Source organism: Hemiscyllium ocellatum, chromosome 3 (assembly GCF_020745735.1).
Source record: "Hemiscyllium ocellatum isolate sHemOce1 chromosome 3, sHemOce1.pat.X.cur, whole genome shotgun sequence".
Taxonomy (NCBI): Eukaryota; Metazoa; Chordata; class Chondrichthyes; order Orectolobiformes; family Hemiscylliidae; genus Hemiscyllium; species Hemiscyllium ocellatum.
Window position 1 is genome coordinate 22,826,499 of NC_083403.1, and position 144,179 is coordinate 22,970,677.

The 144,179-nt window shown below is 41.6% G+C and overlaps 3 protein-coding genes and 3 non-coding genes across 7 annotated transcripts in view; 1 reads left to right on the forward strand and 5 right to left on the reverse strand.

Moving 5' to 3' along the window:
- Positions 1-30,828: 30,828 nt before the first annotated feature.
- wdr43 (WD repeat domain 43) lies at positions 30,829-87,505 on the reverse strand. The gene is made up of 18 exons (XM_060849114.1): positions 87,297-87,505; positions 77,946-78,080; positions 74,069-74,190; positions 71,575-71,695; positions 66,612-66,751; positions 63,599-63,701; positions 60,497-60,561; positions 58,560-58,725; positions 55,743-55,829; positions 55,232-55,366; positions 54,598-54,732; positions 48,775-48,861; positions 46,045-46,076; positions 41,812-41,875; positions 41,020-41,133; positions 40,187-40,256; positions 36,032-36,087; positions 30,829-31,556 (listed from the first exon to the last, which is right to left on the reverse strand). Exons 1-18 carry the CDS (start codon positions 87,498-87,500, stop codon positions 31,428-31,430), a joined length of 1,965 nt encoding a protein of 654 aa, XP_060705097.1. The 5' UTR covers positions 87,501-87,505; the 3' UTR covers positions 30,829-31,427.
- On the reverse strand, positions 32,358-32,488 carry LOC132809503 (small nucleolar RNA SNORA31). Its single transcript, XR_009642371.1, has one exon. It is a non-coding gene; the product is annotated as a small nucleolar RNA SNORA31 (small nucleolar RNA).
- Positions 41,549-41,682, reverse strand: LOC132809525 (small nucleolar RNA SNORA31). The gene has a single exon (XR_009642393.1). It is a non-coding gene; the product is annotated as a small nucleolar RNA SNORA31 (small nucleolar RNA).
- LOC132809536 (small nucleolar RNA SNORD53/SNORD92) lies at positions 72,594-72,667 on the reverse strand. The gene has a single exon (XR_009642404.1). It is a non-coding gene; the product is annotated as a small nucleolar RNA SNORD53/SNORD92 (small nucleolar RNA).
- A 5,420-nt stretch (positions 87,506-92,925) lies between the features above and the next one.
- Positions 92,926-118,415, forward strand: trmt61b (tRNA methyltransferase 61B). 2 transcript variants are annotated; one of them, XM_060856037.1, is made up of 7 exons: positions 92,926-93,765; positions 98,200-98,302; positions 103,999-104,189; positions 107,629-107,720; positions 109,006-109,223; positions 110,154-110,231; positions 118,267-118,415. In XM_060856037.1, the coding sequence occupies exons 1-7, from the start codon at positions 93,013-93,015 to the stop codon at positions 118,350-118,352; spliced, it is 1,521 nt and encodes a 506-aa protein (XP_060712020.1). In that variant the 5' UTR covers positions 92,926-93,012; the 3' UTR covers positions 118,353-118,415. The 2 variants fall into 2 exon arrangements, with proteins under 2 accessions (XP_060712020.1, XP_060712022.1); XM_060856039.1 differs by lacking the exon at positions 98,200-98,302 and having other exon boundaries at positions 92,926-93,610.
- Positions 118,416-126,523: 8,108 nt separating this feature from the next.
- The window catches only part of spdya (speedy/RINGO cell cycle regulator family member A), a 23,429-nt gene continuing 5,773 nt past the window's right edge, over positions 126,524-144,179 (reverse strand). Inside the window, exons 4-5 of the mRNA XM_060854487.1 lie at positions 136,372-136,543; positions 126,524-126,946 (exon numbers count right to left, since the gene is read on the reverse strand). Coding sequence (XP_060710470.1) covers positions 126,524-126,946; positions 136,372-136,543 — 595 coding nt within the window. The remainder of the gene's footprint in view (positions 126,947-136,371; positions 136,544-144,179) is intronic.

Genomic DNA, 144,179 nt, shown 5'->3' on the forward strand with positions numbered 1-144,179 from the left:
AGAAATATTGAAATATTCACAATTCTGAGGCAACTTCATAAGGTAGATGTTGAGATGATGTTTTCACTAGTGGAGATTTCAATTTCATAGCTTAGTTACAGAATAAGATAGTGCTTGAAGGGAGGACATGAACATATTTCTTCTCCCAGATGATAGGTAGTGAATGTCTGGAACTCTCTACCTCAGAGATTGAGAGGGCTTGATTGCAAAGTATCTAAAAAGGAGAGAGATAGATTTGAGGCTTGGGATAGATCAACCATGATCTTGTTGAAAAGCAGGGAAAGTTTGACGGGCTGAATGGTTTACTGCTATTCTCCATTCGTACAAGTCTTATGTTCAATGTTAAATAGCCTACCCTTATTCTGAGATTATATCAATAAAACTAAGAACTGCAGATGTTGGATATCTGAAACAAACAGAAATTGTTGGAGAAACTAGGCAGATCTGGAATCTGTGGAGAGAAAGAGGACCTGAAGAAGGGTCACTGAGCCCAAAGTATTCACAGATACTGCCAAACCTGCTGAGTTTCTCTGCAATTTGTCTGATATAGCATACTTTGGTTTGGACTTCACCAGACAAGATAAACATCCTGTCAACATCCACAGCTTTGTGTAAATATCAATGATATCACCTCCATTCTTCAAATCTGAGAGAATACAAAATGTAGTATTCCTCAACCTGTCTTCATTAGACAACCTCATCATTCCAGAGATTAAGCTGGTGGGCCCTTGTTGCATTCCCTCTGTCACAACTATATCTTTCTTTTAATAACGAGACCAAATTGGACACAATATTCCAGGTAAGGTTCCATCAAACTCTCTGCAACTGCAACAAGACTTTGTTACTTCTATACTCAAATCACTTTGCAATGAATGCCAGTGTGGTTTCAGAAATAAAGAGCATCAATTTAAAACTGAGGTAAAGAGAAATTTCTTCTCAGAGGATTCTCTCTTTGGAACTTCTCATCACAGAAAGCTGTGGGAGCAGAGGTCTTAAGTATTTTTAAGGCTAAAATAGATAATTGATCAATTGGGGACACAACGGTTATGGAGAAAAGGCAGGAAAATGGATGTGATAAATGTTGAAGCAACCATTATTCAATTGAATGGTGGAGCAGGTTCGAGGGGACAAACGGCCTACTCCTATTCCTAGTGCTATCATTTTATTATGGACTTTATATACCGTTTGCCTTCCTAATTGTTTGGTGAAACTGTGTGCTAGCTTTTAGTGATTCATGGAAAAGGATACCCAGGATTTTTAGACACCAACACATCCCATCCTTGCTTGAACCAAATTTGGATGGTTTCCCTTTGGGTGTTAGTGTCTGAGAGGAATGTATGTGTTGTAGATCCTGTAACATCTCATGAAATTCTAATGGTTACCTGACTACCACCAAACTTTTCACATATTTTTCCACTCAGTTTTAAGACCCTTGTTTCAGAATAAACTCTCACATTTAAATATAAATGTGAATTAACATAAAATTCCATCATATCATAGTCACTGTTTCTCAAAGCTCCTTTACACCGAAGATTATTCATTGCCCTTTTTCATTAAAGAACGCGAAATCCAAAATAGGCTGCTAAGCATACTAACTCAAAGTTCTGCCATACACATTGGTGTGCAAGATGGCGGAGTGGCAGAATAGCATGCAGGCGCCTGCCCGGATCTCATTTGCCCTGTCCATTTTTACTTTCTCGTTCTTCCTTCACAGCATTCTTTTTATACTTTAATCTACTTACCTTCTGTGGTGACATTAAGCCAGAGCAGGGGACAGAGTGTGCACACAGTGGAGGCTAAACAGTGAGTCCAACGTTGAGGAGAGCAGGCCCAGCACGGGGGAGATTGAACTCAACGGCAGTGAGAGAGTTTCCCAGCCATTTGCAGCAGTCTGAGGTCTTTTAGCAACTGCAGTGGCATAGAATGCAATGCAGAGGAGTTCAAACCTTATGGGGATTGCAAGCCCAGCACAGCTCAGCACTTATGGACTGCAATGTTGAGCTTTTAAATTTTTATTTACTTTTCTAATTTATACTAAGGAGGACTTCAGTATTGAACTTTTAACTTATTTCCTTATTTTTCTACAATTTTGTACCTAAGGTGGCACCAGGAATATAAACATTGCATGCTTTTCACTGTACTTGAGTACATGCGACAATAAAATCTAATGCTAATTCCAGAATTTCATATTCCAGTGAATAAGCACTGACTTGATTAATTCAGTCAAATGCAAATTAAAGTTGCCCATTATCACTGACTAACCTTCATTATGTATATCTCTAATTTCTTGATTTATAGTGTGCCATTATTAATATTACTATAAACAATATCCAAAGTTTACTTCTGATTACTGTTTCTTAGCTCATCCCCTGACTCCCCAATGCCTCCACCCAACTGAATCTGCATCTTGATTCTTCAAACTAAGGTCCTCTCTTACTGATCTCATCCCTCACCAGGAGTGCTACCCCATCTGCTTTATTTTTTTCTATTCCTCCTAAATGTAGAATATCCCTGGATATTCAGTTCCCAATCTCACTCACCATATAGCTTTGACAGTTAAATTACACCCATTCAATTTATGAATTCCGCCACTTAAAATATTCTTCTTCATTTTGATCTACTTGATCCTTGCCATTTCTTTGTTTTCTTCTACTTAGCTTACTACTTTTCTAGTTCCTTTTACTAGTTTTGTTTTCTTTGAAACTGAACTCCGTCTTAAGCTCCCCATCAGGACAGTTCCCTGCTATCAAATTGGTGTCAAAGGACCTTATCTTTTTAACAAAATCAGTGGAACATCAAATTGGACTAAATTACAGCTGAAGTCCGATCTGAAAGACTGAACTTCAGAAAATGAAGCTTTCTTCCCACTCCAGTGATGAACTGTTAGTTGAAGCTCTAACTGCAAGCTTCTCAGCTAGAGGTAAAGGCTTGGCTGAAATGGTTGGAACCATACCTGGCACTAGAGAAGATGGTTGTGTTTTTTGGAGGTCAGTCATCTCTGCTCCAGGACATCTCTGCAGAAGTTCCTCAGTGTAGTGTCTTAGACCCAACTGTCTTCAGCTGCTTCATCAAAGACCTTTGGTCAGAAATGGAAATTTTTGATGATTGTACAATGTTCAGCATCATTTGCAACTCCTCAGATATTTAACCAGACTATATCCGAATGCAACAGGGCCTGGACAACATTCAGGTTTGGCCAATAAGTGGCAAGTAACATGCAGGCCATACAAATACCAGGCAATGACCATCTCCAATAAGACACAATCTGTCTGCCCTTGATATTCTATGGCATAACCATGACTGAATCCAGCACTAATAACATCCTTTGGGTTACAATTGACCAGAAACAGAACTGAACTTGCCATACAAATACAGTGGCTAAAAGAGCAGGTCAGAAGTTTGGAATACTGCTGCAAGTAACACGTCCTGACTCCCCAACGACTGTTCACCACCTACAAGGAACAAGTCATGAATGTAATGCAATACTCCCCATTTGCCTGCGTGAGTGCAGCTCCAACAACACTCAAGTTTGACAGAATTCAGGACAAAGCAGTTAATTGGCACCACACCCACTCCCTCCACCACTGATGCTCACTAACAATAGTGTGTACAACCTACAAGATGCACTGCAGAAATTCAAAGCACCTTCCAAACCCACCACCACTTCCATTTAGAAGGACAAGAATATCAGATGCACGGCAACGCCACTACCTTCCAAACTACTCACCACCTTGACTTGGACATATATCACTGTTTCATATTGTTGATGGGTCAAAGAAGTGAAACTTCCTCGGTAACAGGATTATGGATGGACCTACACCAAATGGACTGCAGCAGTTAAAGCAGCTGCTCACCACCACCATCTCAAGTGCAACCAGTGATGGGCAATAAATACTGGCCCAGCCAGTGACACCCACATTCCATGATTTTTCTTTAAATTCCACAAGACTAAGTTAGCAGTTTGAACAAGGTTGAGTGTGGAATACGTATGGACTATGACACTAAAGGGAAAACCACAACTCTCCCTTGAGACACTGCTGTGAGATATTTTATATTTGTCAGTACAGACAGGGTGACAGATTAACATATTATTGGAGAAACAAAAGAGTTGCTTATCAGAATAGTCAAAGGGGCACCCGCGAGCAGTAACCAAACTTTCTCAGTGCACTTGCTGTATGTCACAGGATATTGGAACCAATTATTCCCACACTCAATTAATTACTTAAACACATCATTCACACTGACCTTTGCGACTCCCTGCTTCACAATCATTTGTTATTGATGTTTGCAAACTTCACTCCCCTCACATCAGTCTTTCATCTTAGTTCAGAAAGGGAGAATTCCGACGCTCCAAACTGAACTCAATCTCTCGTCATATGCCACTTGCGTGTGGTTGAAAAGAAATTTTACAAAATGCAGCCAAATAACCAGTAATGGTAAACAGGAACATGTACAGAACAAACAGCGTTGCATAGCAACCATAAATTAAAGTCGGCTCTCAGAATGCAGCAAGGATTAGGCAAGAGAGCACATCAGATCATATAATTATTAAACAGTAGTTAACAGTGTGTAAACTCGGCAACTAATGGGGCAGCCTTATTTCACAGTCACCAGCTATTTTTCATTTATCTTTACATAGAATATTCTGGTCAATGATTTGCTAAGTATTTTGTGGATGAAACATTGACCTCTGGGATTCAGGAATCAATCCAGAGTCAAACATATCAATATAACTCAGCATGTGTATGCGTGCATCTGAGAGAGAGAATGGGTTAAAGCAGGCTTGGTCCAAGAATGAAAAAGTGGATCGAGGGCTGTGTTAGGAGATTTACAAGGCACATTCAACTTAAGTTGATCACGTGTCACAAGATAGGGAAATGAATCACAGAACGGTCACAGCATAGGATCATTAATCCAGTCATGTCTATGCTGGGTCTCCGAAGATGCAATTTACCGAATGCTATTCCCCTATCATCTCCCTGCAGATCTATACATTCTCCCTTTTCAGATAATAATTCAATGCCCTCTTAAATACGGCAAAACACTTACAGACAATGCATATCGATTCTTAGTCAGTTGCTGCAAGAAAGGGCTTTCCTCATTTATTAATTTGGTGGCACAAGAGCAAATCAGAGGCTAGGAAAAGGGGACACCATCTTAGATTAAAGGGGGTGCCAATGAGTTAACTCACCTTTCAACTCTCCAAAGGTAAGGTACAAGTCAGGAGTGTGATGGAATACTTCTTGATGATATTGCCTGGATGAATGCAGCTCTAAACGGCTAAACACCATTGAGGACAAGTGTTTTGTTCACTGCTTCTTTGCAAATTACCTTCAATCTCTGATTCCCAATCATACCACGATCGAGACAGGTTTATCCCTATCTATATTTCCAGATTCCATAAAGTTTTGAACCACCACTATCAAATCTTCTCAACTTTCTCTTCTCAGTTCCAGTTGCACCAATCAATCCATGCAACTGAAGGTCCTTATCCCTGGAACCATTCTCATGAATCTTTCATGCATCCTCTCTACGGCTTTCACAAACTTCCAATAGTGGGGTGCACAAAGGTCTTTTTGCTCCTGCAACCCCTCTAGAGTTGCACCCTTTATTTTATATTGCCTCCCCATATCCTTTCCAAAGTGAAACACTTCTCTGCAATAAATTTCCTCCGCCATTTGTCTGCCCATTCCACCAACCCATTTATGTCCTTTCAAAGTCCTATACTAGCCCTCTCACAGTTTTCAACACTTTCAAGTTTTTCATTGCTCTCAAACTTTGCAATTGTACACTGCACACCAAGACGAAAATGAGGACTGCAGATGCTGGAGATTAGAGTCAAGATTAGAGTGATGCTGGAAAAGCACAGCAGGACAGGCAGCATCTGAGGAGCAGGAAAAATTTACATTTTGGCAGGAGCCCTTCATCAGGAATGAGGGCTCATTAATGATGAAGGGCTCCTGCCTAAAAGGCCAATTTTCCTGTTCCTCAGCAGCTGCCTGACTTCCTTAACACCAAGTCTAGGTCACTTTGCTCAGGTCTGTCATATGGTACTTCATCTAATTCATTTTGAAAGTCCATGTACACTACATCAACAACATTACCCTCGTCAACATTCAATCAATTTACCTCAATACAATTTGCTTTCATTTGTGAGACTGTCTGTACTGGCTGAGAACAAGCATTAGCCAGGACACCGGGGAAAACTTCCTTGCATTTCTTTAGAAAATCCCACAAATCTTTAAAATCCTTCTGAGCATGGACAGGACCATGGTTTCTTGTATCATCCGAAAGACAGCACCTTTGGCAGTGTTACTTTTTCAGAGCACTGCATCAGAAAATCAATCCAGATTTTGTGATCAAGTTTTTGGAGCAGAACTGAACCCACAATATTCTGGCTGTAAGATGAGTATTTAGTGAGACCCAAATCTTTCTACATCAGGTGGAGGTGATATTCTAGTGGAATTATCACTGGTCTAGTAATCCAGAGACCCAGGTAATTTGCTGGCGATCTGGGTTGAAAACCCACCACATTAGATTGTGGAATTTGAATTCATTAAATGTCTAGAAATAAAAGTCTAAAGAACATGAAACCAACGTAAACGGTCATAAAAAGCCATCTGATTCATTAACATCCTTTAGGGGAGGAAACTGCCATCCTTACCCAGACTAGTCTACACGAGATTCAACTGCCCTCTGAAAGAGAACAGTAAGCTATTCAGTTTTATCAACTGCCAGAAAAGAAATAAAACAATAAGACCATACAAAATAGGAACAGGAGTAGGTTGTTCTGCCCCTTGAGCCTGTCCTACCATTCAACAGGATCAAGTATGATCCAACATTCCTCATGTCTAATTTTCTATCTTCACCCTATAACAACATTTGATTCCTGCTGATCAAGAATTTATCCCAGCCTTAAATATACTCAAGGACTCTTGTGACAAGGCATTCCAGACTCTCAACTGAGAAAAGAAATTCTCTTCATTGGCGCCCTCTTTAATCTAAGACTGTGCCCTCTCATCCTAGACTCTCCTATTACAGTAAACACCCTCAGTATTTACCATCAAACCTCATAAGAATTCTATTGGTTTCAATTAGATCACATCTCATTCTTCTAAATCCTGGTGAGTGGAGTCCAAAATTGTTTCAACTTTGCTCATAAGACAATCCCTCCCTACCAGGGATTATTCTAATGAACATTCTCTGGATTGCCTCCAATAAAATATTATCTTTCCTTAAATAAGGGGACTGAAATTGCCCACAGTCTTCCAGGTATGATCTCACCAGCATGGTGTACAGTTGTAGTAAGATTTCCCTACTCTTACACTCCACCCTCCTTGAAATATATGCCAATATTCCATTAACCTTCCTGATTATCTGCTGCACTTGTGTTAGCTGTATTTCATGCTCAAGTATCCCCAAGTCCCTTTGTGTTTCAACTTTATGCATTTTTTTTCTCAACTTAAATAATATTCTATTCTTTTTTCTTCCTTCCAAAATGAACCTCACATTTTCCCACATTATAGCACATGCCTACTCAGGCTGTGCCCCAACCCAAATGTGATTGTTCCTTCCTAATCATCTAAAGATTACCAGATGGACAGATCACTGGGCAACTACCAACACATTGGAAACAAGACCAGCAGAAACAACCCTGTGAACCCTGCAAAGTGTTCCTTAATTGCATCTGGAGGAGTTTGCCAAAATTGGGACAGCTGTCTCACAAACTAGTCAAACAACAGTCTGGCACAGACATACTCACAGATTCATACCTTATAGAAAATGTCACCATCATCACTATTCCTGTGGCACAAGGCAGAGCTAGCAGAGGTGACATAATGGTATACAATCAGGATGGAATTGCCCTGGGAATTCTCGGTATTGACTGAGTACCCTACATAATCTCAGCTTCAGGTTAAATATGGGCAATAATACCACTAGGCAAACTTCCTGTTCATTACCACACAACATCCTCCCTCTGCTGATGAATCAGTACTCCTCCATGTTGAACAACACTTGGAGGAAGCACCGAGGGTGGCAAGAGCATAGAATTTTGTTTTTTAATTCATTCATGGCATGAGGGCATCGCTGCCTAGAACCAGCATTTATTGCCGATCCCTAATTGTTCAGGGAACAATTAAGAATCAACCACATTGCTGTGGGTGTGGAGTCACATGTGGCCCAGATCAGGTAAGGATGGCAGTTTCCTTCCCTAAAGAACGAGTGAACCAAATAGGATTTTCCAAATAATAGATAGTGGCTTCGCGGTTTACCATGAGACTTTTAATTCCAGATTTGTACTGAATTCAAATTCCACCATCTGCCATGATGGTATTTGAACTCAGGCTCCCAGGACATTACCAGAACCTCAGGATTAACAGTCTAGCAATAATACCGACAACTCTGGACAGGTGGATTTCCATGTCCACCACCAGGACAGGCTCAGCATTAGCTCCACTGACCAAAGTAGTTGGGTCCTAAAGAACACAGCTGATAGACTGGGTCTACAGCAGGTGGTGAGGGTACCAACGAGGGAAGTATATACCTAACCTCATACTCAAGCTGGTAGCTGCAGATGCATCAGTCCATGCCAGTATCAGTAAGTTTGGTCATCACACAGTCCTTGTAAGGTGAAGTCCTGCCTTCACATTGAGAATACTCACCCAGTTGGCCTATATGATACTGAGGCAAATGGCAGACTTCAAACAGATTTTGCAACTCAAGTCTGGGCATCTGTGTGGACCATCAGCAACAGCAGAATTATACTCTAGCACAGTCTGAAACCTCATGGCACGGCACATCCCCCACTCAACCATTACCATCAAGCCAGGGAATCAACCGTGGATCAATCTAGACTGTGCAGGAAGCATCCCAGAAGCATGGGGTATCAGCCTACTTGCGTGCCAAACCGCATATGTAGCAAGCGACAGAGCTAAGCAAGCCCACCACCAGTAGATCAGATATAAACTTTGCAGTCCCATTGCATCCAGCCATAAATTGTAGTAAACAATGAAGCAAAATAATGGTGGTGGTGGCTCCACAAATATCCCCATCATCAATGATGGAAGAGCCCAGCACATCAGTGCAAAAGATAAGGCTGAAGCAATCACAGCAATCTTCAGCCAAAAATGCCGAGTGGATGATTCAGCTCAGCCTCCTCCAGTGGTCTCTAACATCACAAATGCCAACTTGCAGCCAATTCAATTCACTCCACGTAATGTCAATAAAACGGTCAGAGTCACTGGATACTGAAAAAGTTATGGGACTTGACAAAATTCTGGCAATAGTACTGAAGACTTGTGCTCCAGAACTTGCCGCAAATCTGACCAAGCTGTTCAAGTTCAGTTACAATACTGGCATCTACCCGCCAATGCGGAAAATTGCCCAATTACATCCTGTACACAAAAAGAGAATGAAATCAACCCATAGTCTACTCTCAATCATCAGTGAAGTGATAGAAGATGTCATTGAATGGCACTTCCTGTTGCTATCAAGTGGCATTCACTCAGTATTAACCTACTTAGTGACACTCAGTTTAAGTTCTTCCAGGACCACAAACCTCTTGACCTCATCACTACCAAGGTTCAAGTGTGGACAAAAGAGCTGAATTCCAGAGATGAGATAAAAGTGACAGCCTTGACATCAAGGCTACTTTTGATCAAGTGCACGAGCCCTGGCAAAACTGGAATCAATAGGGATCAGGGTGTTAACTCTCCGGTGGTCCGAGTCATGCCTAGCACAAAGGAAGATGGTTGTGATAGGTAAGGTAATCAGCTTCAGGACATCACTGCAGGAGGTCCTCAAGGTAGTATCCTAGTCCCAAGCAATTTCAGCTGCTTCACCAATGACCATCCCTCAATCATAAGGTCAGAAGTGGGATGTTCAATGATTGCACATGTTCAGCACCATTCCAGAGATACCAAAACAGCCCATTTTCACTTGCAGCAAGATCTGGACAATGCTCATGTTTATACAGATAACTAGGAAGTAACATTTATATTACACAAGTGCCAGGTAATGAACATCTCCAATGAGAGAATCTAACCAATAAGGGTTCTGAAGAAAAGACATCTTGAGCTCAGAATGTCAACTTTATTGATCTCTCCTCAGATGCCAGCAGACCTAGTTTTCTCCAGCATGTTTTATTTTTCATATCTCCAGTATCTGCAGTATTTTGGTTTTATGAAAATGAACCTAACCACCTCATCTTGAAGTGTAATAGCATTACCATCCAGTAAACCCCCCTAGGGTTACCAGTAGCTAGAGACTGAACTGGACCAGCCATGTACCTGCTGCTGCCACAAGAGCAGGTCAGCAGCTTGAAATTCTGTAGCAAGTAACCTAATTTCCAAAGCCAGTACATAATCTACATGGCACATTTGCCGGCATGGTGCTACACTAATATTAAATAAGCTTGACACTACTGAAGATGAAGTAGCCCATTGATTGGCAGCCTATCCACCACCTTCATTATTCACTTCCTTCATCACTGAAGCACAGTGGTGACAGTGCATACATCTACCAAATGCACTCCAGTAACTGGCCAATTGACAGAATCTTTCATAGGAACAGGAATAGGCCACTCAGTTTCTTGAGCCTGCTTCATCATTTGAGGCCTGGCTGACTTGTCCATCTCAATGCCATATTTCAAATTTGCAAATTCTAGGCAGCAGATGCATGGTAACACCACAATCTGCAAGCTTGCCACCAAAAATCATGCCATCCAGATGTGGAATTATATCAGTATTCCTTCAGTGTCACTAGGTCAAAATGCTGGCATTCCATTCTTAACCCCACTCTAAATGCAATGACACCGAATGGGCTGCAGTCATTCAAGGAGGCAGCTCTCTATCTTCTAAGGGCAATTCAAGATGGATAGTTAAACACTGGTCTTGCCAATGATACCTACATGCTATGGAAACATTTTGAAAATTCTAATGGCATAGCATGCCCCAGATGTGCCCACTCAAGCAAACAAGACTATTGACATATCCTTTTTATGTTACGGAGTTAAAATACTAGCAATTGCACAGAATCTAGTTTTAAATCAATGTATTCTGTAAAGGTTGCCAGTGTAAATAAAACAAAGGAGCCAATTTGAAGTAAGAATTAGGAATTAAAGCTATCAGTCTCAGAGTTAAAACTCAGTTCCCCTAAAGGCTTTGCCAAGCTTGTTTGTGTTTAAGCAGCTAATACTTCGAACCAGGCCAGGTTTAGCAAATAAACAAGGCGGCAAAAGGTGATTATTTGGCAATGATGCTTGGAAACATTTCCTGATTGTTCAAAGTTTGTAAGGATTTTGAAGAACCTGTTCAACAACCAAAGGCCAAATGAAAATTGCTCCCTTTGTGTTAAGTATCACTTAAAAGCAATGAATCCAGTAATCACAACACAACCCCTAATCAAACCAAAGCAAAACCCTCGTCTATTTATAGACGCTAATCTCCTCTGAATGCGTCTTTTCTGGTGCAGATCACTGGGGAAACTGAAGGAGTCAAAAGCAAGTTTTATTAAATGAGTTGCATCTTGGCTGACAAGTAGGACTTGGAGGTGGTGTCAGCCCAAACTATTACCAGTGTCTCTCTCAAACAGTCATCACCCAGACAACATAAGAAATATTCAACAGGAGTAGGCCATTTGCAATATAAAAATATAGCCCCATGTGTCTGTTCCTTCAGTCACCTTCCACCAAGTCTGTTGGTTTCACAGATCTTAGGCAGCAGCTTCAACCTCAGCTTTGACATTTTATTATTATCAATACTCCAGTTTCAACAGATTTTGAGGGAGTTGAGGATTTGTAGCATCTTGTGGGTGAAGTGTTTCTGGCTTCACCCACTAAGAACCAGAGTGCTAATTTTAACATTATTCGGGCACTCTTGTCTTGGACTGCCCAAAGTAGTTTCTCATGGATAAGAATTCGAAGAATCATTCTATCATATCTGAAGTATTAGCTTGTTTTCTCTCCCCACCAATACTGCCAGACCTGCTGTGTTTCTTCAGCATTTTGTTTTGACTTTAGTTTCTTAAGCTCTGCAACTTGTCGAATAAAACTTCCATCAAGCTGACAGAGACCTTTATAAACAGCTGACAAATTACATTTTATTACAAAAGACATAAATCAGAATGGTCTAGCAAACAATCTCAGGATGATCTTCAGGAAGTCCCAGGTATGGAGAGAAAGTGGGAGGGGCATACTGAAACTGCATGATCAGCATGATGATTATTGAATTGTGGTTCAGGCTCAAAAGGGCCAAATGAGCTACTCCTGCACCTATTTTAAATGTTTTGATATTTTCTTAATGCACTTGACCCATAAGGTAGTACAAGAGGAATGTCTTGCTGCACTTATACAGGACCTTGGTGAGGTCACCCCTGGAGAATTGTGTGCAGTTTTAGTCTCAGCTGAGGAAGATCGCTCTGGCTATGGACGGAGTGTAATGGAGGCTTACCAGAATGATTACTGGGATGGCATGGCTGCTGTATGAATACAGACTGGATCAATTAGGAACATGTTCACTAGCACTTAGAAGAATGAGGGGGCAATCTCATAGAAATATATACAATTGCAGGAGGACAAGACAGGTGGATACAGGAAGGGTGTTCCCAATGGCAGGGGAATCCAGAACCAGGGGTTACAGTTTAAGAATATGGGGTAGGCCATTTAGGACAAGGAGAAATTTCTTCACCCAAAGAGAGTAGTGAGCATATGGAATTCTGCCACAGCACGCCCTTGAAGCAAAAACACTGAACATGTTCAAGAAATTAGACAGCTCCTCGGCTAAAAGGACGAAAAGGGAAAAGAGAGGAACAGGGTACTGAGTTAATCAAGAAACACAGAATTGTAGTGCAGGGTCCAAGAGCTAAATGGCCTAATTCTGTTCCTAATTACCATGTCGGATGCACAAAAGTAATGGTCTTTACATTGAATGTGATCACATGTATTACTCAGACATTAAATGGCTAGCCACAGCTCCATTCTGGCAGTTGGGTACCTCTTGCTCATTACAAGGTGCATATGTTTTGCCCAAATTGATGTAAACTAGCATTCAACCACTATCAACCATTCTGACATTCATCTTACAGCCCTTTTTTTGGTTTTGCTATGCACTGCTACAGGCATCACAGTAGGCCAACCTTCTAACTGCCTTCTGAGAAACTCCAGAAGAATGGCAATTGCTGAGTTGGTATGTTGCTGGCTTGATGATTTTTTTCATTTGTGGAGACATCTCTGGTATGACCAGCATTTGATTTGATCTATTGTTGTCATATGTGCCCAAGTACCAATAAGAGCTTTGTTTTGCGAGCAGCACAGGCAGATCATAGCAAACAAAGACATACAGATCAGAGTGCTTAAGCACATATTTATCACGCGTCCCTAGCTGTCCTCCGTTCACAAACAAAAATTAGGTGCAACATGAACCAATTCAGGCATGAGCATCAATTCCTTTTGGCATCTTCAGGTAGGAATCTAGTTGTAACACCTTATGAATTCCTACCTTTAATTAATTGAGACTGAATTGCAGAGAACATAAGGACAAGGTCTTCAGGAATTGAACCAGAAAAGGTGAGGGGTGAGAAAACACATCAGATATCACAAGAATCAGGAGGTAAGAATACAAAAGAAGGAGTTGGTGACCAAAGTGATACTTTGGGACATACTGGAGGTACGTAGTTACATTGATCAGCTTCAAGGCAATATCTCAGGATCTTGGTTCATTCCACGTTCAACGATTGCTGCTTATTCCCCCTTCAAAAGCATTGTTAGTTCAAGTGACATCTATAATTATGACAAAAAGACAAGGAAGTGGCCCTACAATTCTCTCTTCATATGTACACCAATGGTAAAATAAAAGCAAAGTACTGCAGATGTGAAATAAAAACAGAAGCTAGAGAAACTCCGATGTAATAGCATCTGTGGAAAGAGCAGAGTTAACATTCTTTTTCAGCAAAAACAATCGGATGTAATGTTATGTTGTTCTGCCTTCTCTATTAACCTCAGGCCAAGGATTAGATTAGATTAGACTTACAGTGTGGAAACAGGCCCTTCGGCCCAACAAGTCCACACCGACTCGCCGAAGCGAAACCCACCCATACCCCTACATTACCCCTTACCTAACACTACGGGCAATTTAGCATGGCCAATTCACCTCACCCGCACATCTTTGGACTGTGGGAGGAAACCGGAGCACCCGGAGGAAACCCACGCAGACACGGGGAGAACGTGCAAACTCCACACAGTCAGTCGCCTGAGTCGGGAATTGAACCCGGGTCTTCAGGCGCTGTGAGGCAGCAGTGCTAACCACTGTGCCACCGTGCCGCCGAGGCTAATACTCAGGCATGCAGCCTTACATCCTGTTCCATCTCAAATGTGTCTTCTATTCCCATGCCGAATCCATCACTTTGATCTGCAATGTAAATTCTTGGTTTGGTTTCAGGAGGTACAGTTCTTTACGGTATATCAACACTAGAATAAAAACTATTCCACCATTAATGTGCGTATAGACTCTTACGTGATAGCAAATGCTCTTCTTAAATCCAGTTATTAGATACTCATGCTCTTGAAGCCATCCAGATGGATGGATCTCCTTATCATTCTCTTTTAGAAAACAGTTAGCTTTCATGTTTGGCAAGTCTACAATTCCCATATTAACTGAAATATTCTTGCCTGGATCTCATTACCTGCATTAGTCTAACGAGAAAATTCCACCTTCTACAGACCCTTAAAACTTAAGAAAAACCACGTTTCAAATTTTAATTTGTGCTTATCTTGTGAGGTTGACTGCTTTTAAACAGAAAGCTGGTCAGAACAGCATTGCAAATGAGGCTAAAAATAAACTTTACCTCAGCAATTAGATTATCAGAGGTAACATCAGCTATCACTTACTGTGAAACTAGTAAACAGATCTTTACATAGACACACAGAAACAAGAGATGCTAACTTGGCCGATTGATCTGTCCCAACATTTTGTTAGCAATGCCAGCTCTTTAAATGTCCATTTCAACTCATGGCTTTGTTATTTTCAGCTTTAGCAGAATCCTATTAGCTTGGATGGCAGCTTTAGTGACTCAGCCCTCACTTGGTCATTCCCACGGCCATCTTTTTTTTTTGAGAGCTTCAGTGGGATTCCTGCCTCCATTCAACAATGCTATCAGTGGAGTTGGGGAGAGGGAGTGGAGAACGAGGCAAGTGGTTCTGTTAAGTGCTGGCAGCAGGTTGCAGTAAAATGAGGCCATAGAGCTCTCTGCTAGTCTAAAATGTAAATCTTATCAATGTGTACAGCCAAAAATGGTCCCTGGTAAAACATGGAATATAAAAATACAAAAAATACACATTTATGTTCTTAAAAACATAAGGTTTACATTTCAATTTACAATAATTATCCACATACGACAGAAAAATTAAAAAGAATCACACATAACATTCCACCCCAACCCCCTACATTGTGGATAGGAAATTTCAGGTGATGCATCAATTCTTCATTTTGAACACATGCATTGATACTGCATCGTCTGGATCAGTGCACTCCACAGATCAACATCTTTTTCTGCAAATCTTGTAATTGAATCTGAAACGAACCACAAGGCGGCAACATGTACCACACCGGGTAAAACGAATTCAGTAGATTTTCTTGGTGGAGGTACAGGTAAATTTCTGACGAATGTGGAAGGATCCCTTGGGGGCCTTGGACAGAGGCAAAGGAAGTAGATTTTCCTGCTTTCCATCTTTCCCTGCCACTGCAGGAAGTGCAAAACCTGCACCCACACCACTCCCACCCAACACCTGGAGGAAGATTGCCTCATATTCCGCCTTGGAACCCAACAACCACACGGGATAAATGCGGATTTCAACTGCCTCCTCATTTCCCCTCCCACATTATACTAGCCCCAAGCCTCCAATTTGGCATCGCCCTCCAAACCTTCCATTACTCCCCCTCCTCTGACCTTTCACCTTCTTCCTCACCTTCATCCACCTATTGCTTTCTCAGCTACCATCACCTCAACTCCAGCCCCCTCCCATTTATCTCTCAGCCATGGTCCACAAGCCTCATTCCTGATGAAGGGCTTCTGCCAGAAACGTCGATTCTCCTGCTCCTCGGATGCTGCCTGACCTGCTGTGCTTTCCCAGAAACACATTATTTGCAACTTTATCACCAGATTTGGCCACTATCTGACTCTTTACCCTCTAATTCTTCACTGATTTCCACACATCTCTACCCCTGCTTAGCCGTTCATTGCTACTAAAACTGCCATTGGATTCTTCCAGTCTCAACCATTCCAAAGCTCTCCAAGTCAGCCCTCATGTTTCATCCTCTTCAAAGTCCAGCTCATTCAAACTTCTGCTAGCTGTATCCTAACTCACAATTACAGTCACAATTACATACCTGTTTCCTTCCATATCTCCACTGAACTACAACTCAATCTTTTACAGTTGAAAACTCCTTTACCCAACCAATCCTCTACAAGTCACCAGTAAACAAACAGAATATATCAGAATAAGCTAAAAGTCCAAAAGAAATTTCCACAACTAATTAACCAAGGGTGTTTGGTCAGAATAGGACCACAAGTCACAGCAGTAGAATTAGACTATTCAGTTCATCAAGTCTGCTTGTCTATTTAATGTGATCAGGGCTGATCTGATAATCTTTAAACACACTTTCCTGCCTCATGCCTGAGAGTCCTGGTTCCCAAAAAATCAATCTCAGCCTTGGGGGTGCTTAGTGGCCCAACCTCAATAGTCCACTGTGATAAAGAATTTCACAAAATCACAACCCTCTTCTCCCTTATTCTGACAATATGTCCTTTGGTCCCAGTCTCTCCCACAAGTCGAAAAAACCTGTTACAACTATTCTGTCAAGTCCCTCAAGAACCTTTTATGTTACAATAAAATCACCCCTCATTCTTCTAAATTCCAATTAATACAGGACACCCTACTCAACCTCTTCTCATAAGTCAGTCCCTCCATACAGGTGAACCTTGTCTGGTCTGCCTCCAATGTCAGTGCACCCTTGCTTAGATAAGGAGCCCAAAACTGCTCACAATATTCCAGCTGAGGTCTGATTAGTGTCTTACATAATTTTAGCAAAACCATCTTACTTTTATATTCCATTCCTTTAGAAGTAAGGGCCAACATGCCATTTGCTTTTCTATTACCTATACTGGAAAGTAGATTACCAGAAAAAACAAGACATATTAGGATAAGCGACCAAACATTTCTCAAAGAGAGAAGCAGACATTCAGAAAGAAAATTAGGGTCTGAAATTAAGAGTCTAAAAAATCTTAGAGTCTCATATTTTAAAAGGAGAGAAGTGAAGGGATTGAAGGAGGTAATGGCTGACGGCTAGTAAGCCAGAAAAGCAAAATTTCACTTGCATTTATTCAGGTACTTTGATGTAGTGAAACATTGCAAAGGTCCACTCAAATAAAAACTCAAAATATGGACGTAATCCTGACAACCACAGAACTAGATAATAATAAAATACATGCAACTATTAAACTATTATTTTGCTACCAAAGAAAGCTCGATCATTGAACAACTTGTTAATATATGCCAGTTTTATAATGGTGGCTTTCTGTTTTCTAACTTGCTAACCCACTCTCTGGTCAGAAGTGGAGCTAGTGAATCTAGTAACAGTGATCAAGCAAATGTTTTGTCTCTGCTGTCACTAAAACAAATCAGGCTGCTTGAATTTCCAAAGTGGAGGTTCAATTGCAAGCTCCTGGTGTTTGCTTTCAGTTGTACCTTGATAAGGTACACAAGGTAACAGAGGTTTGCTACTGGCTAGTCTTGTTCTACTGACAACAGACACAAAGTCAAATAAACCAAGCATTATCTTCGCACTACTACTGAATTTTTTAAAAAAATACTTGCAATAACATCTAAGGACCATCAGCAAAAATACTTCAAAGAAAATGAGAGGTATATCCAAGGAAACAGAGGCAAGATTCCCTTGTAAAATGTAAGATAAATATTTTGAAATGAAGGATTAAAGAGGAGATGTGCAGTAACCAAAGAAAAGGTATTACCTGTACTTTGAGACATGGGCCACAGATGCAGAGTGCTCACCATAGACCACAGAACAACACCAGTCAAGAGATGTGTTCACGTTATATTTGGAGTTCAAGTAACACCCTGTCGATTCAAAATGCAAAAAGCCAGGTTCTCACTGTCTGCGCTATCTGCTCAACTGGGAAGGTGGAGATTTACTACACTGTAAACTCAAACTTGGCAGACTGCAGATGATTGGCCTGGCACCAACTGGGCAACATTAGAAGTTAAGAACGTCATTCCATTAGTATCAACACTGCCTGGAAGGTGCCAAGATATTTAATATTGCATCCCTCTAGGTTACATACCAAACAAGCTGCACCATCTACATTTTCTTTCAAAGTTGAGAAGAGTTGTGAAGGCCAAATTGAGATAAGGATTAGGATTTCAAAATCTGTAAATTATAGGAGGACCAAGTTATGCCAACTTCCGCAAGCAGGCAAACAAAACTGGGCAAGTTCCTCTTGTAGAGGCCATGAACAGACATGACGGCCTCCTTCTATGCTCTAACTTTTCTTTTAAAAAACTGATCATGTTTTTTAACTGATCTAACTGATAAAGGACCACCACTCCAGGAATTAGTAATACCTCTCAAAGCTCAACAACAGAAGCACCACAAGACAACATCCGGAGGAACAAATGAGGGGAGGGGAGTTTGCCCAGTCCAGAGGCAATCAATTTTATTCTGATAAAATCAAGGATTATGTCAGTATTTTTCTCATTCATTTTTTAAAATTTGGGTTATTTTAGTAATTGCAAGATTTTATTTGTAGAAGGCAATTTACTAACCATAGCAAAGCTTATTAAATTGGCCTTCAAGTATTTCCTATATTTCTAATTTGGGAATTTCAATTTGTTCCATAGCGAAAGGTCTTTGCTGACAAGTGAGGCAGGCACTGGGATTAAGGAGGTAGAATTGGAGAAGTCTTCACTTTTGTAAGTGTCCACAAGGTTCAAGGTTCTTGCAGACTGGGTGAACAGAAACAGGGTTGCACGGTTGGAGGGGTGTTGGGGTGGGGGATCTGACCATGAGAGTGCAATTGCAGGAAGTAAAGTAGTGGGGGAGGGTTAATAGGAATGTAGCGATAATACAGGGAGATGATGACCTCATGACATTATCACTAGGCTATTAACCCAGTGATCCAGGTAATGCTCTGTGGACTCACGTTCAAGTCCCACCACAGCAGATGTGAATGTCATTGGAATTCAATAAAATTCTGGAATTAAGATGAATGGTAACCATGAGACCATTGTTTATTGTCAAAAAATTTATCTGGTTCACTAACTTCCCTGAGGAATGAATCCTTACCTAGGCCGGTAAACACATGGCTCCAGATACAGAGCGATGGGATTGACTCTTAACTGCCTTCTGGGTAATAAATGATGCCCATTTAGATAAGTGACACCCACATCCCATGAATGAATTAAAAGTAAAGGGAGATAGTATAGTTTAGACCATAGACACTGTGTCCCCTTGTGAATTGTTTAAGTCAGACAGTAGAGACGGGTCTAAATACTGGAGGGCGGAATGGCAGGTAGGGTTTGCAACGATCGTGTGGGAGGAGATGGGTTAAATCAAAAGGAACGATGAGGTAATAAAACAATTTGGCTAATGATAAGCTGAGTTAACAGGAAAGGGCAGATATAGCAAATAAGTTAGATAATATTGCATAAATAGCTTAAAAAATTCAAGTGGTCGTGTCTTTAGATGCAGTGATAACATGAATTGTTAGTACAGATGGAAGTAACTAGGTATGATCTGATAGCCATTATTGAGACATGTTTGAAAGGTGACCAATGACAGATTTCAATTATGAAATATATTGGCATGTTGAAAAGACAGGAATCTATGGAAAGTAGTGGAATCAGAGAACCAGAGTACCTAGTGTGGAAGCAGGCCATTCAGCCCAACAATCCACACTGACTCTCCGAACATCATCCCACCTAGCCTCATCCCCTTATTGTATAACTGTAATCTGCATCTCCCATGGCTGACGCACCTAGCCCACACATCCCTGGATGCTATGGGCAATTTAGGATGGTCAATTCACCTAATCTGCACATCTTAGGACTGTAGGAGGAAATCCACACAGAAACAGGGAGAATGTGCAAACTCCACCTAGATAGTCGCCCAAGGCTAGAATCGAACCCTGTGAGACAGCAGTGCTAACCACTATATTAATTAAGGCTGCTATGAGTGCAGTAGTCCGAGTTTATTAGAATTTGAAAGACCAAGATACAGAATCAGTTTGGGTAGAAGTAGGAAAATGGGAGGTAACTTGTTACAGCAATTTGTAGGTAGTAGATACTCAATAATCATGGGTGACTTAATCTACATGTAGATTAGTAAAACTAGATTGGGAAAAGTAGCCCAGAAAGTATTCATAGAAATGTATTCTACAGAAGAGTACACTTCAGAACCAAACAGGCAATCCTATACCTTGCATTGAGGAAGGAGACAGTATTAACAACATAATGGAAAAGAGCCCCCTGGGAAACAATGATCACATGGCAGAATTTCACATTCATTCACGAAGTTTGCCCATTAGACTAATTTTGTTTTAAAACTAACTGAAACAATTACAACAGTATGAAGGCAGTGCTGGCCAAAATGAGTGGGGAAACTAGGTCAAAAGATAGTATGTTCATGGAAAAGAGACATTTAATGGCATTCAGCAAGATTCAACCTTGTGAAAAGAAAGGTGATTTAGAAAGGATGCATCATCTGTGGCCAAAAAAGGAAGGATAATACCAAATAGAAATGAATACGCTACAATTCTGAAAAGGCTGGCAATAAGCCAAACGTTTAGATGCATAAGGACCAGCAAAATGACAAAACAAATTCAGGGAGAAAGTATAGTCTGAGATAAAGCTCACTAAAAATGTAAAACAAAGCAAGAGCTGCTATAAGCTTTTAAATGCAAAGAGAGTAACTCAAAATGTGTTTAGGTAAAAACAGTGACTGCAGATGCTGGAAACCAGATTCTGGATCAGTGGTGCTGGAAGAGCACAGCAGTTCAGGCAGCATCCAACGAGCAGCGAAATCGACGTTTCGGGCAAAAGCCCTTCATCAGGAATAAAGGCAGTGAGCTGGAAGTATGGAGAGATAAGCTAGAGGAGGGTGGGGTGGGGAGAGAGTAGAATAGAGTACAATGGGTGAGTGGGGGAGGAGATGAAGGTGATAGGTCAGGGAGGAGAAGGTGGAGTAGATAAGTGGAAAATAAGATAGGCAGGTCGGACAAGTCATGGGGACAGTGCTGAACTGGAAGTTTGAAACTAGGGTGAGGTGGGGGAAGGGGAAATGAGGAAGCTGTTGAAGTCCACATTGATGCCCTGGGGTTGAAGTGTTCCGAGGCGGAAGATGAGGCGTTCTTCCTCCAGGCGTCTGGTGGTGAGGGAGCGGCGGTGAAGGAGGCCCAGGATCTCCATGTCCTCGGCAGAGTGGGAGGGGGAGTTGAAATGTTGGGCCACGGGGCGGTGTGGTTGATTGGTGCAGGTATCTCGGAGATGTTCCCTAAAGCGCTCTGCTAGGAGGCGCCCAGTCTCCCCAATGTAGAGGAGACCGCATCTGGAGCAACGTATACAATAAATGATATTGGTGGATGTGCAGATAAAACTTTGATGGATGTGGAAGGCTCCTTTAGGGCCTTGGATAGAGGGAGGAGGTGTGGGCACAGGCTTTACAGTTCCTGCAGTGGCAGGGGAAAGTGCCAGGATGGGAGGGTGGGTCGTAGAGGGGCATGGACCTGACCAGATAGTCACGGAGGGAACGGTCTTTGCGGAAGGCGAAAAGGTGTGGGGAGGGAAATACATCCCTGGTGATGGGGTCTTTTTGGAGGTGGCGGAAATGTCGGCGGATGGTTTATGTGAAGGTTGGTAGGGTGGAAGGTGAGCACCAGGGGTGTTCTGTCCTTGTTACGGTTGGAGGGGTATGGTCTGAGGGCAGAGGTGCGGGATGTGGACGAGATGCGTTGGAGGGCATCTTTAACCACGTGGGAAGGGAAACTGCGGTCTCTAAAGGAGGAGGCCATCTGGTGTGTTCTCTGGTGGAACTGTTCCTCCTGGGAGCAGATACAGTGGAGGCGGAGGAATTGGGAATACGGGATGGCATTTTTGCAAGAGATAGGGTGGAAAGAGGTGTAATCCAGGTAGCTGTGGGTTTGTAAAAATTGTCAGTGTCAAGTCGGTCATCATTAATGGAGATGGAGAGGTCCAGGAAGGGGAGGGAGGTATCAGAGATGGTCCAGGTAAATTTAAGGTCAGTGTGGAATGTGTTGGTGAAGTTGATGAATTGCTCAACCTTCTTGCGGGAGCACAAGGTGTGTTTGCCTAGAGAGAGGGGGTCTGGGAATCAATCATGGCAATCCAGGAATAGCAGAGGTAAACAGGTATTTTGTACCCATCTTCACTTAGATAACTCTCTAAAGATTCTTGAAAATCAAGAGATGAAAGGGAGGGATGAACTTGAACTTAATCATCATCATGAGGGTTGGGTAAACTATTGATCAACATTTGACTAGCCTCCATGACCAATAGGGATAGATCATTTGAATATAAATAATTGGCTTCTGAGATAGTGGAGGCATAGGTCATTTTCTAAAATCCCCTCGATTCTGGAAGGGCTCCACAGATTTGGAAAATACCTAACTTAACACCATTAATCAAGAAAGGAAGGAGACAGGAAGCAGAAAACAATAATTCAATTAGCCTAACGTGTCGTAGGGAAACTGATAAGTTGCAACAAAACTGCTGTAAAAATAAGACAGCAGTTATAGTATAAGGGGAAACCATATTCACTTGGATAATGATTGATTAGTAAACTGGAAACAGTAGAGATAAATGGTTATTTTTCAGTTTGACAAGATATCCACAAGGATCATCACTGCCAGGACCTCAATTATTTACAAACAATGATTTAGATGTAATGACCAAATATATGGCAGTTCAATTTGTTGATCACACCAAGACAGGGAATAAAGTAAGCGGTCATGAGGACATAAGGTTAGGAGGTAGGTTAAATGAACGTTAAAATCTGGCAGATGAAATATAAAGTGGGAAAATATGGCTTGTCCATTTAAATGCATGTGGGAGAGCCAGTGTTGGACTCAGGTGGACAAAGTTAAAAACCTCATCAACACAACAGGTTTATTTGGAAATACAAGCGCTGCTCCTTCATCAGGTAGCTAACAGGGCAGGACACTAAATTTATAGCAAAAAATCAAAATGTCATACAACTGATACGATGCATTGAACAAACAGATTGCTGTTAAGTCTTGGATCACTTAGGATGGGGATGCAGGTTTCAATTGACTAAAATGTAAAATCTTTCAAGTCACGGTCCTGAGATAACTTAAGGTTTTATTTAAAAAAGGCGACATCTCAGTTCAGACAATGCGTTAAAGGTGTGAAGTTAGTCTGTCTGCATCCCAACCTGAAGTCAGGCTGGTTCTGTTTCCAAAGTAGGAATTTATAAAATCTCACATGGACGGACTGCCTATAGATTGTGTGCTTTTTGAATGAGAGGAGAATGCAGTACATAAAAGTGAAGAAATCTTACTGCTTCTCAACAGCATATTAGAGACCACAACTGGAGCACCTTATACAATTTTGGTCTCCTTAATTGAAAAACAATTATTTGTATTAGAAGTTAATGAAATATTGGCCATTATTTCAAGGGGATTTGGAGTTTAAGAGTAGGGAAGTCTTACTATACAAGGAACCGGAGAGACCACGAATGGGTTTTTGTCCGAAACGTCAATTTTCCTGCTCCTTGGATGCTGCCTGACCTGCTGTGCTTTTTCCAGCATCCCTCTAATCTTGACTCTTATCTCCAGCATCTGCAGTACCCACTTCTGCCCTGCCGACTGGCAAGACTCCACTTAAGGAGAGAAATAATTTCGTTGGAGGCAATTCAGAGAAGGTCCACTGGGATGATTCCTAGTATGCAGAGATTGTCTTGACAAAAAGCTAATCAAGAGGGTTTGTAAGAATGAGACATGATTCCTCTGAACATAAAGGATTTTTAAGGGGTCAGACAGAGAAATTGAGAGGAGTTTACCCTCATGGGAGAGTCAAGGACTACAAGGCATAGTGTCAGGATAAAGATGTGCCAATTTAAGACTGAGATAACGAGGAATCCTTCTCTCAGAGGATTGAGTGCTTTTGAAACTCCTTGCCAGAGAGAGCTAGAAGATAGAGTTTTACTGCATATTTATAGCTGAGGTAGATTTTTGATCAGTAGGGGTATCGAGAGCTGCAGGGAAAACATAAGAAAACGATGATGAGGAACATCCTGCTGAATGGTGGAGCAGGCTCCAGGGGTTGAACGGCCTAAAGATGCTCTTCAGTCTAAGTAGTTCAGAAAAGCTTCAATTGACTCATTGATCAGATGAAAGGTTAATAAAGAGAAGATGGGTTAAAACAGACAGGGCCATTATTGGTTGGTCTTATGTGTTAATGATTAAAAGTCGACTGATTGGGCAGTAATTGGCCAGGCTAACTTTGTCTTTGACTTTATCCTGCTTTTTGTAGACAGGACATGTATGGGCATATTTTTTTTTACATTGTAGAGTAGGTATCAGAATTGTAACTGTATCAAAACAGCATAGAAACAGACCCTTCGGTCCAACTTATCCAAGTCGATCGATATCCTAAATTAATCTAGTCCCATTTGCTAGTATTGGCCCATATCCCTCTAAACACTTCCTATTCATGTACCCATCCAGATGCCTTTTAAATGGTGTAATTATACCAGCCTCCACCACTTCCTCAATCCATATGTGCACCACCCTTCTGCATGAAAATATTGCCCCTGAGGTCCCTTTTAAATCTTTCCCCTCTCACCCTAAACCTCTAGTACTGGACTTCCCAACCCATGGAAAGATCTTGTCTATTTACCCTATCCATGTCCATTGTGACTTTATAAACCTCTTGCGGTCTCCCCTCAGCCTCCAATGCTTCAGGGGAAACAACTGCAGCTCAAATCCTCCAGCCCTGGCAACATCCTTGTTAAGTCTTTTCTGAACCCTTTCAGAACATCCTTCCTAAAGCAGAGACCAGAATTGCACGGAATATTCCAAAAGTGGCCTAACCAATGCCCTGAACAGCTGCAACATGACCTTCCAATTCCTGTACTCAATGCCCTGATCAATAAATGAAAGCATATCAAACACCTTCTTCACGACCCTATCTACCTGCAACTCCACTTTCAAGGAGCAATGAACCCGTACTCCAAGGTCTCTTTGTTCAGCAAAACCCCCTAGGACCGTACCATTAAGTCTAATGTCCTGCCTGATTTGTCTTTCCAAAATGCAGCACCTCACATTTATCTAAACTTCATCTGCCACTCCTTGTGACATTGGCTCATCTGATCAAGATCCCGTTATACTAAAATGTAACCTTCTTTGCTGCCCACTACACCTCCATTTTTGGTCTCAGCTGCAAACTTACTAAGTATACCTATGTTCACATCCAAATCATTTACATAAATGACAAAAAGCAGTCAACTCAGCCCTGGTTCTTGTGGCACACCACTGGTCACAGGCCTCAACTATCATCAGGTCTCCTACCTTTGAGCCAGTTCTGTATCCAAATGGCTACTTTTTCCTGTAACTCCATGTTATGTAACCTTACTAACCAGTCTACGAAGAACCTTGTTGAATGCTTTTATTGAAGTCCACGTCGCTCAAGTCCACCGCTCTGCCCTCATCAATCATCCTTGTTACTTCTTCAAAACCACAATCAAGTTAGTGAGATGTGATTTCCCATACACGAAGCCACGTTGACTATCCCAAATCAGCCCTTGTATTTCCAAAAACACACACATCCTGTCTCTCTCTGGATTCCCTCTGACAACCTGCCCACCACCAATGTCAGGCTATAGTTCTCTGGTTCTACCTTGCCACTTTTCTTAAATAGTGGCACCACATTAGCCAACCTCCAGTCTTCCAGCACTTCAACTGTGACTATCGATGACACAAATATCTCAGCAAGTGGCCCAGCAATCACTTCCCTGGCTTCCCAGGGTACACCTGATCAGGTCCTGGGAATTTATCTACCTTTACCAGTTTCAAGACATCCTGCATTTCCTCCTCTGTAGTATGGATATTTTTCAAGATGTCACCATCTATTTCCCTACATTCTATTACTTCTATGTCCTTTCCACAGTAAATACTGATGCAAAATACTCGTTTAGTATCACCCCTATTTTCTGTGGCTCCACACAAAGGCCCTTTGAGGAGCCTTATTCTCTCCCTAGTTACCCTTTAGTCTTTAATGTATTTATAAAATACTTAACTCTATTTGCCAAAGTTATCTTATGTCCCCTTTTTGCCCTCCTGGTTTCCCTCTTAGGTATACTTGCACTGCCTTTACACTAAGGATTCACTTAATCTCTGCTGAGTACACCTGACATATGCTTCTGCCTTTTTCTTAACCAAAACCTTAATTTCTCATCATCCAACATTCCCTATACATACCAGCCTTTCCTTTCATTCTAACAGGAACATAATGTCTCTGGACTTCCATTATCTAATTTTTCAAGACTTCTTATAACACACGTTTCCTTAATGCAAATTTGCTGTAATGCGATTGATGAATTGGCGACAGTTTTTACAAGTGCAAATTTTTCACCAACACTAAGAACTGTTTCTAAAGCTTGATTTTTCTATAAGTGTTGCACAAGAACGCAATCATCGCTTTATAGAAGAACTACCTGCACAAGTCTTCAGTTGTTTTGCTTGAACGTTGTAGGGGCCCATTGCCTTTTCAGTGTCCAGTGCCTTCAGTTTTATATTAATATCATGCTGCCCGAATGAAATTGGTGGAAGGCTGGCAGTTGTGGTGCTGGAGACCGTTGAAGATGACTGAGGTGGATCATCCACTTAGCCTTTTCAGCTCAAGGTTATTGGAAATGCCATTGATATGACTAAATATAGAGATATTTATCAAGCATCCACCTCCAATTTGTTGTTTAATTGCCCTTTGCCATTAACAAATGGATATGGTAGGATAGCAGAACTTGGGTCTGAGCTGTTGTTCAAAAGATAGCTTAGGTCTGTTTATTGCTTGCTGCTTTGCACACAAGTACAGTTGTGTTATCAGGATGTCATCTTATTTTTAAGTATATTGGCTGCGCTCCTGGTGTCTAGATTAGATTCCTTACCTTTGGCCCAACCAGTCTACACCAAGCCTCCGAAGAGTAACCCACAAAGACCCATTTCCCTCTGACTAATGCACCTGACACTACGGGCAATTTAGCGTGACCAATTCACCTGATCTGCACATCTTTGGACTGTGGGAGGAAACCAGAGCACCCGGAGGAACCCACGCAGACACGGGGAGAACGTGCAAACGCCAGACAGTCGCCAGAGGCTGGAATCGAACCTGGGACTCTGTGTGAGGCAGCAGTGCTAACGACTGTGCCACCGTACCGCCAGAAAAAAACACGAACTTTTAACGCACTGAAGTGCAACTCGCATGAATGTCAATGGTGGGATACGAACCCACGCCTCCTTAGAGACTGGAGCCTTAATCCAGCACCTTTGACTGCTTGGCCACACTATCAGACTTCTGCAAATCTTAGTTGCTGGTAATGGAAAGGTGGGGATACGCCAAGGCATGAGGCTACAGATTATGTTGCTGCCACCAACAGCCCACAATACCTTACTGGCATTAGATCTGTCCAGAATCTAAACTATTCAGCACATTGGTTTTGCCAGACAAGACTTATTGCATCATCATAAATTTTAGCAAATGTACATCCGGACCCTTTATCCAAGTTATTAATATGGATGAAGAACAGTTGAGGCAGCATATCTTGAGATACCCCACTACTTACGCTTTTCAATGCAAAAGTGTATTGACTTCATGGATTTATCACTGGACAGTTAACCCAGAATCTCAGGCAATGTTCTGGGGATCTGGTTAAACTCTGCTACAGGAGATAATGGAACATGAATTCAAAGAAAAAATCTAGAATTAAGAATTTATTGATAACCATAAAACTATTGTTAACTGTCAGAAGATTCACTAATGTCCTACAAGGAAGAAAATCTTCATCTGGTCTACATGCAGCTCCAGATCCACAGCAATGAGGTTGACTCTCAACTGCTTTCAGAAATGAGTCGAGTGCGTGGTGCTGGAAAAATTCAGCAGGTCAGGCCTTGATTCTGATCTCCAGCAAGTGCAGCCCTCACTTTCTCCTGTTTTCTGAAATGGCCTAGCAAGCTATTTAGTTTTAACAATCACATTGAAGTTTCAAGAATTGAAACGAGATGGACCACCTGGCATCAGCTAAGGCACCAGAAAAAATAAAGGCAGAAACAGCCCCACCCTATTTATCTCTCAGCCCCCTTACAACCCCGACCACATTCCAGAAGGGCTTATGGCCCGAAATGTCAAATCACCTGCTCCTCAGGTTCTGCCTGACCCGCTGTGCTTTTCCAGCGCCATAATTTTTGATGCAGAAACAGCCCTGTCAAGACTGTAAAGTCCTCCTTCCTTTCATCTGGAGGCTAGTGTCAAAATTGAGAAAGCTGTCTCACAACCTAGTCAAGCAACAGTGACACAGTCATACTCTCAGAATCATACCTCACAGACAATGATTCAGACAGTACCATCACCATTTTTGGATATGTCCTGTCAATTGACAGGACAGTGTCAGCAGAGTAGACAGCACAGTATATGCATTTGGGAGGGAACTGCCCTGTGAATCCTCAACATTGACTCTGAACCCCCTTAAGTCTCAAGACTTCAGATTAAACATGGGCAAGAAAACCTCCTGATTACCATATACTGCCCTCCCTCAGCTGATGAATCAGGATCTGTATTAAGTTAAAAAAAAAAAACCATTTAATGGTTCATTCCTCAGGGCAATGCCTTGTCTAATCATTCAACCTACCTGACTTAGATGAAATATTTAACAGTTAGCCATCATATAATTGGTACATTCTCTAATGGTAACTGATTTTGATCTTGGATTGGAAAACAAGCCCAATAACCCACCCAACCCTCTCCACTGCCCATGGATTCATAATATCACATGATGCTGCATGATCCTATCAAAATGCTCTATCCACTGCCGTCTAAGCACGAGTCATAATTTCTCTCGCACGGAAATGAAAGAATTACCTCTTAATTATCAAATTGGAGAGGGTTCAGAAGAGATTTACCAGATGTTGCATTGTATGGAAGGTTTGAGTTATAAAGAAGGGCTGGATCTTCTTCCACTGGAACATAGGTGGTTGAGAGGCGATCTGACTGATGTTTATAAAATAAGCGGCATAGATAGAGTTAATTGTAGTTGTCTTTTCCCTAGGACGTGGGATTTCAAGACTGGATGCACATTTTAAGGTGAGAGGAGAGAGATTTAAAAAAGACATGAGACAGTTTTGTTTTTACATAAGGGTGGTTCGCGAGCAAAATGAATTTCCTGAGAAAGTGGAGGATATGGGTACAATTGCAATGTTTGAAAGACATTTGGATAGATATAATAGGAAAGATTTGGAGGGCCAGGAGCAGGCAGGTGGGACTACTTTAGTTTGGGATTATGTTCACAAGTGGCTGATTGGACAAAAGTGTCTGTTTCCATTATGTAGGACTTTCTAAATATAATATCCCCAATACTGGATAACTCAGCTCCATATGCACCAATGTAGAACATTGCATACAATATATAATCAATAATTACATTTCATTAGGTGCTTATAATTTTACTTTTACGCATCCCTGTTTTGAAAATGCAAACAGGAATAAAGGACATGAAAACACAATTCTAAAATCTATAATCCTCTCTGCAATCAAATCATATTAACACTTGAACAGCACTTAAATGTGCCATATTCCCATCATTGTCAAGGTCAGCACACAGTGAGGACTAATTGAAGACCTACCTTCTAACCAGCAGTCCAACGTCGTATGTACCTCTGTCCAGGGTTATTAGAACAACACTGAATAGGTTCTATTTTATTCAAGCTCTGTGGCAACAATCACCATGGTAATAAATCATCTCTTGCTGTTCACTAATCGGAAAGCAAATTATAATGAAAAAGAGTTCAACAGCTGAACTCCCATTATCCAAACCTTCATGGGGGACTGCAGGAGTGTGAAAGAAAGTTTGCACGGTCGGCAAAATAATTCATCATGCTCATTTACAACATCAGCATCAACAGGGAAAACAAGCATGGGAATTTTAACTAGACAGTTGTTTGGAAAAACCACACAAATTTGGCTCCCTAATGGCTTGACTGTTTTTATACACAACAAGATAGTTCGATTTTAAACTGGGCCCAACAATCAGTATCATTGCTTCTCACAGCTCCCCAGCACCCATCAGACCAAACAGGAGTATTGCTCCAAAAATCCTAGAAATCCATATCTGAAACCCCCATACTAAAGGATTAAAAATTTGGAAATTAAGCATCTGAACGGAAAAGGATCAGTCTGATGAATCAAAGGAGGGAACTGAAATGCAGAATTAGAGACAAAATGGAGGGAGAATTTGACAGTGTGCCCAAATTTTCTGGGCTCATTTAAGTGAAATAAATTGAAAGGATATAAAGTAGTGTAACATGCAACTAAAAATAGCACCAAGAAAACTAGCCAGGTTTTCCAATATCCAAGACAGATCACCACCCAGGATATAAACTCAAACTATATTTTAATGAGCAGTGGCTCTGGAGGATTAAAGGGTAAAGGTACAATATAATGAATGCTTTTTCCAAAACTCTCTTTTTAACTGAATATGGTCAATGACCTTAAAGATTATGAACACAATATTGTAAAGGAGAATCCGATTTATTCGCTTTACAAAGGAGAACACAGCATTAATTGCTGAAACCACTGATTTATAGACAAATATACATAATTCTGTCATCTCGTCAATGACTACACACTGCAACATACTAACCTGAAAACATAGGAACTAGCTGGTCAATTGCCAAAACCGAAATAACTTTGAAAATTGCCATGATGATGTACATTTCAAATCCATACTATGCCCCAGATCAGGTAAAAATGCAACAGGAGTAGCCATGAATTAGCTGAGTATCTGTCCACCTTCCAAGTGAGCACGAGTTACTACCACATTTTTGTCTGTGGTAAATCACTCCATGTATAAATGTGGTCCAAAAACGACCTGCACTAGAAACATGGTTGCAGAAATATATTTTTGTCAACTGTGCACTATCAATATTGTCAAATATTTCTTGGAATTCCAAGTGCACAAACAGTTCTTAACACACTGGCAGTCTGTCATTTGCTTTCCAAGCTAAAAAATAAAGGAAGCTTCTGAGTGGCAAAATAAATTCAGATGCCCAGGACAAATTCGTTGGCCCAAATATGCTGAGAATGCAGTCAATATTCTTGTTTTTGTAAAATGGTTTCACTCCTCTTCACTTTCATTTCCTGTATGCATGTCCTCTCCAGAGTCTTCACTGATTTGTTTGTCAATATGCATTTTTGGGTCATCCATTCTTTCCTCTTCCTCTTCCTCTTCGTCCTCCCAATTCTCCTAATTTAAAAATATTGGATATGCATTACAATAATGCCACAATTTCAAGTTTTTTGTTTTAAGCATGCATGGTGGTGATGCAAGGAACTGAGCAAATTTTCTCGCAATTATCTTTCATGCAACAAAACTCAACTGTACTTATGGAAACAAAAATGCAGTCTTAAAATAAGTGCCAGCCTATTTGATGTTAAGGCCATTTGCACTTACACTGAGTTTCAGCTCAAACCTAGACTTGAGGCATTACATTTTGCCACACCACCATGAAGTTGCAGGCTGGAAATGTTAACATACTTCAACACGCTGGCTTTTGGGGCTCAGATGATCAGGATCGCAACCATTATCAGATTACACAGTGCAAACTCTAAGCAATGCTGCAGAGATAGCATGCAAGACCTGAATGCTCTTGATTCCAGGATTTCTTTCCACATTTGATAAATAAACCATTATACCTGGATGCTGTTCTTGCCCAGAGTCCCAAAAATAATCATTTCACAAATTGATGGAGAATGTGCTCACATGGGAACCCACTTAAGCAATTTTGCAACTAAAACAGAAATTGTTGAAAAAGCTCAGGTCGAGCAGCATCTGTGGATGGATAACAGAGTTAATGTTTTGGGCCCAGTGACCCTTCCTCAGAAGCAATTTTGCACATTGCTCACAAGACAATGTACTGATTTTCTCCCAATCAATGACTTTGAGACATGGGTAACAATACCAAAGGAAAACTACTTCACTTGATAAGCAACTTCAGACTGCTACACACACCTATGATGTTTAATCTGTATCGTTCAACTCCAAGTTATATGTATTCCTCTATTCAATCTGAATTGCTATGAGATCAATCAGAAAGCGCGAGGAAATTAATCTTGCACCAAACTGTTAAAAAACCTGGAAAGCCACAGTAACTGCTTCAGGTCTGTCAATAGATGCAACTATCTCATCTTAATCAATCAGTAGCATTTTATAGAAAATTCAAAGGTCTCCCACCTCAAAGAATAATTTGGTCAGACTCAAAATTTAAGGAATGGAAAGTGCCTTCTCATGCCTACATTTATTCGATCTTTGTACTTGCAAAAATAACCAATTTGTGTACTTGGCCACTCAAGGAAAATGAACAAAAAGTGCTAATACTGATCTACCCAAATTCTAGTAGGGAGACAGACAGCATCAGCCAGAAACAAATGTTGAGGTAAACTTGATTTCAGTTTTTGATAGTTTAGAACTTGAGTATGTTGACAATGACCACACTTGGTGGAAGCTTTAGATTTTATAAGTTCAAGGGGAAATTCACTAACACTGCATAAGAGGAGCATACCAATTCGTTAGTGTCTGGACTTTGATTGGTGGAGGAATTGAGAGCGAGAGAGAGCGAGAGAGAGCGAGAGAGAGCGAGAGAGCGCGAGAGAGAGCGAGAGAGAGCGAGAGAGAGCGAGAGAGAGCGAGAGAGAGCGAGAGAGAGAATATACCCACTAATGCTGAACGACAGTTAACAGCCAGTCTTCGCTTATGCTTTAAATCCGATTGGTCAGTGCAATGCCAAGGAATAAACCAGAAAAAAGCTGTCACTTTTGTTGTTGAAACAGGCACAGCGCTTATCCTTTCCGTCCGCAAGGTCTTGTGTACTAATGTATGTAGCTTCCAGTGTGTTCAAAAGTATCATACTGTGAACATGAGTGGCAATCCTAAATTGGTGGTCAGAATAATTTCTTACACATGCAAGATTATCTAACAAATGTGTGATCTGGTTGGATATGGACAGTACCCTGCTTGCTGCAAACAGTCAAAGGGATACATTGTTTGATACGATCTGCCAGTCTTTTGGATTGTTGTACAGTTTATACATCTGGTATTATATTGGCACTGAAATTTAGACCAGTCCATTCATTTGAGAGAGAAGCAGATCATCTCTGGCTTGCAGTCAATATTCTGCTCGTAATGCTCAAACTTGTGCAATACTTAAATCTTCCTATTCATTAGTTCTAGTTGAGAAATCAGCTAGGGATTCTTTAGTACTGTCAACAACAAAGCTACATTTACTGGCCAGTACCTTTTGGAATTCCCACAGGGTTTCGTGCTACTGGATTGGCTTTATCATCAACCTAGTAAATATTGCCCAATCCATTTCTTTGTTGTACAAATGTGCTGCTGAAATAGAGCATACCAAAAGGATCCTGGGAAATAATGGCCACCCTGATAACATTATTTCTCACTGTACATTGCACACTCATGGAAGGTCTTAAAGGCAGTCATGCTTGGTTCTGAACATTGCATTTCACTTTTCATTTCCCAGCTCTGACCACATTATGCTGTACCAGTGTGAATTCTGACAGTTTCTATGTTCGTTCACTAACCTTGGGAAATCGCCCAATGTAATTCCAATTACTTGTGCATTCACAGTATATACATTAAGAACGTGATTGACCCTATGCGGTAGTTTTATTTCATATCGTACCATTGGAGTGTATAATTCCTTAGTTTGCTTAGTGTGCTGAAATATATACCTATCTCGGATTACACAGACAAAGATAATGTACCTTAAGTTTGTGCAACAGATGAACCTAACTCTTTCACTCTGCAGTAGCAGCACAAATGGTGCTTATCACTAACAGTTTTGACCTAATGGTAGCATCCTATGTTCTCCCTAAAAGACAAATGAGTAACACAGTTTATGAATTTCAGTGCTGCTACGATACAGAGGTTGAGGCCATAAGTTCAAAAGGCTTGTGGATCATAACCAACAGCACATCTCTTTGGCAGTTGTAATAGGCAGAGCACTGACTGTATCCAATCAGCCTGTGCTTGCAAAACTTTCAGTATCCAACACTAGACGGAATTTGCATCAATTTACCATGGCAATGCCTTTATCAGAGCTAATCTCTAACCAATCATGTAACATAAATGTTTCTTTTCCCCTTGAATTGATATTCTTGCAGATGTTCTGATGGGTACAAGATGGAAAGCTTCAACAATAAGACTTTTATTTAGCAACACTTATGTTAACATAGCTCTCCTTCCAAATAAAGCAGATCAAAGGAAAAGGAAATCTGATGTGGCAGAAAATCATGGTCCTGCACTTCAGCTTTGTGGGTTGTAAAATGGTATATATTTCAGCACAATAAGCAAACTAAGGAATTATACACTCCAATTGTACGACATGAATTAAAATCACCGCATAGGGTCAATCACGTTCTTAATGTATATACTGTGAATGCACAAGTAATTGGAATTACATTGAAATATTTCTCAAGGCTAGTGAACGAACATAAAAACTGTCAGAATTCACACTGGCACAGCATAATGTGTTCTGAGCTGGGAAATGAAAAGTGAAATGGAAAGTTTTTTTGTCACCATCAGCAACATCATAACCAAGTCCATTATATTCACGTTTGACTTTGCTACAAGAAATCCCTCCAGCTCCGTGACTGGAATTTTGTCAGTGGGTATATTTTACTTGATATGGTATTAATTGAATGTATGATTAAAGTGGGAAATGATTCATCATCAATACAAAGCACAGTCATCTATGCAAGGACACAAACTTATTTCAAAGGAGGAAATAAAAGAAACTTTCATCCCAATTCAACTTCAGAATTTGTACTAGTTTAGCAATTGCAATGGAAGGGATCTAAATACAATTATGAAATATTAGCGGCTGGCAGTGCCAATAGGATCTCAAAGATTGTAATATAATAAAATGCTTTTGTAACAAGGGTCTGCACATCTCACCCTATTACTGAAAAGACAGAGGAACCTCGATTATCTGAATACCAATTATTCAAAAATCGGATTACCCGAAGGAGATCTCAAGGTCCTGATAGAAATATTACATGAAAGAAGGGTTTACAACAGTGAACGCGTCTTTTGTTTAGTGATTAAACAGGCACCGCCTCCAAATAACTAACATCCTGCCCCCTCTCTCTCTTCCCACACTTTCCCTGGAGTTCTTTGGAGGCATGCATGCAAACTTTAAAAACTCCAAGCCCCAGAGGAAAGGTATTTAATCAATTAATCGAATAATCGATTATCTGAACGAAATAGTGCCTGCCCATCACATTTGGATATTCAAGGTTAGTGCGGGCGTGCAGCACGGAATAAATAAAACCAGTTATCTCCATAAATTGCCAGAACAGATACTGAAGAAAAGGTAAAAGTCAAAGTGGCAAGAAATTAAGATTATTCCAAACAGACAGAACAAACCACTGTTTCTTTTCAAGTTAAACTGACGTATGACAGGACTTCCCAAAGCAGGAACTGGGAGCCCAAGTAGACTCACGAGCAGAAATTTTGGAACGTAGCCTCTGAAGCAGCAACAGACAGTATTCTAACCGTAGGACTTGTGTGCTTAGTTCTCACTGAGGGGATACAACAATCTCCAAACTTCAAAATAAAGTCACAGTGGGAATAGTCTTGACAACTACATATCTGTGACAATAAAAGGACACTTCTGCCAATGGAGGATGGTTTTCTACACTTACATCAGATTCCTGATCTGCCATTAGGTCATCTTCAGAGTTTTCTTCTTCTGATGATTCTGGAACAACAGAAACAAAATTACCTCAGCTAATATCAACAATCTACAATAAAACCCACATTTTTGCAGACTCTTTTGATAAACCAGAAGGACAAAGCAACGAGTTCCAATTGGGAAGTTACAGGAAATGAAGGGGCTGTTGGAACAGATTTAATAAAGTACATTGTACAGTTTTGTCTGAATTAGAATTAGAATAGAATTCCAACAGTGTGGAAACAGGTCCTTCAGCCCAACAAGTCCATACCGTCCCACCGAAGAGTATCCCATCCAGTGGAATTACATTTCCCTTGACTAATGCACCTAACCTACACATTCCTAAACACTATTGGTAATTTAGCTCGGCCTATTCACTTAACCGGGATATGTTTGGACTGTAGGAGGAAACCCACGCAAACACAAGGAGAACATGCAAATACCACACAGTCACCCGAGGCTGGAATCAAAACTAGGTCCCTGGCGTTGAGGCAGCAGTGCTAACCAGTAAGCCACTATTTGCTGTATGTCTTTTCTATTGAACAAATATACTGGCAGGGAGATTTGCTAAAGCTGCTTGGGAGGATTTAAACTAGTAAAGTTGGGGATTGGGACCCAGGGAAATAGTGAGGAAAGAGATCAATCTGAGACTGGTACCGTTGGGAAAGGGAGCAAGTCAAACATTCAGGGTAGGAAGGAACAAAGCAGAGAACAAGGTAGGTCTGATAAACTGCATTTATGTCAATGCAAGAGGCCTAACAGGGAAGACAGGTGAACTCGGGGCATGGTTAGGAACATAGGACTGGGATAACATAGCAATTACAGAAACATAGGTCAGGGATGGACAGGAGTGGCAGCTTAATGTTCCATGATATAAATGCTATGGGAAGTATAGAAAAGGGGGCGAGAGAGGAGGGAGAGTGACGTTTTTGGTAAGGGATAGCATTACAGTTGTGCTGAGAGAAGACATTCAAGGAAATACATCCAGGGAAGTTATTTCAGTGGAACTGAGACATAGGAAAGGGATGATCACCTTATTGGGATTGTATTATAGATACCCTAATAGTCAGAAGGAAATTGAGAAACAGATTTGTAAGGAGATTTCAGTCACCTGTAAGAATAATAGGGTGGTTATGGTAGGGGATTTTAACTTTCCAAACATTAACTGGGACTACCACAGTATTAAGGGTTTAGATGGAGATCATTTTGTTAAGTGCATACAAGAAAATTTTCTGATTAAGTATGTGGATGCTCCTACTAGACAAGGTACAAAACTTGACCTACTCTTTGGAAGAGAAAGTGAGGTCTGCAGATGCTGGAGATCAGAACTGAAAATGTGTTGCTGGAAAAGCGCAGCAGGTCAGGCAGCATCCAAGGAACAGGAGATCCGACATTTCGGGCATAAGCCCTTCTACTCTTTGGAAATAAGGCAGGGCAGGTGACTGAGATGTCAGTGGGGGAGCACTTTGGGACCAGTGACCATAATTCTATTAATTTTAAAATAGTGATGGAAAAGGATAGGCCAGATCTAAAAGCTGAAGTTCTAAATTGCAGGTAGGACAATTTTGATGGTTTTAAACAAGAACTTTCAAAAGCTGATTAGTTTCAGATGTTCGCAGGTAAAGAGACTGCTAGAGAATAGGAAACCTTCAGAAATGAAATAATGGGAGTGCAGAGACAGTATATCCCTGTTAGGGTGAAAGGAAAGGCTGGTAGATATGCGGAATGCTGGATGACTAGCGAAAATTGAGGGTTTGGTTAAGAAAAAGGAAGCATAAGTAAGGTATAGACAGGATAGATCAAGTGAATCCTTAGAAGAGTATAAAGGCAGTAGGAGTGTACATAAGAGGGAAATCAGAAGGACAAAAATTGGACATGAGATAGCTTTGGCGAGTAGAGTTAAGGAGAATCAAAAGGGTTTTTAGACAAAGGACAAAAGGGCAATTTAGGGAGAGAATAGGGCCCCTCAAAGATCAGCAAGGCAGCAGTGTGTGGAGCTGCAGGAGATACTAAATAGGTATTTTCCATTAGTATTTACTGTGGAGAAGGATATGGAAGATATTGAATGTGGGGAAATAGATCTTGGAAAAATGTCCATATTACAGAGGAGGTTGTGCTGGATGTCTTGAAATGCATAAAAGTGGATGAATCCCCAGGACCTGAACTCTGTGGGAAGCTAGAGAAGTGTTTGCTGGGACTTTTGCTGAGATATTTGTATCATCAATAGTCACAGGTGAGGTGCCAGAAGACTGGAGTTTGGGTGACGTGGTGCCACTATTTAAGAAAGGTGCTAAGGACAAGCCTGGGAACTATAGATCGGTGAGCCTGACGTCAGTGATGGGCAAGTTGTTGGAGGGAACCCTGAGGGACAGGATTTACAAGTATTTGGAAAGACAAGGACTGATTAGGAATAGTTAGCATGGCTTTGTGCGTGCGTGTTACGTCTCATGGACTTGAGAGTTCTGAAATAGTAACAAAGAGGATTGACGAGCAGTGGACTTGATCTATATGGACGGCAGTAAGGCATTCGGCAAGGATCCTCACAGGAAACTGGTTAACAAGGTTGGAACTCATGGAATACGGCAAGAACTAGCCATTTGAATACAGAACTGGAGCAAAGGTAGAAGACAGAAGGTAGTGGTGGGGGATAGCTTTTCAGACTGAAGGCCTGTTACCAGTGGAGTGCCTCAAGGATTGGTGCTGAGTCCACTACTTTTCATCATTTATGTAAATGAGTTGGATGTGAATTGGAGGAGTAGGGGACAGCAAAGAAGGTTACCTCAGATTATAATGGGGATCTTGGATCAGATGGACCAATAGGTTGAGAAGTGCCAGATGAAGTTTAATTTAGATAAATTGAGGTGCTGCATTTTGGGAAAGCAAATCTTAGCAGGACTTAAACATTTAATGGTAAGGTCCTAGGGAGTGTTGCTGAACAAAGAGACCTTGGTGTGCAGGTTCATAGCTCCTTGAAAGTGGAGTCACAGGTAGATAGGATAGTGAAGGCAGCGTTTGGTATGCTTTCTTTTATTGGTCAGAGTGTTGAGTACAGGAGTTGTGAGGTCATGTTGCGGCAGTACAGGCCATTAATTACGCCACTGTTGGAATATCGCGTGCAACTCTGGTCTCCTTCCAATTGGAAGGATGTTGTGAAACTTGAAAGGGTTCAGAAAAGATTTACAAGGATGTTGCCAGGGTTGAAGGATTTGAGCTATAGGAGAGGCTGAATAGGCTGGGGCTGTTTTCCCTGGAGCATCAGAAACAGAGGTTTATAAAAATCATGAGGGGCATGGATAGGATAAATAGACAAAGTCTTTTCCCAGGGATGGGGTAGTCCAGAACTAGAGGGCATAGGTTTAAGGTGAGAAGGAAAAGATACAAAAGGGACCTAAGGGGTAACTGTTTCACACAGAGGGTGGCATGTGTGTATGACCTGCCAGAGGTAGTAGTAGTGGCTGGTATAATTGCAGCATTTAAAAGGTATCTGTATGGGTATATGAATAGGATGCGTTGAGGGGTATATGGACCAAGTGCTGGCAAACGGGGCCTGATTAGACGAGGATATCTCTTCAGTATGGACAAGTTGGACCAAAGAGTCTGCTTCCGCGCTGTACTTCTCTATGACTCTGAGCTATTACATAAGGAGCAGACAAAGTGCAAATAAAGTGGATTTTGCATCTCTGAATAAAACCAAAAAAGTTACAGCATTAAACTTTAGGCCTGCAATAGATTCATATTCACATCTGTAACTTTGTAACGCCCTCACAAAATAAGCTCCTGTTTCTGGAATCTGCATCCTCCCTTTTAATTCATCGGGGGGGAAGCCATGCATTCTATCATCTAGGCCTCAAATGTAGATTTCTTCTGGCCATCTCGATGCATTTTTGCATCCCATCAATTCTTTAAGATGCCCCATAAAACTCAAGCTAATGACCACTTCTCCTCCTATTATCCACTCTGGATCAGTATTCATCTTTTTGATGACTGCTGTATTATCTCAAGATGATACTGAAACATGAAAACCGGCAGACAAGTTTAATCTTACACTGCTTTGCAGCATGCCTCCTCCTTTGAAGACAAACATCGGAGATGTCTTCAGATGATGATATTTGTGAGTATCTCTTACCTTCCTCATAAACCAGCTTTGCAGTTTGGTTCACGCTGCTTATGTCTTGTGCTTTTTCTGATGCTGCAACCTGAGGAATGTCAAATCAACATCAACACCAACTGAATTGCACAAGTACACTCATAATAAACAGCAACATCAGCAATTGCAATGAAACGTCATGTTGATATAAAAACACGATGAATGAAGAACAAGACTAGATACAATTCAGGCATCCTAATTAAGTAACAATGAATCGGAGAAGCAATTCAACGATAAGAATAGTTCCGTATGCATTTGGCTCTTGTTTGGATAGCATGTTACACCAATATAAGAGCAACACAGATCTTCCCATGTCAGTTGCTAGAGATACTCTAACTACAACTGCTGAGGTGCTGCATGGAACATCTGAAAACCCAAGCCTGCACCTCAAAGTGGCATTTGTTCAAATAAGCGAAACAGTTGGGATTTGTGCAAGCGACTTACATAATCAAAATATTAGATTACGTACAGTGTGGAAACAGGCCCTTTGGCCCAACAAGTCCACACTGACCCTCCGAAGAGCAACCCACCCAGACCCATTCCCCAACATTTACCCCTTCATCTACGGGCAACTTTGCATGGCCAATTCACCTAATCTACACATCTTTGGACTGTGGGAGGAAACCGGAGCACCCAGAGGAAACCCACGCAGACACTGGGAGAATGTCTGTGCGGAGTTTGCACAGTCGCCTGAGACAGGAATTGCTAACCACTGTGCCGCCTAAAATATGCACAAAATTAATGGAATACACATCCATTCCATGAATATCTAGAACTCAAAGCATTCCCAACAACAAACATCCACTTCTTACCTGTGTAACAAGGAGGAAAAGCTTGCCATGAAGCCGAGAGAGCTTCTGCAGAGTTTTCACTCTGCTCTCCATTAGTTGGTACAAAACTCCAAGCTGTGGTACAAGATCAGGCAACTGCAGAATGAAATCAACCATTTTAGTGCAAGCTGAGCAACAGCCAGAAGTCTGGAATGCAAGCTAAAGTTAAAATCACCCTAATTAAACATACATGTATTTAAATATATAAACAGTAAGGCTGGACTATTAAGCCTAACTTTTAAGAACCAGGTGGCAATCACAATGTTTACAGTGCCCTCTCCCCAAGATTCTCAAAAACATATCCCATTGAGCTCAAATCTTAGAAACTATATTTTTTTCACTTCAGTTCTGCTCCAAGCCTCCTTCCTTAACCAGAATCAGCAAACCTAAAACCTCACCCAACATCCATTACCAGTGTATCATGCCTATGACAGCCAAGAGTTTCAAATGGTAAACCCGACTTTGTATGAGGATAAACAAGATACAGCTATGCATTTAAAGATACTACACATTGTGTTTTCCTCTATTCAATCCAAACTGCCACGAGGAGAGCAGGCAGAAAGCGCAAAGAAATTGATCTTGCATCTTAACATTAAGGAACCAGAAAGCCACAGTGACGTGCTTCAGGTCTGTCAACAGATGCTTTGTTCCTACAACCCACACCTTTAATTGGCAATCATCTTAGGTTTTAGCATGAATCCAAGTTTTAAAACCCTTGAGACACCAAATGTAATATTTAACTTACAACTGAGCAAAACAAACAGTATTACTTACTGTAGATAGATAGGAAGCATGCAGAACGAAGACTGCTTTTAGCCACTTGACCATTAGTGACGCACTACATATAGATGAACGAAAGTCATTACAGGTATGCCAAATGTTTACAAAAAATTATGACAATTTACAAGTAGCAGGGTGAATACAAGTTAGGTTTCAATGCTTCAAAATCTTTAAGCTTTCTTTACTACTAAAATAAAAAAATTGGAGCTGACTCAATAGCTCCCTCTATGGAATAAACAGAAAAAAGCTCAGAAGCAGCATTTAGTATAGCAGCAAAAAGCGTTCCAGAATTACTCTGGCACTATAATCTTATTTTAAAAGAGCCATAGATTAGACCGGAATTCCTAAATATAGCTCCCCTCACACCACCCCCATCACAGACAATATATAACCAGTCAATGGACTTTGCAAAGTGCACTGGCAGCTTGTAATTTCAGCAATCAGATCTATTTGTAATTACTTAGATTATGAAGCAATGTCCACGCAAAATGGCCATGGACAACAGCAAGACATGAGCTGACAAGCATCACACCACAGAAGTGTCAAAAAAATGACCATCTCCAAAAAAAACTAACTAACTTCTGATATTTACTGACATCACTATTAATCCCCACTATCAACATTCTGGGATTTAGCACTGATCAGAGACTGAATTGGAGCAGTCATATAACTATAAAAGTCCAAGGGGTCATGACTTTTGCAGTGATTAGCTTATCCCAGGCCCCCCTCAGCCTGACTACTTTCAACAGCAGTCTGAACGAAGATTTGCTTGGATAAGCACAATTCTTACAAAAAAATGACATCCAGGACAGATTAGCCTTTGATAGATATCTCATCACCGTGACTGGCACATCATATTTGCAATGTGCACTATCAACTAAATTACTTGAAAAACCACAACAAGGCTCCTTCAGTAGTACCTTCCAAACTTATAACCTCATCACCTACAAGGACAGCAGGCAGATGAAAGTTCATCACCTGTAAAATACGTGTAAACCACACAGTTTTGACTTGAAAGCAGAACTGCTCTCAGCAACATTCGCTATTTTCCAATCTTTATTCATGAAAGAAGGGTGTCAAAGAGAAGGAAACTATAAGCCAGTTTGTCTAACATCTGTTATAGGAAGAGTGCTAGAGTCCTTTACTGAGGAGGTTACAGCAAAATACTTTGAAAAACACAATGTGCTCAAGCAGAACCGGTGGCACGGTGGTACAGTGATTAGCACCCGGGTTCAATTCCTGCCTCAGGCGAATGACTGTGTGGAGTTTGCACATTCTCCCCGTGTCTGCGTGGGTTTCCTCCGGGTGCTCCGGTTTCCTCCCACAGTCCAAAGATGTGCGGGCCAGGTGAATTGGTCATGCTAAATTGCCCGTTGTGATAGGTAAAGGACAAATGTAGGGATATGGGTGGGTTGCGCTTCAGCAGGTCGGTGTGGACTTGTTGGGCCGAAGGGCCTGTTTCCACACTGTAAGTAATCTAATCTAATCTAATCCAACCAACATGGCTTTGTGAAAGTAAAAGTGGACTGGGGAAACCCAGTAGAAGTTGCATACTTGGATTTTCAAAAGGCATTTGATAAAGTGCAATATCAAAGGCTGCTGCACAAGGTAAAAGCACATGCTGTAGGTGGGTAGCACATTAGTGTGGACAAAGGGCTAACAGGAAGCAAAGACTAGGGTGAAATGGGTCTTTTTTGAGTTGGCAAGGTATAACTAGTAGAGTGCCACAGAGCTGAAATCTCTGTGATCTACAATCTATACCAATGACATGAATAAGGTAATCAAATATTTGGTAGCTAAAATTGCCAATTACATCAACATAGGCAGGGGAGTAAGTTGTCAAAAGGATGTAAGCAGTCTGCTACATGAGAAATAGGTTGAGTAAGTGGGTAAAAATTTGGCAGAAAGGAGTACAGTATAAGTAAATGTGACATTGTCCACTTTAACAGAAAGAATATAGTATTGATTTTTTTATTTACAAAGACGTTTGTTGAACACAATGGTACCTGGGGAACCTGGGTCTCCTGATACACAAATCAGGAAATTAGCACACAGGAAAGGCAAGTGAATGCAATGTGGATATTTATTGCAAGGGAAATGGAATATAAAAGTAGGAAAGTTTACTGCAGCTGTAAAGGACATTGCTGAGACCGTGTAGAGTCATAGAGATGTACAGCATGAAAACAGACCCTTCGGTCCAACCCATCCATGCTGACCAGATATGCCCACCCAATCTAGTCCCATCTGCCAGCACCCGGACCATATCCCTCCAAACCCTTCCTATTCATATACTCACCCAAATTCCTCTTAAATGATGCAATTGCACCAGCCTCCACCACTTCCTCTGGCAGCTCATTCCACATCCGTACCACCCTCTGAAAAAGTTGGCCCTTAGGTCTCTTTTATATCTTTCCCTGTAGTTCTGGACTCCCTGACCTCAGGGAAAAGACTTTGCCTATTTATCCTATCCATGCCACTCAATTTTGTAAACCTCTAGAAGGTCACCCCTCAGCCCCAGGGAAAACAAACCCATCCTGTTCAGCTCTCCTCATAGCTCAAATCCTCCAACCCTGGCAACGTTTTTGTAAATCTTTTCTGAACCCTTTCAAGTTTCACAACATCTTTCCGATAGGAAGGAGACCAGAATTGCACGCAAAATTCCAACACTGGCCTAACCAATGTCCTGTACAGCCGCAACATGACCTCCCAACTCCTGTACTCAATACTCTGACCAATAAAAGAAAGCATATCAAACACCTTCTTCACTATCCTATCTACCTGCGACTCCACTTTCAAGGAGCTATGAACCTGCACTCCAAGCAACACTCCCTAGGACATTATCATTGAGTATATAAGTCCTGCTAAGATTTGCTTGCTCAAAATGCAGCACCTCGCATTTATATGAATTAAACTCTATCTGCCACTTCTCAGCCCACTGGCCCATCTGGTCAAGATCCTGTTGTAGTCGGAGGTAACCCTCTTCGCTGTCCACTACATCTCCAATTTTGGTGCCATCTGCAAACTTACTAACTGTACCTCTTATGCTTGCATCCAAATCGTTTATGTAAATGACAAAAAATAGAGGACCCAGCACCGATCCTTGTGGCAATCCACTGGTCACAGGCCTCCAATCTGAAAAACAACCCTCACCACCACACTGTCTTCTACCTTTGAGCCAGTTCTGTATCCAAATTGCTAGCTCTCCTTGTATTCTATGAGATCTAACCTTGCTAATCAATCTCCCATGGGGAACCTTGCCGAACACCTTACTGAAGTCCATGTAGATCACATCTACTGCTCTACCCTCACCAATCCTCTTTGTTACTTCTTCAAAAAACTCAATCAAGTTTGTAAAACATGATTTCCCATGCACACAGCCATGTTGACTATCCCTAATCAGTCCTTGCCTTTCCAAATGTGTATATCCTGTCCCTCAGGATTCCCTCCAACAACTTGCCCACCACCGAGGTCAGGTTCACTGGTCTATAGTTCTCAGGCTTGTCCTTACCACCCTTTCTAAACAGTGGCACCACGTTTGCCAATCTCCAGTCTGGAGTACTGTGTACAGGTCTGGTTTAGTTCAGGGAAGATCATTTAACATATTCATGGGATGAAGGCCTTATGAAGACCCATACCCATTGAGGTTTGGAAGCATGAGAAGTGACCTTATTGAAACACGAAGTTCTGAGAGAATTTGACAGGTTACATAATAGGAGGATGTTCTCTCATTGTTGAAGACTAAAACTAGGGGACATGATTTAACAATGAAGGGATCTCCCTTTTAAGGCAGACGTGAGGAGAACGTGTTTTCCTCTCACAGGGTTGTTAGCGTGCGTAACTCTCTCCCCTGTAAGGGAGTGGAGGCTGGGTTTAAGGGAGTGATGTTTACAGGATGTAGGAAGGAGTGGCGATAAGGATACAACTAAATCAGCTATATGATATGATTGAATGGTAGAACAGACAAAATGGTTGCCTTCTGCTCTCAAGTCTTATATTTGTACATAACATTTCCCAGTATAAGAAATTCAAATTGGTCACATCAACAAATCAGATCCATGAAACAGACCTGAGGTGTTTTGTCTTTGACAGGCATAACAGTGGATTTCAGTGTCTTGGAGCAAGCTTAGTGTTTGACAGAGGGTAAAATCAGTTATAAAGGTTATGTTAAAAGAATTTCTCATTCCACACTGCATTGTTTAAAAAATCACCACTAAATCTGAACCTCACCTGGATGGGTGACCTTGTAACCGCTTTGTGATCTGGAGAGAAAAAAAGTATTTTATAAATAAAGCTACTGAACACGATGCCATATTAGAACACTAATGTGTCATTTCAAGATTTCATTCAATTCCATTATTCCTGAGGTGTAGGAATGAAACTTAAGCACTTTCTCAAAATGGAGGGAAAGAGAAAACTAAACAAGGCAAGGTCAAGACCTGACCAACCTGAAATTGATCTAATCAGTTCCCAGTATGGATATTTAAAGATTTCTTGTACACACCTGTCCACATTGAAACACCAGCTATTTTTAAAACTTACAGCATACAATACTTTAGTCGATTTGATTTTGGGGAATGAAGCTAGTGAGGGTGACCTGATAGATGCATACAGCTTCCAAAATGCATAAGTAATATTACATGCAAAATTTCCATTATTTGTCAGAACATGATTTCACAGTAAAATTTGAGAATAAGATCGATGCCAGTGGCATTACAATACAGCAATGGCTATTTATTGCTGACATGGTCAAACTATACTGGTAAATTTTGTAGCAAAATATCATGCAACGTAAAATGTCTGGTGTATCATTATCGTGAGCTAAAACAAAATAAATTTGTAAGGAGATCTCAGTTATCTGTAAGAGTAATAGGATGGTTACGTTAGGGGATTTTAACCTTCCAGACAGACTGGGACTGCCATAGTGTTAAGTGTTTAGATGGAGAGGAATTTGTTAAGTGTGTACAAGTCAATTTTCTGAGTCAGTATGTGGATGTACCTACTACAGAAGGTGCAAACCTGGACATACTCTTGGGATGTAAGGCAGAGCAAGTGACTGAGGTGTCAGTAGGGGAGCATTCTGGGGCCAGCGACCATAATTCTATTAGTTTTAAAATAATGAAAAAGGATAGTCCAGATCTAAAAATTGAAGTTCTAAATTGGAGGAAGGCTAATTTTGATGGTATTAGACAAGAACTTTCAAAATCTGATTGGGGCCAGAAGTTCGCAGGTAAAGGAACAGCTAGAAAATGGGAAGCCTTCAAAATGAAATAACGAGAGTCCGGAGACAGTATATTACCGTTAGGGTGAAAGAGAAGGCTGGTAGGTGTAGGGAGTGCTGAATGACTAGAAAAATTGAGGCTTTGATTAAGAAAAAGCATATGACACGTACAGACTAGAGAGATTGAGTGAATCCTTAAAGTATAAAGGCAGGAGTACACTTAAGAGGGAAATCAGGAGGCAAAAAAGGGGACACGAGATAACTTTGGCAAAGTGTGTTCAGGAGAATCCAAAAGGTTTTGAAAATACAGAGGAATCTGTATTATCTGAACGAGATGAGCGGGCACTATTTTATTCGGGTAATTGATTATTCGGTTAAATTGATTTCCTCTGGGACTTGGAGTTTTATGTGAAGTCTGCTCCCCGTCCAGGAGACTAGGCAAAAGCACACTGCACCCGAGACCCCGCCCCCAACCACGTCCAACACCATCCCCCGTCTGCTCCCATCCGCACCCCAACCCACCCCCAGCCCCACCCCTGTCCAACTCTCCCTTTTCCGCTGCCACTCTGCCCCCAACCCCATCCAATAGTGCCGCCTCCATCTGCCACCAACCCCGCTCCCCCAACTGCGCATCCTTGTCTATCCCCACCCACCCAACCTCTATAAGGTCACCCCTCAGCCTCCATCACTCCAGGGAAAACAGCCCCAGCCTATTCAGCCTCTCCCTATGATTCAAACCCTCCAACCCTGGCAACATCTTTGTAAATCTTTTCTGAACCTTTCAAGTTTCACAACACTCTTCTTATAGCAGGGAGACCAGTATTCCACAAGTGGCCTAATCAATGTCCTGTACAGCCACATGACCTCCCAACTCCAATACTTAATGCACAAGTAAAGGAAAGCATATCAAATGCCATCTTCACTATTCTGTATTTTTGCAACTCCACTTTCAAGGAGCTTTGAACCTGCACTCAAAGGGCTCTTTATTCAGCAACACTCCCCAAGACCTGACCATTAAGTCTATGTCTTGCCCTGATTTGCCTTTCCATAATGCAGCATCACCAGTTTATCTAAATTAAACTCCATCTGCCATTCCTTGGTCCCTTGGCTCACCTGATCAAGATCCTTTTGTAATCTCAGGTAACCTTCTTGGCTGTCCACTACACCTCCACTTTTGGTGTCATCTGCAAACTTACTAACTATACCTCCTATGTTCACATCCACATTATTCATATAAATGACGAAAAGCAGTCAATCTAGCACCAATCCCTGTGGCACACCACTGGTCACAGGCCTCCAGTCTGAAAAGCAACCTTCCAGCCAGTTCTGTATCCAAATGGCTAGTTCTCCGTGTATTACATGTGATCCAACCTTGCTAACCAGTCTCCCCTGGGGAACCTTGTCAAATGCTTTACTGAAGTCCATATAGATCAGGTCCACCACTCTGCCCTCATCCTCTTTGTTACATCTTCAAAAACTCAAAGTTAGTGAGACATCATTTCCCACGCACAAAGCCATGTTGACCACCCCGAATCAACCTTTGTCTTTCCAAACGAATGCAAATCCTGAACATGAAATTCTTTCCAACAATTTGGCCACCTTCAATGTCAGGTGTCCAAATGAGTAGTCTCCTATGAATTACCCTGGGATATTTTGATGAGGTTAAAAATGTAATACAAATGTCATGTCATTTTTGTTGCTACCTACTGACATTATCAACTCCACTGCTGAAACCTTACCTCTTGAAGCAGTGGAACTACTGCAGCAACAGGTAACCTGGCAATAGTGGCCTTTATCAAGGAATCCTTCTTTGTCTGCAGTACTTTCTGGCAAAAAAAAAAGAAAAAGTCTGTTAAAATTACCAACTTTTGCAGCTGTCCACACTTTATCGTGCGTCAAAGTCAACAAAGGTATTAAATTTATTCCAAATTATTTAGAAACAGTCAACTAGCATTGACATATTCAGGCCAACTGATCCTCACTGAATGATGTCTTGGTTGACAGAAAGAAAATAGCCAAAGTTCCAAGAAATCCCTGCAGTAACCATCATGAGAAGTGAGTTACCACCTGAGTCATTAAAATAGACAAATAAATCAGTGGATTAATAGCACCCGAGAAAATGCATATCTCCATTATTTCATAGGAGCTCAAAACGAGATCATATATTCTCAAATGGGACTTGATGCAGAAAGACTGATGGGTCAGTGTCATAATTTGGGCATTTGCTATATTATAGATTCACTAGCCCCACATCCTGACAATCAATTCACACTTCTCCAGTCCATGAAGGACAAATAAGTCGCCACAAATGCTGCTAAATTTGCGGAGTATTCCTAGAATTTGGTTTTTATTGTAAAACTGATGGTTTCACCAGAAAAGTGACTTTAAGAAAGGTAATACAAAAGGGAGGTTTTGCATCTCTTGTGCAAGTTCAAAAAAGGCAGTAGCACTCAGACAATGGATAATAGGATCTACTCTCTGCCCCAGCTTTTCCCTTGGTTCTTTTACCTCTCCATACATCATCTTCCCATACTATGTATTTTGAATTATAGGATGGTTACACAGCACAGAAGGTAATTTAGCCTAACATCTCCATTTGCAAAAAGTAATTCAGCTAGTCCTACTCCCACATTTTACCCAAAGTCCTTCACATTCATTCTTTGTAAAATTCCCTTCTGCCCCTATTTATGATGCTCATGATCACATATGGTTTATTAATCACTTTTTCAACCTGTTCTATCACTTTTAATGATAGGTGCACGTGGACTCCCAGGTTCCTCTCGAGTTGTACCCTTTAATTTATATCATCTCTCCTCATTCTTCTCACAAAACTGAAGTAATTCTCTGCATTCCATTTTGTTTGCCAATTGCCTACCAATCTTATGTCCTTTTGAAGTTCATCTTTTTCAAGAAAACAAGGCTTCAAACCAAAACTTGTGGACCTTTGGAGATCGGAGGCTTGGATTTCATGTCCCATCTGCTCGAGAGATGTATCATGACCTCTGAGCAGTTTCATGAGGAAAATATATAACTAGACCCGGGGGATCTTGTGGTGCACTGGTGAGCCAAGAGGCTCCTGGTTCAAGCCCAATTCTGCTCCAGAAGTGTGCAGTGAGCTGGGAGAATATCTCCAGATAGTTAGCAGAGATCCTAAGTTAGAGCTGAAAATGCGTTGCTGGAAAAGTGCAGCAGGTCAGGCAGCATCCAAGGAACAGGAAATTCGACGATTCGGGCATAAGCCTTTCATCGAATTTCCTGTTCCTTGGATGCTGCCTGACCTGCTGCACTTTTCCAGCAACACATTTTCAGCTCTGACCTCCAGCATCTGCAGACCTCACTTTCTCCTTGGAGATCCTAAGTTACTAATGCAGAGAATTTAACTTTCACGCATTTGCAGTTTGTCACACATTTTGAAGGGCTGTTGTAGTACAGAGCTGGTGTCCCTCCCCTTGAGCCAGGAGGCCTGGGTTCTGGTCCAACTTGCTCCAGCAATGTGTGACAACATCTGAATAGGTTGACTGGATAATACAATCTGAAAAAAAAACGTAGCAGACCAGAAGGGCTCTCGTGATTCAGCAACAGTGCCCTTACCATGATTCACGTGCCATCTGCCCATGAGATGTAATGACATATCTGAACAGGTTGATAAAAAATATGCATAAAGCAGATCCAGAGGGGCTGTTGTAGTGCAGCGATATTATCCTGACTCTGAGCCAGGAGACCCGAGTTCAAGTATCTTGATTTGCACTGCCAATTGGCGGTAGTTCCAAAATGCTTATTCCATTTTTAGAAAACAATGCAGACTCATACAGCTCTTGTGGTAAAGGTCTTGCCCCTACACCAGGAGGCTCAGGTTAAAGTCCACACCTGCCCCAGAAGTGCTTAATAATGCCTCTAAACGGGTCGATTAGAAAATGTATATGAAGCAGACCCAGGCAATAATAGGCATTGTATGTAAATATCTAATTCGCTACATGGGTGATTACTGCCAGGGGTTAGTAGTTAAAAAGAAAATATCCCGGCGTTTCCGTGATGGGGAGAAAAACTGTTCTGGATATAAAAAATAAGCAGGCTCAAGGGGCCAGGAAGCCTGGGTCCCACCTGTTGTAACATCTCTAAACCGATGTATTAAAAAATATCAAAAACTTTTTAAAAAGGAGCACAAAAGGCTCTGGGGGTTCAATGGTAGATAGACTGGATTTCAAGTCCCACCAACTCCAGAGGTGCATAACAACATCTTTGAACAGATTAATTTGATTAGAAAATATTATAAAGCACACCTAATGAGGTTCTTGAGCTGCAGTGAGTGTCTCTACCTCTTAAGCCAGATGACAGGGTTCACATCTCACCTATCCCAGAGCTATGTCATAACACATCAGACAGGCAGATTAAAAATATACAGCAGACCCAGTAGAGGCTCTTGTGGTGCAGTGGTAGTTTCTCTACCTCTGTAATAGGAGAGCCTATGTTCAAGTCACACCTACTCTAGAGGTGTGCTCATAACATTTCTGAACAAGTTGATGATAAAATGCTAACACCCAAAACAGGTATGGATCAACAGAAATATCTGCCTCAGGCTGAAACTAGCTAATGTACGTTATGACTGATGGCTCTATTTCCATGCTCAACAATAAAAAAATGCTTAAAGGTCACTGGACTTAAACATTAACTGATTTCTCTCCACAGATGTTGGAATTTTCAAGCAATTTCCATTTATGTTCCTTTCCAGTTGGATTTCCTACGTTATTACAGTAACCATTTTCTATTTTAATTGTTGATAGTCTTGTTAATTGTCTTCATACCTTGTGCAGACAAGTTTATTTGTAATTCACTTGATTTGGCACTTTACAATTTCTCCCTCACCGTTAGCTGATTAAAAGAACAAGTGCCATCTAGTGGTATAATTTGGTCCACGACAGGCAAACTTCAAAAAATTTTGTAAGCAGTTTTATTTGTGGGGTACATCATTAATACAGGTAGAATGTCTTTTACAGTGCTGGATTACTACATACAACATAGTCATTAATGGCTTTTCCATTCATTATTTACCCAATCAGGAACAATTGCATATGCTTGGAAAGTTGCAATGCGATGCAAGCACCTTTTAAGTCAGTGTCAGAAAAACATCAACATAATCAAGTTAAAAATCACACAACACCAGGTTATAGTCCAACAGGTTTAATTGGAAGCACACTAGCTTTCGGAGTGACGCTCCTTCATCAGGTGACACAATCACAATCACCTGATGAAGGAGCGTCGCTCCGAAAGCTAGTGTGCTTCCAATTAAACCTGTTGGACTATAACCTGGTGTTGTGAGATTTTTAACTTTGTACACCCCAGTCCAACACCGGCATCTCCAAATCATGATCAACATAATAGTCAGTCTTGAAATTGAAAGCAATACATTAAATTTAAACTAATTTTGGAAGATCAGTATTACAACAATTTAAAGAACATTCACAAAAATAAAGAAATTTTAATGCCAAATGCGAAAGAATATTAGCACATTCTCATACAAACATAAGTAAAATAAAATAGTAGACCTTTTGTTAAATAATTTCTGTTGTCTAATTTTCCTTTTTTTCTCCCTCATTTAACTTTTGCTCATCATGCTACTTCTCCAGTCAAAGAAACATAGGGATTATGTATTTTCAGAGGAGTCACTGAACTCAGAACATTAACGCTGCTTTCTTCCCACAGATGCTACCAGACCAGAGTTTCTCCAGCAATTTGTTTTTGTTAACATAGCGACCACTCTTATTGTTTTTGATGTATATAAACAATAAAGATGAGAATGCAGGGGATGGGGGTGGGAAGGGAGAGAGGCGGGGGTGAGGGGGGTGGAAGAGAGAGCGCGCTTGCGTAAGCACAGAAGGCAAAGAAGAAGAATTAGTAAGCTTGCAAATGACACCAAGAGCGGGCAGGCACTGAGTGAGGAAGAAGGTTGCAGGTTAAGTTAGCGGCAGACAGAACATAACTGCAAGTGAGGTGATACACTTTGGAGGAAGTAAAAAGATAAGAGAGCACTCAATGAATGGCAGAACACCAGGAAGCTCAGAGGAATAGAAGGATCTTTAGGTGACTGTCCACAGATCCCTGAAGGCAAGACAAGTTAAAAGTATGGTTATAAGCATGGCACACATTTTAAGAAGGAGGAATTTATATTGGAAACAAAAAGAAATTGCTAGCCTCAGGCAACTGTCTGTGTGGAGTTTGCACATTTTCCCAGTGTCTGCGTGTGTTTCCTCCGAGTGCTCTGGTTTCCTCCCAAAGATTTACAGGTTAGATGAACTGGCCATGCTAAATTGCCCGTAGTGTTAGGTGCATTAGTCAGGGGTAAATATAGGGGAATGGGTCTGGGTGGGTTGCCCTTCGGAAGGTCAGTTTGGACTCATTGGGCTGAAAGGCCTGTGTCTACACCGTAGGGAATCTAATACATAAGCACTCTGCCACCACAGTTCTTTGTGGCAAGGACTTCCAAAGAGTCAAACGTAAAGAAATTGATCTCCATCTTAAATTGGCACACCTTAATTCTGAGACTATGCCCTCTGGTCCTTGACTCCCAAGAATGGTAAACACGCTCTCAGCATTTTCCCTGTCAAAACCCTTAAGAATTGTTTCAAAGGGATAACCTTCCATATTTTTAAAAATTCCAATAAAGAGAGTCCCATCCTGCTGGCATTTCCTTAAAAGGCAATCTCTCCAATACTGGGGATCATTCTAATGAACCTTCACTGAATTCCTCCAATGAAATAATACCTTCTCTTAAATAAGGATACCAAAACTACCCTTTCACCCAACATGCTATAAAAGAATATGGAACACATCAACTTATTAGCATAATTTGAGAGAGGTGATGGCCTGGTGAAATTGTCACTAAACAGTTAATCCAGACACCCAGATAATGTTCTGAGGACCCAGATTCAAATCCCACTACAGCAGATGATGGAATTTGAATTCAACAAAAATCTCAAACTAAAAATCTAATGACAACCAAGAAAGAATTGCCAACTGTCTGGTTCACTAATGCCCACGAGGGAAGGAAACTGCCATCCAAATCTTGTCTGGTCTACATGTGATTCCAGACCCACAGCAATGTCAATGATGCTTAACTATCCTTTGGGCAATTACGAATGGGTAATAAACGCTGACCAAGCCAGTGACGTCCAATTCCCATGAATGAAGGAAAAAAATCAAATCAAGAGTTATACTAATCTGGAAAGATTGAACACATCGCACAAGGCTGAGAGGTGACTTGATAAAATTGTATTTAAGAATACCGAATTGAAGCAAATAACAGATGTATTTCAAGAAAAACTGGTTAAGATGGAAAGATAAACAATAAAGTTTGATTTTAGATTTAAAAACATGGCAGTTTGTGGGATGCTGACATCGGGCATAAAGGTCAAAATTGAATTTGATGTGTAAAGGCATTGTTTCACTGTGGATTCTACATAATTCTAGCAAAATGTTCAATTGGTAAAACTGCATGGAAATTATCATGCAGATGATCTCCAAATTGTTGTGAAAAGATGATTGTACATGTAATAGAGATGTCTTACATTTAGAATAGATGAGTCACTACTTTCCAGCCCTTGTACAAGTAACACTGCAAAGCTGTCAGTCTGTGGAAGGCCAGATTTACTTCTCATTTTCATCACATCAATATCCATGGCACACAGACGTTCCTCAATACTCTGAAAAAACAAAGAACATAGCACAGTCACCCTTGTATAGTGCCACAAATTTCTTTCTGCACAATGCAGCTGTAATTCAGTTTACACTGAAAAGCTAAAAAGTATTTTTTGGAACCCTGAGTCTGCAACCTGCGATAAATAATCCTACTGGGTTTAAGATGCTTCGAATTAACAACATAAGTAATAAAGCAAAGTCCTAATTTGTATTAATTAAAAGAATCAGATTTGAATGTTCATTTCTCACTAAACTTCCAAACCTCGTAATTTACTTTACAGATGGATTAAAATTCGGCTGCAGTCTCAAATTAGACAGAAAAGTATAATTTTAGGTTAGTTTTGAATTTCAGATTGAACCAGGCACTTGCATAAATCCACGCTAAAACACTTCCAAACAAAAAAAAAGACTGACACCATGTTTTTACGGTATAGTTCTACAAAGATGATTGATATAACAAAGGGAATCGAAACTATCAGTGAACACTTGGACAGGTATCAGTACCTCATTTTCGGTGTCCTTCTTCCTCTTATCTTCACTTTTTCTTGATTTGGTCAATGCAGGCTTGATGCTTGTATTATGTCCAGGGATACCAGGTGCTAACACCTCAACTCCAGAAGTTACAATTGGAGTTTTAACCTACAAGATAAAATAGGCTATTAGTTCATTGTGAACCTGGTAGGACAGTTTATGCACAGCTAATGATCTTACAGCACAATTTATGTTGTTTTCAGGATTTTCTTTTGCTTGACTAAATATAACATAATAAGTACAATAAAATCTATAATAAACATCTCAATTCTCACATTTAATCACCAGTTTAACTTCTTGTCAACACAGGAAAGTGGAAACATTTTTATTGGAAAGGAATATAAAAAAGCTGTCACCAGCTAGAATGCACCACAATTCTTCAGAAAATTATCTTCATTTGCAAATGCTTCGAAGCACTAAAAAAATTTAACAAATAATGACTGAAGAATTAAGCAGACATTTCGGGTGACGACCTCTTGCTTACCTTTGTTACAGCTGTTTCGGTTGAGATTGCCACCGTCATTTGTATGTCTCTTACCAGACAAATGTGGGATTCGGTGGTGTTTAACGTCTGAAACGAGAACCAGCAGCCATCACTAATTCAATCGAAACCATGGGTTTGTAACAGAGAATCGTTCAACGGGAAAAATTTGCTAAACTTGTTGCAGAGCATGGGGTAACTTTAAGCACTATTGAGAAGAGTGGCTGGGGCTGGTACACTAGTCTAATCGTCAAGGCAGACTGAGCTCGCAAAGAATGAGGTAAGACTGATAAATTGAACTGCATTTACTTCAATGCAAGAGGCCTGACAGGTAAGGCAGATAAAGAGATATTCTCCTGAACTCTTCTTCCAAACCTATTTCATGTTTCGCTCTTGCATTTATTCCTGCCTTTATACTCTTCCAGCTATCACTTGATCCAGCTGTCTATACCTGATATTTGCTATCGTATTCCTGACCAGAGCCTCAGTTTCTCTAGTCATCCAGCATTCCTTGCACCTACCAGTCTTGCCCTTCAAACTAACAGGAACATGTGTCTCTGAACTCTCGTTATCACATTTTTCAAGACCTCGCATTCCCAACTGACCTTTTACCTGTGAACAGCCTCCCACAACCAACCTTTGAAAGTTCCTGTCTAGTATCAAAATTGGCCTTACTCCAATTTAGAACCTTAACTGATCAGTTTAATCTTTTTCCACAATTATCTTAAAACTAATACAATTATCAATTGCCCCAAAAAGATCCCCCACCGGTACCTCCGTCACATGCCATGCCTTATTTCCCAACATGTCAAGTATCGCTCCTTCTTTAGCAGATATTCCACACTGAATAAGAGTTTTCTTGTTCGCACTTAAATTCCTCCCCATCCAAGCCCTTAACAATACGGTAGTCACAAGTATGTTTGGAAAGTTAAAATCTCCTACCATTACACCCTATTTTTCTTGGAGAAATGATATCTCCTTACATATTTGCTTCTCAATTTCATGCTGACCATTGGGCAGCCTATATTACAAATCGTTTATTTTTACGTTCCACTCATAACATCACTAGATGATCTCCCAGGAATATAGCTATAATCTTCTCCTTAACCAAAAATGATACTCCCCTTCTCTTGCCTCCCTTTCAATCCTTCCTATAGCATCTATATACATGAACATTAAGCTGCCAGGTCTGTCCACCCATGATGACCCCTAAACAAACAAACCTCAAAGCCACTAAGAGAAAGTGAGGACTGCGGATGCTGGAGATCAGAGCTGAAAATGTGTTGCTGGAAAAGCACAGGTCAGGCAGCACCCAAGGAGCAGGAGAATCGACGTTTTGGGCACAAGCCTTCCTGAAGAAGGGCTCATGCCCGAAACGTCGATTCTTCTGCTCCTTGGATGCTGCCTGAGCTGCTGCGCTTTTCCAGCAACACATTTTCAAACCTCAGAGCCACTCCAGGCTATAATACTTGGGCACTGTTCACAATCATTGCTTAGTCCAAGCATCTTACATTTGGGAGGAACGACATTTGATTCATCCAAAATCTGAAGAGGAGTTTGGAGGCAAATTAAAATATACATAAATAATTGGACACTTGAGCAACTATATTCAAGTTCCCACCTACTTCGTACCAGAGTTAGATTGTAAACGCATTTCAGGATTTTACAACCAGCTAAACAAGATATATTCTCATCTGCACAAAAATCCCTAGAAGGCTGACAGATACAAGTTCGTGAACATTCCAGTATGCTCTAACTTGGTCACCCTTAAAACAAATCCAATGACAATGGAAACTACTACTTCAATTGCCATTTATAGAATCAGAGTCATACATCATAAAAACAGACCACTCGGACCAACCACTCCATGCTGAACATGATCCCAAACTAAACTAGTCCCACCTGCCTGCACCTGGCCCATATCCCTTCAAACCTTTCTTATTTATGTATTTATCTAAATATCTTGTAAACATTCTAATTGTACCCAAATCCACCTCATGAAGTTCATTCCACATGCAAACCATCCTGTGCAAAGAAATTTGCCTCTCATATCTTTTTAACATCCTTTTCCTCTCACCTTAAAAATGTGCCTCCAGTCTCGAAACCCCCATCCTAGGAAAAGACAATTACCATCAACTTGATCTATACCCCTCATTATTTTAGATCCTTCTATAAAATCACCTCTCAACCTCCTACACTCTAGTGAAAAAAGTCCCAGCCTATCCAGTCTCCTTTACTACCCAAACTTTCCAAATCCAGCATCATCCTGGGAAATTCTTTCTGAACCCTCTCCAGCTTAAAAACCTTCCTATAACTGGGCGACCAGAACTGGACACAGTATTCCAGAAGAGACCTCACCAATGCCCTGTACAACCTCAACATGAATTCCCAACTCCCATATTCAAAGGGCTGAGCAATGAAGGTAAGCGTGCCAAATGTCTTTTTAACCACCGTCTATATGTGATGCAAACTTTAAAGAATTATGTACCCGTATTTCTGGTCCCCCTGTTCTACAATGCTATCCAAAAGCCCTATCCTTGTTTGTTGTACAAAAATGCTATACTTCACATTAATCTCGACTGAACTCCATTTTTCAGCCCATTGACCCATATGATCAATGTAATCTTTGGAAATTTTCATCATTTGCAGAACAACCTTCTGAGTATAACTTGACATTTTGTTTTACTCAGTATTGACATTCATACTGATGGAACCACTACATCATACAAGTAGCTCCTCTGGTTTTCTGCTCTGTTACCCATGTTATTACAAACATCCAGGATGCAATCAGCAGAGATTTTGCCTTGTCTTATCACTTACCACTCTTTCTATAATTGGTTGGAGAACACTGTTGTATGCTATCAATATTGATTGCCGGTCAGTGCAGAACATGGCTGCCAGAATAGGAACAGGTCTTGTATCAGTGCCTCTTCCTGAAGTTGCTATCTGTACTGTGCATGTTGGCAGGAGAGGCTTTTTGCAGTAACTATTGAAAATGAACACACAACCATTAGATGACTAGAGAAATAAACTGTTTTAGAAACAGGTCAAAACTCAGAAGCCATTCACAATCTGTTAAGGGAAACAAAGTTAACATTTCAGGGCAAGTTTCTTTCACCAGAATTCAATTAGTGTCTCCAAACCAGAAGTGTTAACTTTGTTTCTCACCATGGTATGCTGTCAGACCTGGTGGCATTTTCCAGTTTTTTTAATTTCAGATTTCTGGCAGCTACATTATTTATTACACAAGTTCAAAACATCTTTAAGATAATTTTGAGAAGATTTGTAGCTCAGGTTGAGGTTTTAGATGTAGGTTTGCTCACTGAGCTGAAAGGTTCATTTCCAGACGTTTTGTTACCTTACTAGGTAACATCTTCAGTGGGCCTCACACGAAGCAATGCTGAAACTTCCTGTTTTCTATTTATATGTTTGGGTTTCTTTGGATTGGTGATGTCATTTCCTTTGGTGATGTTATTTCCTGTGAAGTCACTTCCTGTTCCTTTTCTCAGGGGGTGGTAGATGGGGTCTAACTTGATGTGTTTGTTGATAAGAGTTCCGGTTGGAATGCCATGCTTCTAGGAATTCTCGTGCATGTCTTTGTTTGGCTTGTCCCGAGGATGGATGTATTGTCCCGGTCGAAGTGGTGTCCTTCCTCATCCGTAAGGATATTAGCGAGAGAGTCATGTCATTTTGTGGCTAGCTGGTGTTCATGTATCCTGGTGGCTAGTTTTCTGCCTGTTTGTTCAACGTATTGTTTGTTACAGTCCTTGCACAGTATTTTGTAAATGATGTTAGTTTTGCTCATTGTCTGTCATTGTCTTTCAAGTTCATTAGCTGCTGTTTTAGTATGTTGGTGGGTTTGTGGGCTACCATGATGCCAAGGGGTCTGAGTAGTCTGGCAGTCATTTCCGAGATGTCTTTGATGTAGGGGAGAGTGATGCACATGAATTCCTAGAAGCATGGCATTCCAACCGGAACTCTTATCAACAAACACATCAAGTTAGACCCCATCTACCACCCCCTGAGAAAAGGAACAGGAAGTGACTTCACAGGAAATAACATCACCAAAGGGTTTCTGGATGGGTTTTGACTGCTTGTTTGGGTTTGTTGCTGAGAAATCGGTGGACTGTGTTCATTGGGCACCCATTCTTTTTGCACACACTGTATAAAGAAATCCAAACATATAAAGAGAAAGCAGGAAATTTCAGCATTGTTTCGCATGAGGTCTGCTGAAGATGTTACCTAGAAAGATAATGAAACATCTGGAAATGAACCTTTCAGCTCAGCAAGCAAACCTACATCCAAAATCTTTAAGACATTCAAGTCAGGCAAGCTGAGTTTCACCCACAGTAAGCCTAGTCAGCAATAAATCAATCATTCATGATAGCGGTAACATTATTTGAAGCACCAAAGAGGAAAGGGTTTCACTTCTTCATCTCAACCAGTCAAAATCAACACACTTGAGTATTTTTGAAACTGAATTGGCTTTGTATTCAAAAGAACTCATTACAGGTTTTCTGACCTTTTGAACTTCAGGAGAACCTTGACAAGTATTTGAAGGAGAGGAGAAATGGAGGCTCTAACAGTAGATTTACATATGGAGCAATGGGAATTAGCTTATCTGGAGTATAAATACTGGTATGGACTAATTAGGTTCAACCAACCTGTCTCTGTCATATACCTCATGTAATTGCAATTTAATTATCAAAAATAGAAATGGGAACATTAAGCTGTTTGGGTACAATCCCAACTCTTACCCGTTTAAAATATGTTCAAACAGGTGCAACTGTCCATCCCGGCAAACAACCGCCAACTTCACTGGCTGAAGAACAAAAAACAATTTTCTTGCAATTTATCAGTGATAAGGAAAATGTACAGTCATGCATTATTAGAACTAGATTCACTGGAACTTAGAAGTAGTAATCTCATAAAAGCCCATAAAATTCTAACAGGACTAGACAGAATAACCACAAAAAGGATGTTCCTGATGACGAGTCCAGAACCAGGGGTCATAATCAAAGGATACAGGGTAGGCTATTTAGAACTGAGATAAAGAAAAATTTCTTCACCCAAAGAATCGTTAGCCTGTAGAATTATCTCCCACATTGTGTTTGAGACCAAAACATTAAATGTTGTCAAAGACTTAGAATAGTTCTTAGAGCTAAAGGGATCAAAAGAGATGGGAAGTGGGAACAGGGTATTGAATTTAATGATCAGCAATGATCAATTTGAACTGCAGAACAGGGTCAAGCTGAATGGCCTCCTCCTACCTGTATTCTTTGTTTCAATTCGTTGATGATTCCCACCTCTACCATGTTTTTAGACAGTGAGCTCCTGATACCCACAACTCTCTGGGTGAACTTCTTTTCCCTCCTTACCTTAAAACTGTGCCCTGGTTAATGATTCTGTGACTAAGGGAAAAGATTCGCCCTAAATATGCACCTCAGAACCTTGAACAACCCAAAAGGATTTCCAACCCCTTCAGCCTTCTCTCATCCAAGGAAAAGAGACAAGGTCTATTTTGCCTCTTTTCACTTCAGCCCAGGCAACATCCCGGTGAATCTCTTCTGCACCCTCTCCAACATAATCACGTTTCCTCTAGTGTGGTGACCAGTAGTACATAGTAGCCCAATAAATGTGAAATACAGCTCTATTATAATCTCCTTAGTCTTGTATTCAATGCCTTAACTAACAAAGGCAGGCATCCCATGTGCCTTTTTGATTTTGCAGACTACATTATCTGAATAAATTTAATGACTCAGTCATAACCAAACTCTGCGGTAAAGAACTGCACAAATTTACAACTGTCAGAAGGTATTTTAAAGAGAGATGCTATTACTCAAATTATGCCCCGTTATATTAGTCTTCTGCCTGGGGAAATGACCTATCCACACATTCCTAAGAATTAAGTATTTTAATAATGTCACCTCTCATTCTTCTCAACTCCAATGAGTACAAACAACAATCTACCCTCAGAAGGTGACCCCTCCATAGATACAAGCCTAATGAACTTTCTCTGGACTGTTTCCAATGCCTGTATATCATTCCTTAAATAAGAAAACCAAGACTACTCACAGCATTCCAGCTGTAGTTTTATCAAGACTTCCCTGCATTTATACTTTATTCCCTTTTAAATAAATGCCAACATTAAACTTGTCTACTCTATCATCTGCTAAATTTGGGTGCTCACTCAAGATTTATGAACAAGGATTCCCAAGTCCTTATGTTGCAGCTCTCTGCAGTCTTTCTCCATTTAAATAATATTCAGCTCCTTTATTCTTCCTGTCCAACACAGGACATTACATTTCTCCATATTATGTTCTATCCCTCAAGTTTCTGCCCCTTGCCTAAGCTTTCCAATAATTCCTTCGCAGACTCTCATCCTCCAAACAGGCCTCCCCATCTGTTCGCATTATCCATACTTGGCTGTAGCATATTGACTTCCAGCATCCAAGTCAAACATGTACATTGTAAGTAACAATGGCCCCAGCACTAATCCCTATGACACATTATTTGCGACAAGTTGCCATGCTGAAAATGCTTCCCATCTCTCAACTGTGGTAAAAGATTTTTTAACTAATAAAACAATGTTAATATACTACTTGCAACGCCATGGGTTCTTAATCTATTAAGTACCCCAACGTGTGGCATCTTCCAAACGTCTTCTGAAAATCCAAATATATTTCATCCACTGCTTCCCCTTTATCTATCCTGTTCATTAATTCCTCATTCTGTTAAACTGGTTTGGCACGATTTCCCCTTATCCAAAATTACCTTAAATGTTGTTGAACTACGGTAAAAGTCTGAAAAGTCCCAAGCATTACAAAAGCATATTCCAAAGATTAGCGGGTGTAGTTGCCCCAACAGTTGAGCTTGTCAAGTCAAGAGTTGCTGTCTAAGCAGATCAAATCCAGCCCTAGACTAATCCAAGCTAAAGTTTTACAATATTAATCTATTCATGGGATGTGGCTGCCACATCATTTATACCCATCCCAAATTCGTTGATAATACAGTGATGAGCTGCCAGCCTGAAGTATTGCAGTCCAAGTGGTAAAGTACTCTACAACAGTATCATTAAACACAACGACTTTCGAAATTTTGAAGCACCACAGAATGGCAATGTATTTCAAGTTTGGAATGTGTGCAATTTATTGGAAACAATCAGGTTGTTGCTCACATGTCTTGCTGCTTTCATCCATTTAAGAAATCAAGATCACAAGGTTGGGAGGTACTGAGATAGAAGGAATGGGGTGGGTTGTTGCAGTGGATCTGTAGAAGGCACTCATTGCTGCCGTGTTGCAAAATGGTGAGGGCGCAAAAAGTCAAGTCTTTGCCTTTAATAGTGTAAATCCGATTATTATTGCAATTATATTCATCCAGGAAAGTGGAGAGTACTCCAACACACAACTTACTTATGCTTTTAGTTGGTGGAAGGATCTGGGAATTTAGGGATGCCTACAGAAGATAACAAGTGATCTCAATTCATAAAGAATTGAGTGGAAGAATCAAAAAAACAAAATCAATCTGGCTTCTGTCAAACAACAAGATGGCAGAAGCCTGGTGTAATCATTTAGCCATACATAAAGCAGGACTTGAACAAAGTCCTCACAATGCCAGGACCTATACACTTACAAGACCAATATATTATAAATTGAAGGTTGTGCACACTTTTGGCTTGACAAGCTGTTCATAAACATTCCATTCTGCATGTTGTGCACCCAAGGAAGGTTGCACTTTTCTTATAAAAAGAAGGGGACTTTAATATTTTACTACCTTCCTTTTTTCTTACAAATTAACCAGTTTATGGGATCCAAAATTACAAATTAAAAACATCAGAACAAAACAGATGTTCCACTTACATCTTCTCGGTCTCCTGAACTGGTCAGATCCACGTATGTGGGTTCCTCTGACAGCGTGAAGGAGAGCACAGCATTTTTATCTTTCCCATCTGATCGCACCTGCCTGTTGAGGACAGTAGTAATTTAAGAAGTGACTCCCTCAAAACATTTCAGGGAGGAAGGTCACAGGATACAGTCAGACTTTTTCCACAGAATTTGCCAGTGATGTAAAAAATGAATAATTACAGAAACCAGGTCAATTATGGCCCTGCAAAGTACTTTTGTAAAATAAATCATGATTCTTTTCAATAAAAGCAAAATACAGAAGATGCTGGAAATCAAATTAAAAACAAATAGAGACTGCTCTGAACAGTCTTTAGACTTTGAACATTAACTCTTCCTGTCTCCAGAGATAGCGCTAGACCTGAGTTCCTCCATGGTTTTCTGGAAGCTAGACAATGAGAAAAATCTTCGTTTTCATGACATTCCCTTGTTGACAATTATTATTGCAACAGACCTTGTACACGTCACCATAACATGTGGAATTATATTATGGATTGCAGCAAATATCATATCAAGGTGAGAGACAGTTCTAAAACAAAAAGATAATGAAAATGGACCAGATGCTACAAGCAGGCTTGACTCATCAAGACTTGGTAATAGTCATGGACCATGTGCTTGCAGCCAACTAACAGAACTTAGTCTGGAAAGAGATTTCTGAGCATAATGTGTTTAAGTGAATGGTTTAATTCTATTTATAACAATTAATGTGTACATATTTTCAGATTAAGTGTAATACCAATATTTCAAATATTTACAATAAATATCCCATACAAGAGTTTAAGAATCCCTTCCCATAAGAATTGACAAACAGAGAAAGTATTTCCATTAAACTTTTGTTCATAAATAATCTCCATGCATACAGACATTAGTTGTACATTAAATTCATTAAAACAATCACATCAAAAATGGAAGCCCTATGCACAAATTTATTCAATTTCACTTGTTTTTTTCACAGTCCAGAAAAGAACACATACTAGCGTAACTTAGTAGCAGGATGTGAGCAAACATATATTAAAAATTACTCATCTGCAGAAGCAAATACCATGGGCCAATCTGCTTAAAATGCCAGCTGGAACAATATTCATCAGCATTCAAAGTCGGCACTCCACAAAAAATGATCTTCTGTGCCATCAGCTGCACTGGATGCCCCACTGGATACCTGAATGATTTGACCATTCCGATTTCATCCCAGGTCTCAGCAAACAGTTTTCACAGGGTTGCTATTGTCAGAAACTATATTTTGGCTTGGTGAATGTCTTTTATCCTTTGATCATCCAGCCATTATGTTGTTTTAAATCTTATACTGTCTTTGATGTTTTTGTTCAGAAAGACATCCAATGGTTAAACCAGACTGGTTAGACCACTCAGAACACTAAGAATTAGTTCAATACCACCGTTTTGCAAATTAACAACAAATTGAATCAACATCAATGACAAATTATGGTCCTGCAACGTAACAAATTAGAAGATTTGTAATCCTCTTGGTCAGGAGTTCCAAAATGTCTGCAGCTATATCTTCAAGCCATCTTAATTATTCATGCTTGATTGTGAAAGTGGACAACCATACCTTTTGGTGTTCTGGAAGGGTTTTCTTTTGAATGTTACCACTAGCTGGCCTGGTTGTCTATTGTAACAGTACAACGAGGAATCATTTTTTTTTCATATACTGCTGTCGTTATGGACACTTTTTTCCAACTTTGCTCACAGTTTAATTAGCAGACGTGTCAAAAATCATAATAGTCCCATCCATGTTCCTAATCTAGCTTAATCTGTATCATTCCTTTTGTTGATGTTTGATTAACTGCTGTGATTCTTTGTGAAATTTCAGTCTTTTGTCACAGTACAAAATTTTTTCTCTTCATAAACCTAGCTTTGAAATCCGCAATGCATATTTTGCATAAGGACGAAGATTCGAACAGATCCCCCAAGAAATTGAATCCATTCTGATGATTTCCATTTACATATTTTGTATGTATGTCTTCCAACAGAGTCTATAACAGGCTTTCCTTGGTTTGCACACTTATTTTTGGGTACTTGGTAAAAATATGTAGGGTTTCTTCCAATGTCTAATGTCTTTCCCCGATATCTTGACTATTTATCTGCTGCACACTTACTTGTTTGCTCTGTTATCTCAATATTTTGAAGTTAGAGTTGGGCCATGTAAATATACTTATTGTTCCTTCTAGATAGCATGCTGCTATATGACAGGGTGGTGTGTACCGATATGGTGGTGGTCTTGACACAGGATACTGCGACAGCACATGTTGACATGCACAGACAAAAGGAACTGAACAGTCACCTTCAATGGTTTTCAATGACTGTATCAAGTAGGGATGCATCAGGACAAGTGGGTGCCAAGTGCAAAGAATTTTGATATTTTTGGCTGAGAAGCCAGGGTGGACCTACACATAAGGTATATGAAAGAAGAATGATTTTCTTCATTCCAAAAGTCAGGGATCAAATTTTATGACATCAATCATTACTCATATGTATACAGTATATCGAATGAAACCGCAAGATAAAGACATCTCATTGAATATTAGGGACCGGTTCAAGGATAGCTCCAGACTTACTGATTTTTCAACTCCAACAGGTGTTGATCAATGAATACTGTAAGGCATTTAATACAATCTGGAACCAGTATTATATATGATCACTTTGTCAAAGTTTAATACTGAAGCATTTTGACTGGTGGAGGGAATGTAATCCAGACAAACATTTAGAGGTTTAACCAACTTATGTATCACTCAGTCCACCAATGAAAGGTGCACTGATAGTTGTGAACCCTGGATTACTTGAAAGAGTCAACTTATAACTCCAACAGAATAAAACAGGTGGATTTCTAGCCTACAATGACCAATAAAACAGATGGTTCAATATCTCTGGTATTCACTGAGTCATACTTCACAATCAAAATATTAGGCAACAATCATATAACGAGAGCTGATGGGTATAAAAATGAATGTCTTACCAAACATTAAGGAGCCGGTCATGTACAGCTCCAGACAGGAAATACAAGCCCGTTATCCCATCAAATGGCTGACTGTCGCTAGGTGGTCGTATTGTGGCAAACGCAAGTGAGGAGACTGTTGTTGCGTGGCCAGTAAATTTCTGTGGAGGAGAGAACATTGAACAAAGTTTAACTATACTCACTCATTAAAGACTGATCTCATCCTAGTTATTTTAACAGAACTTAGAAATTTAAAATAGGCATACTAATTAAGACTTCACAACACAAGAATGAAAATTATGCGGCCGGTTCTAGATTTTAGGCTGATCCTCCCCCAGTACTCTCAATGGCTGACTGAATGGTGGGAAATGCAGTACCACAGGAAGCTCAAGACAAGTCTTAAATCGCCATATGCCATTTCAGTGCTGAGCTACCATAACACAACCTCCAACCCCAAAGATACATTAAGATCAAGTAGTTCAAACCAGGCGGCCAATGATCCTGTGACAGAGCTCAATTACATTTTAAAGCTACAGCCACATGACACAAAATAACGTAAACCATCTCCTGCAATATTCCTTTTAAAGTTGCAATCAATTCTGTTAAAATTTCATGCTAAAATGATATTTGGCCCAAAGCCACTAACACTTAATCAAGTCCATGTCATTACTATCATGAACTTTATCACATCTTATTCAAAATATCCGTCAATCTATTTCTGGCACATTAATGTCATTTCATCAATACAACTCCAAACAAAAAAAAAATCAAGGAATATTTCTTTTTCCATAATTGTTAAGCCACCATTCTGAGTGTCACCCAGTCTTCATATACAATTTTCTACTTGTGATAGACAATCACCTCAGAAATAAGTTTTAAATGCCTATTTGCTACCAGAAGGATTAACACTGTAGCCTTGCTTAAAATGTGTTAAATTTAGACTAACAATTTCACAGCCTACAAATTTTGAACAAATTATAGAAATCGCAAAAGCATTACACTGTGCAGAGATGCTGGTGGAGATAGAAGAATGTAGCTAGGAGGAAACTTAAGACCATAAGAAATAGGAACAGGATTAGTCTGTTCAGCCCCTTGGGCCTGCTGCATCATTCAATGGGATGATGGCTGATCTGATATTCCTCATAAATAAGCATAAGGACTCGACCCCCCAGCTCTCTGTGGGAAGGAAGTCCAAAGTTTTTCAACCTCAAAAGAAGAAATTCCTCACCCCAGTCTTAAATTGGCACCCCTTTATTCTAAGAGTATGCCCTATTGCCCTATACTCTCCCATGTAGGGAAGCACCCTCTCAGTATTCACTCTGTCAAGCCACTTAAGTACAGAATGTGCATGTATTTGGAAAGGCAAGGACTGAGTAGCAATAGTCAACTTGGCTTTGTAAGTGGGAAATCCTTCTCACAAACGTGATAGTTGTCTTTTGAAAAGATAACAGAGGATTGATGATGGCAGAGCATTAGACGTGATCTATATGGACTTCAGTAAGGCATTTGACAAGATCCTTCATGGGAAACTGGTGAGCAAGGTTATATTCCTTGGAGTACGGGGAAAACCAGCCATTTGGATACAGAACTGGCACAAAGGTAGAAGACAGAAGGTGATGGAGGAGGGACGTTTTTCAAACTGGAGGCCCATGACCAGTGGAATGCCACAAGGATTGGTGCTGGGTTCACTACCTTTCTTCATTTATATAAACTATTTGATTAATAACCTAGGAGGAAAAGTTAGTAGGTTTGCAGATGACACCAAAATTGGAGGTGCAGTGGACAGCAAAGGAGGTTACCTCATTACAACAGGATCGTCATCAGATGGGCAAATGGGTTGAGAAGTGGCAGATGGTGTTCAATTTAGATAAATGCGAATGCTGCATTTTGGAACAGAACACCTTAGCAGGACTTATACACTTAATGGTAAGCTCCAAAGGAATGTTGCTGAACAGACACCATGGAGTGCAGCTCCTTGATATTAAGAGTCGCACATAAATAGGATAGTGAAGACGGCTTATGATATGCATTCCTTTATTGGTCAGAGTATGGGTACAGGAGTTGAGGGGTCATGTTGCAGCTGTACAGGACATTGGCTCAGCCACTTTTGAAATATTGCGTGCAATTCTGGTCTCCTTCCTATGGGAAGGATGAAACTTGAAAAGGTTCAGGAAAGATTTACAAGGATGTTGCCAGGGTTGGAGAATGAGCTATAGCAAGGGGTTATACAGGCTAGGGCTTTGTTCCCTGGAGCATCGGAGCCTGAGGGTGAGCTTAGAGAGGTTTATAAAATCATGAGGGGCATGGATAAGGTAAATAGACATGGTCTTTTTCCCCGTGGTGGGGAAGTCCAGAACTAGAGGACTTGGGTTTAAAGTGAAGATATGAGAGATCTATGGGGCAACTTTTGCATGCAGAGGATGGTGCACGTGTGGAATGGGCTGCCAGAATGATTTGGATGCGAGCATAAGTACAGTTAGTAAGTTTGCAGATGACACCAAAATTGGAGGTGTAGTGGACAGGGAAGAGGGTTACCTCAGATTATAACAGGAACAAACAAGGCCAATGGACTGAGAAGTGGCAGATGGAGTTTAATTCAGATCAATGCGAGGTGCTGCATTTTGGGAAAGCAAATCTTAGCAGGACTTCTATACTTAATGGTAAGGTCCTAGGGAGTGTTGCTGAACAACGAGACCTTGGAGTGCAGGTTCATAGCTTCTTGAAAGTGGAGTTGCAGGTAGATAGGATAGAGGAGGAGGAGTTTGGTATGCTTTCTTTTATTGGTCAGAGTATGGAGTACAGGAGTTGGGAAGTCATGTTGCAGCTGTACAGGACATTGGTTAGGCCACTGTTGGAATACTGCGTGCAATTCTGGTCTCCTTCCTATCAGAAAGATGTTATGAAACTTGAAAGGGTTCAGAAAAGATTTACAAGGATGTTGCCAGGGTTGGAGGATCTGAGCTGCAGGGAGAGGCTGAACAAGCTGGGGCTGTTTTCTCTGGAGCATCGGAGACTGAGGGGTGACCTCATAGAGGTTTACAAAATTATGAGGGGCATGGATAGGATAAATAAAGTCTTTTCCCTGCATTGGTTTAGGGTGAGGGGGAAAGATATAAAAAAAGACCTAATGGACAACTTTTTCACGTGTATGGAATGAGCTGCCAGAGGATGTGGTGGAGGCTGGTAGAATTGCAAATGAATAGGAAGGGTTTGGAGGGATACGGGCCAGGTGCTGGTAGGTGGGACTAGATTGTGTTGGGATATCTGGTCGGCATGGATGGGTTGGATTGAAGGGCCTGTTTCCATGCTGTATATCTCTATGACTCTATGATAATGAGATCATCTATCATTCTTCTAGCTACATTGTCCTCTCCCTTCTAGCCTTTGCTCTATACTATTATCCTAGTGAAACTTCCCTGAGCTGCCTCCAATGAAGTTGTTTCTTTTCATGTATAAAGACAACCAAAATTGCTTACAGCACTCCAAATGCCATCTCACCAGCACCTTGTACAGTTGCAGTCTCTCCTACTGCAATCTCCTTGAAATATGGGCTAACATTTCATCAGCTTTTGTAATTACCTACTGCACCTGAGTGCTAGCTTTCTGTGTTTCATGCATGAGTATGCCCAAGCCTCTTTGCATTGAAACTTCCTGCAGTTTTTGTCTGTTTAAATAACCTTAGTCTTTTGCTCTCTTTCAAAATGAACAACTTCACACTTTCCATTATTCTCCATTTGCCAACTTTTCATCCACTTACTTAACCCATCAATACTTCTCTGCAAGCTGTTTGCCTCCCTCTTGCAATTTGCCTTTCCACCTATAATGCAACTTGATGTTTAGGAAGCAAAATAAAGAGAATTAAACCTTTAGCAGGCTATATAAAGAGATTTGATAGTGAATTTGATAAAATTGTTTTCTAAAGTTGGAAAGGAGTCAACTTGAAACCATAATAAGAACAAAAACATTTTTTCAACATGGCTGTTGCAGTAATGTTTCAACACAGACAGTGTCTGGAGGGAGGAATCTTTTAAAGGAACAATGGATTAAGATTTGAAGTAAAGACCCAAAACATCTTCAGCTGTTTCATCATAAGGTCAGAAGTGGGGATGTTCGCCACTGACTGCATAATGTTCAACATTATCCACAACTTCTCAGATACTGAAGTAGACCATGCCCAAATGTAGCAGGATCGATAACAAAAACCTTAAGAGTCAGAGAATCAGAGTCATACAGCATAGAAACAGACCTCACGTTGTAAAAACTAGTCCCACATCCTTCCAAACCTTTCTTAATCATGAACTTATCCACGTCTTTTAGATGTTGTAACTATACCTGCATCAACAATTTTCTCTAGCAGTTCATTCTACACACAAACCACTGTTTAAAAAAAGTTGCCCCTCATGTCCTCATAAAATCTTTCTCCTCTTGACTTAAAGATATGCCACCAGCCTTGAAATCCCCCAGCCCAGGGAAAAAAAACCCTTTTGCCACATAATGCTGAGCAATGATCACCTCCAACAAGGGAATATCATTGCCCCATGTCATTTAACAACAATACTTGCTGAATCCCCCCACTATGAATACAATAGACGTTACCACCAACCAGAGGTAGAAATGGTAGAAATGTAAATAATGCAGCCTGAAGAACAAGTCAGAGGCAGGGAACCTTGTAGTGAACAACTCATTTCCTGACTCCCCAAAGGGCATCCACCATCTACAAGGAGTCAACAGTCAGGAAAATGCAATAATTCTGACTTGCTTGAATACATCAGACCTCCAATATGAAGAGGCGTGGCATCATCTAGGACCAAGTACTCCATTTGAGTGGTACCAGATCCATAAGCAACCACTCTCAGTGCCACCGAAGGTAGGCCATTCTACCACTGTACAAAATTTGTTTCCAAAATAGAAACCCATGGCACATTAAAATTACATCTGATAATGCTGCCAGCACAGCACATTCTCTCAGGACACAAGTACTCACCCTGTATACTTCTTTGGTCTCCAGATCCCATAGCTTGATGCCACGACCCGCTGACAGCAACATCTTTCCATCCGGGCTGAGACAAAGACAACTGATGCTGCCTTTCTCGGCTTTCCATTTGCTATATGGGGGAATAAGACAGATTTACAGCATAAAACAGCAAATATACAGCTGCAGACAGAACACATTAGGTTGTTTATTACAGTTTCAGCTTATTTTTTAGCTGGGGATCAGCTGAGGAGATGACAGAGGAATCAGCCTAGTGAATTTAGCCTCTGATGTTTGATTATGGAATGAGTGATAATTGATTTTAAACAAATCATTATGTTTAGTTTTTAATTGAAGAATTATTCCAGCATTCCTATTTACAGAGGAAATACATGGAAGAATTTTAACTTGAATTTTTCTCCTCTGTTCCTTGGACCAAGCAGCTCCTGCAATGTAGCTGGTCAGAAGTCTCAAATACTGCCATGGAACTAGTGACTTCCTTATCCCAAATTGGAGCCAAGATCCATACACAAAACACAGAAGACAAAGCAAGGGCCTTGTTTTATCATAATTATTCAAATAATTCCTTTACCATTTAGCCACTAATTATGCTATTGATTTCCTTCCCTCCACATCCACTATTTCTCAAGGTTTAAGACGCATTAGGTTCAACACATGGAAGCAGCCCTCTGGTATCTCACATAAAGAAACATTTTTCACTCAAAAGCCTATGTAATCGCTGAGCCACAGGACCATCATAACCGTGAGCACACGGCCCAAAAGCCCTGTTGGGTTGGGAGAGACTTCCCTATGATGGAGTGTGAATCCAAACAAAATTGATACCAACACATTTTTTTTTTAAATTTACTGCACATTAAGGTGAGGGGGATAATACTGAAGGGCAAAAGAAAGACAGTTTAATATCTTGGAATATACAAATAATGAGATGACTGTGTATAAGGTTAACATCTCATTTTAAATTAAACCTCAATGCCAATTCATTACCAAAGCAAACCGAGGGATTAGCCAGCATGCTCAGACAGCCAAGGATGTGTCGTCATATTTGTCAGCAATATAGCGAAACCTTAACAAATCATCACAGCAAGACTTATGGAATCCCTGCTTTGGCACAATGAGTTCATTGTGCTCAAATAAAAAGTACAGATATTGATTTCCAAAAGGCACATGCTCCACTTTTTTGGAAAGTCTGCAGGATGTAAGAACTGGCACCATTTAGTATAACTCAACAATGCTGGACCTTGCTCAAAATCTCAGTAAAACAGCGTATTCTTTAACAAATGACCCTTCACAGCTAAGTCCTTTCTAGCAATTGGCACCCACCCTGTCCTACTTCAAACTATAAATCTGTGTAACAAAACCCAGCAATGTTAAAAGCATCCAGTTGCATTGTAAAGCACAGATAATGTCTAGTGAGCAACTGAAAGTTTAAGTCCAAAGCGATAAATAAAAACTCCTGGGTACTTCTCAAATACCCTAAAACATTGGATGCATACAAAGATGCATTACTCAAAATACAGAAGAGTTTGCACAGTATTAACTAATGAATCTCAAATTTCACAGAAACTAGCAACATTTATAGCTTTCTGTTCAGTTTTGTGAATGTCTGAACGTATTCAAATAGACAATTAACTATTTCGTTGTGCAAAGTGGCATTCCTGAAAATCCGTAATGCGGTCCCAGCTTTTCAGAACAGATTAGTGACTTAGAAAAATGGAATACCTAACTCAGAAGGTAACAAAGTTCCACAACTAATAGCTATAAATGGTAAGGATGGGAACACAGATGGGCTAAGCAATTAGGGAAAATTACGGTTACAATGTCTAGCATAGGTAGAAGTTGAGAATGTGTATGGCTACCCATTTTGGTTGCCAGACATTTCAATATTTTCTTCAAGATGAAATCTATCAAAAGGAATAAGTACTGATGTTCGAAAAGCTTTACTGATTGCTTATCACCTCAATTTAATTCAGTTTTGAAGATTAAAATGTAAATTATAATACATCTTTTAAATAGACATTTACTCATACTTATTATTAAAATCTCAGTTTATTAATGCATTTTCTTCACAGAATGACAGTCAATATAAAAACTAAAGAAAAGGCTTATTTCTTGAGGATGATAAACATTTTCCTCTATAAAGTGCATGTTTTTCAATGAAATTCAAGCACTGGGCCAGACTTTAAAAATGTCACTAACTTTCAGATTTGGATAGTCACAGAAGAGTATTCTATCTTTGCATGTCACAAGAAATACATCTGTATCATCTGGGGTAAGATACCAAACAAGCATTTGTTAAACCATTGGAATTTCAACTAACCAGCCTAACAGATCTTTCCAATTCAATGTGAAGAAGCAAAAAATAATTTTACCTTCCCTTGGGAAGGGAATAGAAAAGAAAAATAGGTGGTGGTGGTTGTTTGGTAGTAGCAAGAGATATACACAAGCAGCAAAAACTTTATAGCCCACGGAAGACTTCCATACTGACCATTTCACTTTCCCTGTCGGTACACTCCATTCCACTATGTGCTTGTCATCTGAACAGCTATAGAGACAATCACTTTCCTGATGCCACCGCACACAATTTACTTTATTGTCATGTCCACCACCCTGAAAGAATAATAAGACTAAAGTTAAGAATAAGAGCACACAACTGAACAAGATTTCAGATTAGGAATTATATTTATAGTGGTAAAAACACCCATGTAGAAATGGCTAGGAACTAACCACAATTTTGAACAAGAGTCACCGTGTCTCTTGCACAGAAAGACCGGCTATCAAAAAATATAGTTTTCACTCAAGTTTCAAAATATGAGTCACCAGCCCTACCACCTTATGCCACTTGGGAGTCTGCAAAAAACATCAACTCACCACAGATGGGCTGTATCTGCACACAGTATCCAGCAGAGACACCCAATTCAGAGTACTGAACATTAACAGCCAAGATCTTTTAATTCTGATCATTCAACAACATTGCTTAATTCAACTGATACAAAAATCCTAGAGCTGCCATATTTGGTCCAGAGAAGCCAATCCTTCCACTACATTTTTATAAATAATTCCCACCCATAGAACCTGCATCAGGTTCTCTTATAATTTTCAAGATAAAGTAGAATGACAAGCTGGAAAACTGAAGAGGTACACACAACCCTCTGGAACCGTCCTCCAGTCCCCTTCCCAGACTCCATCCCTTCTCCTGAACCTTTGTCAGATATTTACTTTCTGACGTTCCACACTCTGATGCTGAACTCAGCAAAAGTATTAGTTTTATCTGTCTGCATCCCCATATCAATGAATTTCAGGCACAAAATGATAAACTCTTCTTCCACCGCGTTCACACCCATTTCTTTAGCAGAGGCCTTCTCCACATTCCAGATGACTACACTCATCTCCAACATTCTTCTCTCCACCTTGACCCTCCTTCTGGCCCTTTACCTGCACGCGACTAGTTCAATGAGAGCTCCCAACGTGATATTGGTTACTCTCATTGCTCCGCCCATTCGTTTGAACCTAATGCTCTCTGAACTGACTGCATTCAGTGCTCTCAAATCCAACCCTGATCTTGTCACTAAGCCTGCCAATAAGGATGGTGCTGCTGTTGTGTGACGTACTAACCTCAATACTGCAGAGCCTGAGCACCATTTCTCAGACATTTCCTACTTCCATCTGATCGTGACCCCACCATCAAGCATCTACAAATGCAACCAACCTCATCTCACTTGGGCATCCCCTTGCAACGAGCTCCCAGATCATAGTGCTCCAACCTCACACAGCTCACTTCTGCTTTTGTCCCCAAAGTGCTCAAACAGGACTGCCCAGACAGACCCATCGTTTCCACCTGTCCTCCACTGCTTCCCGACCTCAGGTCTATTTACTCTCCCCTTTGCCATGCTTACATTGTGATTCTTCTGATGGTTTATGTCAATTTTAGAATTTCCGGTTCATGAGATCTAGCTGCCTCCTCTCTACCATGGAAGTGCAATCTTTTACACGTCCTCCAAACTACCCCCCCCCCCCAAAAAAAACCAGGATGGTCTCACAGCTGGAAAGAAGGCCTGACCATCTCCATCCACCACCACCCTCCTCCACCTGGCAGAACTTGTTCTCACTTTAAAAACAAATTCTCATTTAACTCCTCTCACTTTCTTGAGGTCATTGGGTACATGGGACATTGCTTGTGCCAATCCTATTCAGGTCCCCACAACTTTCTCCAGGAGAATGACACCATCGGTGCTGTTTTCCTCTCTTGCCCTGGACAGGAAAAATTGAAAAATTTAGCTTCCAACCTTCATCCTGCCATCACTTCTGACTCCTCACCCTCTCCCTCAACGCCTGGTTCCATTTCTGGGGATAGGCTAGCCATTGTCATAACTATAAACCCGACCCCCTCAGTTTCTGCAACTGCAGGTTGCTCTTCGTACTACAGGTACGTGTTTCATCAGTGCAAATTGGTTATAATGCAATTGTTGAACTGTGGACGTGGTTTGGATAATGCAAACTTTCTACTGAAGTGGTACAGCAATTTTCTATTAGCAATCTTATACAGAACAATTTTGTATAGCAGTTTTCCAAAGCATGGTTGCAGAGGAACACAGCTGTTGCAATTTAGCAGAGCGACCTGTATACATGTTCACATCCTGCTTCCCATAAGGAATTAATTTTATTTTCCCAGTTTCGCAGTCTCCATTGCATCTGTTCTGATTATGCCGCCTTCTGCAGGGGCTTTAGAAACGTTTACCTTCTTCCTCAACTAAGGATTCCCCACTACTGTGGTCAACAGGGCCCTTAGAAATGTTTGACCCATCTTCCACCACTTATACCCTATCCCTTTCCTTCCTAAGGATGATACGTCCCCCATCCTATCAGCCTCCGCATCCAAAGAATGATAAGCTACCATTTACTTTGTCTGCAGTGGGATGCCACAACTACACATATTCCCCTCCTTTGCCAGCATTCCATAGGGACCTTTCCCTCCAGGACACTCTGGTGCATTCTTCATCCATTCCCAATTACCGTTTCACACGTCCAAAAGTACCTTCCCAGGCAATTGCAGAAGGTAAACCTGTCCATTACCACCTTGTTCTTCATTACCCAAGGCCGCAAATATACGTTCCAGATGAAGCAAGGATTTACCTGTATTGCATTCAATCTAGTCTACCTCATTAGTTGTTCACAATGTGGTCTCCTGGATACTGGGGAGATAAAACGCAAGATGGACAAGCGCTTTGCGGAACATTATGGCACTAAAATAACCTCGAGTTTCTATTTGCCTGCCACTTCAACATACTGTCATGTTCCCACACCAACATTTCTGTTGCATGGTCAGCTGCAGTGTTCCAGCAAGCCTCAGCGCAAACTCAGAGAACAACATCTCATTTTCTGCTTGGGGATCCTGCAGCCTCGAGGACTCGACACTGAGCTCAACTTTAGAACCTGATTCCATCTCGCGAGTCCTGTTATGACATGAGCTGCTTTTAGCATGTCAGCCATTCTCACATACTTCTAGCCCTGTTATATGGGTTGCATTCAAAATTGCTCACCCATTTACTCCTACTCTTAGCTTTTATAATTTATTTAGCTTTGCTTCTGATCTGACATCAATTATCTTCTCCATCAAGTACCTGTTTTATTTCTTCATCTTTCTGTATGGGCTCCATCTCCATCTGTCTGCTCACCTCCCTCCTAACTTCAGTTTCAGCATAAATACCACTACTTCCTAGCTATTAAGAATTCTGATGAGTCACTGGACTTGAAACGTTAATTCTGCTTTATTCCCATAGATGCTGCCAGATCTGCTGAGTTTTCCCAGTAATATCTTGATGTAGAATTACCCCCTTGGTTTAAGAAAGTAACATGTAATTGTTATACATGGTGTTGTTATTACAGACTAACCTTCTGGGAAAAATAGACAGAATTGGATAGCGAAATGAAATTCCAACCATGGATATAAGGTTTTGAACATACTTATATAGTAACATCTTTTCACTGCAGCATTCTACAAATACACTTCCTGAAAATAAATGAATTATTCAGTCATACGCTAATACAAATTTAAGTACCATAACTGAGAAAATGCAGTGTAAAGCAAGCCTTCATTCAAAAACAAATTGATTTGCATAAAAGTATAATTACACCAAGTCTAGACAGTTAACTAGCCAAGTTGACTTGTCCTGATGAATGACATTTCATGGAAGCAAATTAATGTCCACCAACAAGGTGTGAACATGTACACATGTAGCCAAAACAAGCCTCCCATTCTCACCCTTACTCTCAGTTAAGAGAGAATCTTTGTTAACATTTATACTTATGTAATTCAAAATTTCCGACCATTCTGCCTATTGCAATATGAAAAACCTATATCTTACCAGTTTACTCTGTAGCTCTCCCTTTACTATGCTGTATAACAAAATGCTACCAACTGCTGTACCAATAGCCAACAGGTCTAATTCTTCCAAATCTGTTGCATCTTCTGATCGCCTCTTTTTCTTCTGAGGACCTTCCTGGAAAAGAAAATAAATTTGATACTCCTTTATGTAGTTTTTTTTTTAAAAACATGGGTTACTATTAAAATCATTGAATAATGTAATATTACAGTCCTTGATTTTCCAAGCCTAGACTGAACCCAAAGCCTTTTGTCATGGCAACTAAAAAAGAGTTGGAAAGAGTTTCTAACATTGATCAAAAGTGAAGTTGATGGAAGAACTAGAAACTGACAGTTAAGGATGAATCTGCAATAACTTCAAGACATGCACATCTTCCTGTTGAGGTAGAACAGAGGATTGAGGCACAAAGGACCACAAAGAGGAGAATGTTTTTGTAGTGAATCACACAAACACTAAATATTTTAATATATTTAATTGTTTCATTTCCTTTCCAAATTTTCTCAAGTCCCGTTGCGATAACTAGAAACTAGTAAGCATAATCGGTTTTTCTAGCTATTAGTATTAATACAGAAGGAATTCCTTCTATTGATACCTAGTACCACTTTCATCCAAGTCAAAGAGGTGTGCACTGAAGTCAAACTACAGATTAACACTGCAAGGACAGATGCAGTAGTTTCATTCCGACATCCAGGAAAACTCACAGGGTGACCAAAGCCAATGTGCAACTCAGGCTTGACATAATTTGCAACCCTCTTTCAACATGTCTCTTTTCAGCAATAATCAAATTCTGATGAACACTCACTGTCACTAACCTTGAACTAATACTCGGACCAGAGGCTGAGCATCTGACCATCACAAAGACCGTCTAATCCCACATGTGTAGTATGTCTAGTCTCAGTCATTTGTTATTGAAATTATCCATGCTTCTTCCCAATGTACTCAACTATCCCTAAGTTTCATGGATATCTGCCCATCTTCCACTAACCACAAACATAATATGATAATAATGGTTACACGTATTCATTGCTCTGTGTTTCCAGAGAGAAAGATTTCTCCATTGACGAAACGGTATGGCAGAGAAATAAAAGCCATTTGGGGAATTCTTTTAAAAACAAACTATCAAAAAGCTAAATACATAGATTAAGAGGTTTCTGAATAAAGATATTTCTAATGTTCTACACGAGATGTACATTATTTAGTTATTGAAGCATTAAAAAAAATCCATCTAATAGAACGTACATATGCACCTGCGGACTGCACTATCTTTAAAGGAGAGAATTAATCAGAAAAACATTACATAGAATGAAGAAAAGAGGACATGGCAAACAAAATACGATTATTCTTTAAATAAAATGGTTATTACTTTCTTGCAACACACTTCCTGTTGGCTGTTATTTCCAAACTACTCACCTACATCATTCAAATTTAAAATCCAAACATTTATCAAATGAAACAAAGGTAACTGGCAGTGGTTTGTGTTTAAAGAATGCCATGAATTAAGCAAAAACATAGAAAACAGGGGTAGTAAGTCAGTCAACACCTTGAGCCTGTTCTGCCATTCAATATGCTACGGCTAATCAGCCAGCTCAATACCCCAATCCTGCTTTCTCCTAATATTGCTTAATCCCATAAGCCACAAGAGTTGCATCTATGCCCTTCATGAAAACACAATGTTTTGGCTGCGACCACTGTCTGTGGCGGTGAATTTCACAGATTCACCCCTCTCTAGATGAAAAGATTTCTCAGTCCTAAAAGGTTTCCCCCTTATCCTTAATCTATGACCCTTTGTTCCAGATATCCCACCATCAGGAATATCCTTCTTGCATCTTGAATTTTATAGGTTTGAGACTCTCTTTCCCACCCCCATTCTTCTAAACGTCAAATACAATCAATCAATCTCTCCTCATACAGTAGTCCCGTCAGGCTAGGAATCAATCTGATAACCCTTTGTTCCACTCCCCCTACAGGTAAAGACAATTAAACCTGCTCACATTAAGCAAAAATCAAGAAAAAGGAAAAACACAGAAGCCCATTAGATACATGATTATTTGAAAAAAACTCTGTCCTGCTCAGAGCCTGAAACATTCTATTTCCAGTTTTTAGAACAATACATACAAAACGTGGATCCCAACAGCCTAAACTCCACACATCATTATAAGGTGGTAAGTTTGCTGTAAAACCCAAGAAATGAATGTTAACCTAGGTAGGATGCCCCCAATGACCAGGGAGCCCAGAACTATGGGTCACAGATTTTCAATACAGGGTAGGCCATTTAGGACTGAGATTAAAAAAAAATTCTTCACCCAGAGTGGTGAGCTTGTGGAAATCTCTGTCACACAAAGTGGTTAAAGCCAAAAGACAATGTTTTCAAGGAGCAGTTATAGTTCTTAAGGTTAAAAGGATTAAAGGGGAGGGCAAGAAAATGGGAACAGGGTGTTGAATTGGATAGTCAGTCATGATCATATTTATCAGCACCACAGATTGAAGGACCAAATGGCCTAAGCTTGTTGCTATTTTCTAGGTTTGTATAATTGGGACACTGTACTTACCAAGTGACACTGCCAGATTCATGGCTTCCAAAACCATCACCAAAAATCTAGTACATCTGTGCAGGGAGTAACAAAGTTAACATTCCAGGTTGTGACCTTCCATCACAACTCAGGGTTGGGTAACAATCCCACTCCAAGGAGCTGTATGACCTGGAGAATAGTCCCAGCGTTCCATTGTTATTTCTAATTTCCAGCATTTGAGGTATTCTTTTTTAGATTAGATTTTAGGTTAGATTACTTACAGTGTGGAAACAGGCCCTTTGGCCCAACAAGTCCACACCGACCCGCCGAAGCGCAACCCACCCATACCCCTACATTTACCCCTTACCTAACACCACGGGCAATTTAGCATGGCCAATTCACCTGACCCGCACATCTTTGGATTGTGGGAGGAAACCGGAGCACCTGGAGGAAACCCACGCAGACACAGGGAGAATGTGCAAACTCCTCACAGTCAGTCGCCTGAGGTGGGAATTGAACCTGGGTCTCTGGCGCTGTGAGGGTCACTTCAAGATGCACGTGGACTGGGTAAATCAAGTTGGTAGTAGTGCCCAAGGAAAGTCTACAAGATGGCTTTTGAAGCAGCTCGTGATGAACCGCATAAGGGAACAGACAATACTGGATTTAGTATTGTTCAATGATGCATGCTTGATAAGGGAGCTTAGGATGAAAGAACTATTTGATCATAACATGGTCAAATTTACTCTGCAATTTGAGAGAATTTCTGGGAGTAAAGCAGAAGACATAGCAGAGATTCATCCCGAGGATGAAGCAGCATGGCATAGGAGGCTGAGGCAACCATGGCTGACTAGGGAAGTCAGGGATAGCATAACAGCAAAAAAGAGAAAGCTTACAAAGTAACAAAGAATGTTAGGAAACCAGAGGATTGGGAAGCTTATGAAGATCAACAGCAGGCAACAAAAAAAAGAGAAAAGATTAAATATGAGATTAAGCTAGCCAATAAACATATATATAAAGTAGTGAGGCAAAATGATGCAGGAGAGATACCAGTGGGGAACAAAGAAATCGCTGAGGAACTGAATAATTACTTTGTGACAGTCTTCGCAGTGGAAAACACGGGTAATTTCCCAAAAATTCAGAAGTACGGGGACAGAGCTAAGAATGGTGGTCATCACCAAGGAGGTGTTAGAAAAACTGAAGATGGATAAATCACCTGGACCTGAGCATACAGTTGAAGCTAAAATCAGATCAGCAATTACCTTATTAGATGGCTTGAAGGACCAAGTGGCCAATGCTTTTTCTTTGTTAATAAGATTAGTCTGCTTGGCTGTTGGTTACCTCATACTAATTTTCCAGATAAAACATGATACATAGAACAGTACAGCACAGGAACAAGCCCTTCTGCCCAGCATACCTGTGCTGACCACAATGCCATTCTAAACCTAATCCAATCTGTCTGTAGGGGGGGGTCTATATCCTCTATTTCCAGCCTGCTCATGTGTCCGTTTAAGCATTGATTTTGTGTCATCTCACTATTTCATATTCCCATACCAGGAAAAAGATTCAGGACTATCCACCCTTAACCATAATTAGTACTACTGCCTCAGTGAGAATGTGGAAAGAGTATAAGCAGGCAGGGAAAGTGTTAAATTCTGACTTTTGTGAAACAAGAGTTTCAACTGAGCATGACTCAGATCCGATAAGAAATTACAGTTAACAATGGGGTGCTGCAGGCAAGAGTCATGGGTTAACAAGTTGGAAAAGCAAACAAGATGAGGTAGCATTCTGGATCAGTGGTGCTGGAAGAGCACAGCAGTTCAGGCAGCATCCAAGGAGCAGCAAAATCGACGTTTCGGGCAAAAGCCCTTCATCAGGAATAAAGGCAGTGAGCCTGAAGTGTGGAGAGATAAGCTAGAGGAGGGTGGGGGTGGGGATAAAGTAGCATAGAGTACAATGGGTGAGTGGTGGAAGAGATGAAGGTGATAGGTCAGGGAGGAGAGGGTGGGGTGGATAGGTGGAAAAGGAGATAGGACATGATAGGAGATGAAGGGCTTATGCTCGAAACGTCGAATTCTCTATTCCTGAGATGCTGCCTGGCCTGCTGTGCTTTGACCAGCAACACATTTTCAGCTGTGATCTCCAGCATCTGCAGACCTCATTTTTTACTTATAGGAAAAGGAGATAGGACAAGTCCGGACAAGTCATGGGGACAGTGCTGAGCGGGAAGTTTGGAACTAGGGTGAGGTGGGGGAAGGGGAAATGAGGAAACTGTTGAAGTCCACATTGATGCCCTGGGGTTGAAGTGTTCTGAGGCGGAAGATGAGGCGTTCTTCCTCCAGGCGTCTGGTGGTGAGAGCGCGGCGGTGAAGGAGGCCAAGGACCTCAGCAGAGTGGGAGGGGGAGTTAAAATGTTGGGTCACGGGGCGGTGTGGTTGATTGGTGCGGGAATTGGGAATACGGGATGACATTTTTGCAAGAGGTAGGGTGGGAAGAGGTGTAATTTGCAAAAATGTCATCCCGTATTCCCAATTCCTCCGCCTCTGCCGTATCTGCTCCCAGGAGGACCAGTTCCACCACAGAACACACCAGATGGTGTCTTTCTTTAGAGACCGCAATTTCCCTTCCAACGTGGTTAAAGATGCCCTCCAACGCATCTCGTCCACATCCCGCACCTCCGCCCTCAGACCCCACCCCTCCAACCGTAACAAGGACAGAACACCCCTGGTGCTCACCTTCCACCCTACCAACCTTCGCATAAACTAAATCATCCGCCGACATTTCCGCCACCTCCAAAAAGACCCCACCACCAGGGATATATTTCCCTCCCCACCCCTTTCCGCCTTCTGCAAAGACCATTCCCTCCATGACTACCTGGTCAGGGCCACGCCCCCCTACAACCCACCCTCCCATCCTGGCACTTTCCCCTGCCACCGCAGGAACTGTAAAACATGCGCCCAGATCTCCTCCCTCGCCTCTATCCAAGGCCCTAAAGGAGCTTTCCACATCCATCAAAGTTTTACCTGCAAATCCACCAATATCATTTATTGTATCCATTGCTCCCGATGCAGTCTCCTCTACATTGGGAAGACTGGGCGCCTCCTAGCAGAGCGCTTTAGGGAACATCTCCGGGACACCCGCATCAATCAACCACACTGCCCCGTGGCCCAGCATTTCAACTCCCCCTCCCACTCTGCCGAGGTCCTGGGTCTCCTTCACCACCGCTCCCTCACCACCAGACGCCTGGAGGAAGAACGCCTCATCTTCCACCTCGGAACACTTCAACCCCAGGGCATCAATGTGGACTTCAACAGTTTCCTCATTTCCCCTTCCCCCACCTCACCCTAGTTCCAAACTTTCAGCTCAGCACTGTCCCCATGACTTGTCCGGACTTGTCCTACCTGCCTATCTCCTTTTCCACCTATCCACTCCACCCTCCTCCCTGACCTATCACCTTCATCCCCTCCCCCACTCACCCAATGTACTCTATGCTACTTTCTCCCCACCCCCACCCTCCTCAAGCTTATCTCTCCACGCTTCAGGCTCACTGTCTTTATTCCCGATGAAGGACTTTTGCCCGAAACGTCGATTTTGCTGCACTTTGGATGCTGCCTGAACTGCTGTGCTCTTCCAGCACCACTAATCCAGAATCTGGTTTCCAGCATCTGCAGTCATTGTTTTTACCAAGATGAGGTAGCATATTCAGTTAACAAGGTGAAAAATATTTATAATGTGAAGCTAGTTAATAAGATATTGTTGATGCTCACTGATTGTAACAGTCACCCAAGTAATGTTGCTATATCTGGATGCTCCTTCCTGTAAAATGACCACATTGTTCATAGGGAAACTGCTCTTCCAGAGAGCATGAATTCATGTCTCTGTGCACAAAGATGACCGTTCTCTCTCCCTCCAGCACCCATTCGAGCGGGGGGGGGGGGGGGGGGGGGGGGGGGGCACAGCTTGCAATCTCTCCAAACCCTTCATGTCATTCCTGATATTGCAACCAGAACTGGACGCAATACTTCAAATGTGGCAAAACTAAAGTTTTATGCAGGTGCAACATGACTTGTATATTCAATGCCCTGGCCAATGAAGGCAAGCATACTTTGAGTGTTCTCTACCATCTTATCCCACCTGCATTGCCACTTCCAGCGGGCTACGGACTTGCACCCAAGATTCATTCTTATTTATCAATGCTCCTATGGGTACTGCCCTTTACTGTATGCTTTCCTCTTGCACATGACCTCCCAAAAAGCATCACATCACTTGTCAGGATTAAACTCCATCTGCCATTTCTTTGACAACTTTCCTCACTCTCCACAACTCCAGCAAATTTCATGTCATCTGTAAACATACCAATCAGACAACCTACATTTTCATCCAAAATATTTATTACTTACAGAACCCAAGCACTGAACCTTGCAGAGCACGACTGGTCAGAGATCCTCAAAGAAATACGCTTAAGGTTCCCTTCTTAAGATACTTACATGCATGATGCAACTGCAATACACCGACTTCTGTGAACAACCATGATTTATTTCGGCAAATACCAGTTTTAGGAGGATCACTTAACACACTGCGCAATGCTTGCAGAGTGTGTCAAGTGAGGCTCTCTGAACATGGGAATCGCCCTCCCTTTATACAAGGTTTTACATCACAGTCATGCATGCAAGACAAACCCCTGCCACGCCCCAAAGTCACATGCCACCCAAATACAAATAAAAGTGATTAGATTGTTTCCAGGAACAATGTGTGATCAGGTTATTCCTTGAACTGCACCATTTACAGAGTACGATTAGACTGTCACATACTGACTGCAAAACAGAACCCCCCCCTCCCCCGGGACATCTAATTTTTTACATGTCAGAACAAATTAACCCTTTCACATCTCAACACCTCTATAAATATCCTGTCTCTTCTGTGACCAAGCAGATTGGTATCCAACTTGCTAACTTAGCATGGATCTTATGTCATGGGGCATCTTGTCAAACAATGGCGCCAAAGCATTTTTTGTGGCAATCATTAGACAAATGAACAATGTTAACTTTCTTTCAATCACAAGCTGGATAGGCTGGGACTTTTCTCACAGGAGCGTAGGAGGTTGACAGGATTTTATGAGCAATGAGAGGAATGGATAGTAGATGTCTTTTCCCTAAGATGGGGAATTTCTAGAGTAGGGGGCACATTTTCAAGGTGAGAGGAGAGAGAATTAAAAATGACAGGTGGCATTTTTTTTAAAGCAGAGGGTGGTTTGCATGTGGAATGAATTCTGAGGAAGTGGTGGATGCCAGTACAATTACAACATGTAAAACATATTTGGATAGAAGCATGAATAGGAAAGGTTCTGGAAGCCTGCATCCAGAGGCTCACTGAAGATGTTACCTAGTATGGTGATGGAATGCCTGAAAATGAACCTTCCAGCTCAGCGAGCAAACCTGCATCCAGAACCTCAACATGAGCTACAAATCTTCTCAATACTCGCTAATAAGAAAGGTTTAGAGGAATATAGGCCAGAAGCAGGTAGGTGGGACTAACTTAGCTTGGAATTATGTTCGGCATGGACTGGTTGGACCAAAAGGTCTGTTGCTGTGCTGTATCACTCTATAAGAAGCTTTGCTACTTATGCATTGAGAATATTCAAAACATTACTATATTTGTAGATATAAATAGCAAAAACATGGGATACTCTAGAAATTTGGTGTTTAAGTAGACGATCAATCATGATCTATAATGGCCGAGCATAGTCGAAACGCTGGATGGACTACTCCTAGTTCCATATTCTGCAGATATGAATCTTATTAAGACGCAGTTTGGCATGGTGAAGAGGAGTATAAAGGGCCAGAAACTGAGCTCCAGGGTCCAGTAATTTTAATTAATTCTTAGAAAAGGAAAGTGATTTGCAAGAGTTGGCCTTTGCTATATCCTCAGATGTTGCCAGACATGTTCAGCATTTCCAGCAGTTTTTGTTTCAAATTTCTGTTGTTGCACTTTCATTAATACTTTAAAGTTATTGAACCGCATCATACACCTCTTGGAAATGAATGAAAACCTCAGGCTCAGGTTTTCCTAAAAAGCGGATAGCGAGCTGAAACTCAAACCTATAGAGGACTGAATTGGTTAGAAATATAAAGTATAACCAACTCTACCTTCTCATTCTAATGATTTGCCGAGAGCGCGCTCTCAAATCGAAAACTAGACCATTAATACACGAGTTCAGATGAGCGCAGACGTCAAACTTTCCTCCCCCTTCTTCTTTTAGTGGAATCTCAAGACCTTCCTTGGATTCACCCTCCCGTCCATGCGAGAGAAACTTTCAAAATGATTCATATCCAGAACAAACGAGGGCCCTGTGAATACTAACCAGATTTGTAGACAAGCCCGCTTTAAAAGAAAATCTTTCAGATGAGCCAAAAATGGAGAGAACAGGAGCCGAACTTCTGTTTAACTCCGGAAAAGAGCTTTACAACCCGAACCAAGTTATCTTCCAACGGTCGAATTAGCGAGGGGAAGCAAACATAGAAGTCTAGCGGTCTCTTTTTTCAGGAGTCGGGGTAGGTGTGAGACAGGCCGGTCTATGGGGGGACCGCATGGAAGGACAGAGGGAGAGGAGGAGACACCCGAGGCCTCTCCTCCTGACTCCCCGCCTGTTGCTGACGAGGCCTCAGCCGGAGCCTGGCGCTGATTGCCCCCCTCGCCGCGCGCCTCACCACCATCAGCCCCTCACCCCGGCCGCCTGTCCACGTCCACGTCCTCCTCCCCGCGAGCCTGCTGCTGCTGCTGCTGCTGCTGACTAGGCCTCAGGCCTCACGCCGAGCCTGCCACTCACCTGACGGAATCGCCGCGGGGGAGCCCACGACAAGCAGCTGCAAGTGGCGCTGAGGTGCGAGGAAGGCACGTACTCGTGCCGAAGACCGCCGCCCTGCGTGTTCCACACGCGAATCCGACCGTCCGCTGCGGCCGCCGCCAGGCACTGGCCTGAGCCCGGGGAGAAGGCGCAGCAACTCTCCGCTCCGCCACCAACCGCCGCCATGCTGCCCCCCTGCACACGTGGTAGGGAGTGCGCAGGCGCGGGGCTGCCGAGGAAGGGGGTGGGGCAAAGGCCTGGGGCCAACGCGTCTGTCAATCATCAGCTCAAAGCCCACAGCAATCTGACTGCCCATATTGTCAAAGTACATTGCAAATAATATCTACAGTAATCGCCTGGCTTAATTTACCATGTACCTGTCGGTAATTGAGGAAGACAAAATAAAGTGACTTACCTTTCTATAGCACCTTTCTGAAAGTACTTTACAGTCAATGGAACAGCCATAATGTGGAGGAGCTGGTGTTGGACTGGGGTGGACAAAGTTAAAAATCCCACAACACCAGGTTAAAGTCCAACAGATTTATTTGAAAGCACTAGCTTTTGGAGGGTTCTTCATCAGGTAACTGGAATAGTACGCAACAAATTTATGCACTGCAAGGTCTTACAGAATCACATAGGGGCTGAGTAGCTTGATTGGATGGATGGCTGTTTTGCCATACAATGCGATACCCACAGGGTGGGTTCAATTTCCTTACTGCCTGAGTTATTATGAAAGCCTCTCCTTCTCAACCTAACTCCATGCTTCAGATGTGATGACAAAGAAAAAGAAAATTTACAGCCCAGGAACAGGCCCTTCAGCCCTCCCAGCCTGAGCCAATCCAAATGTACTGTTTAAACCTGTCGGTCAATTCCTAAGCATTTGTATCCCTCTGCTCCCCACCTACTCATGCGTCTGTTCAGACACATCTTAAATGAATCTGCCATGCCTGCCTCTAACACCTCTGCTGGCAATGCTTTCCAGATGCCCACCACCCTCTGTGTGAAGTACTTGCTGTGTGTATCCCCCTTAAACTTTCCACCTCTCACCTTGAAAGTGTGACCTCTCGTTATGGAATCCTGAGAAAAAGCTTGTTTCTATCCACCCTGTAAATACCCTTCATGATTTTGTAAACCTCAATCAGATCCCCCCCTCAATCTCCTTTTTTCTAATGAAAATAAACCTAACCTACTCAACCTCTCTTCATAGCTAGCACCTTCCATACCAGGCAACATCCTGGTAAACTTTCTCTGCACCCTCTCCAAAGCATCCACATCCTTTTGGTAATGTGGCACCCAGAACTGTACACAGTGTTCTAAATACGGCCGAACCAATGTCCTGTACAATTTTAACATGACTTGCCAGCTCTTATACTCAACACCCCATCCAATGAAGGCAAGCATACTGCATGTCTTTTTGAACACTTTATGCAACTGTGCAGCAACCTTCAGGGTACAATGGACCTGCACTCCCAGATCTCTCTACCCATCAACTTTTCCCAAGGCTTTTCCGTTCATTGTATAATTCGCTCTAGAATTAGTCTTGCCTAAATGCATCATCTTACATTTGTCTGGATTGAAATCCATCTGCCAATTTTCTGCCTAACTCTCCAGTCTTTCTATATTCTCCAATATTCTTTGAGGACCAGTGGAGTTCTGTCCTGATGGCGATTGGAGGGGTGGGGTTCAAGGGCGGAGGAGCGGGAAGTGGAGGAGATGCAGTGGAGAGCATTGTCAACCATGTCTGAGGGGAAATTGCGGTCTTTGAAGAAGGAGGCCATCTGGGTTGTTCGGTATTGGAATTGGTCCTCCTGGGAGCAGATGCAGTGGAGGCGAAGGAATTGGGAATATGGGATGGCGTTTTTACAAGGAGCAGGGTGGGAGGAGTGTAATCTAGGTAGCTGTGGGAGTCGGTCGTTTTATAGTAAATGTACCCCACCCCTCCAATCGCTACCAGGTGGTAGGTCCTCACCTACCACCCCACCAACCTCCAGATACATCGTATCATCCTTCGGCATTTCTGCCACCTGCAAACAGACCCCACCACCAAGGATATATTTCCCTCCCCTCCCTTATCAGCGTTCCGGAAAGACCATTCCCTCCACGACCCCCTCGTCAGGTCCACACCCCCCCACCAACCCAACCTCCACTCCCGGCACCTTCCCATGCAACCGCAAGAAGTGCAAAACTTGCGCCCACACCTCCCTCCTCACTTCCCTCAAGGTCCCAAGGGATCCTTCCATATCCATCACAAATTCACCTGCACCACCATACACATCACTTACTGCATCCGCTGCACCCGATGCGGCCTCCTCTACATTGGGAAGTCAGGCTGCCTACTTGTGGAACGTTTCAGAGAACACCTCTGGGACACCCGCAACAACCAACCCAACCGCCCTGTGGCTGAACACTTTAACTCCCCCTCCCACTCCACCAAGGACATGCAGGTCCTTGGCCTCCTCCATCGCCAGATCATGGCAACATGACGCCTGGAGGAAGAGCGCCTCATCTTCCGCCTAGGAACCCTCCAACCACAAGGGATGAATGCAGATTTCTCCAGCTTTCTCATTTCCCCTTCCCCCACCTTATCTCAGTCCCAACCCTCGGACTCAGCACCGCCTTCTTGACCTGCAATCTTCTTCCCGACCTCTCCGCCCCCTCCCTTCTCCGGCCTATCACCCTCACCTTAACTTCCTTCCACCTATCGCATTCCCAATGCCCCTCCCCCAAGTCCCTCCTCCCTACCTTTTATCTTAGCCTGCTTGACACACCCTCCTCATTCCTGAAGAAGGGCTTATGCCCGAAACGTCGATTCTCCTGCTCCTTGGATGCTGCCTGGCCTGCTACGCTTTTCCAGCAACACATTTTTCAGGTCAAAGTTAAAAACCATACAAGCTTTTGGAGCGCAGCTTCTTCATCAGGTGGGCAGGATCATAGGACACAGAATTTATAGTAAAAGACCAAAGTGTCATACAACTGAAGCAAAGTATTGAATAAACCTAGATTGCTGTTAAGTCTTTAATCACTTAGAATGGGTAAATTCTGGGATTTATACATAAATGAACAGAAACCATCATCCCCATTCTAAATGAATCCTACGTATGAATTCTACAGATTTACTACACTTCAGCCTTCAACACTTTTATCCCCTCGAGACTGATTACTAAACTTAGTGATTTCGGACTAAGCCCCACTCTCTGCATCTGGACCCTCAGTTTCCTGACCCACAGACCTGTGAAGATTGAGGACAATATTCATCCTCACTAACACTCAACACTGGAGCTCCCCAGGGGTGCATTCTCAGCCCCCTACTGTACTCACCGTATACCCATGACTGTGTCAACAAATACCAGAATAATGCTGTTTACAAGTTCGCTGATGACGCCACCATAGTCGGTCGAATCTCTGATAGCGACGAAACTGACTACAGATGGAAGGAGGAAGACCTGGAAAAAATGTGCACTGAGAACAACCTAGCTCTCAATGCCCGCAAAACCAAGGAACTCATTATTGACTTTTGGTGGGGTGTTACTCATGCCTCCCTACACATTAACAACTCAGAGGTGGAAAGAATGGGAGTGGTCATCCACAACAAGCTTTCTTGGACACTTCATGTGGATGCACTGGTTACAAAAGCCCAACAACGTCTCTTCTTCCTCAGGCAGCTGAGGAAATTTGGCATGACGGTGAATAACCTTGCCAAGTTTTGTAGGTGCGCCATCGAGAGCATTCAGTTTGGATGTATCACTACCTGGTATTGCAACTGTACCATTCAAGATCAGAGATGGTTACAGAGAGTGCTGAACTCAGCCCGGATAATCACAAAGACCAACCTCCCATCAATAGAATCTATCTACTGGGCTTGCTGTCAAGGAAAGGCCGCCAGCATTCTTAAAGATCCACCCTGACAATATTCTTCTACAACCTCTACCGTTGGGGAGAAGGTACAGAAGCCTGAACACACGCACCAGCCGATTTCGAAACAGTTTCTACCCAATTGTTGTTAAAATACTGAATGGACTTACAAACTCTTAACATTCGCCTGTACCCGTGTTTTTGTTTTTGCTGCTGTTTACCTATTATTTCCTATCTATGCTACTTAACTTTGTGATCTGCCTGTATTGCTGGCAAGACAAAGCTTTTCACTGTGCCTTGGAACACGTGACAATAAATTCAATTCAAGTTAAGTGATTAAAGACTTTACAGTAATCTAAGTTTGTTCAATACATCACGTCACTTGTATAACACTTTGATATTTTACTATAAATTCTGTCTCCTATGATCCTGGCCCACTAGCTATCTGATGAAGGAGCAGCACCGCATGAAGAATGGTTATACCCACAGTGGCTCAGTGGTTAGCACTGCTGCCTCATGGCACCAGGGTCCCAGGTTCAATTCCAGCCTTGGAAACTGTGTGGCATTGGTTTGTGTGGGTTTCCTCCAGGTGCTCCAGTTTCCTCCCACAGTCCAAAGATGTGCAAGTCAGGTGAATTGGCTATGCTAAATTGCTCCATAGTGTTAGGGAAATGGGTGTGGGTGGGTTACTTTTTGGAGGGTTGATGTGGACTGGTTGGGCCAAAAGGCCTTGTTTCCACACTGTAGGGAATCTAATCAAAACATCAACCTCTCCACCTTCTGATACTGCCTGGCTTGCTGTGTTCTTCTTGTCTACCTTGGATTCCAGCATCTACAGTTTTTTATGCCACTAGCTACCTGATGAAGGAGCAGCTCTCCAAATAACTGTACTTCCAAATAAACTTGTTGGACTATAACCTTGTTAAAAATCACACAACACCAGGTTATAGTCCTACTGGTTTATTTGGAAGCAGTAGCTTTCGGAGTGCCGACCTTTCATCAGCTAGTGCTTCCAATTAAACCTGTCGACTATAATCTATCACCCTCACCTTGACCTCCTTCCACCTATCCCACCTCCATCGCCCCTCCCCCTAGTCCCTCCTCCCTACCTTTTATCTTAGCCTGCTTGGCTCTCTCTCTCTTATTCCTGATGAAGGGCTTATGCTCGAAACGTCGAATTCTCTATTCCTGAGATGCTGCCTGGCCTGCTGTGCTTTGACCAGCAACACATTTGCGACTATAATCTGGTGTTGTGTGATTGTTAACATTCTCCGTATATCAGTGTGGATTTCCTCCCATAGTCCAAACCTATGTAGGTAAGGTGGATTTGACTATGTTAAATTACCCAAAAAGTCTAGGAAAGTGTAGGTGAGGTGAATTAGCCATTGTAATTGCAGGGATAGGGTTAGAGGAGTGAGTCTGGGTTGGAGTGCTCTTAGGAGGGTGGGTGTGAGCTCCATGGGCTGAATGGCCTGTTTCCATTCTGTAGGGATTCTATGTCTTACATAGGGTCATAAAATAACTGAAGCTATAATGTGACACAGCTAACAAAATTTGGAGTCCACTTAAAGAGTGGAAGAAAATTACTGCAAATGCTGGAGATCACAACTTTTGTACTCAGTATTTATAAAGTGGCCACTATTCAGTAAATTCCACATGCCTCCCTTCCACACAGACAGGATGAAGCTGGTCGCTTTTAAATGATGCGTGGGCCTGAGGAGGAGCTTTGCAAAGCGTCTGTTTCCTGCTAAGATAGTTCCGAGTGAGGATCTCGACAGGCAATGTGTACGGGGTCTGGGTTGCAATGTGACACACAACAGCCACGGATTTCACTGCGGGGAAAAATATGCTGCGTTCCGTGCGAGCAATGTGCGAAGCAACCCACTGCTTTCAGCAGCAGTTTGGGGTTAGATGCAATTACCCTTCTGCGAGCCTAGGGACCCGTCTCCCCTTCAGCCGGAACCTGGTGTTGCCCGGCTCCAGCTCAGGGGCCGGAGATGAAGGGGAAGAGGATGGATTCGAGCCAGGACGGCAGCTGGGCGCTGGGCAGGGTCGGCTAGCCTGGACACGGCCAGGAAGTAGGGCTCAGCTCTCGAGGAGACGTTCCCTATCGCCGCTGGAACGGGTCAGCAGCCTGATCCCCCAGGAGATGTTGTCCCAGGAGGTAATGGACCTGCAGCAGATAAACCAGGAACCAGGCCCAAAGGGTTACACAGGAGCATCCGTGCCCTCCGCCCCTACAGGATGGCAGGCAGCACCTGGGTGCAGCTGGCATCTGCCCCAGGAGGAGGACCATGGTTGGGAGGACACTGCTTGTCAACCAAACCCCCCGGACAGAGAAGTGCCGTTTAAACCTGGGGATGTGGTGTTGGTGGAGTTCCGCAGGAGACACTGCCTGGAACTGCAAAAGATGTTCAACTTGGTGAAAGATGGGAAGTTGCACAGTAAGTGGGGCATGCTTTCTCACCAGGAGATCCTAGGGCATCTCCCCGGCCAAGTCTTCAGGACCTCCACAGGCTCTAAGTTTATCTTGAGGAGGCCGTCCCTGGAAGAATTTGTGCTGCTGATGAAGAGAGGACCAGCCATTTCTTATCCTAAAGTAAGGAGTGCTTGTCTCTTTTGAAAAAAGAAAACTGTAATTCAAATATAAAGATTTAGCTTTAATAGGTAAAAACAAATTGTCTCACCTTAAAGCAAATGCCCAATTTAAACTGTTGAGAATGAATATTCCCAAAATGTGAACATCTGTGCCCAGTCCTCAAAGAAAGTGGCATACTCTCTTCATAAGCTAGGGCTGCGTTCCCAGGAATTTAGAAATGGACATTTGATCCAAGTTTTCATGATCTTAAAGTAGATAAGAATGAAACTATTTCCATTTTAAAGGCTGATGAGAAGATCATTCAGGATTAAAACGAGGAAATGTTTCTATATAAAGGAGATGATAAAAGTTTGGAATCTTCTGCAAATGATAATTGATGCTAGCTCAATTGTTATATTTAACACTGGGATAAATTGATGTTAACTAGAAGTCTTAATGGCTGTTGAACTAAAGGCAGATATATGGGATGACACACTGCAGGTCAGACCTGATATCATTGTGCAGTGAAACAGCTCCAAAGGCTGAATGGCATTCCTCTGTGTTCAATGAGAAGAACATCTGAGTTGCCTTCAGACTTCTCTTCATAATCGACATCTCGAATATGTGTATGTTAGAACGTAGAACAGTCCAGCACAGGTACAGACCCACCATGTATGCCAAGCATGATGCCATTCTAAACAAAATGCATCTGCTTCCACATGGTTCATATCCCTCCAGTCCCTGCCTGTTCGTTTCTGTGTAAATACCTCTTAAATATTGCTAATGTATCTGCTTCTACCACCTCCTCTGACAGCATGTTCCACCTATCAACCTCTATGTAAAAAAAGACTTGTACATCCCCTTTAAACTCTCCCCTCCCAGTATGCCTCATATATAGGACATTTCCACCCTTGGAAAAAGGTGGCTGAGAGCTGCCTTCTTAAACTACTGCAATTGTTGTAGATACATCCTCAATGCTGTTAAAGAGGGCGTTCCAGGAATTTGAGCGACAGTGAAAGAACAGCTGTATATGTCCAAGTCAGAGTGGTGAATGGCTTGGAGAGGAACTTGTAGGTGGTGGTATTTCCGTATATCTGCTGGCATTGTATGTAGTTGTTATTGACTGTCGTAAAGATCTGGCTGGATCACAAATGTCTTTCTGGGAAGGAAATCTGCCACCCTTACCGGGTTTGGTCTACATGTGACTTCTGACTCTCAGCAATGTGCTTCATGTTTGAGTGTGCTCTGAAAATGCTATTGGTAATTGTGAACAAATACTAATCTAATTAATGATGCCATAGGGTTAAGGGTTTAGATGGAGAGAATTTGTTACGTGTGTACAAGATAATTTTCTGATACAGTATGTGGATGTACCTACTAGAGAAAGGTCAAGTTTTGCACCACTCTTGGGAAATAAGGCAGGGCAGGTGATTGAGATGTCAGTGGGGGAGCACTTCGGAGCCAGCGACCATAATTCTATTAGACTTAGAATAGTGATAGAAAAGGATAGACCTGCTCTAAATGTTGAAGTACTAAATTGGAGAAAGGCAAATTTTGACAGTATTAGGCAAGAACTTTCAAAAGCTGATTGGGGGCAGATGTTCGCAGGTAAAGGGACGGCTAGAAAAAGGGAAGCCTTCAGAAATGGGATAACGAGAGTCCAGAGACAGTACATTCCTGTCAGGGTGAAAGGAAAGGCTGGTAGGTATAGGGAATGCTGGATGACTAAAGAAATTGAGGGTTTGGTTAAGAAAAAGAAGGAAGCATATGTAAGGTATAGACAGGATAGATCAAGTGAATCCTTAGAAGAGTATAAAGGCAGTAAGAATATACTTAAGCGGGAAATCAGGAGGGCAAAAAGGGGACATGAGATAGTTTAGGCAAATAGAGTTAAGGAGAATCCAAAGGGTTTTTACAAATACATTAAGGACAAAAGGGTAACTAGGGAGAGAATAGGGCCCCTCAAAGATCAGCAAGGTGACCTTTTATTAGATTAGATTACTTACAGTGTGGAAACAGGCGCTTTGGCCAAACAAGTCCACGCCAACCCACCGAAGCGCAACCCACCCATACCCCTACATTTACCCCTTCACCTAACACTATGGGCAATTTAGCATGGCCAATTCACCTAACCTGCACATCTTTGGACTGTAGGAGGAAACCAGAGCAGCCGGAGAAAATGTGCAAACTCCACGCAGTCAGTTGCCTGAGTTGGGAATTGAACCCGGGTCTCTGGCGCTGTGAGGCAGCAGTGCTAACCACTGTGCCACCGTGCCACCCACATGCGTATGGAGCCGCAGAAAATGGGGGAGATACAAAACAAGTATTTTGCATCAGTATTTACTGTGGAAAAGCATATGGAAGATATACACTGTAGGGAAATAGATGGTGACATCTTGAAAAATGTCCATATTATAGAGGAGTAAGTGCTGGGTGTCTTGGAACGCATAAAGATGAATAAATCCCCAGGGCCTGATCAGGTGTACCCTACAACTCTGTGGGAAGCTACCGAAGTGAATTCTGGGCCTCTTGCTGAGATATATGTATCTCGATAGTTACAGGTGATGTCCTGGAAGACTGGAGGTTGGCTAACGTGGTGCCATTGTTTAAGAAAGGTGGTAAGGACGAGCCAGAGAACTATAGACCAGTGAGCCTGACGTCAGTGGTGGGCAAGTTGTTAGAGGGAATCCTCAGGGACAGGATGTACACGTATTTGGAAAGGCAAGGACTGATTAGGGAAAGTCAACATGACTTTGTGCATGGGAAATCATGTCCCACAAACTTGATTGAGTTTTTTGAAGAAGTTACAAAGGGGATTGATGAGGGCAGAGCAGTAGATGTGATCTATATGGACTTCAGTAAGGCGTTCGACAAGGTTCCCCATGGGAGACTGATTAGCAAGGTTAGATCTCTTGGAATACAGGGAGAACAAGCCATTTGGATACAGAACTGGCTCAAAGGTAGAAAACAGAGGGTGGTGTTGGAGGGTTGTTTTTCAGACTGGAGGCCTGTGACCAGTGGAGTGCCACAAGGATCGGTGCCTGGTCCACTACTTTTCGTTGTTTATGTAAATGATTTGGATGCGAGCATAGGAAGTACAGTTAGTAAGTTTGCAGATGACACCAAAATTACAGGTGTAGTCAACAGCGAAGAGGGTTATCTCAGATTACAACAGGATCTTGACCAAATGGGCCAGTGGGCTGAGATGTGGCAGATGGAGTTTAATTCAGATAAATGCGAGGTGCTGCATTTTGAGAAAGCAAATCTTAGCAGGACTTCTACACTTAATGGTAAAATCCTAGGGAGTGTTGCTGAACAAGGAGACCTTGGAGTGCCGGTTCATAGCTCCTTGAAAGTGGAGTCGCAGGTAGATAGGATAGTGAAAAAGGCATTTGGTGTGCTTTCTTTTATTGGTCATAGTATGGAGTACAGGAGTTGGGATGGGCAGGCTAGGTGGGTTAAGCATGGAAAATACAAGGTTAAGGGATAGGGTAGAGGGAATGAATCTGGATGGGATATTCTATGGTGGGCCAGTGTGGACTTGGTAGGCTGAATGGTCTGCCTACCATGAGGGATTCTATGAAATAAATATGTCATGAAACATATATCACAGTTCTCATCTATTTTTAAATGTTAATTTCCTATTGTCAATAAAATAAAACAAATACAGAAAAGCAGAAATGCAAAATAGAGTTCTGCACAGATTTAGTAGATAATTTATTGTTTAGAACCTAATAGGAACAGGAGTATAGCCTTTGAAGGTGCCATGACATTCAATATGATCATGGTTGATTTTCACCTCAATTCCACTTTCCCACCCGTTCTCTATATCTCATGGTTCCTTGGGACACCCAAAGTGTATCTATCTCGGCTTTAAATATGCTTGACATTGGAACATCCACATCCCTCGAGGGTGGCGAATTCTGTTCATTTCACACTTTGAAATGTCAACTATTACGACAGTCATTTTGAGTTACTGTATTAGGGTTAAGGCCGGAAAATTTACAAATATGTTCTCAATTTCTACCCCAAAATTGTAAATGAACTCTCATTGATTTCAGGCATTGTTTTCTGAAAGAACGGAGAATTTGTGACCTCAATTGACAAACTAGCTGCAGATTACAGCAAAATATTGTGGGTGACGTAGTGTAAAGGTAAAGTTGCCATAATCACAGTGGACTGTTGGGCTGCTGGCTCATGAGAGAAAGAGATAACTGGTGGTGGTTTAACTTGAGAGTCTCCTTGTCTCAGGTGAGGAGCGAGATTCAGAAGAAAGGTCTTTGTGGTAACCTCAGCCACTATAAAAGTTAGCCCGCTGAACAATGAGAAACACCATAAGGGATATGCTCATTTGTTCTCAGTGTCTCAATATCTTTTAGTCTGGAAGTTTTGTTCCACTTCACAAATCAGGCGGAATCATTCTCAGTTTTTTATTCTTTTTTTTGCTTCTGGAAGGATATTAGTGCCATGCTGATGATGATGGATATTGGTAGTGGGAACCATGTTTTGGAGTCTGGTTCAGGATCTGGAGCAATGACACTGTTTCTATCTCGAACAGGTAATCTCTGAATCGGTTTCCTGTCAGAAACTGAATAATCAAATGCCTTATGTGTATCTATGTTGCCAAGATTTCTTTGTTAAAATGCTTGAATGAAATATCCATTACATTACAGTTTATTTCTAGATTTAGTTACTGGGACATCTGATTCTCAAGGTCATTTCATCTTCTGTCACTGAACTATAGAATGTAGACAAAACTTGCCCTTGCAAGTGCGCAGAGACGAAGCTTCAAGCCATCATTGACACCTTCAGCATAGCATACGAGAACAAAGTCATTACACTAAATAGTTGGAAGACAAAGGTCCTCTACCAACTATCCTACCACCATAATGCACTGTAGTCAAAATCCCCGATGAGGACTTAGACATGATGGGCCACCCAACATATTTTGTCAATTTATTCTATCAATAAGGTAGACGTCAGTGACAAGGTTCAACATTGGCCTCAATGTGCCAGCACAAACTTCAGTCACCAGGGGAAGCGAGTTCTTGAAGAGCAGTGCCTCAACCTAGCACCAAGGTCATGGTCCAAGCTCAATTCCCTTCCTAATGGCATTATGGGTCTACCTATTGTACAGGGACTCCAGCAGCTTAAGACGGCAGTTCACTACAATGTTCTTAAGGGCTACTCTGGATTGGCAATAAATGCTGGCCCAGTTAGTGATATTCATATCCCATGAGTGAATTTAAAATGTCACTAAGAATTCACTTTTAGTGTGGAAGCCAGGCAGCTTCCTCCATGAGGGCCTGTATCAGAAGATGAAAGAATATCTAGATTATGGAAATTACTGCAATGAAGGTGTTATTTTATAAAGAAAGATTAGACAAATTGGGCCTGCATCCAATGGAATTTAGAAGAGCTATTGACACCTGTAACATATGCAGGGGTTTTGACAGTGGATGGAGAGGATGATTCCCATTATGAAAGAGATCAGATCTAGGTGTAACTGTTTTAATAAGAAATGGATCTCCCATTTATGACAGAAATAAGGGTGGACGCTAAATGCTGGCCAGCCAGAGACATCCCATGTTCCACAGAAAAATAAAAGTTGGCCTGCAGGGCATTAAATAGATTTCTATTTATTCTGTAGATCAGTTCCACTCCAGTGGGAAGCTGGTTGAAGGTGAGGTTCAGCATTATAACAAGGAAAGTCCAAGGTGTCAGTACAGTGACAGAGTCTTGCTTGGCCATGGTCCAAATGCAAATCGAGTCTAAGGTGCACTCGTAGCTTACAATCATGGCTTGCATGTCACCGTAATGCAGGTGGGCAACCTTTGGTCCAGTGGCAAGGATATTCAAGATGACTGGATAGCAGGCTGTGCGAAGTGATCTAAGGACATACAAACACTTGTACGCCCATTGTCTTCAACATGGCCCGAACAACATTGCCTCAGTGTTGGCAGCTCTTCCAAAATCATTATTGTAAAAATATTCTGCTGTCAGTCCTGATAGGTTTGATAAATTAGACTGAATCCAAGGGGCTAGAAATGGCAATGGCAAAATTAAAAGGGCAAAACTCCGCGAGAAAGAGGAGAAAAATTACAAAGGTTTTAAATGTTGTTTGCAATTTCTATGATCTCTGAACATCCCAAAGCTTTTTATAAATACTGAAGAATTTTAGAGTTATTGTTGTTGTATTTCAGGGGAAACAGCACTCGATTTGTTCACAAGTTTGCAAAGAAAATTGTTTAGCCAGTTTTATTTTGTGTGGTTGAAAGATGTATATTAGCCATCTCCTTTTCTTCAAAAAGTGCTCCTTTAGACCTGCACACAAGTTCAGCCACAAACAAATTTCTGAAGTGAGGCTTGAGCCCACAACCATTTGATAAGAAACATGCTGTTGTAATGGTAACAGCTATTTGATGTTACATTTGAGGCATAATATTAAAACATACTAGAGGAACTATTTTTGACTTTGTTTTACTTAAACTGTGAATGCTTCATACTGTACTGATTTTCATAGAATCATACAGTACAAAAGAAGCCCTTTGGCCTATTGGGTTCACTGACAAACTACTCTTAAATCTACACAAGTCCCACTTTCCAGGTCTTGGCCATGTAAATTTAAATATTATATAATTTCAAATGCTTATCCTAATACCTTTTAAAGGTTGTGAGGTTTCCAGCCTTGACAACCCTACCAGAGTGTGCAACCTCCACCTGTTCCATGATGAAATGCAAGTCATGATCACCATCCTCTGGTTGAAAGAGATTTTCCTCAAATCCCCTCTAAAGCTCTTGCCTTTAACCTTAAAGTTATGCCCACTTGTCATTGATCCTTCAACTAAGGGTAACAGCTGCTTTCTATTCACCCTGTCCCATGCCCCTCATAATCTTGTACACTTCAATCAGGTTTGCCCCTCAACTCTGCTCTAAAGCAGACAACCCAAGCATATTCAGCCTCTTCAAAGCTGGCCACAAGGATTGGTGCTGGATCCATTGCGTTTTGTCATATATATAAATTTCGTCATTGATTTGATTGTGAACATAGGAGGTATAGTTAGTAAGTTTGCAGATGACATCAAAGTTGGAGGTGTAGTAGACAGCTAAGAAGGTTACCTCCGATTACAACGGGATCTTGGGCTCATAGACTGAGGAGTGTCAGATGGAGATTAATTTAAACAAATGTGAGGTGCTGCATTTTGGAAAAGCAAATCAGAGTAGGACTTATACACTTAATGATAAGGTCCTAGGGAGTGTTGCTGAACAAGTGGACCTTGGAGTGCAGCTTATTCCTTGAAAGTAGAGTTGCAGGTAGATAGGACAGTGAAGAAGGCAATTAGTATGCTTTCCTTTATTGATCAGAGCACTGAGTAAAGGAGTTATGAGGTCATGTTGTGGCTGGACAGGATGTTCGTTAGGCCACTTTTAGAATATTGTGTGCAATTCTAGTTTCCCTCCTATAGGAGGAATGTTGTGAAACTTGAAAGGGTTCAGAAAAGACTTACAAGGATGTTGCTAGGGTTGGAGGGTTTGAACTTTTGGGAGAGACTGGGTCTGTTTTCTCTCAAGCGTCAGAGGCTGAGGGAGACCTTTATAGAGGTTTATAAAATCATGAGAGACATGGATTGGGTAAATTGACAAGGTCTTTTCTCTGGATTGGGGGAGTCCAGAAGTAGAGGGCATAAGTTTAGGGTGAGAGGGGAAAGATATAAAAGGTATCGGCAGCCTTTTCACGCAAAGGGTGGTGCGTGTGTGGAATGAGCTGCCAGAGGAAGCAGTGGAGATTGTACAATTACGACATTTTAAAAGACATCTGGATAGGTACGTGAAGAGGAAAGGTTTAGAGGGATGTGGGCCAAGTGCTGGCAAACGGGACTAGGTTAGTTGGGATATCTGGTCTGCATGGCCGAGTTGGATCAAAGGGTCTCTTTCCGTACTGTACATCTCTATGACTTTAAGATGCTTCATCCCAGAAAATATTCTGATGAATCTCCTCTGTGCCCTCAGTGCAATCATATCCTTTTTGTAGTGCAGTGACCAGAACTGCACACAGTCTTCCAACTCTGGCCTCACCAAAGTTCTGTAGAGCTCCTCCATAACCTCCCTGCTCTTCTAATCTATGCCAGGAGTGATGAAGGCAAGTATCCCATAAACTGTGTTACCCACCCTATTAAATGCTGCTCCCTTCAGAGATCTCTGGATAAACAACCCAAGATCCTTGTTTTCCTTCGAGCTTCCTAGTCTCCGGGTGCCAATAATTCAAAGTTTTCCGTGATCATAATTAACATTGCTCATCTTGGAAGTTAAAATATATATGTGGTCAGAAGATGAAGATACAAGAGATTTCCAACATTAATAATCTAAATTCACAAAAAATTCTTGCAGAAAATTGTTAACAATTAAATATGCCCACTAAAAATAATTCAATTACATTTTTACCCCAAAACGGAGAGCTACTGCAATATCTCTGCTATGTAAATGTTGCTATGTGTTGAAACACTGCGTTCTTGGTGAGATGCAAACCTTTCTTTCAGAGGAACTCTGATATTATGCGTGCCTTTTTGCAGTTCTACATAGAACAGTCAATGTGAGTCACAGAAATTCAACATAAAATCTATTTGTTTAATCAACATATCTTGGGAATTCATATATAGAATGCAAATTTAAAACCCTTATTTTCTTGAAATGTTCTTTTCACAAGTCTACATGATAATCCAGTGAAAAGATCTTGCGGCTGATTGTGGTACTTGACTTAAAAAGCAAGTGTCATGCTGAATTAATTGGGGCAACGGGAATGATAGAGCAATGTGCTTCAGTAACCTTAGTTGAAATTGGGGAAGTTAATCATGTTGGGGGGGATTTATGACTAAGTCATTCACTGGTGATCCAAACTTGGTAGGGTGGTAAATTGTGAGGAGGATAACAGTAAACGGTAAGACTATATCAATGGATTGGCCAGCTGGTGAATGGAATTCAATGTGGAAGTGTGTGAGATACTGCACTTTGGGAGAGCTAATAACGTAAGGGAAGGACCTTTGAATGGTAGGACCCTGGAAAGTACTGAAGATCAGAGGAACCTTGGAGTATGTATCCACAGGTAGCAGGAGAGTAGAATAAGGTGGTTAAGAAGACAAGATACTTGCCTTTATTAGCTGAGGTGCAGAATACACGAGAAAGGAGATTATGTCAAGAGCTGTATAAAGTGTTGGTTAGGCTGCAGTAGGAGGACTGCATTCATTTCTGGTCACAACATTATGGAAATGATTGCACTGGAGAGGGTTCTGAGGAGATGATGAAGGATGGATTAGGCTTGGGTTATTTTCCTTAGAACAGTAAATGTTGAGGGTATCTGATAGTTGTATGAAACTGTGAGGGGTATATTTAAGCTGGATAGAAAGATACTATTTTCCTTTAGTAGAGAGGTGAATAATCAGGGGTTTAAGGTAAGGGATAGAAGACTAAGAGGAGAATCAAGAAGAATATTTTTCATTTGAGGTGGTGGACTCTGGAACTCACTCCCCGAAAAGATGATTGAGTCATTAACTCTTGTTACATTTAAGCAGTATCTAGATATTCACTTGCATTCTTACAGCCTCCAGGGCTCTGGGCCAAGAACTGGACAATAATATTAATGTAGTCAGATCTGTTAGCTGCTGTGGACATAATGGGCCAAATGGCTTCTTTTTGTGCTGTAAAGGGCTATGAGTCAATGAGGTCCCTACAAAACAGCCTTGATGGTACAGGTTTGGGCGGCACGGTGGCACAGTGGTTAGCACTGCTGCCTCACAGCACCAGGGACCTGGGTTCAATTCCCGCCTCAGGCGACTGACTGTGTGGAGTTTGCATGTTCTCCCCGTGTCTGCGTGGGTTTCCTCCGGGTGCTCCGGTTTCCTCCCACAGTCCAAAGATGTGCGGGTCAGGTGAATTGGCCATGCTAAATTGCCCGTAGTGTTAGGTAAGGGGTATGGGTGGGTTGCGGGTCTGTGTGGACTTGTTGGGCCGAAGGGCCTGTTTCCACACTGTAAGTAATCTAATCTTCAGACAGGGATGAACTGGCCTGTACAGCCAAGTTACCTGCTGATACTGGGTCATATCTGAAGAATGGGTAATTGAGTTAGGCAGTAGGAGGCTGTCAATTATCCTTGAAACCAACCTTCAGGGAAGGAAGGTGGAGCATTGTGAAAGACATTATATGTGCCAAAAATGTGTGCGTTCATTTACAATTCCGATTTTCATGTTTTACCTCCACAGTGGGATCTTCTGGCCATGTGTACAGTTTTGAAGTAAGACCAGATCACCATTCCAATGCCAAAAGAAATTACCAGCGCTGGCGGAATGCCTGGGAAGTGGCCCATGAGAAAGAGTGGCCAAATAATGTTGAATTCATTAATAAAGATATTGTAACAGCTACTGATGATATCCAAGGAAAGATGTTTGATGCTGTAAGTAACCTGTTGCTTTTATAATTACATCACCCATTATGTTATGGATCTGAACGCAGTCCGTTGCCTTGTCTTTATTGCAAAGATTTGAATTTGCTTCATCAAGGTCAAGAGTCTCCCTAATAGTAAACTAGAGAATGGCCTATTACTGTGGGTGACATGGCTTCATATCTCACCATGGCAGCTGGTGGAATTTAAACAGTCAGTAAAATCAATCTGGAATATGAAAACTAGTTTCAGTAATGGCACCATGAAGTGATCAACAACTGCTGTCAAAGCCCAGCCGGTTCACTAATATCCTTTTAGAGAAGGAATTCTGCCGTCTTTACCTTGCCTGGCATACATTTATTTCCAAACTCTCAACCTGAAATAGCCCAGCAAATCCCTCAGTTCAAGGGCAGTTAGGGATGTGCAACAAAAGCTGACCCTTGCCATTGATGTCAAGAAAGAGTAATGAAAAAAACAATATGAATCCTATCACCTGCCTCTCTTCCCCCAATTCCAAGCAAGTTTTCTCTTTAGCTTCAGTACAGCATCAATTTGATGCTACAACACATTATCCCACCCCCAACAATGGACGTTCTGCTGTCCAATCCCTTCATACTGAAATTCTCTGCCCCTTCAGTTAGTTACTCCTTTATTTAGATTACTAAATGTGTGGAAACGGGCCCTTCAGTCCACACCAACCCGCAACACATCCAGACAGATTCCCCTTTATTTACCCCTTCACCTAACACTACGGGCAATTTAGCGTGGCCAATTCACCTAACCTGCACATTTTTGGATTGTGAGAGGAAACCAGAGCACCCGGAGGAAACCCGCATAGACACTGGGAGAATGTGCGAACTCCACACAGAGATTGGCCTGAGGTGGGAATTGAACCCTGGTCTCTGCACTGTGAGGCAGCAGTGCTAACCACTGTGCCGCCCATTATGATGCTGATTAAACCTACTTTTTGCCACTACAGTTTGGGATGCGCATCCTATCTGTCTGTTATGTGGCTGGGTTTCAAATTTGGTTTGGCATTGCTCTTCTGAAGTACCTTGGGGACACCATTATGTAAATGACATTACATAAACACAGTTGTTGTTGCGTTTCTCAAAGACGTTGCACAGTTGTGTGTGTGAGATGAGTTGTATTGCTAGGGGTTAGTGAGCAGCATACTGTTGAATGATTTCATGGATTTAAAAGAGAAAGTAAATATTTTAAAATAGGATTAAAACATAAAATGAACTAAACTAATGCCATAATTTCAATCAAACCGACTTTGTTCATCACTAAATTCATAAGCACAGCCCAAAATGGATTTAGCTGCTGTCTCATTTTTTGACTATGTGAAACATATGAATTTTAGGATCTGATCAATTTAGATGTTCAGGTCTGAAAACTGTAGATTGCTAATTTTCAAGCACTCCAAAGGATAAACCAGCTGAGAAAATGAAAATCTCAGGTTAGAATTTGGGTTGCTGACTATCAGAACCTCCACTGTAATGTTTTACTTCAAAGCAAGATTAAAGATCTAATATAACCTCTAGGCCTACAAGAGCATGGTGGTACAGTGGTTAGCACTGCTGCCTCTTAGTGCCCAGGGACCTGGGTTCGATTCTAGCCTTGGGTAACTATCTGTATAGAGTTTGCACATTCTTCCTGTGTCTGCCTAGGTGTTCCCATTTCCTTCCACAGTCCAAAGCTGTGCAGGATAAATTGATTGGCTAGGCTAAATTACCCATGCAGATTAGATTGATTAGCAATGGGAAATGGAGGTAGGCTGGGGAGTGTGGGACACTTTTTTTCAGTGGGTCAGTGCAGAAATTGCTTATACTGCAACAGCATTCATGAAAGTTCAGATAGTAAAGGTGAAGGCAATTGCTCTTGTATCCCAATGGTCAATTGTTGAAGAAAGCACACAAGAGTTGGATATTGGGACCATGCAAAGTCCCCAACACAGTTGTCTCTGTGAGGATTGCCTCGGAAATTGAAAATTATAATGGGTAATTCCATTGAGTCTGGAATCCACGAATAAAGGTCCTCAGTGTGAGAACCTCTGCAGGGCTTCAACTTAGTTGATAGATACCCAGGAAACGCTCAAGAATCATAAACCTATTCCAACTCCCAGATTGCCATTTTTCTGACCCCTGCAACTAATTATCCCCAATCCTCTACACACCTCTGACAACCATCCTATAGTCAGCCACCAACACCCCACCCCCAATCCGTTCTCCCCTATTGCTGTCCTGACCCCACCTTGGACCTAACATCCCCTCTACCACTGGCTAGGCAGACCCTTCCTAGCTATCAGACCTGACACCTCTCACCTGATTCCAGGCCTACATCTCCCAATCCCACATCACTGTCAGAGCCAAAAATCTCCCTCCTGACCAAACTGACATCCCTCCCGTTCCCTCCCAAACTGACCCCTACCTCTTGCCCTGCGTGGAATGTCCGGGCCCAAGTACAGCATTAACGATCACTGATAGTAAGCCATATACAGATCACATTTATTTCTGATCTTTTGGAGTAATACTTCAAAACAAAAATTCCATTGTGATTGAAATAGTATGGTGTAATTTCTTTTTTACTAAAAACTTAACACTTGATTACGTAAGGGATCACATCTACTTCATGATGCACCCAAAACCTAATTAGTAATACCCGGCCATGTATAGTACTGAGTCAGAATAGTTCAAGATCTGAACTGTAGTCTGTGCTGGATTAAGTGGTCTCTGTTGGTACAGCAATAAAGGTACATCAATTGTTTTGAGTAGAAAAGAAAATATCAGTCATTCCTGATTGCTATCTAGTGACCTACTGGAAGGTGTGTCACATAAGTCAGCATAGCATCAGAGTCAAGTGGCCTCGATGGGTAACTCAATGTCACGTGAATTTATCCAGAGTGAGTTCATGCAGCCAGGGAGGAACAAGATTGTAGAGAGGGAGTGTTGTTTCCTATTGAATATGCAATTTCATTCTGATCTAGTAGGATAAACAATGTTAAGGATTTGCCATCAGACTCCAGGAACTTTAGTACATTCTTTACCTTTCTTCATCTTTATTCCAACTTTTGTATTAAACTTCTGAAATAAGTTTAATACAAGGCTTCCACCCATATGTAAGCTACTTGATCGGATAAATAATCATACCCTACTTGTTGTAAAATTCTTCCTAATTTTCAAAAGTTCTATTAACTTCCTTCAATCTTCTCTCCCTGACTGCAACAGGTTCCAGTCTTAAGTAATTCCTTACACCAATAATCATCCCTCACAGTCCTTCACATTCCTTATTTTCAGTATATACTCCACTCCCTCTATTATTATTATAGATCATAATACAAAAATAAAATTTCCATGAATCTTCCTGTTTCACTAGTTTATATCTTAAGGTAACTTGAATATTAAATGCATTTTATATTAAGTTCTTCATCGTCTTGTATCCTGTGCAGGTCGCTTTGGATATGCTTAGCCCTCAACTTGCTTTGCCTGTTGTCTACAAACACCTTAAGCAAGGTGGAGTCTGTGCAGTATATTTAGCAAAGTAAGTTTGCTCAATTTTGGTGTCATGACCCTTTCTCGATCTCTTGGGCCAATGAACCTTACAGTGAATAATTATGAAGCATAGTTACTCTTGTAAAGTAAGAAACACAGGAACAAATTTATCTACCACTCCCACAAATGGCAATGCAACAATAACTGGAATGATACCACTGGATTTACATAACATCACCAAACAGTCTAAACGTGGGGGCCACATTAATCTAGTGAGTGGTCTTAAACTTCCCATCAACTACCCACAAGTCTCCTACATTTGTCTGAAATTTGACTGATGGTGAGACAGGATCACCACCCTGTAATTGGCCACTAAAGGAGCACTTAAGAGCTTTATCTCACTGCCTCTATACTTTACCTAAGGCCATGCAGGAAAGTCAACAATTTTACCTTCATGGATCAGCATTGATTTGGAGTATTGGAACCACCTTTTCAAGTCGTCTGAGTCTATCAGGTGTACTATCTCCTTTAACCTACCCTCGGGCCTCTTAAATAATGCCCTCACTCCTCTGCCCTGCCTACATCAAACATTGCAACCGGTTGGCTCCTCAATCCAGTAGGATTTCATTTAGTGCTGCTGAGAACATAAAGTGGCCAACCACCCATCACATTGGCCAGCAGCTCTCTAACACAAGCCTGCCACCTGAAGTAAGAATGCTTGACTTGACTTGAAGCAAATAAAATTCCTCCAACTGGGAACAGGGTAGTCAGTTGGATAATCACCCATGATCGTATTGAATGGTGGAGCAGGCTTGAAGGGTCAAATGGCTTGCTCCAGTTGCTGGGTTTTTTTGTCTAATTTCTATAGGCCCATTGTTTGGAATGTTGGCTGGCAGATCCTACCCCCAACACTGACATCTTAACTTGGACAGGAGGTGGGGCGGAAGCAGGGACCACTGTGGCCTGAAACACACTGACATAGCTAGGCAGGAGAGAATCATGCAATTAAGAAAGAACTGTTTATTTTTACGTAACTCAAATCTGTTATTTAGAATTCCTTGCAGAAAACATTTTTAATTTTTGGATTCTATTTTCACCTTCTTTAAAACCATATTTTAATCAAGTTTTTGGTCACTTCTCCCAAATCTTGCATCATGTTTAGGTGTGCATTGTTTATTCCTTTACACCCCATTTTCCATCTAACCTGTCCCCTCCCTGTCACTCATCAGCACTTTTTTTAATGTTAAAACTGTTAAATAAACAAACATTGTTGCTGGAACAGTGTGAAAGTTCCTACTGTTCTGAGTTCTTCTGCTAATCTATGTGCTGTGCAGTATTACCCAGGTTGTTGATCTGTTGGAAGGAATACGCAGCTGCCAGTTATTCTTCTCTTGTGAGAAGATCTCTGAGGTCATTCACAGGAGCTGGCTCGTTGCACCAGCTCTACGGAAGGATGGCAGCACAGCACCCCGAGTGAAACCACAAAACAATGTACATAGTGAGTCTGAAGATGAACAAAGAAAAGATGGAACCAAGGTCCTAGAGGATAATGGTACAGTATCCATTCTGCTTCCTGCATTTCCAAATTTGCCGACCATTTGCCCCTACAATGTCAGCATTAAAGTAAAAGACTTGAGTGGCTACCCAATCCATGCAAATTAACAAATCTTCTGCCAGTACTCCAGATCCCAGAAATGCTGGATTCCAGAGAGTCACAACAATGCACAAAGTACAGGTGTATGTTACTGGTGAAATGGTTGGTGCACAATCCCAAGAACCATTTTATTCATAAAATTGTACAGTAACTTCAGAATGAATGGAATTTTACATTTTTATAAGGATGTTGAGCAGATAATACCTAATGTAACATAAAGTCAAACAAACAAAGAAATCTCAGGTTCACATCCCTCTCTTTATGAATTGAGTTGATCTCATTGGCACAATAACCAGTGTGTTATAATTGAGCTTAGTATCTCCAGCCCAAGAAAAGTGATTTTAAAAAAAATCAGTTGGTATTTCCTGATTGCTGTCTTACAAATTCTGATGTAAAGTGCATATAGGTAGGTACTGGATGAGGATAAATTAGCAGATACCATGAGGAATGAATGTTTACAGCATTTTATATTTACCTTACTGGGAGAACAATCACTGGCAGGAATGTGAAAGAATTTGCATTGACTGAAGAATCACTAGCCCAGCACTAGGAGTTGAATATATACCTAAATATTTGAAGTAATTTCAACCAACAAGGAAAACAGCTTGGTAATTGGATAGTTCAAAGAGCTAGTAAGCGTCAATGGGACAAATGGCCTCTTTCTGTGCTGTGAGATTCTAACAGATTGCACTTTCAGGGAACGAAGCATGGAAATTGTGAAACGTGCATAAAAAGTGGTCAGAAGGTATTTTTATTTTATTAGCAGCTGAGAAAAACAATTCTTGAAATTCACATATAACCTGGTATAATGCTTTATATTAAATACAGATGAAGAGGAAGATACTAAACCTTTTTGCACAATACCTTATATTGCCAGACCTCATCATGAACAAGTTTCTCACACAGGTGAGTCCAGCATGTTTTTATCAATCGTGGGACGTGGGTATCAATTGCCAGCCCCTCGTTGCTGGTGAGAATGTGATGGTGGGCTGCCTTCTTAAACTGACCAAAATATTGTTGGGGAGGGAATTCCAGGATTTTCACCTAGTAAGAGTAAAGAAACAGTGATATATTTCCAAGTCAGGATGGTGAGTGGCTTAGAGGGCAACTTGCAGGTGATGATGTTACCATGTACCTGCTGCCCTTTTCCTTCCAGATGGAAGTAATTGTAAGATTGGAAGGTGCTAAGGATCTTTGATGAATTTCTGCAGTGCATCTTGTAGATAGTAGTAAGAGTATGGAATGCTTTGCTACTAAATGACAGATGGAGGAGTATATTTGTAGATGTAGAGCCAATCGAGCTCCATGTTGTGGATGATGCCAGGAGGTGACTTACCTGCTGCAGTATTCCTGCCCTGTGCCCTGCTCTTTTGGCTACTGTGTTTACTGGCAAATCCAATTCAGTTTCTGGTCAATGATAACCTTCAAGATGTTGATAGTGGGGGATTCAGTGATGACAATGCCATTGAAAGTCAGGTGTGATGGTTAAATGGTCTAATTTGGAGATTTTTATTTCCTGGTATTTAGGTGCACGAATGTGGCACTTTTCAGCTTGAGTCCGAATATTTGTCCAGATCTTGTTGCTTTTGGATACGGTCCACTCTCAATATCTACAGAATGTCAAATTGTGCTCAACATCATGCATTCATCATTGAACATACACACATTTGACCTTATGATGTAAGGTCATTGACAAACCAGCTGAAGATGGTTGGGCCTAGGACTCTGCTCTGAGGAACAGTATCCTGGAGCCAATATGACTAACCTCCAACAATAATTTTTGTTTTGTGCCAGACGTGACTCCAACCATTGAAGAGTTTTCTCTTGATTCCTGTGGATTTCAGTTTTGCAAGGGCTTCTTGATGCCACAGTTTGGTCAAAGGTGGCTTTGATGTTAAGGGCTGTAAATCTCACTACACCTCTGCAATCCAGCTCTTTTCCCATGTCTGAACCAAGGCTGTAATTAGTCCAGGAACTGAGTGCCCCAGCAGAACCCAATTGGTCACTAGTTATTGCTAACCAGGAACTGTTTAATATCACTGTCGCTCCTATGTCTTATGGTCACTCCCATGACCATAAGACATAGGAGCAGAAATTAGTCCATTCAGCCCATCATAAGTTTCTCATCCCCATTCTCCCACCTTCTCTCCATAAACCTTGATCCCCTTTACAATCAAGAACCTATCTATCTCAGTCTTAAATACATTCAATGGCCTGACATTTGCATCCTTCTGTGGTAGTGAATTCCATAGATTCACCACTCTCTGCCTGAAGAGGTCTCTCCTTATCTCCGTTCTAAACGGTCTTCCCTTTACTCTAAGGCTGTGGCCTTGGGTCCTAGTCCCTCTTACCAATGGAAATATCTTCCCAACATCCACTCTGTCGAGGCCATTCAATATTCTGTATGTTTTAAATAAATCCCCCCATCCATCCTTCTAAACTCCATCGAATATAGTTGCAGAATCCTAAAAGGTTCCTCATATGTTGAACTTTCATTCATGGGACCATTCTCGTGAACCTCCTCTGAACATACTCCAGGGTTGGTACATCCTTCCTGAATTGTGGGGCCCAAATCTGCGCACAATACATCAAATGTGACCTGACTAGAGCCTCAGAAGTACAAGCCTGCTTTCACATCCAAGTGCTCTCAAGATAAATGCTAGCATTGCATTTGCCTTCCTAATGACTTATAATGCAAGTTTACCTTGAAAGGATCCTGGACTACAGCTCCCAAGTCTCTTTGCACTCCAGACATCTGAATTTTCTCCATTTAGAATATAGTCTATTCCTGTATTCTTCCTACCAAAATGCATGACCTGATGCTTTCCCATTTTGTACTCCATCAGCCACTTCTTTGCCCACTCTCCTAATCTGTCCAAATCTTTCTGCAGCCTCCCCACTTCCGCAGTGCTACCTGTCCCTCTACCTATCTTTTTGTCGTATAGCCAGAATGCCCTCTGTTCCTTCATTAAGATTGTTAATGTATGAAGTGAAAACTTGTGGTCCCAACATTGAGTCTTGTGGGACACCTCTTGTCACTGGCTGTCATCCTGAGAAGGACCCTTTGATCCTCACTCTCTGCTTCCTGCCAGGCAGCCAAGCTTCTATCCATGCTAGCATCTTTCCTTTAACACCAATGGGCCCTTTCTTACTCAGTAGCCTCCTGTGTAGCACCTTGTCAAAGGCCTTCTTGAAGTCTATGTCAATAACATCCATAGGCTCTCCTTGATCTAACCAGCTCGTTAATTCCTCAAAGAATTCTCGCAGACTTGTGCATGACCAACCCTTGAAGAACCATGCCGACTCTGCCCTATTTTACCATACACTTCCAAGTATTCAGAAATGTCATCCTTCACAATAGATTTCAGGATCTTACCCACAACGGAGGTTAGGCTAATTGGTCTGTAATTTTCTGTCATTTGCCTTATTCTCCTTTTAAACAGGGGTGTCACGTTAGCAATTTTTCAGTCCGCTGGGACCATTCCTGATTCTCATGATTCCTGAAAGATCACCACTAATGCCTCCACTATCCCTTCAGCTATGTCCCTTTGAACTCTGGGGTGTAGTCCATCTGGTTGAGGTGATTTATTCAGTTTTTCTAGCACCTTCTCCTTGGTGATGGCCGCATTACTCAGCTCTGCCCCCTCACTCTCTGAGTCACCATGAAGACTGATACAAAGTTATTCAGTCATTATTCAGTTCCTTAGCCATTTCCTTGTTCTCTTTTACTATCTCTCCAGTGCCGTTTTCCAGCAGCCCAGTGTCCACTTTTGCCTCCCTTTTACCCTTTGTATATCTAAAGAAACTCGTACAGTCTTCCTTTCTATTACTGGCTAGCTTACTCTCCTATTCAATCTTCCCCCTTTTTTTTTGTTGGTCTTTGTAAGCTTCCCAATCCTCTGGTTTCCCTCTGCCATTCGCCACTTATATGCTTTCTCTTTTGCTTTTATGCTATCCCTGACTTCCCTAGTCAGCAATGGTTGCATCATCTTCTGTGTACCATGCTTTTTTTTTTCCTCGAGATGAATCTCTGCTGTGTATCCTGAATTACTCCCAGAAATTCCTGCCATTGCTGTTCCACTGTCTTTCCTGCTGAGCTCTTCTCTCAGTCAATTCTACCCAGCTCATGCCTCTGTAATTGCCTTATTCAACTATAATACTGTTACCTCTGATTCTATCTTCTCCCTCTCAAACTGCAGAGTAAATTCAATCATATTATGATCACTGCCTCCTAAGAGTTCCTTCACCTTCAGGTCTCTTATCAAGTTTGCCTCATTGCACAATACTAAATCCAGTATTGCCTGTTCCCTAGTGGGCTCCACCAGCAGCTGGTGCAGAAAGCCATCTCGTAGACATTGCACAAATTTATTTTCTTGCAGTCTACTATCAACTGTATTTTCCCAGTCCACCTGCATATTGAAATGCCTCATGATCACTATAACTTTGCCTTTGCTACATGCCTTTTCTATCTCCTGGTGTATCTTGTGCCCCAGCTCCTGACTACTGTTTGGAGACCTGTACATAGCTCCAATTATGTTTTTTTTATCTTTTGCAGTTCCTCAATTATACCTACCAGATTCTACACCATCTGACCCTACTTCATTTCACACTATTGATTTAATTTCCTACAAATAAGGCAACCCCACCCCCTCCGCCCACCTGCGTATCGTTTTGATAGGATGTATTCCTTGAATATTCAGCTCCTAATCCTGATCCCCTTTCCTGCCACACCTCTGTAATACCCAATACATCATACCTGCCAATTTCGATCTGCGTCACAAGTTCATTTACCTTATTCCTAATACTCCGTGCATTCAGTTATAACACCTTCAGTCCTGTATTAACCATTCTTCTTCTCATTTTCGTTTGTCCAGTGTGCATGAAGTTTGATTGCTAACCCTTTCCAAACATTCTGTCCTATTTGTGTCTGTGCTGGAGATTTTAATAACTACGCCTGAGCTTTGCACTCTTACTTGTTCCTTTTAATTTGATTTCCCCTTTAATTGCAGCTCCCCCCTCAACTACAAGCCTAGTTATGCAATTCACTTGGACTCTAGTTCCAGATGAAGACGGTCCCATCGGAACAGGTCCTTTCCCTACTACTGGTGCCAGTGTCACAGGAATTAAGACCATAAGACATAGGAATGGAAGTAAGGCCATTCGGCCCATCGAGTCCACTCCGCCATTCAATCATGGCTGATGGGCATTTCAACTCCACTTACCAGCATTCTCCCCGTAACCCTTAATTCCTCGTGACATCAAGAATCTATCAATCTCTGCCTTGAAGACATTTAGCGTCCCGGCCTCCACTGTACTCTGCGGCAATGGATTCCACAGGCCCCACCACTCTCTAGCTGAAGAAATGACTCCGCATTTCTGTTCTGAATTTACCCCCTCTAATTCTAAGGCTGTGTCCACGGGTCCTAGTCTCCTCGCCTAACGGAAACAATTTCCTAGCATCCACCCTTTCCATGCCATGTATTATCTTGTAAGTTTCTATTAAGTCTCCCCTTAATCTTCTAAGCTCCAATGAATACAATCCCAGGATCCTCAGCTGTTCCTCGTATGTTAGACCAACCATTCCAGGGATCATCCGTGTGAATCTCCGCTGGACACGTTCCAGTGCCAGTATGTCCTTCCTGAGGTGTGGGGACCAATACTGGACACAGTACTCCAAATGGGGCCTAACCAGAGCTTTATAAAGTCTCAGTAGCACAACAGTGCTTTTATATTCCAACCCTCTTGAGATAAATGACAACATTGCATTCGCTTTCCTAATCACAGACTCAACCTGCATGTTTATCTTTAGAGAATCCTCGACTAGCACTCCCAGATCCCTTTGTACTTTGGCTTTATGAATTTTCTCACCATTCAGAAAGTAGTCTATGCTTTTATTCTTTTTTCCAAAGTGCAAGACCTCGCATTTGCTCACGTTGAATTCCATCAGCCATTTCCTGGACCACTCTCCTATTCCTGAGATGCTGCCTGGCCTGCTGTGCTTTGACCAGCAACACATTTGCAGCACTCTCCTAAACTGTCTAGATCTTTCTGCAGCCTCCCCACTTCCTCAATACTACCTGCCTGTTCACCTAACTTCATATCATCGGCAAACTTCACTAGAATGCCCCCAGTCCCTTCATCCAGATCATTAATATATAATGTGAACAGCTGCAGTCCCAACACTGAACCCTGCGGGACACCGCTTGTCACCGGCTGCCATTCTGAAAAAGAACCTTTTATCCCAACTCTCTGCCTTCTGTCAGACAGCCAATCCTCAATCCATACCAGTAGCTCACCTCAAACACCATGGGCCCTCACCTTGCTCAGCAGCCTCCTGTGTGGCACCTTATCAAAGGCCTTTTGGAAGTCTAGATAGACCACATCCACTGGGTTTCCCTGGTCTAACCTACTTGTCACCTCTTCAAAGAATTCCAACAGGTTTGTCAGACACGACCTCCCCTTACTAAATCCATTTGACTTGTTCTAATCAGACTCTGCTCTTCCAAGACTTTAGAAACCTCATCCTCAGTGATGGATTCTAGAATTTTACCAACCCATTCAAACCCATTTCTTCCATACCAATCTTTCAGCCACTCATTTACGTGCTTAATCTTATTGATTGTGTGCCAATTAATAGCTCAGATAATAATCCAGAGATTATTACATTTTTGGTTCTGCTTTTTAATTTAGCTCCTGGATGTTCATTGTCCCTTAATAGAACCTCTGCCCTAGTTTTAGCTATGTCGTTGGTACCTATGTTAACCATGACCACTGGATCTTTACTCTACCATTCCAAGTTCGTCTGTAGCCCAGAAGAACTATTCCAAACCCGAGCACCAGGGAGGCAACACAACCTTCGAGGCTATTGATCCTGGTCACGGAAAACAGTGTCTTTGCTTCTAGCTATACTTTCTCCAATTACAACATTTGTCTTCTCTCCTTCCACTTGAATGGCTCCCTGCAACACGGTGTTGTGGTCAGTTGGCTCATCCTCTCTGCAGTCCCCATTCCTGTTCACACAAGGAGGAAAGCTCTTGAACCTGTTGGATGAGGACAGGGGCTGAAGCTCCTGCAACTTTACTTCCTGGATCCCACTACCTGCCTCACTCGCAGTCACACCCTCCTGTCCCTGACCACTGGCCGAATTTGAGTTAGTTAGTCTAAGGGGTATGACTGTCTCCTGAAACACAGCATCCAAGAAACTTTCCCCCTCTTTGATGTGTCGCAATGTTTGAAACTAAGACTCCAGCTCTTCAACTCTGAGCCAGAGTTCTTCCACCAACCAACATTTACTACAGCCATGGTCACTAGGAACCAAAATGGGGTCCACCAGCTCCCACATCATGCAGAAACAACATATCACCTGATCCTCCATGCTTATTTTATTTAATTAGTTTTGAATTTTAAAAAACATTAACTGATTTTGTATCTCTGCTTATGCAAGATATCACTTTACTTCATTTCACTGATGATTGAGAGTAGACTGATGGGGTGGTAATTGTAATTGCCCAGGTTGACTTTGTCCTGCTTTTGTGCGCAGGCATTTTAGGGTAATTTTCCACATTGTCAGCCAGATGCTACTGTTGCGTTGGTAATCTTTAATGTGACTTTAATGTTACCTGTTTGATGCAGATGAGTGTAACTGAAACACTATCAGTTAAAACACCAAAACAGAAATAGGCCATTCAACTCGGTCATTCAGTGAGACCTAATGACTGATCTGATAATCCTTAATTCTACTTTCCTGCCTTTTCACTTAACCTTCGGTTCTCCTAATGTTCAATCCATCCTCTTCATATCCCTCACAATCTCATATATCTCAACTACATCCCCACCGTACCTCCTCTGCTTTGAAACAACCCAGGCTAATCCAGCGTCTCTTTCATAGTAAAATGCTCCATCCCAAGCAACATCTGGTGAATCTTCTCTGCACCCCCTTAAGTCGATTTTGGATACAACTTGCCAAGTTACCCTGGATCCCATATGCTTTTACCTTCCTTATCAGTCTCCCATGTAGGACCTTGTCAAAGGCTTTGCTGAAATACACATAAATATCATCAACTGCACAATATTCATCTACATATCTAGTCATTTTCTTAAAATGCAGTCAAATCTGTTCACATGACTTTCCTCTTGCAAAGCCATGCTGACTATTCATGACCAAACCTTACCTCTCCAGGTGGTAATTAATTCTCTCCTTCAGAATTTTCTCCAATAATTCTCCTTCCACTAATGTATGACTCAATTGTCTGATTTTCTGAATTATCCCTACAACTATTCTTGAAAGGTGAAATCTCTTCTTGAAACTCTTTGACCAAACTTTTGGTCTTTTGACATAATTTCTCTTACGGCTCATTGTCATACTTTGGCTGAAATGTAACTGTGCTGCACCATTCCTGACAACACACCCAGAAGTGTACATCATTTCCATTCTTTTGCTTTCTGCCTACTCCCATACGACTCCAATTAAAATTTCAAGTGCCAATGGAGTACTTGGACACACATGTGATGATCATCCGGCAGAGACAATTTTTACCTGACACATGAGTAAACTATAAAACTATTTCAAATCATCAAATTTACTGCCCAATTCCAATGCCATTAATGTAAGACTTATTGGAAGCACAATGATGGTGTACGTGATTTTCAAAATTTAAATCTCTCACAAATAATGTGCATTACGTTGGTTTCACTTTATTCTTGTGTGCAGCACTGTTATTTGTTGAGACTAGCATATTAGTATGCATTGTGGTTGACATGTATATTGATGGTTACAGGGGAGTTAAGAGACAGAATTGAGTGTAAAAATATTGTTGGGAAAAGAGGCAGAGTTTGAATCTTATCCACTCGGGTTCAATATTTCCAAAGAAGTATGCTGTCGGAAGTTGTTTCAGTTGTAACAACAGATGCTCATAATTGTTCTGTGCATTGTTTTCCACAGCTTTCCTTGTTAAGCTAAGAAAATTTAGACCTGCCCAGTTATATTCTACTCCACACAAGAGTGAAAACAGCAGCTTGGGATTATGAAGACTGAATGAGTCCTATGTACTGTAATGTTCCAATATGTATTATATCACTACGATAAATAAAACAATGTATTTTCACATTTATTCATAATTTATATTGTAGTACTTGTTAAATATAGACAGTGGCAGAAGAAAAGAGAACACAAAAACAATCAAAAAATCATTTGAACTTAAAAGGCAAACAGAATAATTTCATGTTCATAAAGAACTACAAGTTTGTCAGTAAACAGGTAGCAAAGGATTTTGAAATACCAATGGTCAATGTAAGACATTTAAAAAGTTATTAGAAGTGTACAAACCCAAAATCCTGCCCACCTGTTTCATTCTGATGGCCACTATGCACCACTAGAATAATTGTTTAAAGTGGTCTTGAAAATTTCTGTTCTAAGTTGTTTTAATAACCTTATTAGTGGACTTATTGTTCAGAATTGAGTCTTCATTCATACCAGCAGCTCTTTTGAATACCTTTACTTTTTCGTGATGGAAAGATGCTGGAAGATGCATATCCATACTCTAAGTAAACCTGGGCTAAGTGAGAAATTGTTAGATCAAAATTTAGTATGTTGTTCGCTCTTGCAACACTTTTCTGGGGCATGAACTAAGTTATTTGCAAGGTATCCTCACTCCTCATTTCCATTAAACCAGTCCATGGATCTGTCCTTGACTGTAAGGTTATATTTTCTTTCCCCATTTTGTACAGTTTGATAATCTAAAAAAGAGGGGAAAATGTGATCAATTGTCATACAAAAATAAAGAATGAAATATCAATCTGCTGTATCACACAAACTTGGGTAAAGTTGTGGGCCAGTGGATGGGAGATAAATATAGAGCATCACCAATATTGTATTACTGAGTCATAATAGCACAGGAGGCCATTTGGTTTAACAAATCCATGTTGCATTTCTTTTCAGCAATCTAGTCAGTCTTATTCCTCTGCATTATACCCTACAGTTTATTTCCCTCCAGTACCATTCCAATTTCCTTTTGAAATCATTGATCCATCTCTACTTCAGCTACTTTTATCAGAAAGTTCCAGGATGTTACCATGTGCAGTGGAGAAAAAATATAACTTTTTATTAAATACTCTCTTCTTGCTCTTAAGCTTAAATGTGTTCTTCAGTTCCTGTATGTATCCAAAGCTAATGGGAGCAGCTTTTCCTTGACTACCTTTTTAGAATATATTAATTTTGTATGCCTTTATCTGATAACCGCTCAAACCTATTTGCCTTAGGGAGAGCAACCAAAGATTCTCCAACCCAATGTGGAAGCTACTACATCTTCCTCTTTTATACAGTCATAGTCTTACAGCACAGAGACAGGCCCTTTGGCCTAAATTGGTCTACGTCGATCAAAATGTCCATCCACGCTCACCCTACTTGGTCTATATCCTTCCAAACCTTTCCAATGCATATATCTGTCCTAATGCCTTTTAAGTGTTATAAATGTACCCACCTCAATCACTTCCACCAGCAGCTCATTCCATATGTGTACCACCATCTGTGTTTAAAAAAGAGTTGCCTGTCATGTTCCCTTTTATTCTTTTCCCTCTGAACTTAAACTGATGCCCTCTAATCTTCGATTCTCCCAACCTTCGGAAAAAGACTGAGTGCATTCACCCCATCCATGTCTCTCATGAACTTATACACTTCTATAAAATACCCCCCTCAATCTCCCACGTTGTAAAGAAGAAAATCCTAGCTTGTCCAACCTCTGCCTATCACTCCAAACATTGAGTCCTGACAACATCCTTGTAAATTTTTTCTGCATTCTTTCCAGTTTAATAGCATCCAAAACTAAACACGATACTCCAAGTGTAGCCTCACCAACATCCTGTACAACTGCAAATAACTTCCCAACTTCTACACTCAATGCCCTGACTGATGAAGGCCAGTGTGCCAAATGCCTTCTTCACTGCCCTGTCTACTTGTGACTCCACTTTCAGAGAATTGTGCATCTGAAATCCAAGGTCCCTCAGTTCCAAAACACTCCTTAAGGCTCTATCATTCACCAGAAGACTCCTACCTTAATTTGACTGTCCAAAATGCAAGACCTCACACTTCTCTATATTAAACTCCTGGAAAAATTACAGTGAATCACCAAATCCTGTCAATGATTTATACTTCCTCCCTAATGCACAGTGACCAAAGCTGACAAAGTAAATCTGTTATGACTCTCAGAGTTTGAGAGTTCAGGATAGCATCGTTACTTTTCTACTCTAGCTTTGGCTATGAAGCTCATGGTTCCAAAGCTTTGCTAACTACTCAATATACTGTGGCACATAGAAAGATTTAAGCACAGGATATCACACTGGCTCAGTGGTTAGAACTGCTACCTCACAGCAGCAGGGACCTGGGTTTGATTCAAGCATCGGGTGACAGTCTGTGTGGAGTTTGCACGTTCTCCCCTTGTCTGCGTGGGTTTTCTCCAGGTGCTCCGGTTTCCTCAAACAGTCCAAAAATATGCAAGTTAGGTGAATTGGCTACGCTAAATTGCCCATAGTGTTCAAGGATTTGTAGGTTAGGTAGATTTGTTAAGGGTAAATGTAAAGTAATAGGATTGGAAAATGGGTCTGAGTGGGTTACGCTTCGGAGGGTCAGTGTGGACTTGTTGGGCCAAATGGCATGTTTCCACACTGTAGGGATTCTAAGTTCATGATTCTCTGCCCTCTCCACAATCTCGACATATATAGTATGCCTTTCAGTATATATTGACTTTTCCTATCTCCTCTGCCAAAATGCATCACCTTGTAATATTAGCTCCATTTGCCAATTCTCTGCTCGTTTTGCTGGCCAGTAAACTAACATCCATGACACCTGTATCAAACAAAGTAGTACCCTCCAGAGGACACCACTGCACCCTGAGTTAAGAGGACTGTGTCTTAGGACTCTTCAGATACAGCTCATAACCTTCATCTGTTCCTTTTCCTTTTCTTTTGGTGTTTTTTCCTTCTCTCTCTTCTGGTCTCTGACTCAGTGGAGACCCAGCATGGCAGACTCAGTGGCCAGCATGGTGATGTCTCAGCACGGTATAGTAGTATTTTGGCAGTACGTATCCTGTCTGTCAGTTCAGTGTGGATTAAGGTCTTGAGGTGATTTCTCAAAGTGCGGTTTTACCGTGGCTGAGCACTTAAGAGTGTAATAGAGTCGTACAGCATGGAAACAGACCCTTCGGTTCAACTTGTCAATACTGACGAGATATCCTAAAGAAATCTAGTCCCCTTTGCCAACATTTGACCCCTATCTCTCTAAACCCTTCCTATTCATATACCCATCCAGATGCCTTTTAAATGTTGCAATTATACCAGCCTCCACCACATCCTTTGGCAGCTCATTCCATACATGCACCACCCTCTGCATGAAAAAGTTGTCCCTGAGGACCCTTAAACCTACGCCCTCTAGTTTTGGACTCCCCAGCTCAGAGAAAAGACCGTGTCTATTTACACTAGCCATGCCTCTCATGATTTTATAAACTCTAAAAGGTCAACCCTCCGCCTCCGACGCTCCAGGGAAAACAACACCAGGCTATTCAGCCTCTCCCCATAGCTCAAACCCTCTAACTCTAGCAAGGAGGGAAAAAAGAGGCCATGAGATAGCTTTAGAAAATAGAGTTAAGGAGAATCCAAAGAGTTTTTACAAATATATTAAGGACAAAAGGGTAACTCGGGAGACAAAGGGTTCCTCAAAGATCAGCAAGGTATCCTATGTGTGGAACTGCAGGAGTTAGGGGTAAATGTGTACTTTGTATGTGTTTACTGTGGAGAATGACATGGAAGTTACAGAAAGTGGGGAAATAGATGGTGACATCTTTAAAGTGTTCATATTACAGAGGAGGTTGTGCTGGATGTCTTGAAATGCATAAAAGTGGATAAATCCCCAGGATCTGATCAGGTGTACCCTAGAAATCTGTGAGAAGCTAGGGAAGTGATTGCTGGCCCCCTTGCTGAGATATTTGTATCATCGATAGTCACAAGAGAGGTTCCAGAAGACTGGAGGGTGGTTAACGTGGTGTCAGTATTTAAGAAAGGTGGTATGGACAAGCCAAGGAACTATAGACCCGTGAGCCTGACACTGGTGGTGGACAAGTTGTATTTGCAAAGGCAAGGACTGACAGTCAGCATAGCTTTGTGCATTGTATATCATGTCTCACAAACTTGATTGTTTTTTTGAACAAGTAACAAAGAGGATTGATGAGGGCAGAACTGTAGATGTGATCTATATGGAATTTAAGAAGGCGTCTGACAAGGTTCATCATGGGAGACTGGTTAGCAAGGTTTGAGAGAATACAGAGAGAATTAGCCATTTGGATACAGAACTGGCTCAAAGATAGAAGACAGAGAGTGGTGGTGGAGGGTTGCTTTTCAGGCCAGCAGCCTGTGACCACAAGGATCGGTGTTGGGTTCACTTTAGATACATGCGAGCTGCTGCATTTTGGGAAAGCAAATCTTAGCAGGACTTAAACATTAATGGTAAGGTCCTAGGGAGTGTTACTGAGCAAAGAGACTTTGGGGTTCAGCTTCATAGCTCCTTGAAAGTGGAGTTGCAGGTAGATAGAATAGTGAAGAAGGCGTTTGGTATGCTTTTCCATATTGGTCAGAGTATTGAGTACAGGACATTGGTTAGGCCACTTTTGGAATATTGTGTGCAATTCTGGTCTCCTTCCTATCAGAAGGATGTTTGAACCTTGAAAGGGTTCAGAAAAGATTTACAAGGATGTTGCCAGGGTTGCAGGATTTGTGCTATAGGGAGAGGTTGGGGCTGCTTTCCCTGCAGTGTCAGAGACTGAAGGGTGAGCTCAGAAGTTTATAAAATCATGAAGGCCATGGATAGGATAAATAGACAAAGTCTTCTCCTTCCGGTAGGGGAGTCCTGAACTAGAGGGCATAGGTTTATGGTGAGAGGGGAAAGATTTTTATAAAAGAGACCTAAGACCCAATGTTTTCACACAGAGGGTGGTATGTATATGGAATGAGCTGGCAGGGGAAGTGGTGGAGGCTAGTACAATTGCAAAATTTTAAAAGGCTTCTGGATGGGTATATGAATAGGACGGATTTGGAGGGCTATGGGCCAGATTCTGGCTGGTGGGCCTATATTGGGTTGAGATACTGGATGAGTAGGACTGAAGAGTCTGTTTCTGTGCTGTACATCTCTAGGACTCTATAGCATCCTTGTAGTAAATCTTTTCCGAACCATTCCAAGTTTCACATCTTCCTGTAGCAGGGAGACCAGAATTGACTGCAGTGTTCCAAAAGTGGCCTAACCAATGGAAGGCTTAGAATCTGTGTGGGTAGAGAAGAGGAACTGCAAAGGCAAAAAGACCCTGATGGGAGTTACGGGAACTCGGGAGATAGGAAAGGCATGTAAGAAAGGCACTACTACAACAATCATGGGGGACTTCAACATGCACATGGACTAGGGAAATGAGTTGGTAGTGGATGTCAAGACAAGGAATTTGTGGAATATTTATAAAACCTTTTTTGGGATGTTTGTGGTAGAACCCTAGGAAACAGGAAATTCTGGTTTTGGTATGTATAATGAGCTAGACTTGATCGGGAGGTTAAGGTGATCCTGGGGACAGTGACTATTAAATGAATTCACCCTGCAATTTGAGAGGAAGAAGCTGTAATCAGATGTAACAATATTAGAACTGAGTAAAAGTTAACTACAAAGACACAAGGGAGGTGCTGGCCAGAACTGATTTGAAGTGGAGCTTCGCAGGGAAGCCGATGGAGCAGCAAGGGCAGGTGTTTATGATGGTAATTCGGGAGGCACAGCAGAAATTCATCGTTAGGAAGAAGAAACATACTAAGGTGAGGATGAGGCAACCACAACTGATAAGGGAAATCAGGGACAGCATAGAAGCAAAAGAAAAATCATAAATGTGTGAGATTAGGGAGCCTTTGAAAACTAGAAGAGGATAACTATATATTAAAAAAAAGGGGTAGAGAGGACGGATTATGAGACTAAGATAGCTAGTAATATAAAAGATTGTAAAAGTTCTTTTTGATATCTTAAAAGGTAAGAGAGACGCAAAAGTGGTCATGGACCACTGAAAAATGAGACTGGATAAGTAGTAATGGGGAACAAAAAAATTGTGGAGGTACTGATTAGGTACTTTGCATCAGTTTTCACAGTGGAAGACTTGAGTAGCATACCAGAACATCAAGAGAATCAAGGGAAGAGGTGAATGTAGTGGCCATCAATAAAGAGATGCTACGGAAGCAGAAAGATCTGAAGGTACATAAATCACCCAGACCAGAAGGACTACACATCAGAGTTCTGAAGGAGATAGCTGAGGAGATTGTGGAGGCATTGGTTGTCATCTTTTAGGAATCACTGGAGTCAGGGAGGGTCCCAGAGGACTGGAAATTGGTTAATGGAATATTGCTGTTTAAGAAGGGAGGGAGGCAGAAGACAGGATATTAGGCCGATGAGCCTCATCATTGGTAAGTTTTCAGAGTCCATTAATAAGGACGAGATTGCGGAGTACTTAAAGTACCTGGTAACACAGGTTGTATCATGGTTACCTCGAGGGTAGGTCATCCCTGATTGTTAAAATTCTTCGAGGACAAAGCGAACAAGTTGGACAAATGAAAGCCAATAGACATGATTTAATTGGATTTCCAGAAGCTCTCTGATGAGGTGTCTTTGACATGTGCTTTCGTGGGTAGTGGGTTGATGGTGGTGGTCTTGAAGCAGGTGGGGACTTCAGCTTGTAGGAGGGCGCAAGGTGGAAGATGTCAGTGAATATTTTCGCCATCTGGTCCGCACAAAATCTAAGTGCACGGCCAGGCACTCCGTCCAGCCTATCACTTTCCTATCAGGAAGATCGATCTGATGTCTGCAGTGGTGACAGAGGGAACAGGTGTGCCAGGGCTGTCCAGGAGGTGACAACACCAAGCATAGAAAAAGCATCAAGTCCATCATGAAGGGATGTGTCTTTGTCTGCTATCTTGCTCTGCTTTATTTTGTATTCAGTTATGCTGCTTAGGCTTTGTCTATATGGTTGATTCGAGCCTCTAAGATGAGGAAGGAGATCTTACTGAAACTTGCAGAATGCTGAAAGGTCTGGATAGAGTGGATGTGGAAAACATATTTCCACTGCTAGGAGAGGCCTTTATCTGCAGGCACTGCCTCAGAGTGAAGGGAAGACCCTTTAGAATTGAGATGAGGAGAAGTGTCTTCAGTCAGTGGGTGGGTGAATCTGTGGATGTTATTGCCACAGAAGGCTGTGGAGACTAAGTCATTCAGTATATTTAAGACAGAAATAAGTAGGTTCTTGATTAGTAAGGGAATCAAGGCTGACAAAGTAAACAAGAGAATAAGTTTGAGAAACATGTCAGCCATGATTGAATGGTAGAGCATGCTTGATGGGCCAAAGTTTGCTCCTCTATCTTGTGGTCTTAATTCTAATTCACCCACTATCCCTGTGCTCCCTGAGGTACACTAGCTCCAAGTCTGGCAACACCAATTTTAGAAGTCTCATTCTTCAGGACATCACTCCTGTCACTGTAATCTCTGCCAGCCCTACAACTCCAGTCACTAGATACCTCCTTTCCATCAATTCTGCCATCTAGAGAATCCTGAATTTTACTCGAAAGTAGAAACTGCTGACTACGCAGTAAGTCTAGCAGCATCTGTAGAGAGAGAAACAGCTAATGTTTCAGATCAATAGAACTTTTTCAGAAGGTGGATTTTAATTGCACCACCACTGACAACTTTGCCTTTAATTGTCAAGATCCTAAGCACTAGAATTTTGCCTGTAAATCTCTTTGATTCTGTCCTCAAAATGTTTTTCAAAATCTATCCTTTTGATCAATCTGTACCAATATATTCTCGGAGAAAGTAAGGACTGCAGATGCTGGATATCAGAGTCGAAAAGTGTGGCGCTGGGAAAGCACAGCAGGTCAGGCAGCATCCGACAAGCAGAAGAGTCAATGTTTCGGGCATAAGCCCTTCAGAAATTCCTGATGAAGGGCTTATGCCTGAAATGCTGACTCTCCTGCTCCTCAGATGCTGCCTGACCTGCTGTGTTTTTCCAGTGCCATACTTTTCGACCCCAATATTTTCTTGTCTGGCTTAGTGTCAATTATTAATAATTGAGCTTTGGGTGTGAAGCACTTTGGTACGTTTTACTACATGTTCCACGCATATCTAAGTTGGTTTTGATGTTGAGCTAATAGTGGCTTAAGTGCCATAGGCTACTCAGCTCCTTTTGTGCTGCAGATTCTATGATTCCTTTCCACATTTTAATGAGTACACGAAAATGGGGATCCTTACCAGTTGTGGAATAGTAGGTATTAAATTCCGTGTTATCTGAATGCTGCTCAGCACCACAACAATACAAGTCTTTCTTAGTTATTATCAAACTTTCACAGGAGGAGGAGGATGATGATGATGACGATGACGATGACGATGATGATGATATATGCATGCTGAGGAAACCATCTTTCTGGCCACAAAGCGAACAATGGACTGGTGTGTCACATGGACCCCGAGGTATTTTGACTTCATTTCGCGTGTACCTTCTGATAGCACCACTGTGATGCAATGGCCTTCCCCGTTGCCAGATATAATGGGATGGAGCAATTGCCATAACCTATGGAAACAAAATTCTCTTATATGAAGCTTTATAGATGTGGTTATGGGACATCATACATATTTGAAAATTCTTCCTCAATCTGTTTGGTCAGTTTTATGTATAAAAATAATAGCCCCTCAACAAGTACATTTAGTACTAATAAGCATGTAGCCCAAAGTTTGCATTACTGCGTGGGTTGGTACCTGGGATTTCGATGTTGTGGCTATTACGGAGACATGGGTAGAACAGGGACAGGATTGGCTGTTGCAGGCTCCAGGGTTTCAATGTTTTAGTAAGGTCAGAGGTGGGAGTAAAAGAGGGGGAGGTGTGGCATTACTTGTCAAAGATAGTGTTACAGCGGTGGAAAGGAGGATGGATGAAGCCTCGCCATCTGAGGTAGTTTGGGCTGAGCTTAGAAATAGGAAAGGTGAGGTCACCCCGTTAGGAGTTTTCTACAGGCCTCCTAATAGTCCTAGAGACATAGAAGAAAGGATTGCGAGGATGATTCAGGAAAAGAGTGAAAGTAATCGGGTGGTTGTTATGGGGCACTTTAACTTTCCAGATATTGACTGGGAATGCTATAGCTCAAGTACGTTAGATGGGTCGGTGTTTGTCCAATGTGTGCAGGAGGGTTTCCTGACACAATATGTAGACAGGCCAACAAGAGGTGAGGCCATACTGGATTTGGTTCTGGGTAATGAACCAGGCCAGGTGTTAGAGTTGGAGGTAGGTGAGCACTTTGGGGACAGTGACCACAATTCGGTGACTTTTACTCGAGTGATGGAGAGGGATAAGTGTGCACTACTGGGCAAGAGTTATAGCTGGGGGCAGGGAAATTATGATGTGGTAAGGCATGACTTAGAATGCGTGGCTTGGAAAAGTAGGCTTCAAGGGAAGGGTGCAATCGATATGTGGAGCTTGTTCAAGGAGCAACTATTGAGTGTCCTTGATAAGTATGTACCTGTCAGGCAGGGAGGAAAGGGTCGTGTGAGGGAGCCGTGGTTTAATAAGGAATTGGAATCCCTTGTTAAAGGGAAGAGGGCGACCTACGTAAAGATGAGGCATGATGGTTCAATCAGGGCGATTGAGAGTTATAAGGTAGCCAGGAAGGATCTAAAGAGAGAGCTAAGAGCAGCAAGGAGGGGACATGAAAAGTCCTTGGTTGGTAGGATTAGGGAAAACCCAAAGGCTTCCTATAGATATGTCAGGAATAAAAGAATGACTAGGGTAGGAATAGGTCCAGTCAAAGATAGTAGTGGGAAGTTGCGTGTGGAAACTGAAGAAATTGAGGAGACACTGAATGAATACTTTTCAGCAGTATTCACTCAGGAACAGGACATTGTTGCCATGTGAATATTGAGTCACAATTAATTAGAATGGATGGCTTTGAGGTATGTAGGGAAGAGGTGTTGGAAATTCTGGAAAGGGTGAAAATAGATAAGTCCCCTGGGCCTGATGGCATTTATCCTAGGATTCTCTGGGAAGCAAGGGAGGAGATTGCACAGCCATTGGCCTTGATTTTTATGTCCTCGTTGTCTACAGGAATAGTGCCAGAAGACTGGAGGATAGCAAATGTGGTTCCCTTGTTCAAGAAGGGGAGTAGGGATAACCCTAGTAACTATAGGTCGGTGAGTCTCACTTCTGTTGTGGGCAAAGTCTTAGAGAGAATTGTAAGGGATAGGGTTTATGAACGTCTGGATAGGAATAATGTGATCAAAGATAGTCAGCATGGTTTTGTGAAGGGCAGGTCATGCCTCACAAACCTTATTGAATTCTTTGAGAAGGTGACTAAGGAGGTGGACGAGGGTAAAGCGGTAGGTGTGGTGTATATGGATTTTAGTAAGGCATTTGATAAGGTTCCCCATGGTAGGCTACTGCAAAAAATACGGAGGTATGGCATTGATAGTGAGTTGGAGGGTTGGATTAGGAATTGGCTGGCTGGAAGAAGACAGAGGATAGTAGTTGATGGTAAAGGTTCATCTTGGAGTGCAGTTTACCAGCAGTGTTCCGCAAGGATCTGTTTTGGGACCATTGCTGTTTGTCATTTTTATAAATGACCTGGAGGAGGGGCTAGAAGGCTGGGTGAGCAAGTTTGCGGATGATACGAAAGTTGGTGGAGTTGTTGACAGTGAGGAAGGATGTGGCAGGTTACAGCAGGATACAGATAAGCTGCAGAGCTGGGAAGAAAGATGGCAAATGGAGTTCAATGTAGCTAAGTGTGAAGTGATTCACTTTGGTAAGAGTAACAAGAAGATGGGGTACTGGGCTAATGGTCAGATACTTGATAGTGTGGATGAGCAAAGGGATCTTGGTGTCCATGTACACAGATCTCTGAAAGTTGCCACCCAGGTAAATAGTGCTGTGAAGAAGGCATATGGCGTACTGGCTTTTATTGGTAGAGGAACTGAGTGCCGGAGTCCTGAGGTCACGTTGCAGTTGCATAAGACTCTGGTGCGGCCGCACCTGGAGTTTTGTGTGCAGTTTTGGTTGCCATACTATAGGAAGGATGTGGAGGCACTGGAACGGATGCAGAGGAGGTTTACAAGGATGTTGCCTGGTATGGTAGGAAGATCGTATGAGGAAAAGCCGAGGCACTTGGGGCTGTTTTCATTGGAGAAAAGAAGGTTTAGGGGTGACTTGATAGAGATGTACAAGATGATTAGGGGTTTAGATAGGGTTGACCATGAGAACCTTTTTCCACGTATGGAGTCAGCTATTACGAGGAGGCATAGCTTTAAATTAAGGGGTGGTAGGTATAGGACAGATGTTAGGGGTAGATTCTTTACTCAGCGAGTTGTGAGTTCATGGAAGTAGCAGTGGTGGACTCTCCCTCTTTACGGGCATTTAAACGGGCATTGGATAGACATATGGAGGATAGTGGGCTAGTGTAGAATAGGTGGGCTTGGATCGGCGCAACACCGAGGGCTGAAGGGCCTGTACTGCGCTGTATTTTTCTATGTTCTATGCCCGTATCGGAAAACAGTCAGAGGTCATGTATCACAACCGTTACATCTACTTTTGCTAACTTTCTCCTCATTAGTTTCCAAAAGTACTCTCTTTGCCTTTTGTAAACCACATCGTCTGCTTTTTTTAAACATTGTCCTTAAAGTAAAGGTGTCCAGCATGTTTATCTGGGTAGGTTTGTAAAATCATGACGGACATGGATAGGGTAAATAGACAAGATCTTTAACCTGGGCTGCGGGAGTCCAGAAGAAGAGGGCACAGATTTAGGGTGAGAAGGGAAAAATTTAGAAGGGACCTAAGAGGCAACATTTTCATGCAGAGGGTAGTTTATATATAGAATGAGCTGCCAGAGGAAGTTGTGAAGGCCGGCACAATTACAACATTTAAAAGGCATTTGGATGTGTATATGAATAGGAAACATTTAGAAGGATATGGGCCAAATGCTGACAAATAGGACTAGATTAGGTTAGGATATCTGGTCTGCATGGATGAGTTGGACCAAAGCATCTGTTTCCATGCTGTACCTCTCCATGACTTTAACTGTTATAGAAATGTTGGGTTTTTTTTCTTTCATGGGTTGTAGGTGTTAACAGCCAAACCAGCATTTAGAACGTAGAGCATAGAACAAGCCCTTTGGCTCAATAAAGTTGGAGATAGTACTTGGATGAGACTAAATAAAATTGCACCGAAAGTAAGTAATCTATTACAGGTTGTAAAAATTCCCATTGAATTGAGAACATCAAAATAAGAAAATGATTAGGAATGATTTGAACACACAAGCTATCCTGGTCCCTTGTCGCAAACAAACATACGTGGTTTTCTGTATAAATTAAGGCAGCCGTATGATTATCCATAAGAGGAGTAATGGGGATGAATCGATCTTTGATGTTTGTAAAGAGATTGTTGCACTAGTTCTGGTCTTTTTTTGTGCATAAACATTTCTGTTCTTTTGTTAAAAGCATATTGGCAGACTCATGATGGTGTTCAGTTATTGAACTCCACAGTAAATAAGAATGAAAATAAAACAATTGTCTATCAAGCTCCTCTCTCTGGGATCTGATCTGTCCAGTATTAACATCAGCAGGGATACCACAATCTATAATACCAAATCCTTTAATCAGCTTACTAATTGTAGTTACATCACCTAATAATTTTCTTTACTTGTGGAGGGATGGCAAACCTAATATATGCAGGTTCCCTCATGACTTAACCCTTTTAGCCAATGAATTGTTCTGGCTTTCTGTGCAGTATATTTTCACAGTATACATTCTGTGATGCCCAGAACCTAACAGATTGCTCAGATTTGGTCCAACAAGAGTTTTATGTAGGGTGGATGACCTTCTTGAAGAACGCAGACAATGCTGGAAAGCAACTGGTTGCGAAGAGATACTTCCCTGTGATAGTCCTCTTCTCCGTTCCTCTTAAACTCCTACAGAAGTATGATTTTGGATATGAATTTGTCATAGAAATCCTACAGCGTAGGTTTCCTTCAGCCAGTTGAATCTACATCAATCCTCCGAACAGCATCCCACCAAACCCAACACCCCCCCCCCACCAAACCCCCCTCCCCACCTCCCCCGCTTACCCTACTTCTGTAACTCTGCAGTTCCCACCACTAACCCATCTAGCCTGCACATCCCTGGATTGAATGGCAATTTAGCATGGCCAATCCACCTAACCTGCACACCTTTGGACTGTGGGAGGAAAGTGAAGTACCTGGAGGAAACCCACACAGACATGGGGAGAATGTGCAAACTCCAGACAGACAGTCACCCGACTGGAATCAAACCTGCGTCCCTAGCGTTGCGAGGCAGCAGTGCAAACCACTGAGCCACTGTACCACCCATTAAGAGCTATGGACATAAATTAATGCTCCTGACAAGAAATGAAAGAGCATGTTGAACATTTCAATATGCAAAGTACTTAAACAAAACATGTTGCACAATTAGGTGTGTTAAGAAATTGTTTTCCAACAATGCTTTTATCCCAGAAGTTAGTCTGGTGGTCTTAATTTAGATAGAAAACTAGGTACATTTGCTTGGGACAAAGGACCAGGATAGCTGCCATCCTCAATATCAGCAAAGTAAATTTTTGCTGCACTCCCTGTATGGCAAGTATGTCCTTTCTTAGGTAGGGAGATTGAAACTGCACACAATATACCAGATTTGGTCTCACTAAGGCTCTGTTTAACTGCAGTGAGACAAGCCTTCTCATGAGAAAACAGCATTAACATTTTGAGTCCAATGACTCTTCATCATAACAGTTCTAAATTCTGAAGAAGCGTCACTCGACTTGAAACATTAATGCTGCTTTCTCTGCACAGATGCTGCTAGACCTGCTGAGTTTTTCTAGCAATTTCTGTTTTTGTTGGTTTCCAGCATCCATTGTTATTTGTTTTATCCCTGCTTCTGAACTTGCAATGAAGGCAAGACCATTTGCATTTCTAACTGCTTGTTGTATCTGCCTGTCTACTTTCAATGATTAGTGTACGAGGACTTAGATCCTTTTATACATGCACATCTCCCAATATATCACCAGTTAAATAATACTTTTTTAAAAAAACAATGAACTGTATAACTTTACGGTTTTCCACTTTGTACAGTATCTCTTATGTTTTTGTCCACTCACTCAACTTGTCCAAATCACCTTGAAGGTTCCTTGGGACCTCCTCACATCTCTGACCAGTTTTGTGTGATCAGTGAACTGGGAAATGTTGCACTGGGAGCAGTACATTTTTATTTGCCATTAATAGTTGGGGCCCAAGCACTGATTCTTAGGATACACCACTAGTCACCACTAGCCTGCCACCCAGGAAAAGATCCAATTATTCCCACTCTGTTTCCTGTCTGTCAATTAACTCTCAATGCAAACTAATATATTACCCTTTATCCCACATGCTTTAATTTTGATAACATCTGACCAAAAGCCTTCTGAAAATCAAAATATACTACATGCACTGGTTCTCCTTTATCTATTCTACAATTTAGATCCTCAAAAAAACCTTATGTAGATTTGTGAAGTATGATTTGCCTTTCATAGATCCATGCTGGTTTGGACCAATCCCTTTAATGGTTTCCAAATGCCTGTTATCAGATATTTTATAATAATATTTTCCCCACTATTGATCTGTAATTCTATTTACTTTCCCTCCTTTTTTAATATAAATTTTAGGGTAACAACTGTCACCCTCCAATTTTTAGAAACTATCGAATTTTGCATGATGATTACCCAATGCATCCAATATTTTCAGAACCACTTTGTTTAATACTCTGGGATGTAGATTATCATGTCCTGATGAATGGTCAGTTTTTAACAATATTGATTTCCTTTGTATTATGGTCTTACTAATACTGATTTCCTTCAATTCTGCCCTCTCACCAGACCTTTGGTTCTCTAATATTTCTGGAAGATTACTTGTGCTCTCTTTTTTGAAGACAGAAGCAAAGTACATGTTTAATTCTTCTGCCATTTCTTGGTTCTCTATTATAATTTCCCTGGATTCTGACTGCAAGCTTAACATTTGTCTTTACCATCTTTTTTCCCTTCATATGCTTATAAAAGCTTTCATAGTCAGTTTTGATGTTCCCTCACTCTAACTCTCATCTGTTTCTTAAAGAAGTGTTTTATCCTCTTTTGCTCCAAATCCTTAGGCTCGCTATTTTTATTCTTGCCATTTTATATGTCTCCTCCTTGGATCTAAACTTCCTCTAATTTACTTGGTAAGCCACAGTAGAGCCATTTTTCTCTTCATTTTTGCATCAGACAGGAATGAATAATTGTTGTAATTCATGTTCTTCTCTGTCCATCTACTATCAACCCTTTTCATAAGATTCCTGAAACCATCTTTGTCAAGTTGTACCCAAACCCTCAGTTTCCTTTATCTGGATTCAGGACCTTTGTTTTGGATTCGACATCATGGCGCGATTGGGTCTCCCTCATCCTCACTTTTCATCTCACCAGTTTCTGCACTCAAAGGATTATCTTCCGCCATTTCAGACAACACCAGCAGAACACCACCACCAAACACATCTTCCCTTCACTCTGTCGACCTGCATTTTGCAGAGACCATTCCCTCCAAGATACATTAGTCCATTCCTCGATGGCTACCAACACCACTCCCCTTCCCATGTAAACGCAGAAGGTGCAACACATGTCCCTTCACCTCTTCCCAGCTCACCGTCCAAGGACCAAAACAGTCTTTCAAGGTGTAACAGCATTTCATCTGTACCTCCGCCAATCTGGTCTACTGCATTCACTGCACCCAATGTAGCCTACGCTACACTGGAAAAAAAACAAACAGACTGGACGAGCACTTTGCAGAACACCTCCGGTTCCTGTGTAAGCATGACACAGCCCATAGCCGCTCATTTTAACATAGCATTCTGCTCACATGCCCACTTTCTGCTGCAATGCACCAGCAAATCACAGTGCAAACTGGAGTAACAACACCTCACCTTCAAACTAGGCACTTTACAATCTTCTGGACTTAATATTGAGTTCAACACCTTCAGATTGTGAATTCACTCCCTTTTCTTCTAGCTTTACCTGTTGCAGTCTCTCTCCACTCCCCCAACCCCAGTGGGACTGTCTGTTCTTTCCAATTTGGCAGCTGGACACACCATTGTTTTGTCATTCTCACATTTTGATCGCAATCTGCAGAAGTAACACCCTTTCTCCCCCAGCACTCCATCCCCACACCATTACATAAATTCTGCTTTCTCCACAATTCACATCAGCTTAGATAAAGCATTATCTAAATTTGAATCGTTAGTTTGCTCTCCCTCCACTGATGCTGACCACCTGTTGGGATTTCCAGACTTTTGTTTCCCTGGAGGGCATTAATCCCTGTCCTATTCAGATGCAATCTGTTTTGTTGGCGTTGGTTCTGGGAAGGTGGAACCAGTACAATGTCTCAGGAATCTGAATTTCTCCCTTCTATGCCATTTTTCCAGGCATGTATTCCTCTGGTATATTCTATTATTTCTACTCTCAGTAGCATGTGGCACTGTTTGCAACTCTGATTTTACACTATGACGTTCATATCTTCTGCTTGTAGGATTTTGTCCCTTTTTTAAAATAACCTATATCATCTGTACCAGAAGGTACCACATCCACTGGCTATTAAGCCTCCCGTTTCAAAATGCCCAGTGGCTACTTACAGCCATCTCTGACCTGGCATCAGGGAGGCAACATAACATTCTGGAGGCTCTTCTGCACTCACAGAAATATCTTCTTGTTCCCCCTACAACTGAATACTCTATCACTACAGCCCTGTCATTCTTCATCCCTATTTGTGCACTAGAGACACCAACGGTACTATGGACATGACTTCTATTGTTATCTGACAGGTTGTCCCTCCTAACAGTATCCAACATAGCATACCTATTACAGATGGCACAGCTACAGGGGACTCCTGCATTGCCCGCCTTTCACTACTCTGCCTGGTGATCACCAATACTCTTTCTGCCTACTTAGTCTTTCCCTGCCATGTGATTACCTCACATCTTGCGAGCCACGATATTCTCAGTATTGCAGGTGCTCCACACTGAGTCCAGCCACAGCTCCATTTCCAAAATGAGGTTAGCCGCAACTGAAGCTGGACAAACTTCCTGAACACGTTTGCCCCAGGACTCTTGAAGTGTATACGAGTTCCCACATGGTCCCTGCTGCACTATGTGAGTTCTGCTGCCATGGCTTCACTTCAGGTTAAGCTTGTTAGTTACTCCCTTTAAGGAATATTAATTTTGCAAGTGACCATATTTTACTCCAAACACTCTTGCTGTAATGTAAAGTCCTTGCCTTAAGTCTTTAACAGTCTTGTTTCAAGTCTCAACTTAACTTCCCTTTGTCACTTATACTACCTTCTGATATACACCCTACTTTTCTCAGTTAAATTTAAACAGAGTTAGTTAATTAAAAATGCTTTATCTCTAATTTACACAATTTATAGCCAACCAATTAATTTACGGATTTTCTGTGACGTCACTTTGTTTTCTCGGTCTGTTTCAAACTCGGCATGAGCTGATTCTCTGGCTCCCAAGGTAAGTGGTGTAGGGGTTCAGCTTCTTACCCCAATTTATAGCTTTCTGCTCTGAGCTGCTCCCTAGCAGATCCTGCTGCCTCTCTGACTCCCATTGTAAGGTTTCATATAATTAGCTGCTTTCCTTACAATTGTAATGTCATGTTGCTGTTGGTTTTAGTGGAGGTAATGTCTCAATCTGCAACTTACTTTCTCTCCCAAATACATCTCGCTCTGAGGAATTTTATTTCTGTAAGTAACCCTTAATAAAAGAATGTCATTCTCCCACTATGTTGAACTTCCAGTTACTCACTCTGTCTCAGTCTTCCTCACCTCTGACCATGTGGTTACTCTTGACTTTTGTGCAGCAGAAAGAATACCTAATCAAGTTATTTTACATGAATTATACAGAAGTTACAGATTACAGTGACATAATGGATATTAATATGGTCATTCTTACCTCCTCACAACAGCGTTTGCTCACAGCTGCCCTAAAGCTGATTTTTGCCCAAAGCTGATCTCGTTGCTTTAAGAAATCTGGAAATAATTTCTTCCACTTTTTTCCAAGAGCCCATGGGAAAATTTCATATTTGTATTCCTCTTCATCCTCCTCCATGGTATTAGCTAAGTATCTAAAAAATATGGGCAGAAACGTTTTCAAATATGCATGATGCAAAGTAGAGTCATCATGTATAAAATGATCTGATCCTAATTTTCCTTCATTACCTTAGGTTTTGATTAGGAAAACACGTTAGTGTTCCCAGAGACACTCAATAATAAATTGTGTTCAGAACATAGCAAAATATTGCTTAACAACAATTCACAAAAGTGCAAATTTAAAGGGAAAATACATGTATATGATCGGAGAGGAGAGTGCTGATTGGAGTCAATTTGTCAACCAATTGGTAGATGAGCTGCCATAGAGAATGCATCTATCAAAATGCTCTGATTGTCTTCTGAGGAAAAGCCACTTTTAGTCTTTTTATTATATGATTTTCCTTACACTTGATCTCAATTATATTATGTTCAAGGTGACATTTACGGAAGTGTGAAAGCTTTAGATTCATTCAACTTTGCTGCTAAATTCTTCCATTCTCATTCTTCAGTCATTTTCACTTGAAGTGATTTGCCTTTCACAAAGTGGAATTTAAGTCAGCCTCCTGGAGCAGGTTGGATGGATGGTGTGGTGTGGGGGACACATTAGCGTGGACGTAAAACATTATCTCAGTATTCAATCACAAGATATCGGCATAACTGGCTGAATTAGCACTTATCAATCATTTCCAATTGTCCCTAAAAATTTGGTAGTAGATCAGATAGGACTCTTGTGAAAAGCTTTCCCCACAATTAAGTTAGTGCTGAAAGTGCCTGATCAAGACAGTGGCCAAATTTCATGTAGGTTCCTTCGAGAACAAGGCTGTGGAAATAATAACCATAAGGAAATAGCAAAGGAGTTGAATAAACATTTTGCATCAATCTTCACAATAGAAGACATTAATAACATTCTAAAAGGGCTAAACAATCAAGCGGCAAAAGTAGGAGCAAAATAAATAATAGGTTATCACTAAAGAAAGTGAACCAGGGAAATAAATGGAGAAAAAGTCACTTGGACCTGATGAGATATATCCTAGAATATTAAAATGTAGATACAGAGATAATGGATATACTGAGTGTAATCTTCCAAAAATTCTTAGAGTCTGTTCAAGTTGCTGAGGATTGAAAAAACTGCCAATGTGACAACTTTATTTTGAAAGGGAAAAAGAAAAGTAGGTCATTATAGGTAGGTTAGAGTCAGAGTCAAATACCAGAGTCTATTATAAAATTACAGAACATGATCAGAGTCAGCATGGCTTCACAAAGGGAAAATCATGTTTAACAAATTGGAAATCTTTGAGAAAGTAACAAGCAAGATAAAGGGGAAACAGTGGATGTAATATATTTAGGATTCAGAGGCATTTGATAAGATACCACGTTAGGCTATCTAATAATATAATAGCCCAAGGTGTTGACGGTATCCATGAACATGAATAGAGAGCAAGCCAACTAAAAGAAGTCAGGAAGTAAGTATAGGGAGGCATTTTCAGGATGGCACCTGTAACTGAGGGAATGCCACAATTATTTATATAATAATGACTTGGATGAAGCAAGTGAGCAAAGTTTGCAGATGACACAGAAATGGGTGGGAAGGCAAGTGGTGAGAATGACACAGTATATACAGAGGGAAACAGAAATTGTGAGACCTGGTAGATGAAATACAATGTGGAAAAATGTGGAAGAATAGAAGAATAAATGGAGAAAGTTTGAGGAAAGCTATTGCACAGAGGAATTTGTGTGTTCTTATCCATGAATCACAAAAAGTTAGTATCCAGCTCAGCAGGTAACAGGAATAGCAAATGGAATTTAAGCCTTTATTTCAAAGAGAATGGAATATAAGGGTAGGGAGCTTTTGCTAGAACTATACAAGGTACTAGTCAGATTACAGCTGGAATACTGTGAACAGTTTTAGTCCCCTTAACCAAGGAAAGATATGCTGGCATTGTAAGCACTCCAGAGGAGGTTCACTAGGCTGATCATGGATATAGTCTTTAGAGGAGAGGTTGAGTAGCTTGCAGTCATTACAGTTTGGAAGAATGAGAAGTATTCTTATTAAAACAATACATTCTCAAGGGACCTAAAAGGGCAGATTGCAGTATGTTTGTCTTTCCCTGTGATAGGGTCTAAGACCAAAGGGCATACTCTCAGAAAAAAACAGTCACCATTTTAAATCAGAGATGTGGAGGACTTTCTTCTGAGGCAGTGAACCTGTGGAATTCTTTACAGCAGAGGGTTATTGAGGCTGAGTTATTAAAGATATTAAAAACTGAGATTGGCAGATTTTTAATCAGTGACGCAATCAAGAGTTACGGGCAAAAGTAGGAAAGTGGAGTTGAGGATTACCAAGTTAGCCACAAACTCAACATATATCGGAGCAGAACAGATGGAGTGAATGACTTACTTCTCCTCCAATGTCTCATCATCTCCAACTGAACATTAACCAGTATCACTCCTTAAGCAGTGTATGTCCAATATTTTCTGTCTTTCATGGATTAATATTTAATGTGTATCTTTCAATCTCAGTAAATTTTGGCAGTTGTTGGATTTATTTGTCTTTTAGATGCTGTGTTACCCAAGGGATGCCCCGTTTACCAACAACACGGTGGCGTGGGGCGTCACGGTGGCTCAGTGGTTAGCACTGCTGCCTCACGCACCAGGGACCCGGGTTCGATTCCAGCCTCGGGTGACTGTCTCTGTGGAGTTTGCATATTCTTGTGTGTGCATGGGTTTTCTCTGGGTGCTCCGGTTTCCTCCCAGTCCAAAGATGCACAGGTCAGGTGAATTGGCTATGCTAAATTGCCCATAGTGTTATGTTCATTAGTCAGAGGGAAATGGATCTGCATGGGTGACTCTTCGAAAGGTCGGTTTGGACTTGTTGAGCCAAAATGGCCTGTTTCCACACTGTGGGAAATCTAATCTAATCTACACTAATCTAACCTTCGGGTTTAGTTTCACTCTTGGTTACAATAGTGCTTGGCGTGAAGAAACAGAAGAAAATTCTGTCACTAATTTAAACTTCTTTAATCGAGTTGTTAGAATATGGAACTTGTCTGCAAACAGAATAAATGAGCTGAACAGCAAAGAGGCATTTTAAGATGCCTTAAGCAAGCTTTGAAGGAGAATGGAATAGAAGTTTATGTGAGATGGTGAGTTGAAAAAGTTAGTAGAAAACATAAAAATCAAAACTGGCTCAAAATTACACATTAAAAGGGGAGAAATATAATGTCCACTTTTAGGAAAAAAAATTTTCATAACCACAACAGTATGAACACACTGCATTTATATCAATAGTACTTAGTCAATGCTAATATGGTAAAACGTATTATGGCACTTCACAGAAATATTATTAAACAAAATTTGACACTACGTCTGCTAAGGACAAAGAGATAGAGTCATAGTCATAGAGACGTACACCACAGAAACAGACCCTTCGGTCCAACTCGTCCATGCCGACCAGATATTGTAACCTAATCCAGTCCCATTTGCCAGCACTTGTCCCAAATCCCTCTAAACCCTTCCTATTTATATACCCACCTGGATGCCTTTTAAATACTGTAATGGTAGCAGCCTCCACCACTTCCTCTGAAATCTCATTCCATACATGCACCACCCTCTGTGTGAAAACATTGCCCCTTAGGTCTCTTTTATATCTTTCCCCTCTCACCCTGAACCTATGCCCTCTAGTTCATGATTCCCCACCCTAGAGAAAAGACCTTATCTGTTTATCCTATCCATGCCCCTCATGATTTTATAAACTTCTATAAGGTCACTCCTCAGCCTCCGACGCTCCAGGGAAAACAGATACAGCCAATTCAGCCTCTCCCTATACCTCAAGTCCTCCAACCCTGGCAAGATTCTTGTAAACCTTTTCTGAATCTTTTCAAGTTTCACAACATCCTTCTGACAGGAAGGAGACCAGAACTGCAGGCAATTTTTCAAAAGTGGCTCAACTAATGTCCTGTACAGCCACAACAGGACCTCCCAACCGAATGTTTTTCAGATTAATAAATTTTTGGAAGGATCTTATAGGAGGTAAGATGCAATGAGTGCTAGATGCTAATTGCACATTAATTATATTCAGGTGATGGGTATTAACGGGGGCGGGGGGTCACCTTTGCTCCTATTTACATATATAGATGTAAATGAAACTGGGTCTATTGGAATTTGTAATGTGTCTCTCAATAAATAAATGCTTATAAAATGTGCAACGGTTACTGTATTCTCATGTTTTATTTTTCACTACTTGGCCATTTCGGATACAGTGATCAATATTTTACGGAGGACATTCCAGAACCAAATCTTTGGTTGCTGATGCTAGTGACACCAAAATTTAAAAAAAAATCAATAACAAAAGTGCCAGAAAAACTCAGCAGGACTGACAGCATTTATGGAGAAAGGAAGAGTTGAAGTTTCAAATCTAATATGACTCTTATTCAGAATTCAGAGGTCTGGAAACATGATTGTTTCTGTGTTGTAGAAAAAGGTCAGCAACTGCAATCAGAAAGATCCAGCAAAATCCAAAAGAGAGTGCTAAAGGCAGTAGAAGAGAAATACAGATGAAGAGTAGGCATTAGTAACAAAAACTAGGGCAGCTCTACTATACAAACAAAACTCTGGGGGGGGCATCAAAACAATATTATTGACTTCAACGTTGAATGCTCTAGGCTGCAAAGAACACAAGTGGAAAAATTAGGCTGCACGTTGCCCAAATGGAAAATGAGGTGTTCTTCCTGCAACTTTTATTGGGCTCCACTGGAACACCACAGCAGAAATATCAACATGAGAATGAAATGGTGCATTGAAACGGTAAGCAATTGGAAAGCTGGGGGCCATTCTTATGGACAGAGCAGAGATGTTTTGAAAAGCAGTGAGTCAGCCTGCACTTGGATTTACTAATACTGCATTGTGAGCCTGAATGCAATAGACTAGATTGGAGGATGTAAAGGGACAAATGTCAGACCTGCAATTGCATGGGAAGGTGCCAGAAGGCAGAGGAGAAGATGTATTTGGTGGAGGTATCCTGAATACGGATCCTGAGTACGGACAGTGTTGTGGCTGAGTAATTAGCACTGCTGCCTCATGGCACCAGGGACCCAGGTTCGATTCCACCTTCGGGTGACTGTGTGGAGTGTATATATTCTCCCTCGTATCTGCGTGCATTTCTTTTGGGTGCTCTAGTTTCTGCCCACAGTCCAAAGAAATGCAGATTAGGTGGATTGGCCATGCTAAATTGCCCATATTGTCCAGGAATGTGCAGGCTAGGTGGATTAGCCATGGGAATTTCAGGATGCCAGTGATGGGGTTGGTCTTGGTGGGATGCTCTTTGGAGGATTGATATGGACTCAACAGACCGAATGGCCTGCTTCCACGCTATTCGGACTCAATGAATACAAGTCAGAACACAGACAGCAATATGCAAGAAGGACAAAATCAGCAGATACTTACAGAGAGGTGTTTTTGTTTATGTATATATTTTGATTTTGTAAGCAGCATTATAAAAGTTGAAAGCATTTTAACATTTTCAATGAGAAATAGGGGTATATAAAACTCTACAAAATTTTATTTGACATATTGAAAATTCTACCAGTGAAAATAATTTTCAAAACTCCAATCAGCACAGCTTTAATAACTAATTACTTGAATCATTTCTTGCAGAACCATTTTTGGAATATTGTGTGTAATTCTGGTCTACCTCCCATAGGATGTTGTGAACTTGAAAGAGTTCAACAAAGATTCCCAAGGATGTTGCCAGTATTGGAGGGTTTGAGCTATAGGAAGAGGTTGAATTGGCTGGGGGTGTTTTCTCTGGAAGTGTTGAAGACTGAAGGGTGACTTATAGGTTTAAAAAGTTAGACGGGACATGAATACGGTAAATATACAAGGTCTTTTTTAGTCCAAAACTAGAGGGCATAAGTTTAGGGTGAGAGGGGAAAGATTTAAAAGGGATGCAAAAGGGTGGTGCATGTATGGACTGAGCTACCACTGAAAGTGGTACAGGCTGGTACAATTATTTTTTAAATGGCATCTGGATGGGTATATGAATAGGAAGAGTTTAGGGGGATATGGGCCAAGTGCTAGCAAATGGGACGAGATTACTTAAGGATATCTGTTCGGCATTGAGGTGTTGAACGGAAGGGTCTGTTTCTATGCTGTGCATCTCTATGACTTTATAACTGATTTAGAATTTTGTTTCCTTGGCATCAAATCATTTTATCAGAACTTGAAAATGGATTTACTGCCAATAAAACCACCCACCTCAACTCAGATTTTCCTCAGGTTGTCAAATTTAGAATTACATCTTCAGTATCAAGGAATCAATTATGATAGCAAATTAAGTATTACTGACATGTGCATCAGAATATTCTTTTTCATTTAAATATCTTGAAAGCTCACTCTTAGACTACACAGGTGAAAAAATTGTGCTAATGAAACCAATGAAATAGAAATATTTATTCAACGGTCGTTAATCCATGGATGATGTTTAAAAAAATCACTCTCAACAGCTAACTAGTTTTCTTTATGTACTGCAGATTTAACTTCCATTCATGTAAAACACTTTCTATTCAATGAGAAAAGATGTTTGTTGGCAAACCAAAATACTAATGCAACAATATGAAAATTATGAACACTTAACATCCTTATAACTCACCTGTGGTGAGAACTGAAACTCATGACTTTACAAAAAAAAACTGAAGTAAACCAAACTTTTGTGACAAACTACTATCCATCGGGAATGTGTTGCTGGTCAAAGCACAGCAGGTTAGGCAGCATCTCAGGAATAGAGAATTCCAACCGCCACCAAGACAGAAAGCCCCGCTCCTCCAACCGCCACCAAGACAGAACCCCACTGGTTCTCACCTACCACCCCACCAACCTGCGCATACAACGTATTATCCGCCGCCATTTCCGCCACCTCCAAACGGACCCCACCACCAAGGATATATTTCCCTCCCCTCCCCTATCAGCGTTCCGCAAGGACCACTCCCTTCGTGACTCCCTTGTCAGATCCACACCCCCCACCAACCCAACCTCCACCCCGGCACCTTCCCCTGCAACCGCAGGAAATGTAAAACTTGCGCCCACACCTCCACACTCACTTCCCTCCAAGGCCCCAAGGGATCCTTCCATATCCGCCACAAGTTCACCTGTACCTCCACACACATCATCTATTGCATCCGCTGCACCCGATGTGGCCTCCTCTATATTGGTGAGACAGGCCGCTTACTTGCGGAACGCTTCAGAGAACACCTCTGGGCCGCCCGAACCAACCAACCCAATCACCCCGTGGCTCAACACTTTAACTCCCCCTCCCACTCCACCGAGGACATGCAGGTCCTTGGACTCCTCCACCGGCAGAACACAACTACACGACGGCTGGAGGAGGAGCGCCTCATCTTCCGCCTGGGAACCCTCCAACCACAAGGTATGAATTCAGATTTCTCCAGCTTCCTCATTTCCCCTCCCCCCACCTTGTCTCAGTCGGTTCCCTCAACTCAGCACCGCCCTCCTAACCTGCAATCCTCTTCCTGACCTCTCCGCCCCCACCCCACTCCGGCCTATCACCCTCACCTTGACCTCCTTCCACCTATCCCACCTCCATCGCCCCTCCCCCTAGTCCCTCCTCCCTACCTTTTATCTCAGCCGGCTTGGCTCTCTCTCTCTTATTCCTGATGA

Coding starts and splice junctions, on each gene's coding strand:
- wdr43 (XM_060849114.1), bottom strand. CDS start 87,500: ATGGCGGCGGTTGGTGGCGGAGCGGAGAGTTGCTGCGCCTTCTCCCCG. Junction 55,367..55,742: donor CCGAAACAGCTGTAACAAAG/GTAAGCAAGAGG, acceptor TTTATCTTGTAG/GTTAAAACTCCAATTGTAAC. Junction 46,077..48,774: donor TAGTTCCACTGCTTCAAGAG/GTAAGGTTTCAG, acceptor TTTTCTCTCCAG/ATCACAAAGCGGTTACAAGG.
- trmt61b (XM_060856037.1), top strand. CDS start 93,013: ATGCTGCGTTCCGTGCGAGCAATGTGCGAAGCAACCCACTGCTTTCAG. Junction 104,190..107,628: donor AAGGAAAGATGTTTGATGCT/GTAAGTAACCTG, acceptor TATCCTGTGCAG/GTCGCTTTGGATATGCTTAG. Junction 107,721..109,005: donor TGTGCAGTATATTTAGCAAA/GTAAGTTTGCTC, acceptor TGTGCTGTGCAG/TATTACCCAGGTTGTTGATC.